The 105,083-nt window shown below is 42.9% G+C and overlaps 2 protein-coding genes and 1 long non-coding RNA gene across 3 annotated transcripts; 2 read left to right on the top strand and 1 right to left on the bottom strand.

The window, feature by feature from the left end:
• Nucleotides 1-1,718: 1,718 nt before the first annotated feature.
• CRYBA1 (crystallin beta A1) lies at nucleotides 1,719-12,325 on the top strand. The gene is made up of 6 exons (XM_036769009.1): nucleotides 1,719-1,749; nucleotides 4,448-4,512; nucleotides 6,362-6,480; nucleotides 10,191-10,332; nucleotides 11,314-11,456; nucleotides 12,178-12,325. Exons 1-6 carry the CDS (start codon nucleotides 1,719-1,721, stop codon nucleotides 12,323-12,325), a joined length of 648 nt encoding a protein of 215 aa, XP_036624904.1.
• An 8,999-nt stretch (nucleotides 12,326-21,324) lies between these two features.
• On the bottom strand, nucleotides 21,325-42,053 carry NUFIP2 (nuclear FMR1 interacting protein 2). The gene is made up of 4 exons (XM_036768703.1): nucleotides 41,575-42,053; nucleotides 35,698-37,416; nucleotides 25,131-25,163; nucleotides 21,325-22,703 (listed from the first exon to the last, which is right to left on the bottom strand). The coding sequence occupies exons 1-4, from the start codon at nucleotides 41,960-41,962 to the stop codon at nucleotides 22,651-22,653; spliced, it is 2,193 nt and encodes a 730-aa protein (XP_036624598.1). The 5' UTR covers nucleotides 41,963-42,053; the 3' UTR covers nucleotides 21,325-22,650.
• LOC118858216 lies at nucleotides 41,129-48,135 on the top strand. The gene is made up of 3 exons (XR_005010926.1): nucleotides 41,129-41,333; nucleotides 45,567-45,643; nucleotides 48,025-48,135. It is a non-coding gene; the product is annotated as an uncharacterized LOC118858216 (long non-coding RNA).
• Nucleotides 48,136-105,083: the final 56,948 nt, after the last annotated feature.

Below are 105,083 nucleotides of genomic sequence, written 5' to 3'. Positions count from 1 at the left end.
AGGAATTTTATTGTAATAACCAGAATTTCTTTTGGGCTTTAAGGTATCATTAGAGAGGTCAGGGACTGTTTGATTTTGTTTGTATTTCCAGAGAAGAGAGACACAGAGAGGAGAGAGAGGGATAGGGAGATGAGAGACAGAGACAGAGAGAGGAGAGAGAAAGGAGAGAGGAAAGGGAGATAGAGAGAAAGGAGAGGAAAGGGAGGGAAGAGAGAAAAAGGAAGGGGAGGGAGAGAGAAAAAGGAGAGGGAGGAGAAAGACAGAGAGGAAGAGAGGGGAAGAGGGAGAGAGAGAAAAAGGAGACGGAAGTGAAAGAGAGAGGAAGAGGGGAGAGAGAAAAGGAGAGGGAGGAGAGAAAGAGAAAAAGGAGAGAGAGAGAGGAAGAGAGAGGAAAAAAAGGAGAGACAGACAGAGAGACAGAGACAGAGAGAATTCGAAGCAGCAGAAGGTGAGGGTCTGAGTCCTGCCTGGGACACAAACCAGAACTTGCTGAGAAGTCGGTGACCTGCGTTGGCCGAGAGATCCACTCCCTATACGTACATATATACGTTCACATATATGTATGCACACATATATAATAGACGTCTTTGGCTAGTTGCTAGCATTCACGTGTTTGGAGCCCTTTGGTGACTAATCTGTTGATCCAGAGCATTTGTTAAGTATCTATCATGTGAGGTGTTGGACAATAAAGAGAACACAAAGACAAAAACCCGGCAGTTCTTGCCCACAGGGAGCTAGCATTCTGCCAGAAGCTAGGACTCAGTGGGACTGGAGGCGGGGAATAGGCTTCCAGATCTTCCCCAGTCCTTGGAGTCTCTCCTCCGAGCAGACAGAAGAGCCAGTGCCGACCCTCCTAACTGGGCTTCCTCTCACCAGATCCCATCCCGATCCTTGGCCAAACCCGAGGCTGCAAAGTGTGTCTGGGCTGGGTGTGAAGGCTCTAAAGAGGAAGCGAGGAGCAGGTGCAGCCATTGGAACATACCAATGAAGGGTCTCCCTTTTCATCCTTTTATTCCCAGCCCCAGTCCCTTAGCAGTGTGTCTGGCACATAGCAATAAGTACGTTTTCATTCATTAAAGGGATTTTTTTTCCTGAGACCAAAAAAGTTGCCTGGGGCCCAGTCATGTGTGAGTAGAGGGGACGAGGCTGGGGATGGGGTTTGTGGGGCGTAGATGATGGTTTAAGATTGAGGAATGGGGGGAGGTGGGAGGTGCCCTAGGGAATGAGGAATGCTTGTCTCCATCAAGGTAGTTGCTTGGAGAAACAGGGCGATTGAGCCCCTGGGAAGCTCAGAGATGAGGCGTTCACCAGTCCGAGGAGTCATTAAGCGTGGACGGGGCTTCAATTATCCAAGCACTAACCAGGTAAAATGAGGTACATGGGGCCTCCCCTCCTTGGCCCCTGAAGCTAAGGCCAGTTTCCTGTCCTACTAAGGGGTCTTTCTTCCAGCAGCATTCAAAGGCAGGCATGGAGAGATCAGAGCCCCTATTCCCAACCCCCACCAAAATGTCCCAAGTCCAGCGGGCCTGCGTCCACAGACAGCAGCGGTGGCCAATTTAGATCCCTTTAAACAAAAACCCAGACAGCCCTGGCCCAGGGAGCTGAGCTGCCCAAAGCCCCAGGGATCACCTAGAGATCTAGGCAGAGAAAGCATTGTGCTGACAAGCTAGAGGTGGCCGAGTTATATAAAGGAGCGCTCTGGGCTGAGCTGGTACCAGATGGAGACCCAGGCTGTCCAGAGGGAGCTCGGTGAGTGAAGCTAGCTGGGTTCCTCTTAGCCATTCCTAGTCCCCAGCTCTCAGGGCTTTGGGTTTGAAGAGAAGGGGCTGCAGATACCTGCTAATCGGGGGTGAGGGGGTGGAGATCGCCATCCTGAACCCTAGAAGGGTCTTCTGGGGCCCCTGGAAGAAGGGAGTCAGAGCCAGATTAGCTCTATTCCCCAAGCAGCCCCTGCGGGGTTGGAGGGATCCTCGAAAAGAGTGGAGTGGGTATTTTGGAAGAGTGGCTGTCTGGAAATGCGGTTTGGCTGTTGAGAAGCATTGAGTTCCGTGGGTTGATATGTTTATCAGTACTTTGCTCCCATGAGTCTCGCAGACCCTTAGAATAAGAAAGAACCTCAGGGGTCAGGTAGTCCAACCCCTTCATTTTACAGAAAGCAGAGGCCTAGACAAAGCAGGCCACTGAACTTGGAGTCAGAAAGACTGGTGTGTGACCCTGGGCAAGTCACTTAACCTGCCTGCCTCAGTTTGATCATTTGTAAAATGTCCATCCTAGGAAGGGATGACTGGAAACAGATCTTAGCTTTCAAACACACACACAGAGCCCCCCAAAGTCCACAAATGAGGGTCTGCAGGCTTAGTGGGAAGGGAGCAGCTCTGGAACAATCACCCCAACTGCCCCCTTCTGAGCCCCCCATCCCCAAACTACCTCAGCCAATCAGCTTTGAGCTCTAGAAGGAGGCAGCTCCCTCGGTCCACACCTGACCGCTCTAGTCATCGCTGTCCTAGGATGGAAAGATTCTTCCTCCACCCCTCACAGTTCAGTCAAACCAGTACTGGAAAATTTCAAAAGCAACTTTACCAGGAAATTCCCCAAAAGGGGAAAACACCCCCAAAAGATTATATGCATGTACTGAGGTCCTAGTTTTAACTCCAGTGTGACTTGGCTGAAACAGTCTACACAGGTCAGTCAGTTGGTCAGTAAACATTTATTAAGTGCCTACTGTATACCAGGCATTGTGCTAAGCTCTGGGGATACAAAGAAAGGCCCAAAGAGTCCCTGCCCTGAAGGAGATCACAGTCTAAGGTGGGAGACAGCTTGCAAATAACCATGTACCTAGAACTATGTATGTGTCTACAGAGCAGTCGGAAGGTGATTTCAGAGGGAGGGCCCTAGCTGTGGGAGGGACCAAGAAATACCCCTTGCAGAAGGAAGAAAGCCAGGAGGCCAAGGTGAGGAGGGGGAGCCTTCCAGAGATGGGGGAGCAGCCAGAGCAAAGGCAGAGATGAGTGTGCATACAAGGCAGAGAGTCACTGGATCAGCAAATCTGAGGAAGGTGGGTCAGCCAGCCTCCTTCTGGATTAATTTATTTACCCTCTGGGAGGGAGTAAAGTGGGAGTGCTGCACTTTAAGTCAGAAAGATCCGGGTTCAAATCTCACTTCTGATACCTACTAGCTGTGTGACTGTGGTCTAGTCACTTTACATTTGTGAGCCTCAGTTTCCACCCCTGTAAAAGGTAAGGGATAGGAGGCAGATTAGATGGCCTCAAAGGCTCCTTCCATCTCTAGTTCAATGATCCCATGGTACTAGACTGACTACAGTTTGGTAGAAAGCAGGGGATTTGAAGTCCAAGGACCCAGGATCAAATCTAAGCCTGCCACACACCATTGGCATGACTTTGGGCAAGTCCATGTGCCTTCTCTGGGGCTCATTTCTAAAAAGGTTGGGCTAGATCTCTGAGGTCCCTTCCACCTCTTCATCCATATGAGTCCCAGGGCCAGGCCTGGGTTGGAATCCTAGCTCTGCTACTTTCTACCTATGTGACCTTGGACAAGTTGTATGAAATGTCAGGACCTTAACCAACTCCCTAATTTGAGAAAGGAGGGATTTAAGGCTTGGGAGTCAGTGACAAGGCTGAGACTACAAACAGTCTTCCTCCCCACAACAGGGATAAAATGGCACCATGGAGAATGCCAGATTGGGAGTCAGGATTGAAATCCTACCTTTAACAATTATTAGCTTTGTGACTTCAACTAAGTCACTTAACCTTTCTGAGGCCTCAGTTTCCTCTTCTGTAAAATAAGGAATTTGTACCAGACAATTGCGAAGTTCCTTCCAGTTCTAAATACCCATGATTTTAAATTATTCTCCACATGATGGGCCTCAGTTTCTTCTTCTGTAAATCTAGGAGCCTGCATTAGATGGTCTCTGAGGTCCCTCCCAATTATAGAACCTGCCTTGAATGATGGCACACATCTTTTGTGTGCTGCCTTATTTGAACTTTACAACTCTGTGAGATACGTACTTAATGGTACTATTATCTTCACGCTACAGATGTGCGAAACTGAAGCTCAGAGATGTTGGAGGTAGGATTTGAACCCAGGTTCCTCCTGACAGCAAGTCCAATGCTCTTACTGCTCAGGATAGGCACTAGGCTCTAGCTGCCACTGATACCCAGCCCTCAGTCTTTCATCCAGAAAATTAACTGGGTTGGATCATGTCTCCAAGGCCTCAATCTCGACTTTCTGGATTCTGCAGTTTCAACTGAGACCGCAAATGTAATTGTAAGAAGTCTGTGTATGGACTCATAGCACTTTTGGGGGGACATGTGGGAGGTGGAGAAGTAGAAATGTGTTTGAATTGATGATGGAGTTCTGGGCTTAGGAGAGAGTGATCACATTTGTCTTGAGTCAGGACCCCAAAAGTGATCTTTTCTTTCTCTTGCAGAAACTGCGCCAGCTGCTAGAATGGCTCAGACAAACCCTCTGCCTGGGCCTCTAGGGCCATGGAAGGTAAGCCCATCAGCTGGAAGACCAGGGAAGGGATGCCTGTCCACTTTGGTGAAAGGGCATGCTGGGAGGCGGGCTCTCAGAGAGTCCCAAGGCAAGTGCCAGGGACCAGAATTAACTGGCACTTTCTGCTGGGCTGTTGCAGCTGGTAAAATTTGACCATCAACTGGAGAGGCAAGAAAAGCATTTGTCTACCCTAGGAAAGGTTTTGATGCTGAGGCTGTGCCCCCAGCGTTTGCCATCCACCAGAAGCTTTGAACCTTCAATGAAATCCAAAGCAGTTGATTTATAACAAAATAAATACCTCCACACCAAGTTGAGTGGGATTTCCTGGAGATCAAAAGAGGAGGCATTTTAGAAAGTCGTGTCTCTCTTTGGGCCATCCTGGCTGGCTCCTTACTTTGTCTACAGCTAATCCTGGCAGTCCTGCCCCAAGGTTGGGCCACAGCCACAGGTGGGGCAAGACCTCAGGACAAAGAAGGGAGATTTTTCTGCTGATTTGGAAAGAGAATTCTACAGGCTGGGGTGTGGGTGGGAGGAATCTCAGGCTGTGTCGGGGGTGGGGGTGGGGGGCTGTGATCTGTGGCTACACTGATAAAATGAGTTATCTTGGAAAAGAAAATATACCCAAGGCCACACCAGTCATAGCCCACATTAAGGTCTTATACAAAGCAGGAGAGCTGGATTCAGACTTCCAAACCACACCAACTCCCTTCAGTTCAGTAATGCCATTTGTGTTCATAGCATCAGAGATCTGGAGCTGGAAGGGACCTTCAAGGTCATAGAGGCTGACCCCTTTGTTCTACAGATAAGGAAACTAATTTGCACAGGTCCCGAAGTGACTAAGTGTCTGTGGCAGGATTTGACTCTTCCTGCCTCTAAATCCACAGTTCTATCCATTCTATTTGTTCTTGTTCAGATGATTTTCAATCGTATCTGACTCTCCCTGACCCCATTTGGGGTTTTCTTGACAGAGATACTGGAGTGGTTTGTCATTTCTTTCTCTAGCTCATTTGACAGATAAGAAACTGAGGCAAACAGGGTTAAGTGACTTGCCCAGGGTCACACAGCTAGTAAGTGTCTGAAGCCAGGTTTGAACTCAAGTCTTCCCAACTCCAGGCCTGGCGCTCTATCCCCCATCCCACATAGCTGCCCGTCGACTATAATATGCTATGCCTGTTTTACAGATGGTGAAACTGAGAACCTAAAAAAGAGAAATGACTTGACCTCAAGATCACCCAAGGAATTGCAGACAGAACCTATGTTTCCTTGTTGAGGAGTAGTATGGTAGAGTAGGGGAAAATCTCTAGAGTCAGGAGACCTGGGTTTGAATTCTGCCTCTGCTACTTACTAGCACTGTGATCTTGGGTAAGTCACATTAAAGTTGGACCCTTAGAGATCCTAGGATCTGGAGCCACAGAAATGGGAGGAGACTCTGCTCTCCTTCCCAAGGGGCTCTCCCTCCAATCATGGGTCCCTGCTCCTATGCCTCCATTCCAGGCTTGGCCCCTGTCCTTGCTGACATTGTGGATCAGGGTGTCAGTGAGAGTCCCCACCTTAAATCCCTCTCCCAAGGTCTATTTAGGAACCTGTGACATGACCCTCCTACATGCCTGGAGTGTTTAAACAACTTCCTTATTCATCAGGGAATCGCCACTAGATAAAAATAAGGGAATCTAAGACTTCCTGAGCTACTGTGGGTTATTTCTATACTTGCTTTAAAAAAAGCCTTACCACAAAAACCTTTCCTTCTGATAAATGGGAGCATAAGGTCAAGGAAAGAGTCCCTTGCCTGCCTTGCTTCTCGCTTAGCAAATGTCCTCATCCCCATCCTCCATTCCTTCTGTCACAGGTAACCATCTATGACCAGGAGAACTTCCAGGGCAAAAGGATGGAGTTCACAGGCCCCTGCCCCAATGTCTCCGAATGCAGCTTTGACAATGTCAGATCCCTGAAGGTGGAGTGTGGCGCGTGAGTATCCAGCAGCCCAGCAACCCTGCCAAACGACCTATTCTGGATGTACCCAGAGCCGTAGCCAACCAAAGAAAGGCCAGTGGGGAGGGGCTTCCCATCTCTCAGATGATCCTATAATCGGTGTTGTTGTCCCATGACGGTACCTCCCTCCCAGGGTTGTTATCAGGATGAAATGAGTGCCTGGCATATAGTAGGTGCTTAATTAACGCTTGTTTCCTTCCTTCCTTCCTCCTTTCCTTTCTCTCTCTCTTCCTCCCTCCCTTCCTTCCTTCCTCCCATGTAGTGAATAAAATTTTAGACGAAGTCAGGAAGACCTGTGTTCAATACCTTGCCTTGGCAGCCAGGTCACTTAACCTCTCTGAGACTCAGTTTCCTCACCTGTCAAATGAAGGGGCTGGACTTCTGGTTCTAAGTCTATGATCTATGCTTCCAAGGAATGGAGAAGTGTGAGGAATAGCAGCTAGCATTTTTGTAGTACTTTACATATATTATCTAATAGGTATAGTAACTATTCCTATTCTACAGGTAAGGAAACTGAGACCGAAAGAGTTAGCTGGCTTGCCCAGTGTCCCACAGCTATTAAATGTTTGAGACAGAATTTGAACCCGAGTCTATCCTGGCTCCAAGTCCATTGTGCCCTATCCACACTATGCCACCCAGATAACTATGGTGACCACCACAGGGAGAAGCACACACCCTCTGGGAAGAAGTCTGTCCCACTGGGATGTTGCTGCCCTGAGCCAAAGCCATACTTGTCCCTTCCTAGATATGCCTTTGGGTGGGGCTCTTTAAGAGAATAGCCAGCCAAGAGAGAGAAGGAAGTGTGGGTTCCAAAGAGAAAGGGGAGCCTTCGGGTTCTAGCAATAACTTCTATGTGTTTATAGGGGAGGAGCAGGGAGTCAGTCCCCACAGTACCTACTGATGCATTGATTTTAAAAACACTAGCCTTAAATGAAAATCCTGCTTTGATGCCTCGCCGGGATCTAGAGGTGATCCTGGGTTCTAGAAGGCTTTATCAGTGAGGGCACAAACTTTGGCATCAACATGATCTTCAGGTATAAGTGGTGATGGCTTGGAGACTCATCACCAGGTTGGCTGTTGGGTGGAAATTTTTGGGGGGGACCAAATCAACTCTTAGAGACAATCTCCAAAATGAGAGAGGGGCCATGCCCCTGACAGAGTTACAGGTTTTGTCACCAGAACTAGAGGAAGTTGGGAGAATGCTTACTGGATCAGCTTGATAATGCCAAGGATATTAAAGGACCAAGCCTGCCACATGGAGGTGGGAACGGAATGATCAGATCACGACCATAGGAGCTGACAGATTACAAAGTAGGTCTGCACCCTGAGCTCTCCTTCCACCCCTTCCCCCTCTCACCCCACTGCTTAGGTTCTCTCCCGTCCCCAAGGGTCCTAATACCAGACGTGGGCTATCTGTAAAGCCTCGTTCCTGTTAGGAGCCGATAAGTGTCCCGAGTCCTCTGCCACAAATCACTCCTAGTTGTATGCCGTATGCCGGAGAGTCCCTACTCTGTCCCAGACTGGACGATGATCACAATAATAATAATTAGTATTTTATGGTCTCCAAAGTGCTATGTATGTATGTGTGTATATACCTCCTTTGATGTTACAACAACCCTTAAGAGAAGTGCTATTATTATAATACCTGTTTTATAGAGGAGAAACTGAGTCTCAGACATTTAAGTCACATGCCCAGGGTGCCACAGCTTAAGTGTCTGCGGTAGGATTTGAATGCAGGTCTTCCCCATTCCACATCTTGCAATGGATTCAGGATACCACAATGCAAAGGCAGAACCTTACCCCTCTGAAAGCTCTCTTGCTAATCCAGCCTTGTTGGGGGATGAATGTGCCATTTGTACCCTGGCTCGTAGGGTCCCACGCCAGCAGGACAGAGAGTGTGGCTTGCCGCAGCTGTATTGGCTGCTGCAGCCTGAGGCCTCCGCATCTCCTTGGACCTGCTGGTCCAGAGAACCCCATTCTTGTTGCCCCGGTCAGAAGAAGTCAGCGGGCTTTCCCCAGGCCCAGCAGACGAGAGTTGCTGCAGCCTGGATCAGTAGAACCATCCATGTGAAAATCCCAGTCTTCCAGGGCCCCCTTGTGGATGGTCAATCTTTCTGTCCTGACAAGAAATCTCACTCTTTTCCCCTACCCTGTCTCCTCACAGGTAGATAAAAACCAGAGTCCACTTTGTCCTCAAGGGAAAGGTTGTCGACTGACTCACTGATTGATGCCAGAATAAGGAAAGCAGGATGGGGTGGAAAGAGGAAGGGAAATTACAACAAAGTGTGAAGTCAATTAACAACAGTGATAATAATTAATATTTATATAACACTATGGGCCAGGCACGGTGCTAGGCTAGGTGCCTTACAAATATTCACTCGATCCTCAAAACAACCCTGCAAGGTGGCAGCTACTATTATGCCCTTTTTACAGATGAGGAAACTGAGGCAGACAGAAGTTGTGATTTACCTGTTAGTTAGTGCCAGGGGTCAAATCTGAACTCAACTCTTCCTGACTCTAGACCCCATGCTCGGTTCCCTGTGTTACCTAATTGGTCACAGGACCCAGGAGACAGCTTATTCTTTTACCCTGGGGCTGTAGATTTGGGTGATCTAAGGAAAACAGGAGCCTGATAATACCTAAAATCTCACTGAGCTAGGCGGACAACTACTGCAATCCCTCTAGCGAAAGGGTGGGCAGGGCGATGGAGCCAGGTTAGGACGGCGGTGGAGCCACATCAAAGACAAAGCCACCAGATTGTGGAATCGGAGCTCCAAGTATGGAATTTGAGTAAGGGGGAAAAAATTAAGGTAGGTTCTCAAGTTAGAGCATTCTTGGGATCCTGAATGGGCTATTAGGTGACTGAAGTAGCAGAAAGAACACTCAGTTTGGTGTCAAAGGAGGTGAGTTTGAATTCAGGCTCTATAACCTACTAGTCTGGGCAAGTGGGTGGCACCATGGCACATAGAATGCTGGGTCTGGAATCAGGGAGATGCATCTTCCTGGGTTCAAATCCAGCCCCAGGCCCTTACTAGCTGTGTGACCCTGGGCAAGTCACTTTGCCCTATTTGCCTCCGTTTCCTCATCTGTCGATTGAGCTGGAGAAGGAAATGGCAAACCATTCTAGTATCTTTGCCAAGAATATCCCTCCAAAATGGGGTGCACAAAGAGTCAGACATGACTGAAACAACTGAAAACAAACCTACTAGCCACATGACCTCAGGTAAGTCTAGTAATCTTTCAAGGTCTGTTTTTTCATCTACAAAAAAAAAAAAAAAGAAAGAAAGAAAATGCGACTGGACTAGATCACCTCTAAGATCCCTTCCAGATCTAAATCTGTAATATGGGTTCTGATCAGGTGAGGACCAGTTTTCCAATAAACTCTCAACCTCTTCACTGAAGGAGTACAATAAATTATCCAAAACAACAAAGAAACCAAAAATTCCATCTATCGCCCTCCCCATTTGGGTCCCTGGTGCCATCCCGATGAGGTCGATACTTAAATGAAATAATGTAAACTATAAATGGTTACGTGTATGTGAATTACTGTTATTGCTTATTCCATGAGGCAAGGTCCCACGGGTGCTACGGCCTGGATGATCTCCTTGGAAGAGTCAATATATTTAAGTGAATGATGTCTGTTGTTTTAGTCTCTCTGGGCTCAGACTTGACCCGTCTCTCCACAGATGGATTGGTTATGAACACACAAGCTTCTGTGGGCAGCAGTTTGTCCTGGAGAGAGGAGAGTACCCACGTTGGGAAGCCTGGAGTGGGAGCAATGCCTACCACGTGGAGCGTCTCATGTCCTTTCGCCCAATCTGCTCTGCGGTGAGTAGCGCGAAGCTTGCGGTCCAAGAGTCCCTCAGATTTTTCACACAGACACGGTCCAAGGGAATGGCATTGGGGAGCATCCTTCTGCTTTAGGACAACCTAGTGCTATCATTTGTCCTTGCTTTACTGGCCAGGTAAGCTGAAAGCCTCATGGTGGGGGTAACCTCAGTGTAAACGACACCCAACCGGATTACTTTTACCTTAAACGTTTAAGAACAGATGGCTGGCAGCTGAGTCTACCATGTGGTAAGGGAAAGAGGATGCTCCTCAGACAAATTATTCCCCTTTGCTATATATGGGTGGTGCTTTATTTGTTGCAAAAACAGGACAAGTGATTGAAGTAAGTCAGGATGTGGCTCATCTGTCTGCCAGAGGCTGTTTTGACCCCTAACTTTGTGAGAATGAGAATCGCCCCACAACAAAACAGGCTGTTTTCTAAAGGTGTAGACTCTGTTACTCTCTGAATGTACAAGGAAGACTGGGTGACCGCTGGATATTGTAGAATGGCTTTCTAATTTTGAAAGGATACTCATTTCCTTTGAAAAGATGCGCATTTTTGAATATACTCTATGATACATTTGAAAGACAGTGCAGCATCATGAATAGAGGTGCAGCCTTTGCAACAGAAAAACCCAAATTCAAATCCTGCTTCTGATAGCACTAGCTGTGGCCAGTAGTCCACAATATCTCAGTACCTAATACCACTCTCTGCCTATCTGTATTAGTAGAAGATGGTTTTTTCCACATCAAGGAATTCCTTACACTGATGGAACCAGAGGTCTAGACCATCAAAAAAAAAATGTTCATTTGAGGATTCCTGAAGCCCTCTCCAGCCCCAAATCATTTTAATCAAGTAAAGTCTATTCCAGGCTTATATTTATTTTGACTAGCTTAAAAGACACTTTTTAAAACAAAGAACTGAGGAAAACAAGACTAGTTTTGGAGTAACTCCCAGGTTTTCTTGTTCTTGGGTTACAGAACCATAAGGAATCCAAGATCATGATCTTTGAGAAAGAAAACTTCATTGGCCGCCAGTGGGAAATCTGCGATGACTACCCCTCCTTGCAGGCCATGGGCTGGTGCAACAATGAAGTTGGCTCCATGAAGATACAGTGCGGAGCGTAAGTGAGAAATGGGATCCAGGCATCAGTAGATATGCCTATGAGTCACTTCATTTCTTTTTTATTGAGTTTTTATGAGCTCTGTATTGCTGGACCAGAAGTCAGAGGACCTGGGTTCAAATCCCTATCCTGACTCTTACAACCTATGTGACCCTTAGACATGTCACTTAAGCTCCCTGGGCCTTTTTTACTAAATTGGCAAAATGACGTTAAATGAGATGATCTCTGAGGATTTTTTGCAACTCACATCCTATGAGCTTTGGTCACAAAAAAGCAAGCCTTCATGGGGCAATATTACACTTATTCACCATTTTAGCACTAGAGATGCCTTAAAATGCCTTTTTTTAAAAAATAAAATCTCTGCCTGAGCAAAGAAACACTAACTGTTCATAATAGTACACAGACCTCCTCCCTCCCTGACCAATTTTTAACTTATTAATGGGGCTTTTTGGTTGGTCATTGAATTCCCTTCCCCATAAGCATTCATGTGGTTCCTAATCCATGTTCCAGTCCAAGTACAAAAAGGACTTTTCCGGCACCACAGGAGTGAGTACCAAAGCATTCTGGGGTGAGAATGGGCTTCGCCATATTCATGAATTAATGTCTCGCAGAATCAGCTTCATTTCACAAATTGGGTTCTAGTAGGATTTCTAGTCTCCCGAGTGTTAAGTCTGACTTTCATTCCCTGTCAGTAACAAGGTACGTATTTGGGCTTTTCTAGATGGGTCTGCTACCAATACCCTGGATACCGTGGGTACCAGTACATCTTGGAGTGTGATCACCATGGAGGAGACTATAAGCACTGGAGAGAATGGGGCTCTCACGCCCAGACTTTCCAGATTCAGTCGATCCGCCGCATCCAGCAGTAGGTTCCCTGAGACTGAGGGAAGCCACCAGCAATCTGAAACCATTCGATTACTTGCTTTGAAAAGAATAATGGGTTTCATTGTACTGCTCATAAACCATCACTTTTGATTTGTGAACTGCTAAAAATTCTCAATAAATGTCATTAAAAGAAGAAACAAAGGCCAAAGGTGAGGACTCAAGAGGTGTAAATAATCATCAAGGGTCCATTTCTATGAAGTCACTACCAGGTGCTGAGCTTGAGCCACTAAAATGCACTTTGTTGCCTCCACAGGCAAAAGTATTCGTGGAAATGGATTCTACAATTTTAAAGGAAATCTAATATCCTTTACATCAGTTGTGACACAGGGCAAAGTTTTGGTCAGTGATGCATTTGCACTGACTTCCAAATGGCTGGGCTTCATCCTGGTAACGCACAAGTAATATCCTCCACTACTTTCCAAGTATTTGTAAAACCATGGTTCAAACGCCACCAAAGGGACTCCATTTATGTAGCAGCAATATGTTTAAAGAGATACATGTGCTAGGAATATTGATATAAAAATAGAAAACTCTGGCTAAAGAAAATGCACTGAATAAGCAGGCAGATTTTGTCTTTGTGGGATTTACATGAAAATCTGACTAGGTAAGGCTCAGCTACACATTCCTCTTATCTCCATTTAAGGGATAACGGTATTGATTTCTTCCCTGTATTCTAAAACAGATCCATCCTGTGCACCTAGTTCCCTGCTGTGAACAAAGTCATGAATTAAGACCAGAATGTTTCTCAGATGCAGGCTGCTCAGGAAAGCTGAATGCTCCCTATACATAAACCCTTTTGGCTTCACTAGCACCATGTTCTCACTGGTGTGCATTAATCTAACGTTCCTCACCCAGCACCCTTTCCCCATCCTAGAAGAAATTCCACACTTTTTTTCTCTGCACAGGGGTGTGGTGAGTGGGGACAAGATCACATAATCATCCAAGAATCGGAAGTTTGTCTTTCTCACTACTCTGAATGTCCCAGTGAACGGTCTAAAGTCCTGTAGCTATTCTTTTACCTGGATTAACTTTGTAGGACTATAGCATGGAAGGGAGAAGATGGAGCCAGCCTATCCATGCTTGCTCAATCTCAGCCTTCCAATACTTTATCTTTTCACCTTGAAAATGCTTAACAGTTAAGTCAATACATGGCTTACTCATACTGCTCTCAGGAAGGGCAAACAGAAAACGGTCAAATGGAATACACAAACACCTCATAAACTTTAAAACTTTTATTCAACAATTTACATTACTTTGATCTACAAATTTTCTGGGGTTTTTTTTTCCGATAAAAGAAGTAAATCTAGTAACGGTTTGCAGAGCTGTTGGGTCAGCAGAGTAAATGAAATTCACGCAGCTTTGTTGTCTCTTAAAACACTGGATGTGAAGACATCAACAAAGAAAGATTATGTCATGTAACTGACACAGACCCTCCTTGGGTTCTATGATGTCAGTTACAGCTACAGCTACAGCAAATACCTAAGCCATTAGCTAAAAGGTTCATCTCTGGTCATTGCTCTCGGATTGGGAGAATGCCTGGCTTTTTGACAGGGTAACACATTTGAACCCTTTATGAAATTACTTGGGAGGCCAGAGAGAAGGGAGAAGGGAAAACCTTACTATTTATGCTGTGGTATTCCATCCTTCCCTCAAACTAAGAGGTAACTCAGCTCCTAAACAGACAAGTTGCCATGACAACCCCCTCCCCGCCATGTTATAGGGTACCGACACAAACGAGGACTGACAGATGCTTTACAATAAGCTCGTCCACCTAGGACAGAGCCTGGGCACTCTCGAGGGCACTTCTGCCTTTCGGGCCATGCAAAGGAGTGGATCTTTTGAGTCTGTAGACGGTAGCATAGTTTAACCGCCATGAATACTGATAATACAGAAAAGAGGTGAGAGGGGGGCGTCTGCCAGTGTTTTTAAAGTCAACACACATTAAGGACCTCCAGGTGGGTTCCAAAACCACTGAAGGTGCATGAGCACACATGTGATGACTGAAAAATTAGCCCTCTTCTGTACACTGGAAAAGTTGTAACATTAGCTATGGATTTCTGCTGGATCTAAGAGCATAGGAGGAAAAACTGTTAAGTGATCTCTTTACCATAATGGTTAGCCTTTCCTAAACAAAGGCCCTAAGCTACATTATCCACCCTCTCCCACCACCCCCCCCCCAAAAGAGAAATCTTTAAAGAATGGTTTAACTAAACCAGATTAGGACATTTATACATTTTTTTTTTTTAAAGCAAACACACAAAAAGTAAAGCTATTTAGTGCATGCAAATTGCACCAACTTAACTGGCCCCATATTCCTACACTGAGTAACAAGGGCAATTGTCCTGGGACAAACTTCCCCAGACAGTTTTGTGCTTCTTCTGCAAACACCCAAAGAACATTTTGGGTGAGTGTAGCAGCTAAACTAATCTCAAAGTCCACTTCCTCTATTTGAACACTTGACTAAAACTATGTTAAAACAGTATGAAAATAACTCAATCCTACCTTTAAACCTGCTTACACTTAAGACATTAAAGCAGCCAAAGCTTCTGTGGAAGTCTTTTCATTCCAACTTAGTCCATATCCCTTCTTTTGATCCAAGAAATACTGGTGTAATTCTTATTAAAGGAAGCAATAGCACAGGGGTAGGGGTGGGAAAGTTATTCAAATCTCCACAACAAAATGACATTTAATGTACCTAAACCAAGCCCTCCTTTCCAAACTGAGTCTACTGTTAGGAGTGCTCTTTCTTCCTGTTTCTGTAGTTTGGCGCTAGACCAGAACTGTGGTCTTAAGTTACAGCCTCCCTCAGAGATGGCAAAGCTAAGAGCAGCATGGAAGAAGAGGGACAGATGATGTCACTTCTGGTAATGAGACACAAAACTTTCAAAACATGTGCATAGCTTTATTCATCTGCTTAGAACTAACCTTTTCACCAAGCTTCAGCAAAACCCAAGTGTGCAAAATGCGTTTCTAAGAAGTAATGCGAGCAAAGCGTTCACATTCACACTGGCACAAGTACAAGTCACACTAGGGAGAGCGAGTCTGGAGACGTGATGGGGAAAGGAACAAACGAGAATTGCACAGTTCATCATTTCCAGACAATGGTTGCAGACAAGCATTTTTCTTTATTTTTGTTTTTATTTAATAATAAGCAAGGTGCTGTATTTTAACAAAAACTTTTAAATTGGAAAGAGCTGATAGCGCTCTAGCAGCTCCCACAGAATTCCAGAGCAAAGTTGGCTCCATCCCCCCCAGGGTTTTGCAAACAAAGCATTTTAGGACCCCTTTGGTTAAAGGGGCAGGGAGAACATCGAAAAGGAACACAAGAAATGCTGTCACATGACTTCAGGAAGGTGCTAAAAGCCAGCAGGTAGCAGGAAGAGAAGGACCAGAAGAGAGGACTCTTGTGACTCTCCTCACAACCTACAGAACAGCCACTAACACATTAAGAGTAAAATATAAATTGCCCCAGTTCTAAAGCAGTTCCAGTTTGTGACAGGACTGATAACCACAGAGATCAAAGGGTGAGCTCATCATTCAGCATGAAATGGCAAGAACGTGGACCTCAGAAACTACTAAAAGATCTATTTTTTTTTCTTAAAAAAATACACATGCAAGGCACATTGATATAAAAATATAAAACTCTGGCTAAAGAAAATGTACTGAATAAGCAGGCAGATTTTTGTCTCTGTAGTATTTACATACCATGGGCAAAATTTAAATTTTGTTCTCAAAAAAATCTGACTAGGTAAGGCTAGGCTACACATTCCTTATCCCCATTTAAGGGATAAAGGAAGTGATTTCTTACCCTATTTGGTGTTTTCTTCCCTGTATTCTTTTAACAATTTCCTTTAAGATTTCTTACTCGTTTAAACATTTTCCCTTCCCTCTTGCCAAGTCCCACTTAATCTGTTTATACCTGGGTTTACCTTTGGTCCAAGTCAACAGATATAGTGGAAGAGTCAGTCTAGACTCTAAACAGACTAAAGCATGCATTACCAGTACCCCTTCGTGGTCAATATTTTCCAGTATAGGAATGAATCTCCCTGCGGTCTCCATTTACTTTTTAAGAATTTATGCAAGTCCACTCATTACCTCTTTTGCAAACTCATTATTGAATGATGCAGTATTGGGGGAACTGTCTTTACAGAACACCTATACTACCCTCTCCCCCGACTAAAACAGACAATTATAGGTTCACCAGGTAATCTGAACATCCCCTGTCCCCCTCCCCCCCACAAAAAGGGACAATTTCTCTTAAATATAGACTATGGGGATATTAAGTCTAATTGGCTAACAGCAGCACTTAAATGACGATTTCCCATCTATATATTCATCACATTAAGGAAAGTCATCACCCAGGGCAACAGAATTCAAGGTTCTTTTCCAGGAAGTCACATATCTTTTTTGACTTTAAGAAGTCATTTTCCTCCCTTCTGCCTCCATCTCCTGACACAGGAGGAAGAATAAGGGCAAAGTGATAGGGATAAACATAAGGGATTACTTTTTGATTGTGGAAAGGGAACTTTTGTTAAGGCCAAAAAGCTTTATAGTAACAGGCTCATACTGCTTTTGTCGCCCAGTTATTGTCTTTCATGGGTATCATGGTCAGCCACCTCCGCTGATGTGCTCCCCCTTCTCCTCTTCTCTCCCTTCCCACAGTCTCCTAGTCACTCTTGGAGTTAGTGGCTGTGCTGCAGATAAGGGACCTAAGCAACCCAGGAAGAATCATGGCGTATTGTTCATGGAAAAAAAAGTGCATCACATGCTTGATTTTCAGTCACTCATAGCAGCAGCAGGAGCTTTAACCCAAGACAACATGAACACAGTCGTATGTCCATTCTTAAGTGCAGCAACACAATGAAATGTCTTCAAGGTCAAGAGAGGTTCCTCAATAAAGAATAAACAACAAACTTAGACTTTTAACAGAGGGTCAAATTAAAGAGGCATAATTCTTATTTACATATTAAAACAAACCATTTGTTAAAATACTTAATCTTTACAACACCTAGCAAAAAAAAAAAATTTAAAATAGAAGACGTAAGAATAAAGCGGAAATTCCTAAAAGCAGTATCCACTTTTGGAACCCTTTTTTAGCACCTGAGGAAAGACTGTAATGGAAAAGCCAACAGTTTCAGCGGCAAACTGCAAATTTTACATCAGCTTAAGGTTGGTATGTTTGTCCCATACAATTTTCAGACCAAAGAGATACAAATGGGACTTAAGTTTTAAAAGTTTCTATTGTTAATAAGGCTGTAGAAAAGGGATACGTACTATGATGTTACAAAATGGCTTTAGAATTCTGAACATAAACAAAGCTTGAGGATGAAGTGTGAAAGAGGAAATATAGATCCACCAATTCCAGAACGCTTAGGGACCTGAGTTTCCCCAAGGATTCCCAGTACCTATTAGCCACAAGCTCCTAGGAATGCAGAAGGAATTGCTTCACTACCAGACTCACCAGTGGTTTGCAAGAGCATACGCAAAACCCTAACTAGACTGCCCCTGGGATTCAGCAGCTATGCCAGGTCCAGGCGTTAAGACTGCAAACAAGCCACCTGCACTATGGTGATGCTATTGTTGTGCAAACTCTCATTACGAAGCTCAGTCCATGCAAGGCACGAGCGGAGTCACTCTGTTCATTGGATCTTCAGTCCAGGTTCACAGTTCTCACAACTTGCACAGACTCATCTACTTGTGGACAATGCACAGAAACGGCTTCCCTCAGTGTTTAGTAATCTTGGCATTAAGGATTAGGGCACCAGTGTGGTTTGCCTGTGCAAACTTGAATAGAAGCTGCTTACGCTTCTAGCCCTGCTTCCTACTTGTCCCTTTTGAAGAACTAAAACACCAAGATGTAAAAAACAACCTTCCCCAAATTACATGGACAAGATTAAAGACCTCTGTCCCTACTTGAGTCGAATTCTCAGCCTGACCTAGTAAGCTACCCTGCCCCCCTGCCCCTCCAAAAAACCTATTGGCCAAATATGTTCTCCTGCAACAGCACTGGGGTAACAGCTCTGTCACATACGGGAATAAAGGCTCTCTTCAGCCGCTGTTTAGTGAAGGTACACATGTCATCTGAGGAAATGGACAAGTGGTCAAGCCAGAGATTCTCTGCAAAGCCAGTTCTCCTCTTTGAGGGAGAACATGGGGTTGGGGAAGGGGCTAAAGAATAGGACCCCCTCTCCATGTTTAGCTGTGGCTCATCAGTCCAATCTTCTCTCCAAGGTCCCCCCCCTTCTGGGGCCATTCAGTGTGTGATATAGTTATCATTTCACACCAAATGCCTTTTCTGAATTTCTCACTTAAGTTCACAGCAATTAAAATGAGAGAAGCTACTGGATAATTTCACATGGGATAGCAGCAGCTACTGTAGCCCCCCTGGAACTTCATTGAGGTTAGTTGTGTCTGTCACTCCATGCAAATTTTTTTTAAAATGGCAATTCTTATAAAAAGATTAAGTTTTTGCAGATTCTCAGTGAGTAGAGACTAGCTAAGCCCCCAAAGCTCTAAAACAGAAAATAGACAATAGTTTTTAGGCCATCTATTTTACAGAAAGACAAGATTCACAAGTTTGCCTTGTCTGGCATTCCTTCTCAGAAGGTAAAGAGCAAGCTGATATTACTAAACATCCCAATATCCCTTCTAAGAAACCTGTTACTAGGAAAGGCAGAAAGCAGGCTATATCTATGCGGTTAACTTCAGCAGGGGTAGGTGGGAAAGGAAGCAAAGATAAACACACCCTGTCTTTAAGGGGGATGGGGGAAGGAATTTACTCAAGACACTTACAGGAAAGTGGTATGTGACATTGGAGCCTATGATCAAGACAGATTTTAAAAGAATTCTTCACCCTTAATTAGTATCTTCATAGCTATTAAAAAAATAGGTCATGAGCTCATTCTTAGTGCCATATTTCAAACACTACCTTATTTTTTTTAAAGATTAAAACCACCTGACTTTACTCTATATAATGAAAACAAATGGCACAAAATAAATACGAGTTTGTTCTCTGAATACTAATACTTTACACACATTCTTTTACTTCCAAGTCTTCACTGTCATTTCCCTCCTCCTCACATGCGAGACACACACGCACACAAACACACTATTTTCAGTCTTTAGAACGTGGGGATATTGTAACCCCTCAGACTGTATTTGGTTTTATGCTACAGTACTAATACTCTGAGTAGAAGGAAAATTCATTATACCCAACAGTAACACATTATCATTATTTAAATGTGCTAAATTAATCACAGCTGAGTTTTTAAAGTTTACACAAAATAATCAGAAAACAGATTAACTCTTAAGATTTTTTTTAATAAGTGCTCTGGAAGGAATTGTGTGAGGACCTAAGGAGAAATTTTTCAGACAAGTAGAGGGTTAAGTGTTACCAAACCTGCACAAAGGAGGTTCATCCCAATGTCCTGCTTGTCCCTCAGTAAAAATGTCCATTAACCCAATGCCCAGAAATACTGACTTAACATGGTAGGGGCATTAGGGTTCCCAGAAAAACAAAAGTTTCTAACTACAGAAATCTAACCATCCAAACCAGCTAAACTTCAATGGAGGAAAACAAAAGTGAAATGTTCAATCTATGAGTACAACTTTCTTCAGGAAAAGGGAGGGCAGGCTGCTCCTTGCCCCTTCCCTAAGGTGAGGGGGCCCGGGGAGGAAGCAAGGAAGACAGGGGCCAACATAGTTTGCTTATTATCTTTTGACAATTTATTTGAAAGTCCTTAGGCTAAGTAGTGTTTCCTCAATACTCACTGAGTTTTGCTTCTACATATGGAAGGTCAGGTTTAAGATCGCTTGGGTAATTTTGTTTCTTAAACAAAAATGTGTATAGAGAAAATATTCATTCAACTCCTGAACCGCACTAACACCAGAAAAGCTGCTGGGGAACGGGATGGGATGGGATGGGGATGGGGCATCATGGGCCAAAAGACTTGAAAACTGAAGGTGAGCAAAACAGACTTGGGAGAAGAGAAAAAAAATGGAATCTGGCCCTAAGGCGGCAAGTGGTTACACAAGGCAATTGAACACACAGCAGAACTTTAAAACCAGTAAAACAAACTGGAGCCTTTTTTTTTTAAAAGCAACCTTATGTTTTGACTTTTTTTAACTTTTAAAATTTTTTATTTAAAAAAAAAAAACCACAAACACAGACTTCTTCCACCTCAGTATTACGCTGCATTTTCCAGTTTGTTCAATGCTTTAAAGCTCAGGGATGCCTCTGCTCGTTATTGTACGAGTGCCTCGGGCATCCTAGCTTTTGGCAAGCAGGCAGGAGACTCAACAGAATTAAAATAGGAACACAGGCAGACTAGATGCAGGGCACATCTGTAAACATATTATACATTTCAAAATTACAACATTTGTAAAGGTGATACAGTTTACAGGTGAAATGAAACTATTCTGGAACTGGCCAACCACAAGTTTCTGAACCTGGACTGATACAATAAGTTATTTTTTTTAATATATATATTATGTATAAAAAGCTTGTTTACATAAAATGGAGTTGGCAATCCATGCTTATAATTTTAAAATCTAAGCAGGGCAGAAACCAGCAGACTTTTAAAGATATTTAGTTTCTCTATCCTATGTTGAATCCAACAGCTTCTTTCAGGAACTACCTTAATAAAAGCCTTAAATAATTAACAAAACCAGACAACCCATCAATGCTACAATCTCAAAACACTGGACACACCTAAACAAAAGGGGTTCAGCAAGGCAAGTTACTTTATCCCCTAATGCCCCATAGGATCCAATCTAATCTTAATAGAAAATACCTTTCCATCTAAATGCCCAGCTATTTAACCTGTATTTTAAGTGTGGGTGCTTTTTTTTTTCCTTTAAATTCCAGTACCTGTGATGGTTCAACAGGTCAGTGAATTTATTTTGCCACTAACATCTGGCTTATCTCATATTGGACCCTTGATTTTGAATCCCACCCCCCCTCCCCCAACCTAGGCAAAAAAAAAAAAAAAAAAGCAAAAACCGTTTCAGCGTGCTACACACAAGCTGCAGTGCACAGGATGGCTGTGATGGGGAGCCAGGGCTTATGCTCTCTCTGCCATAAAGGTCTTCCCAGATTTTCACATTCCATTCCTTTAAAAAATTTTGCTCTACTAATAAAATATATTTAATAGAGAGATAATTAGAAGCAAATAGCTCAGAAGTACACAGATTGCAGGAAAACAGAAAAGGGCACCTTCCAGGGGTGAGGTTTATTTCTTCCCCACTGGCTAGAAACAAATATAGAAACATCTTAGTTCTCATAGGCTTTTTTTCCCTTTTTCTTTTCTTTTTAAAAATGACTTAAGAAAAAAAAATTAAGGGGTAAGGAGTTTGCAAGATAGGAACATAAACATGTTTTTCTTAAGATTTTTGATGAAAAACAAGGAAAACCCCCAGCACATTTAGTGTTAGACAGAGCAAGTCTGGAGCACCTACAGTTGAAAAGCAGGGTATATTTTTGCTCCCACTTACAGTTTGATAAAAATGTGGGAACAGTGTTTTTGTATGTTAAATGACTGAACCGATCACTTGTTCTGCAACTTGTCTTAAAATGACACTCCTATGAATTCTTCAGTCGTAAAAGTCCAACGTGTCACCGAAGCCAAGTCAACTGTGCACCAGCTAACATTCCAGAATTGTAGGGTTTCCATCCCCCTCCCACCCCCCAAAGATGACAATTTCCCCAGCACCCCACAGGCTGTTTTACTCCGGGCAAGACATGCAAACCATTTTCTGGAAAAGGCAACCCTGCAAACTTCAAGGCTTTTCTATCCAGCATTCTCGTAAGGTTCAAAGTAAAACAAAAAGACTGAAGGATCGGGGAAAAATGTTGAATCATTCTGGGTTCCCTGTGATTAGCGTATCACTAGCCACAGAATTGCCTCTCCAGTGGGTCATTGGTTGCCCAAGTTGATGACAGCAGGAACTTTGGAACCACGCTTGTGTATTGAGTCTGTATTCATTAATCACTTGCATTCACTCTTTAAAACAAAACAAAAACTAACAAAAAGGAAAAAAAAATCTACTCAGTACCGGAGATTAAATAACCATGTGTAGTCTCTTGAAATAAATTTTCTGATTCCTTAAGAAGTCTAATTACTTTCAGTTGCCTCTTTTTTTTTTAAATAACTATATATATATTTGTATATATTATCCTGTGATTCTACTTATGGTTCCTCTGCTGCACTGAAGATCTAGAAGGAGCATCAAAGCCTTGTGTCCCCCATGAGCGGCTCTAATGCTGCAGAAAGGTGACAAACAGGCAGCCTGTCTGTCTGTCCTGCTGCCTTCATTGATCTGGACTATCCATGGCTTCATCATAAGTGATTATCCTTTGGGGATCTGTGGGAGGGAAAAAAAGGTGAAATGCCACTTCAAATACGGCCCCCCCCCCCCCTGCAAAAAAGAAACACCTGTTTCTTAAACTGTTGCTAAAAATTCTCTCATGTGTAACCATCACAATCCACTTACTGGCCTCTCTGCTATGATATGTCAATTCCTTTGCGTTCCGATGCAACCCCAACAGTATACTCAAGAGTCCATACAGATAGATGCAAATTAAGTTTAATTTGATCACTGTGGGTATACTACACCAAAATAAAGAGATACATATACATATGTATCTAAAGATAAGTTTGGCAGAACTTTTAGTTCTTTCAGATCATACATCGTTTCCGTTTCCTCTTAATCCATGGCAACACACAAAAAAACCCTAAGAGTATGTTGTCTCTTGGGTTGGAAACACGGAATAATAAAAATATCCACGTAGTATGTATATGCTTGTCCAACCCTCAGGCAATCTTTTTCTACAAAAGCCCCTGATCCCATCTTCAGAGAGCCTTAGTTTTTGAGGAATCAGGCAGGCCCCAATTGTACTTATCTTTTACAAATTGATATTTTAAAAACATATTTGAGCTTCAAAATATAAGCACAGGACACGATTATCACAGATGCCTAAGTAATGATGATAAAGATGAAAATGAACTCATGAGAATCCACATTCATTCCAGAGCCAATATTTGGGTCTACTCTAGGGGTAGGTGAGAAGAAAATCAGAGGTTCCTAAGTTGGTATGAGTTGTGAACATGCTTGACTTATAAAAAGCTTTTTCCAATTAAACCACTGTCCCCTAACCACCTGGCAAATAGATTTGGCTCAACTACAAGAAAAATTAGCACTCACTTAACGACACGATATGTGCTTCTCTCTAAGGAGAAGATCTATTGAGTGCAGTTTCACATACATCTTAATTTTTTGTGTCAACAGTAACAGTAGAAATGAGGATAAATGAACACAGAGAGGAACTCCTACACTCAGTTGGTTCAGGTATCATCTAATGGAGAAGGGGAGAGAATAAAATATTTTGGGAATATTAAAAAGAATTAACAAGATATTTGATATCAATCTGGTTTGTACTAGTTTGCATTATTTTACTTAATTTATACAAGGCCAAAATAGTAATTAGTCTCTGGAAGTATCTCCTAATGTACTTGTGGTACCTAGGAACTCGAGAGAACACAGAGGAGGGAGCTCTTTTGGCCTCTCATTAGCACTTCCTTTAAATACCAGGAACTTTTCAAATGAGCTAACTGTGACTTGGGAAGGCAGGGTAGAGTCTAGTCTCAATACAAATTATGGGATGAGAAGGAGAATAAGCCAGTAGGAAGAAGGGAAGTAAGAAAAGATTAAACGCAAGGAAGGGAATATTGGGCACCCATGGGAACTCTGGGTAATGGCAGCAAGGATATGAGAGCTTTCTGCCCAAGTTTTGCTTCTACAAACATTCATTTATTTTTGACTAAAAGAACCTGAACCTAACCTTTAATGTACTCCATCCAACACCGCTAAGCCCTGGTTTTCTAAGGAGAACACTGGACTGTCAGCATCCTCAGATTCTGTCGCCCCCAAGGTAGGTGCCCTTGAACAAATCATTTAACATGTATGGAGCTTAGCTGCCTCACCTGTAAAGGAGGAAGTTGGAAAGTCTTTTCTAGTATGTCTAATTTTAGGTATTTTAGAAATTGTTCTTAGAATGTCTTCAATACTTTAGCCTGAAATAGTTAATAGTAGCCAAAAGGTACTCAAAATTCAGTGCATTTGTCAATGTGTTTGGATGTGACATGGATTCTCATAAATTTAACTTTACTTTCAAGATAGTTCACTATCATACAGTTCACTAATATTTGGGAAGGAGACACACAAAAGTAAAATGTTACATTTGCATTATATTGAATTTAGCTTTTGAAAGAACCTCAATATACACCAAGTTTCAGGGCCCAAGAAGAAAAACTAGATTGATGTTTAAAAAAAAAAAAACACCACATTATTCTCAGGAAATATAGTCAAGAAATTATACTTTTATAAATACCAAGTTTGTATTCAAGTACTAACCATACGTGGATTAGAGCCTCTAGCCTCCTGCTTCCCTTTCTGGATATTTCAGGTCTTAGCATTTCTTTCCATAGACATGAAAGAGCAGAAAGGAAATGGTGGAAAAAGCACTATTTGATCATGCCCCTTGATTCTTTCATTAGTCTGAAGCTAAGAGATCCACTAAGGTTTTGCTAATCGTTTCTGGGACCATGAACTCCAATGCCCAAGGGTTCAGTTTTCTTGGATCCTCCAACACTGCCCTCCCTAGAGAGTGTCTGTCAGTCAGTCAATGCCAAGAGCTGGCAGCCCCATGGCAGCCATGGGCACTCCCCTCCCCTCCCCCCCCAATACTATTGGTATTGGTCATTTCCACTCAGTATAATCCTTGGGACTCACCTTGCTTCTGCAAATTCCAAATAGATTCCATTTCTGCAAAAACAAGAAAAATGGTATTACTGAATGCTCCCAAGATCCAGAACAGCAATGCTTTCTGATTTTAATGTTAAGACTTAGACCATTATTTTTTTTTCCTTAAGATGATGTGAATAACCTTTTTTAGACATGCTAGAAAGCTCTGGGATGCAGAGAAGGAAGGAACCCTGGAGCTCAGAATGGCCTGGGGGTGGGGGTAGGGGTGGCAGTGTCCTGGCTATCACTGCCTTAAGTACTTAGTGTTGATTTTGGGAAACAGCTATTTTTTAACTGAAATTAAACTACTGCAACAGATTTTTTTTTCTTTGTATTCAGGATCTAGTGAAGCATGCTGTCTATGAGCCGGTTGCCTGTCACAGTTTATCACTGAAAAACCCCAGCAGCACAATATACAGCACAAGAATAGAATAAGCTGTGGATCATCTGACATAAATTCATTTTTATGGAATAACACAGCCAACAGCCATTTGAGAAATACTGCAAGACCATCAAAGAAGCCAATCTTCTAAAATAAATATCTGATAGACAAAAGAATCAAGATGACCAAATGATTCTATGAAAAAGGTATAACTTGCTTGAGTGAAGTAAGTAGAACCAGGATACACACCCTCCCCCTACTGCTGACAACTAGCTTGCAGCTTAGAATGACCACACTTAGCCCCAAGAAGAGCTGAGAAAACACACCTCTCTGCTTTCTTTGCAAGCAAGAAGCCAATGGATGGGCACCACATGCCGTATAATTGCCAGGTGAGCTTGAGGTTTGGGTTAGTTTTATGAAACTATTCCCCTCACCCCAATATTTATTATAAGAGAAGACTGGGGTGGGGGAGTGGGTAGAGTTTTCAGAAATCAGTACGATGGAAAAACAAGTCATCCAAAAAAATTAACACGAGGAAAAGTAACTTTTGCTTTAATCAGATGCTTAATTATAACCTAACTTTTTAAGTCCGAGGACCAAGCTGTTTGGAATAATTCTGCTAAAGCCTGTTAAAAATAATGACCGATATTAATCTCCATAGCTCATCAGTATAAAAACAAGTATACCTGGTAGATAGTCATGACAGAAAAAGTACACTAATTACAATGCAGCTAGCTCTTTTACGGTAGGGCAGTAAGTCTGTTTTTCTTAACATGGGCTATGCAAATATAAAAGCATTTCACCATCAGTGAAACTCTCCACTTCCTAATAACCTGTTCTCTGAAATAATATGCTTAATCTGCAAGGCCTCAATGTCAGTGGACAAGTGTTTATTAAACACAGGGTAATCCAGTATCTTCATATACCATGGATTTACTTTCACAGAATTTTAGAGCTAGGGTAAGCATGAAAGGAAGCCCTATACAAGATTAATTGAAGGGAAAATGCTACAAAATAAATTGTAACACACTTTCCAGCTGCTAAGGACAGAATAAAAAGTATTTAAATATTAAGCCAGAGGTTGGTCCTGACAGATGAAAAGTTTCTTCTCCCTCTGCAGAATGTAATGCCCTTTTTCTTGGGTAGATTTTGTGAAGATCTCTACCCAGTAAATCAATGTCAAGTGGCTTCAAAACCATAGACTAATCCTAACTAGATACACCAAGCATTTCTAAGTAAGACAGGGGGTTTATCTGCACTAAAATTTTGTAGCATTTCATAAGTTTTATAAGAAATTACAACCTAAGAGGAAAAAGAGGAACTACATGTTTCACAATACAGAGTGCCTAAACAAAACAGATGTAAGATTATCCAGATAATTCAGTAGGAAAAATAAACATCACATGGAATATCGCTGTGCTATAAGAAATGAGGAGGGGAGTGGTTTTGGTAAAATCTGGGAAGACCCATATGAATTAATGCAGAGTGAAGTGAGCAGAACTAAGAGATCATTGTACATAGTGACTGCAATATTATAATGATGACCCAGTGTGAAAGACTCAGCTACTCTGATTAATAATACAAACAATTGCAAAGTCTTCTAGCCCATTTCCAAAGGGTTCATAATAAAAAATACTATCCACCTCCAGAGAGACAGCTGATGAACTGATGGCAATTGAAGTAGAATTTTTCACTTTATTTTTCTTACCTTTTCAGAGAATATGGAACTCAAAAATTCTTAAAGAATGCTATAAGTAAGGAACACATTTTTAAAAAGGAAAAAAAAAACACATCCCAGTGAAGATTTTTATCTACAATTATTCAAACAGTCCGCCCTGCCAAGGCCAACAACCTCTCTGCTTGATCTGCTTGCCCCATCCTCAAAAAAAAAAATCTTTACTTGATTCTGACATCTCAAGTTATCATCCTACATCTCTTCCCTTTCATAACCAAACTCCTAGAAAGGGTCAGTCACTGACAAATCAACGCAGCCTTTTCTTTACCTCTCACACTCCTTAATCCTTTGCATTCTAGTGTCTCATCCCCATCTCTACCCTGAAATTGCTCTCTCCAATATTATCTAACTTCTCTTACTAGCTAAATCCAAAGGTCTTTCTTTGTTTTCGATGGTTACCCTCCTAACTGATGATCATAAAATTCCATGGGTTCAATAACCTCGGCAGAGGACTGCCACATTTTTGTATCCAGTCCTAATCTCTCTCCCAACTTTTAATTTCATATCACTGGCATTGCCAACAGATATTAGACATTTCCATCTGCATAATCCCACTGACATCTCAAACTCAACAAAACCCACCCAACTCCCCAAGCTCACAAGCCTAGAGAGTCATTTTTTTGGATTCCCTTCCCTTTCTTTCACTCCCATATCCAACCAGTTGCAAAGTCTTGTCAATTCTACCTCAACCTTTCTCACTCACAGCCAGCCCCTTCTTCACTTTACACAGGCACCTACTTCAGGCCCTTGGAGCCTGCTCTGAGCATCTTGATTCCAAACTCTTTCTTCTCTAATCCATTCTCCACATCGTTCCCAAACCAACAGTTCTAAGATACAGGTCTGATCAGGTTACTTCACGGGCTCCCTACCACCTATAAGTTAAAATACAAAATCTTCAGTCAGACACTTAAAGCTCTCCAGTATCTGGCTCCCACCTATCTACAGACATTCTCTACCACCATCTCAATCTCTTAGAATCTCTAGATCCCTTTCCTGATTCTCTCAACTTCATGTGCTCTCTCTCCTTGCAGATGCTACTTCATTTGCCTAGCTACATACATGCTGCAAATTGTACCTCTCCTTCCCCCTGTGAATGGAAGAGATGTTTCATTTTTGTCTTTTATCTCCAGGACCCACCAAGCACTTGCCCTGCCACAAGGATAGGGTAGGTCCTGGATGTGACTTTGCCAAAGACCCTATTCCTAAGAATTACAGGGTTTAGTCAAAACTAGGAGTAGAGATGATGAGACTTCATGTGGTCTTTGGTCTCTGGGCAGAGAACCATTCCCAGAGAGGCAAAAGCAACCAACTACTAGTTGGATACTCCACTTGGAAGGGGGAAGAGAGCCCTATAATATAAGCAACACACTACCCATAAATGTTGGGCCTTTGGATAAAACTTCTGACCAAGTGTTGCTGGACATCCTCTTCATTAACATAATAGATACTTGTATTTTTCTTTATGCCAGAGGAGAACCAATAGTTATAGGCCAAGAGATAGCTCTGACTGACCACAATCCAACCACAAGATATTATCCTGTACAATCAACAATTTCTTTGATTCCAGACCATTTCATCCTCCCTTTTTGCAGTACAAATATGTCCCTGAGGGGCAGCTAGGTGGTACAGTGAGTACAGCACTGGCCCTGGAGTCAGGAGGACCTGTGTTCAAATCCGGCCTCAGACACTTGACACACTAGCTGTGTGACCTTGGGCAAGTCACTTAACCCCAACTGCTCTGCCTTCTCCCCTAAAAAACAAAAAAAAATGCATCCCTGAAAGGGTGCACGGTGGAGTGGAGCTATGTGTAGTTAGCCATCTTCCACATTTCAATAATCACACAAATCAAACCATTCCAATGAATCACTTTCCATAAGTCGAGCAGGCAGATTTCTCCTAGTATATAACAAAATTTGACTACAACCAAACTTGGTTCCTGAGAGTTAGTTAATGAGGATTTTCCTTGTATTCCCTCTGAGGAAAAAGTACTCCTTTAAAGTATGAGGCCAGCTAAACCCACCTACGAGCAATTAAATCACCAGTAAGAAAGCAAGCACGGCCTATAATTTGCATTCTGGAATACTAATGAAGGTCCCAGATTTGACAGCCTCCAGCTAAGAAATTAACTCAGTGCCAGTCCAACTTTTAGCCAAGCAATAAATCAGTATTAACTGAAAGAAGACACTAATTAATGAGATCCCCCTCTTTGTCACTGTAGTTTCTGTGACTAGTAGCTTGTTTCCTCTATCAGCAGCCCCCAAATTTTTCCCAGTCCTACTCTCAGACCAGCTGCAATTTACAGCTCCATGTATTAATCTACAGATGTGTGCTCATTAAGTCATTCAACACTGACTTCCAGAAGCCTTATACTACTTAATCATGTGAAAAATAGTTATCATAGGCCAATTTTGTTTGAATGCTTGCAACAGAAAGGTAAATATTTCCCTTGATTAGCCTTTATTACTACAGAAAGCAATTACTCTCCAAAAAGAAAAAGGGGAGTTTTTTTGTTTGGCTTGGGAGGTGGCAGTCCTCCCCCCTTCTCTTTATGTACCATTAAGAGAAATAAATTCAAGCAGCCAAATGGGTTTTCTCTGTAGCACTAGCTTCCTTGGGCTACTCAATCAAGTACTGTCATAACTAAATAGCCTTCCTAAGGTTTAAAAGGACCCCCACTAGTGGTATGGTGGCAATGGAAAAGAATGGCATTCTCTCACACACTGGCCCCTTTAATTTCTGGGCTGCTTTCACTCCCTCAAGGATTTACACTTTAAATTAGTTCTCATTAATACAGACTCCACTAATTTGAAATTTGTTATTCAGAATCACAGAATGTGATCCTGTGACTGCCCTGCTTCCCCCTTAAAAAAAAAACTGATGTCTACTGTAACTAAATTCTTGCAGGGAAACTTTTGAAAGAAAATTTAAAAGTACAGATGTGGGACATGAGCTCTTTGAGGGCCAAGTCTCCAGATCTCTAAGAAGGCCTTAAATAGAGGTAGTATGTATATGATAAATAGCTGTTGAATTAGAGGAAACCAGCAGATCACTCTTTCACATTTTATCTCCCTGTAGGAAGCAGTCAGAGTCAGCTTTCAAGAATTCAAAATTCTTGTGACCACAGGATTAGGACCATAGTGTGGCCATGATGCAGGCAGGCAGAAAAACAGCTGCCAAATTTTCCAGTTTGTATTAATCAAACTAACGTACAATAATAAAGCACTCCCAACAAAGCTTCAGAGAAGCTGCCTTAGCTACATTTTAAGAGCTCATTCATCCGATAACCTCAACAATGTAGTTAAGAAACCTATTATGCTTATTTTAAGCAATTCTAACAGGTCTTTAATAGTTGTCAGGTTTCCTAGTCCTCAAAAGATAGCAAGTAACAAACTTGCCTGACAAATTACAGGAGTTCAACAGCAGCAGGAAGTTAAAAGCTTGTCCGTGGCAGTAGACAGAAAAACTACAAAAACCAGACAGAAAACTCAAGTCTGGCAGGCAGTAAATGTTTGAAGGCAGTCTTATAGACTTCAGCAGCCCCTATTCCTAAAGCTGACTTTCAGTTATCAATAAAAGGTTTAATATTCAGATCATTATTTAATGGTTGAAAGAAAAATACTGGTGCTCACAGGGGCAAGTAAACCTAGAATTCACTTACAAAATACACTGTGCAATGACACTTGACAAATGTGTTGTCACTTGTAAAAAAAAGCTCAAAATACATTGATGCCAACTTGCATAATAACTTAATTAAACCAATTTGTATACAGTGAAGACAAATGCTTTGGGATCTATTGAGAACTAACATTTAACTCTCACCAGCAGACCTTCCCATTTACTATCCGAAAGAATGAGCAATAGCGCAAGGCCAAGTAAAAGCAGTGATTCAGGATAGAGTCTCAATTCTCCCCAAGACAAAGCTACGAACTTGGAACAAGGGCCACGTCAAAGAAAAGAAGTTGATTTTTAACTTTAATACCAAAAGATGACATTGTCCCAGCTTGGTAGAATAAAAAAAAAAGAGAAATAAATCTGAATAATGGCTTCTTCTGAGGACAAAAAAAGATGCACAAAAACAATCTAATGATTTGTTTTACAATGTTGTTAATTCTTAGGCTTCAGGGCCTGGCCTAAAAGCACAGAAATGGATGAAAAAAGAAAATGTTCCTTCCATTTTCCACACCAAGCCTGCCAGGGTCAAGATGACCAGTGCAACGACCTGCCTCCTCCAACGTAGATCTCCCTGCCTCATCTATGAGGCCTGCTCAGTGGTCCCACCTGTCTCAAGGAGCTGAGAGTGCCTCCTGCACTTCCTATGAACAAACAGGCGAAAAGGAGATGGCTGGAAAAGGACAAATCAACATTCCATGGAGAAACCAAAAAGAAAGTGACAAGATACAAAACTCTGGGCACTGACATACACCAGGACTCTTCCGTCCCTTATCCATATCATCAATTCCCAGAATTCTTCTATTCTACAACTTGCTAGACCAAACAGCACACTGCTTAATGCAGTCTTTAGGTTATACTGTATACTCTTTTTTTCAGTTTGTTAATGTTTCATAACTATAGAGCCTGTTCTACATCCCACATGCTCCCCAAAATGGGAATAAAAGGTCTGGTCCACCTCAAAGTCAACTGGGATCAGTTCTCTGAAACGCAGTGGAAACCCTGTATTTTAGGAGACATGAGATGTTCCTGACTTCATTTGCACTTCTACCCACAGCATACCTTACACCGGTATTCTAAGAATTACTCTACTCACTTGATAACCTGAGTTTCCAAAAACTAAACACTTTTCTACTTAATGAATGACAATTCCTCTTCTTCCCCCCTCTCCTTACTGGTCAGAGGGCAACCTGCAAAAGAACACTCAAGGAAAACTCCAAGGAGATTCTACTTCAAAGAAAATAGCAGAAGATACGTAATCAAAGTTTTCCTTCATCATCACTGTGATTGAAAATGACTGAAAGAATTTTAGTATGAAACAATCTGACAAACTGAAGGAACTGCAAGAGATGCTGAAACATCTTGATAGTTTAACTCATTCAGCCAGTCAATGACACTCAAAAGAGCAAGTCTAAAACTCACAGGGCAAACTGTGAATGAAACTCACAACCAATGTTGTATGCCCACGTCTTGAGGAAAGATCTGAAACAATCAAACTTCAGTGAGCTGCGAGGCTGCCAGAATCAGTCAGTCAGCACGAAAAGGAATTCAGAAGTGCACCTGGAACTGTCCGCACAGCACCAAACACCTGCTCCCTGGCTCTGTACCTCAGACGAGCTGACAAAGTGTGGCCTAGCTCTGACAGCACTGCCTTCACGGATCCCTTCTCAATCCTCAAAGGACTTTACCTGAGCTCCAAACTGTGGCCTTTGGGCTCCAGCACCTAGCCCAGCATCTGGCACACGGCAGATATTTAATAAATAAATGCCTGTTCATTTCTATTCCTCAAGTCATCTATACAACTTCTACAACTACTTGGAACCATGACTACTTCTATTTCAAGCATAAGAATGGACATCAAGAATGGCAGGTGAGGATCTGGGGGAAGATGGAGGTTCTCATGAAGCTAAGGGCCAGGAGCAAAGCTTCAGGACTCGTTTCTACATCCTCCACCAAGACCTACGACCAGAGTCCAATATTTTTTGACTGAATAAAAGCAGTTAAGATTATATTCCCCTTGTCTACTAGTGTTGGGCACCAGAGACAGAAAGGTTATAACCGAGAGTTAGAGGACCAGGACAAGGTATATATCCACGAGCTGCACACTACAGAAATGCAGAGGAGGTTGAAGGGCCTGGACAGTGAGGAGGACTGGGGTGGGGCTGGGGTTAGGGGCAGGAGACAGCAGAAAGAGAAGCTACAAGGAGGTCAGAGGATGTGGACGAGGTCGGGAAGAAAGGAGCCAAATATTGTGCTGATTTACATCCTGCTGATGGCAGGCAGGAAGGAGAAGTGATTAATCATAAAATAACAATGCTATTCTTAAGCTGTTGGAGCTTGTACATATGCATGGTGGTCATTCAGTCCTGGGGTGAGGATGCTAAACTAATTTACAAGCGGAGGCACACAAACAAAAAAGTCAAATTACTTTTCAGTACTGACCAAGAACTTATCACCATGACCATTCTTATTTATGTCAGACTCAACTCTGGATAACTTAAAGTGAGTCTAACACTGCCTCAGAGGGTGCAGTTATTAAAATGTCGAGCATTCTTAGGACACTTTCCTAAAAGTCAATGCACCAAAATCCTCTTCATTCCACGTGAGCTTGTTCCTTTTAGTTTCCTCTAGACAGGCTGTCCTAGGCCCACTCAAAAGGTCAGGGAGACAGGGAGGAAGATTCCGCACCTCAGACAGCTCTACACAAATCCACAACAGTGTACAACTCACAATCCTGCCCCAGGGAAGATTTATCCCCAGAATAAAAAAAAAAACAAAAACAAATCTAATGGTCAATAAAACCTAAGCCTTTAGAGAGAATGAAAAACCTATTCAACCGGATACTTGCAACCAATATTATATCACCTTTAATTCATCTGTTGCTGCTTTCTGAAGAACACTACAAGCATCCCTTAATTAAAGGTCTCTAAGGATATCTTATAAATGTTCACAAAAAGGGGCAGGATAACATGCCCAGGATCCTTTGCAGCAGTGAACTACATCTTGGCATTAGTAATAAGCATGGATGGCCACAGCAATACCATATTATGAACAGGTTAAAAAAAGATTTCTTGTTTCTAAACACCCTGAGATATAGCCTCAGCAAGAACTGATGTGGGCCCTTTTCTTCTGAAAGTTAGGCCAATCACACACACCCATCCTATTTCTTATTATCTTCCAGGACAGGTCAGTGGAGGAACAGAAGGGCAGTTAATTCTGATGGTTCTGATTCTAAACTTTCACCAGAGTTCTACCCTCTCTTCCATCCCAAGCGCTTCCTCTAACAGGCTACTGACAGAAAAAGGGCAGCTGGTATGATTTTCACCTTCTTCTGGATTATGGATAAGAAACCCAGGACTTCCCACAGTTTAGGACATGCACACGATAAACAATGCCAGACATGTACCAGAATCTCACAATAACAATCGCTATGAAGTATATTTCAATTAAGCTGTTATGTCCCCTGACCTCTATTCACACTGTTTTCATGTCCAAAATACCCAAAGTTCTATGGCAGCGAGTGAGCCCATCAACTTGATAGGCTCTCCATTTTACCCGTGTGACATAGGATAAGACCTGATTTCCTCAGGGAAGAGACCACGATTCTAAGTGAAGCAGCAAAGTGGCAAAGAAAGGATGAACCTGCCTCTCTCCGGATTCGAAATCCCTACAATTTTCTAGACAGTTTCCAACACCGCCAAGCCTTCTGCTACTGACAAAAAACAGTATGTGGAATTGGTTAAAACAGATAATTCATCTTTGGGGTTAATACCTCAAAATATTAACTAATCTTTAATTGTATTAAAGAGGTAATAAGTGTCAAAACAGATTCGAAGAAACGGACATTACACAGAACAAAATCATGCAGAAAATTATGCAAAAATGAGCCAGGAAACAACTTCTCAAAATGTAGAGCTGAGTACCAACTGAATTCGTTATTTTCCCTTTTAATTCTTTAGTCTATCTAATATTGTCTAAAAAGATGTCATTACCTAAATGTTTTAAATTAAGTAGGCCAGATGAAAATTTCAGGGGTCTATGATACAGGCTATGAATACATGTGTACATTTTAGGAAAGGGGAGAAAAGTAGATTTAAGTCTTAACCATTTTCCAAAGACTCAAAAATTGTCAACAAATTTAGGGAAAGGCATTTGCCCCCCAGTGCAGTGAAGTGGTGCAGTGGATAGAGCACAGGGCCTGGAGTTAGGAAAACCTAAATTCAAAGCCAACCCCAGACACTTAACTAGCTCTAGCTGTGTGACCTTGGGCAAATCACTTCACACTGTTTGATTTAGTTTCTTAACCTGTAAAATGAGCTAGAGAAGGAATTAGTAAACCACCCCAGTATCTGTGCTGAAAAAACCCCAAATGGGGTCATGAAGAGTTGGACATGACTGAAAAACAAGTGAGTAACAACATGTAGGCAAGGCTGGAAAAATGTTCTCTGTTCGTCTTTCAACTCTCCACATATGCCTTGACTTAACACAAAACAGAACTGAGAGTGTATGTAACAAGCACCACCAAGAGTCTCACACACACTGACCTATACCACTGTCTGTACTTTTGCTCCCATATTCTAGCAAGCACCATGCTTTTTAAGACATTCATCAGTTGCTTAATGCAAAAAAATATTCCTTAGTTTTAGAAAAAATATTTCTGGCAAGAAGGACCTAAGAATGCGACATCCCAGTTACTATATATATAGTACAATCAGAAAATCTTCGATTCCCAAATAAGAGCAAGGTATTTCACAAAACAAATGAGTTACCTTTAGTGTGATATACAATAGCAGCCCTCAGGTCAAAAGAACCCCAGCTCTCTTTCCTTTCTAGGCCTCTCTGGTACCTCTGCTCTTTGGTGGAGGCTAACAAAGTGTTCGTGGGAGAGGCCAGAGGATTTTCTAGCTCGTAGTCCTTTGAGAGAAACACTAGAGCACCTTGACTACTGATGTCTGCTTTCTGCAGGTCACCTGTGAGACTGGGCTCGACGGTTAAGGCTCCACCCTCACTAGCAGTCCCAGGCCTTAGAATGCCACCCAGAACTTGAGGACTAGTCCGTTTATCCAATTCATAAGCCTTGGGAAACACAGGATGTTCAGTTCCTGAGGGAATTATCTCAGCACCCTGTGAAACCAAAGTGGCAGGATATTCCCCTTGAAATGTCACTTCCATCACCTGGTGATCTGTTGACTTCCCAATAACAGTCTCAGGACCAGCACTAGGCTCATTTATAAATGATAAACCCCACTGATTCTGGAAAATATCCCCCAGGTTTTGCTGCTCTGTCTGAGAGGGCAGATCGACCTGTGCTGCACCTAAAAGCACAGTTTGCATATTTGAAGGGTAGATAAAAAGGCTAGGCTTCATTTGTTCAACGGCTGCTGAAGTGATGCTCATGTCCTGGAGGATCGCTTCTGTCCCAGAAGGGGTGGGGGTTACAGTACTAGCAGCAGTGGTAAGCAGTGGCTGATTCCCGGGAGAATACAGACTTCCCTCGGTCCCTGCCAAAACAGGACCATTAGAAAAGCTGGCAGAAGTAACCGACTTCATGGCAGACATGGGAACTTGGGACAGTCGACTTGAGGTCTGGGCCTGAGCTTCCCCAGTAGACGGCGAGGATGACAATGACAAGGGTGACACTGAAGGGCTCTGAGCTGCTTTGTTGAGGTTTTCTTTAACTTTGCTTGCATAACTTATTTTAGGAACGATTTTAGCACTGCTATTGTCCACTGGAAACACTGGGGGAGGTTTAAATAGGGTCCACGAATCCTCTTTGGAAGCAACGGCTGTTGCATGTTTAATTTTGGGTCGATCATCAAACTTCTTGCTGCTTCCGCCAGGCTTCGCATCAGAGTTTTTCCGCTGCACGTCCCCAACTCCAGGCTTCCCACGACCCGCTCCACCTGACCCAGCTTCATACTTCCAAATGGGCTTAGAGCCATCCCCTCGGTTTCCCTTTTGTTCGCTATAATCAGGTTTGAAATTGTCAAGTCCCTGCTTGAAGTTGGGGGTGTTGGATTCAGGCTGCATTATTTTATCTTGCACCAAATTCAGGCTCTCGCAGCCCTTGGCACTGTTGCGCCGGGCCTTCCGTTTCTTAGGGGTGGTGTAGCCACTCTCAGAGCCACTGCCATCATTATCGGCCCCTCTGCCTACGTAGCCATTAGTGATATAACCAGAATTATTTGTTACAACACCATTTGGAATAGATACTGCATCGGCTTTGTCTATAGATTGGTTGTCTCTGGGCTTACTTTCATAAGATTTCTCATTCTTTTTGTCCATACTGTTTTTTTGAATGAAATTCTTGGTTTTAATTCCTGCTTTCCCAAAGGTACTGGCTTTCACAGTCTGCTTCAGATTTAAATTAGTGTCTATAGCTTGCTGGTTGCCATTAAGTACCCTCGAAATAGGGTTGGAGGCTTCATCAGAGCCCAAGCTCTTTAATATTTCTCTTTCTCCAGCATTACCATTTAGTTCACCATAGCCTAGGAAGACAGAAAAAAAGTTATTTTGATTGCAATAATATCTATATGGTAACACTACATTTTTACTCTTCGATTCTCTTTAATTAAAAAGAAATGTGCCCTGGTGAATTATACCAGGTCTTAGTCACCAAATAAGGCAGAAAGTAAAGAATATAGCACTCTATCTAGTGATTACAAATATTACAGTGAGAAACCTATCAAAGACTATTTTTCAATATACCACAATTGGCCGGTTCCTCCTTTCAGCAATTTTCATCCTATAGAGAAATGATACCTCTAATTTAGAATTCTATATAATTTATCACTTGTAAACTATTTTATTCTTTCAAATACCTCAATACTTTTATGGAATTCTTCCAACTCAAGAAACTGGGCTACAGATGAAAACAAAACCAAGTAATTCTGCAAAATCTCAAACTTATATCAAGGACAAGATATCTACAACTAGAATATCCAATGTAATGAAACCAGGAACTGTCCATTGTCAAGACTAAAATGAAAGCCCTATTACACACAATTGCTCACAGTTGGTCCTCAGATCTAATTAAGGGGTGCCAATAGCTAGCTAGATGAGGAAGGAATAGCTAACTTTTCTAAGTTATCAACAGTGGGATTTTGGGTGTTTCCTGAGATCACCCAATGGTGAACATGGAACTTGGAACAATCACCCATTCTTCAAACTTTGTGGTAAGAGGTATTCAGTGGAAAGATGCTCTGTAAAAGCATTCTGAGATCACACAGCTGAACTTTTGCTACCTCTGTATGTAGGCCACAGAGACCAAGAAAGTGTTTAAAAAACAGTTTAAAGGCATCTCAAATGGGAAGAAAAAATCTCCTCCACAACAAGGCTTTACTGCCTCAACCTCTGAAGTGTAAGATGGTGGTGGAACGCAGAAAAAAAAAGGCCCTTCAGAAGACATGAACAAGACGTGAACATTTGATCCTCCAATCTCTGATACGCAACTATCAATAACAATCCTTAAGTATCAATTTTGAAATTGTTGTGAGGTATTTTAATAATAGCTTCCAGAAAGAATCATTAAAAAGGCACAACTTTCATAATGGCCTAGGGTGAATCACTTAAACCACATTGGTTATCTGTAAAATGGGAAATGGGTGGAGGCTTGAACTCAAGAAGGCCTACCCTTCCAGTCTACAGAAGACCCTAAGAACTTATGGCCAAATTGTACATACGTACAAGAGGACCAGAAACTTCTTAAATTATTTCTACTGCTACATTCCTACTTTTGTAAAACTTCAAAAAGGCCAAACAAGGTCCCTCCTGGGTCCAGCTTTCTAAGAAAAAAAATCTTAATCTCATCTCATAAAAAAGGATTTGTTGCTTAAGAGGAACTTTGTTTCTATGTTTCAAAGATTTGTTGTTTTTTTAAATTGGCATGCAAACTTTGAAAGTCTTCAAATCAGAAGCACTCAGATGTTCAACAGCTGTAACTTCTCTAGTCTTGTGCAATTCTGAACCAAGGGCAAAAACTTTACAAAGCTCACTGTGCAAAGAGAGTCTTAGAGACAAAGGTTTGTACTTTTTCCAAATCAATTAAAAGTAATCAATAGATCACGTGTACCTCAAGATGAAGGGACACAGTTAAACACACAACCAAGATAAGCTAGGCAAAGGCCAAAACATGAGATTCCCCCTAGGATGGATCCTACTGGGCTGACAAGCTGCTCTAGGGGCCTTGGAGTTACAACTAGTCCAACTTGAGAGATCTCGGAAGTCACCTAAAGAGATGAAGTGATTTTCGAAGGCTCAAACCTGGAGCAGAAGCAGGATTTTAGCCCTGACTCTGGATCCACCACCTTTGGCTTCGTATCAAATTGACCAAAGGTAACTAAAACTGTCTGTAAGTTCAGACACTATTGCTTTAGAGAGCAGAAAGAACCCGTGAAGGGCCACCAGGCACCTAAAGTGAAATATCGCTCTGAAATTCAGAAGGCACATTCAGAGAGGCCCGGCCATTTTCCCTAATTGTATGACTCCTTACAACTCTTTTACAATTTTTCTCAAGCCAAGACCCAGCAGCTCAAGACTGAGCTTTTTAAGACTTTAAAACAACTTAAAAGTTGTAAACCGAATGAGAACAAACAGCTGAACGTCCAGTCTAAACAGTAAACACTGCCAGGTTCTGGCGGAGGGCTCTCACGTGTTGAAACCTAGAGCTCCCCTTTCAAACCGCCTCCGGTTCGATGGGGTTCTGGGGGACCGCTTTGGCCCGCAGGCTCTCAGCAGAGCCGGCACTCCCGGAGGCTCGCTCTGGCGCCCCCTAGCGGCGGCCGCCCCAGCGCTCTTTATCCTCCTGGTCCGGGGGCCGAGCTTCCTCCGAGCCCTTGCCAACGTGCGAGCAGCACCTTGCAAAGTCTGGCCACGAGCACGCCTGCCAGGCTTCGCGCGGTGGGCTCCCCAGTGGTGGGCAGGGCCCCGCTGTGGGGCTCCCGATGGCCGGCCTCCCAGAAATGCCACCAGGGGACATACACCTCGTGGGACGTCAGGACCGGGCGCAGGCACAGAGGCTGCCAGGGAGCCGATCCGGGGCCGGTGTGAGCGTGAGCTCCCCTCCCGGGCCAAGTCCGGCCACTCTTTCGGCTACCTGCCCAGTTCTAAAAGAATGAGTTTCCCTAAGCGGTTTTAATTAGGTATTTTTCATTTGTTGTTCCCAAAGAGACCACAAGTGCGATTAACTTAGTTATTACTAGTTGCTCAACTGCCTCCGACCTTCAGGATGAAAACCCCTCCAAAAAGTATTTTCCATGAAGCTCCGGGCGTCCCTCGGGCGCCCCCTCCCCAGCCCGGGACTTTGGGCACCATCTCAATCCCCTGACCCCCCCCCCCGGGGGCTCTTCCTGCTCGGGCTGGGAGCTGTGGCAAATTTGATTTCTGGTTCAAACATGAGGGAAAAGTTGCCCCCCACCCCGATACCGTATTTGGAGGTTCGGAGATTTTGACCTAAAGATCTCCCCTCCGCCCCTTAGCGCGACGCCGCCCCCCCCCCCCCCCCGAGCCATCCTCGGGCAGCGCCTCCGGTCGGGATTCTGGGGGACTTTCAGAAAATAACGCCCCCAAACTGCCCTCTCCGGACAGAGGGCCTGGGCCTCGTCTCCCACGCGGCCCACAGGCTGGGGCGCCCCCAAGTTCGAGGCGCAGGCCGCCCGGGGGGAGGGGGAGAGGGAGGAAGAGGAGGGTCCAGCCGCCCCCGCCCAGGCCGCGGGGATGGTGGCGGGGACGCGGCCGCGGCCGCTAGCTCAGCGCTCCGCTCGCCGGACCGGGTGTTGTAACAGCCGGCGGCGCAGGCCCGCTCCCCGGCGCGAACACTTGCAGCGTGGAGTGGCGTGGCGTGGCTGCCCCCCCCCCCGGCCACCGCCCCTCCCGGGCCGCCGGCCCGGCTTACCTCCCCCTCCCGCCGGCCCGGCCAACCACCGCCCCTGGCGAGCGGGCGCCGGGGGAGGAGGGAGGCCGCGGGACACGCCGCGGGCGGAGCCGGGCAGGGCAGGAGGCCGCGCGGCCGCCGCTCCCCGCGTGGCCCGACCCCCCAACCGCCCCCGTCCCTGGGCCGCAGGAGCCGCCGCCGCCGCCGGGTGACCTAGGCCGGGCCAGGCCGCGGCCGGACCGGGGGCTGGGGGAAGGGGGGGGCGGGGCACGCGCCGGGCTCGCGGGGCCCCCCCGCGGGGCCCCGGGGCCTGTGACAGGAATCGGCTCCCAACATGGCGGACAGGAAGCGGCCCCGCGACGAGCGGAGAACATTCCAGCCGCGCCGGCCCCGGCCCCAGCCCCGGCCCGGACAGCGAGGGGAGCGGGCGGGCGGGGCGATGAGGACGAGGATGGGGACGAGAGGGGGGCAGCTCGGCCCCGGCCCCGCCGCCTTCCACCCCCCCAACCCGGCTCAGCCCCGCCGGGTCCACAGGTGGGCCGGGGCCGGGCGGCGCCGGGGGCTGCGGGGGAGGGGAGGTCCCGGCCCGTTCCCGGCTCCGGCCCGGCGGCGCCCGCCCCGCGTGGAAGGGCGGCGGGCCCGGGCGGGCGGGGGCCCGGGAAGGTCACGCCGGCCGCCAGGCGGAAGCAGGGGCGGGAGCAGCGGCGCGGGAGGGTGTCCCCGAGCCCCGTGACCCCGGGCCCCCTCCCGGCCCCGCACCCCCGCGCTCCCGGACCTGTTTTCTTCTTGGGCGCTTCCTGGTGCGGCTGCAGGGCGTGCTTGGGCTCATGTCTCAGCGGCTTGGGCTGGGCCTTGGGGCTGCTGCCGTCGGGCCCATGCTGCAAGTACTGGTGCGGCTGCTGGTGATGCTGGTGGTGGTGGTGGTGGTTGTGGTTGTAGTAGTAATAATGGTGGTGGTGGTGGTGGTGCGGCGGCGGCGGCGGCGCCGGGGCTGCCTGGGGCGGCTGCTGCTGCTGCTGGGGCTGCTGCTGGGGGTGGTGGTGGTGCGGGTGGTGGTGGTGGCTGTGGCTGCTGCTGTTGCTGCTGCTGCTGTGCTGGGGCGGCTGCTGGGACTGCGGCGGCGGCGGGGGCTGAGGCTGGGGCTGGCCGGGCTTCTCCTCCATTGAAAGCGGCGGGGACTCCCTGGCTGGGGCTGCGGGCTGCTGCACCGTCTCCAGACCGTCTCGGGCTGCTCTCCGGGCACACACCGTACATCTGAGTGGCTCTCACCAGGGCACCGGCTGACTGGGGGATTCTCGGAGATTGGCAGCCGCCCTCCAGCAATCAGCGGCCCGGGCCGGCCCGCAGGCCCCGCCCCCGGGCCGGCTCCTCCCCTTCCCCCGCCCTCCCGGCGGGCCCTCCCCGGCCGAGCGCCACTTACCCGGCGCAACCTCACAGGGCTGGGCCTCCAACGTCAGCACTATGGCTCTCTGCGCCTTCGATGCTTCGGCCCGGGGCTCGGCGCCGTCCGCCAACAGCACTTTCCACACGCCTACCCCCGCAGCTAGCTCGCGTCCGGAGTGGCAGATTCCACGGGCCGCTGCCGCGGGGCTGCCCACCCGCCTCGGGGCCGCCGGCCCGGCCTGGCAGCCCCGACACCCCGCTGGGCACGGGGCCGGCGGAGAGGCGAGCACCCAGGGCCGCAAGCGCTCCGAGCCGCGCCACCAGTTGTTTTTGAAACGCCGGCGTTTCCGCGGCCTTCGGGCTGCCGGGGGTCCCCGGCTCCTTCCGCCCTCGGGGCACGTGCCGCGCCCCGGCTCCGCGCCCGGGGGTCCGGAGACCCTCCCCTCGAGAGCGGGGGGGCGGGCAGTAGGCCGGCGGACAGACCCCGCCAACTTTGCCGGAAAGTCTGCCTCCGGGAGGCCGAGGGGCTCGGGGCGGGGAGGCGCCTGTCCGGGGGGGGTCGTGGGGGGGCTCACCAGCGAGGGACTGGGGGGCGAGGAGGGGGAATAAAGAGGCTCGCGCTGCCCCCTTGGTCAACTTCTGTGAGCTTGGCTTCTCACTCTTTTAAAAAAAATTAGGGTTAAATAAGAGGATTGTGCTTGGTCCTATAGTGTCAATTAAAATAATCCCGTGTTTATTACATAACAACATGTGATTATAAAAGCAAATGTGATGTCAGTACTGTAATTCCTTTTTATGAGTTCTCTGCAGGATTAAGTTAGACTCTCTCCCAGGTCAGAAAGCAACAAGTTTCTGTTGACAGGCTGGTCATTTTGAAATTAACAGGGGAACGAAAAGTCTCCTCAAAAGACAGGGTTTGGGGATGTTGTATAAATAATTAAAAAAAAAAACCTACTCTGTGTAGAACTGCGGTCCCCGAAAAGATGACACATGAATCAGTCACTTCCCCGGAAAGTATTAGATTACCTCACATTCCCCATCCACTGATGGAGAAAGAGAAGCAGATTGAGTATTTGGGGTTATGATACTGCTGCCTTTCATTCCTTTGACTCATACCTGAGACACAAGAATTCCTGGAGTTCAACCTTCTGCTTTCAGGTCACTTCCCCGGGGGCTTTGGGAAAGCCCTGGCACTCACTTCCCCGAGTGCCTCCCTTTCCATAACCTTCAAAGCCAGTCATCCTACTTACAATGTTACCTGGACTTGAGGAAAGAGGTTCTGCCCTCGTCTGCTCACAGACCTGGCCTTTCCCAACATGCAGTGCCCAAGATAAAAAAGCCACTTGTTAGTCCTACATATTGAGTAGCTTGTTTGTTGGTACTTTTCCCCGGTTCTTCTGAAGTAGTTTCAAATCAAGTTTACTTGACATTTGTGATACATAGGACGTTTTCAGGTCAAGTTCCATTACAAGAAAAACATCACATGACTTATTTCTAAGGCCTATCCACTTAGAAAGAGGATCCATCCTCCCCACTTTGTCCAATATATGTTCCAATAAGGAATGATAGCTAGTATTTATGAAGCCCTTTAACGTCAGCAAAGTGTTTGACAGATACCTTGGGAGGTAGGTGCTATTGTTATCCCGATTTTACAAATGAGGAAATTGAGGCACAGAGAGGTTAAATGATTTACCCAAGGTCACGTAGCTTATGAGTGTCTGAGCATAGATTTGAACTCAGGTCCCCCTGATTCTCCATCGCGTGCTCATCAGAGTCCTTGTGAATTCGTTAAATCTGTGATTTAACCAGTGATGCACTTCTATACTGAATCAGCATACTTGAAGAGGTCAGGAAATAGATGGCACTTTATTTACTTTTCCGCTCATAATAACTAATTAGTTGGCATATCTGAATGCTGTCCTGTCTGAAAACTGCCTTGAAGGGAAGAGCAGTGTCTCTTATAATGACAACTCTATATTCTTGGCTCCCCAAAATAATTAAAATTAATATATTCCCCCCACTTAATATACTTAGCCCTGAAGCTGCCTGTAAATGAGGAGTGTTCAACAGATAATGATGTCATGTCTGGTTGCTGCTCTTTGAGAAGGAAAAAGAAAAAGTGGGGAAAGGGGGTGGAATTCAATATTCCAACAAGTTAGTAAAACAGCATTGACCTAACTTGAGAAACTCCAAGCTTCTTCCTTCAATACCCTGGCCTCTCATAACATACATGCTCTCTCTTCTGTCCCAGCTGTCAATCATTTTGACTTTTGTGGTTTCTTTATTAAAATTGGAGCCACATGTTATTAAAGGGCATCTCAAATACTCCATCTACCCCAGTGAGCTCAAAGCCACCAACTTTTTCCTAGATCTGTATTCTCCTATCTTGACTTAAGAGGTTAAAAAAAAAATCAAAATTTCATTCAGAGATCCTCTCTGATATTTAAAAAAGTTTTATTAACAGATGAGTATAGCTTTCAGATGTTAATTTACCTTGTGGTTTCTAAAATCTGGCAAGCAATATAGCACACTAAAAAAGAGAAATGGAGATTTCCTGCTTAACATTAAAAAAAAAAATCTTTTTCCCCTTCCTAGAGACCGAGGATGAGGTGTAACACTTTTTTTTCTTTCTCTTGCTGTGGGTGTCTGTTGCCTTAGACAAGTCATCTTGTGTTACTCCTAAACTTGAAAAGAATCACAGTTCATAAGTGGTCTCAGCAAAATTAGGACAGAAAAGAACAAGTGCTTTGCTAAGAGAAAGTTATTATTTTAGTGTTGGTCATGATGGGTCTAATATTTCGTGAAATCTTTAAAATGCACACAAGTTCTGTGATTCCCAAAATGTGCCTTAAAATTTCTTAGTTATAAAATTAAAAGAATTTTCCACACATCCTTCACCTCACATTTATATTCTATGATTCAGTCTTAAAAGACATAGGAGAAGCTGCTACATTTAATGAGAAATGCCTCTTGTGGCTGGCAAATAATTTCCCCTCTCAGGGCCAGTGTTTCTTCAGCTGTAAAATGATGATCTGTGGGGTCCCTCTTGGTTCTAACACTGCGGGAGTAATCATCTTTCATCCCAGAGCTTGTTCTCTTCGTTGTGAAATCACATAACATCAGAGGAGTTGGCAATGCAGAGTCCAGTTTTATAGCTGTAATAATTAACTTTCACTTTACACAAACTATAATCTGGAGAGAGGAAAAAAAGGCCTTGTCCAAATGTATTTATGTGGAAATCAGACCTACCTCTGATGGTGGTTCCAACTTCAAAATCAGGCAAGTCACGGAGCACCCAGAATCATAGGGTCTCCAATATGAAACATCTTAGTGTTTCATTTCGTTACAGAAAAAATATTTCATTCACTTTTTTTTTTCTTTCAGATCTCAGAATTTTTGCCTGGAGACACGAACTTCAAAAAGACTTTTGGAGTGACCAGACAGAGATAAGGAGAGCTCAGGTTAGTCTTTCAGCAAGCAGAATAAGATGGCTTTCTGGATATGAAAGGTTTTGATTCAGGCATCTGGCCTTCAGAGTATCATCTTGTCAGGAATAAAAAGCTAAATCGGCCTCCCTTGAGCTTGATCTAGTGACGGTGTTTCATTGGGTTTAACTAACAAATGGTATATGCCAAGGGCACTAATAGTGACCCACACTTAACAAACTTCTGAATTCAAGGGTTCTGTCCAACTGAGCTGCCCTTTATCCTTCTCTGAACAACAGAGCTGGGACCTGCACCCACATTAATGGCATCTGACATACCACTTTTGGCACATGACAGTAAGATGTCTACAAATCCTACAATACAAAGGCCAAGTTGAAAAAAGATTAATGACTGAATGAAAATAATAATCATTAAGCCATGAAACCCTAAGTCTGTCCAAAAAGATACAGGATAAGAAGTTTAGAGCAAGAAGGAACTTTGGAGGTCATCTAATCCAATGCCTTCATTTTACAGAGAAGCCAACTGAGGCACAGAGAAATTAAGTAATTACCCAAAGTCACACAGCATTTAAGGGGCTGAGTGAGGATTTGGACCCAGCTCCACTGACTCTAAGTCCATCGTTTGTTCTACTATTCTGTGGACCCTCCTTTTCCCCCAGAGACTTTAGACAGACGTGGTTAACATATAGGATGCGGTGTCCAGTACAAAAGTTATGTCCGAGTGCTAATTTTCAAGGTCAAAACTCCTTTGACTCTTTTCTCTCTGTGGCACACAAAGTTAACATGGTTAACTCTACCCTTGGCTAGGTCACTTTACATCAGTCTGTATTTCAGTTTCCTCATCTGCAGAAAGGTCTGCCCCCAAATGCTATGAAAATGGATGAGGTAATGGCCCTGGGGGAAGAATACAACAAGAATACGACTCTCAATCCAAAGCAGTGTGTCTTGCATGCTGAGCTTCAGATTCATGCCACTAGGCTTTGCCTCTCTCCAGTTCCAAGTCTAAAAGAATACAGATCAAGAAAGTCCCCACTGGACCTAATCGTTCTGCTTGGTGGGGCCATTCCACCACACATAGATTTAAGTGACTTGCAGATAGCTGCTGGACCCACTTGTCTTCAGGGTCAACAATCTCTGCAAGGAATGATTTGCATCAGAACAGCCTCTTGGACAGGAATCTGGTTAACTAGAACAAATAGCAACTTTTAGCTCCAGTTCATTCTCAGCATCCCGTTAGTGTCCATCTAAGTGCTACCAGGCAGATGAGCTTTTCCCGACATTGAACAAAAGGAAGAAGTTCTTATTTTCTGGTGATTTCCTATCTGTGGCTAAAGAGAACTAGCCCCTAGTCTCTGACTGGAGGATAGTACTGGTGCAGCCATGCTGGCCATGTGTTTATCTCCTTATCACCATCTTTCAGAAATAGCTACTGCCCCTAGGCTTAAGAAAGAAAGTATTTTCACCCTTAGTAAATAAATCTGCACTCTGAAAACCTGGGGAGATGACACAGTATGGAGAGGGAATCATTTGGTAGAACAACAGGCCGCCGCCGCCGCTACCGCCACCGCCACCACCACCACCGTGGCTCTTGATGTGTTGTCAGCCTGTTGGGTTTTATTTCTGATACAGCATGAGACTTAGAACCATAAGGGACCTAAGAAAGGTCACCTAGTCCAATGCCCTCCTTTTACAGAGAAGAAAATGGAGGCTCCTGGGGTGAATTCCTTGCTAAAGCTCACACCTATAGAGCAAGTGACAGAGCTCACTACCCAGGGTCTCTGACCCCAGCCCTTGTGCCCTCTCCAATGTACCCCACTGCCTCCTCTCTCTATTTTTCTGTAGTTTGTTCTGGGAGATCCGTAAGGATGTTCCTTTTTGCACACAAATTCAGATGATCCCACAGAGATAGACAACATCTGCTGCCTACTCCTGCCAGAAATATGAAACTTGTTTACTAAGGCACCACTAAGTAATCCAGAGGCCTTCACTTCCATGCAAAAAAGCAGTCAAGTTAACCTCAGATCAACCAGAGATAAAGTAGTTTGGCCTGGATTTCAGGGAACTGGGGCTACATTTCTCATTATCTCGGTGCTTTACACAGAATTAACAATATTGACAAGAGCCTCCCTTCTAACCTGTACTTCATTTCCTTGCCCTATCAGGACTAGGGGCAGACCCTAGCTCAGCTACAGCCAGGTCACATTTCCTGGCCCTTAGATTAACTTGTAAGTGCTTCCCAACCTCATTATCATCATAATTACCATTCTAATAAAGCCCTGAATTTCTTTGTGTGTGTGTGTGTGTGTGTGTGTGTGTGTGTGTGTGTGTGTGTGTGTTCGTGTATGTATGTTCCTGTCTTAGAGATTGCTTAAGGAGCTTCCATTTCTCTTCCCATAGACCCTCTCCATAGCTCTGTGGGGTAGAAAGGACAGATCATCATCCTCATTTTGTACAAGAAGCTGAAACACAAATTGTTGTTCATCCTTCGTTTCCAGAGAGAACCAATGACGTTGCGGATGACAGCTTGACTTGAGTGAATTGGATTTGTGAGGCAGAATTGTACAAAGTCATCAGGTTATTCTTTCTTTCAGAGTCATCAAAAACTAGTGGCAAGACAGAAGTCAGCATGACTGGCAGTGGCCCAGGATGTAGCGGATGACCTTGGCATCTTCAATGTTTGACCAAGCTCTAAACTCTTGATAGCTCCTGCTTCAGCTACCTTCATGGCCATTAGAACAAATTATTCTCATCTGCCCATTCCTGGGGCGGGCAGGGGTGGGGGAGGTCTTCACATGCTTGGGGAAAATATCCCCTTAACTCATGGGTTTGAAGCCTCTCAGTTACCCCCAACCTGCTTTAGCCCATCTGCCAAGACTTTTACCAGGGTGTGGCCACTGCTCATGCTAAAGCTTCTTGGAGCCACGGCTGAGAGTTGGGTAAAAGTCAATGCCAAAGGTGGATGAGCAGCCCTGAAGAGTGCCCTGGGCAAGCCCTCACCAGAGGTGCTAGTCCTCCCAGAACACCCATATGCCCCTGAAACACAAATAGGTTGAAGGGTTTACTGGAGACCACACAACAAATAAGTTCTTTAGCCTCATAATATTAGTGCTTTTGGGGCTGGTTGATTCAGACTCTCAACTTCAAAGGTCTCCTGACTCCTGCTTAGGATCCAAGGATGCCCTAGCTACCAGGATGCTAGGATTCTATGTCCAAGAGGGGAAGGGTCCTCTGAGGTCACACAGGGAATAAACATCAAAGGTAAGATTTGAATTCAGATCCTCTAATTTCAGAGCTAGTGTTCTGCAAATTCCCAAGAGAATGGAGACCCGCTTAAATATGTGTGCATATGTCTACATCCATGTACACATATATGGCCCTGTAGATGTATGTTTTATGGATGCCCTTGGGCTTTCTATGGCAGTCATTTCTCATTCTGTTCCTCTCAGGTCTTTTTTTAGAATCACATGTTGTAGATCTTTAGTCTTCCTAGGCGGGGGAGAGGGGCACCATATTGTAGGCCATCAGCACTTGGAGAAGGAAATTGTAGCTCTTGTTTTTACCATTTGAAAGAAATACACATTACTGAACACCTGGAATGTACAAGGCAATCTGGAAACACAACAGTAAATTCCACCAAGCTCTGTTTTAGCCAGGAAGGTAGCCCATAGAGACAAAGTTTCCTAGAATACATTGAGTCAGCCTGCTGAAATCAGAGATTTCCCACTGATCATTGCTTGCAGGGATCTATAGGCTCTTCAAGCCACCACGTTGGACCAAAATATCAATAATAGCCAATATTTATAAAGCCTTGACTATTTACAAAGTGGTTACATGTGTCACTTAGTTTGATGCAGCATCATTTTTTGGTTTCATTTAATGTCTGTTACACTAAATTGATTCATTCAAGTCGTCGAGCTTCTTCCTTATGAAAGACAACACAATTCCCTAAAAGAGGAATTTCCACAGCATAACCAACCTGAGGAAGAAAGACTACTGAGAACAGATGAAATCTAGTCAGTATTTTTTTTTAATTTCTGTTGTCATTGGATGGTTTTTCAACTGAATGAGATTGGCTTATCCTACCAAATCATCCCCTTGAATGTCTTAGAACTGCTCTCTCTTTAACAGGGTTAAGTGTGAGCTTTTTGGAATAATCAGAGTTATGCAAATATAACTCAAGCTGGTCAGTGTATTATAGACCAGTGGATCAAGAACCATTAACCAAATAGCAATTTTTTAATCAATTGGATAGCAAAGTAAATAACAAGGGAATATTCTCCCCATGCATAAGGGGGTATAATCTCCCAGCAGTTCCCACAAGAGTAGTTGAAGAGGGATACTTCCTGAACAACTTTTCATGATGGAAGAAGGACATTCTCTGAATGACTCAAGTTTCTAGAGTTTGGCCCAGTTGGAAGTTCTCTCCTATTTAGCCTCCCAGCAACGACCTTAATCTCATTCTGCCAATGTTGTCCAAGGGTATGTTAGTGCTCTTTTGTGAGACCATCCTAGGCCTCAGGCTCGTCAGCCTATTTTCACTTTTTTTGTAGTAAGATTCCCACTCCCACCAACAGGAATCCTCCCAATAGCATTTGATATTTAATTTGAACTAAATTCTTTTTAGTTCTCACCATGCCCCTGGCAGGTAGCATTAGGACCTTTAGGATTACCTGGAGTTTTGAGGAGGCTGAAGGAGAACTAAGCAGCTTTGGGACAGGGTAAAGTGGGCGCCCTTTGCTTCAAATTCCCGAGGCCCAGGTTACGTTCTACCCCAGTTAAAAACAGATGCAGTTTCATTAATTCAAGGTAGATGTCTTTCTCAGGCTTGGGAAGCCTTGCTTAACCTCCTGAGGATACCAAAATGCGGTTTCCTGACCATCTGTATTTTAATCTAGATTATACCCTTCGGGGCCTTATATAAAATAACATCCAACTGTTCTGCCACAGCTGGTAGATATGGGCATTCCTGGAGCCCACTTCCTCAGCTTTCCAATACTTTTTTCTCCTTGGGTACCAAGGAGTCTAACTCCATGTATTCTGGTGACTGTGGCTATTTTGTGGACTACAAGATTGTCCAGGTAGGTAGAGGATCTTAGGATCATAGAGATAGATGTGGGAGGGAACTTAGACACCATCTTATTGAAAATCCCCCCCCCCCATTTTACAGGTGGAGAAACTGAGGCCCAGGGAAGTTAAGCTACCTGCCCAAGATGATGTAGGTGGTTTCAGAGGCAGGATTTAAAGTCTGGGGCCACTAACCCCAGACCCAGTGCTTTTTCCACTGTACCACAAGTACTTCATATAAGATACCTCTCTACTAGTCCATTATCTTGTATTTTCTCTAGACACCAAGATTTCTTAGCCCGTCTTTATCACCTTTCTGGAATTCTTGATAGTCAACTTGACTATCATACTATTCCCATCTGAGGTCTTCTGAGCTAAGGCCATTTGATTTCTTAGCCAAAGGGTATACTTACTGATTGTGTGTCCCTATGTTCTTCATCCTCTGAGACTCTCAAGACCGTATCATTACCTAAACATGGCTGTGTCCCAAATACCAAGGTAGAGAGGAAAGCCTGTGGCATTGTTCTTGGTGGTATTATTGCGTACATGGGAAATGCTGCATGTTGTTTCCAATGAGCCACCTTCTGCCCAGGCCTCAGCAGCCCCAACTCATTCAGCAGAGCACAAGTAAGATGCTCAACCTTGAAGGTGGCGAGAGCCAAAATACGAGTTCACAGGTACATGGCACTTAAGGGAGAAACTACCTATGTCCATCCTTTATAGTAATGTTATAGACATATATAATAATGTATGTACAATGTATTATACATATACAGGGTGAATCAAAAGTCTTTTTTTTTCTGAAGGGGGGTAGTCAGGGCAATTGGGGCTAAGTGACGTGCCCAAGGTCACATAGCTAGTATGTGTGTCAAGTGTCTGAGGCCAGATTTGAACTCAGGTCCTCCTGACTCCAGGGCCGGTGTTCTACTCACTGCACCACCTAGCTGGCCCTGAATCAAAAGTCTTAGTGCAGCTTTAAGGTGGTAAAGCTTATGTGTGTGTATAATGTACAGACATTTTATACAGATATAAAATCCCTGTAGATACATATATACATACACATGTGTATAATGTACATACATTTTAGATATAAAATCTCTGTAGATACATATGCGCACATACATATGTGTGCTATATTTATGAGGGGCAGTGGCACACTGCGCTCAAAGCCAGGAAGATGTGGGTCCCAGTCCTGTCTCTGACACCACCCATGTGACCCTGGGCAATCTCGTAACCTCTCAGGGGTCCAAGTAACTGTCCAAGGCTACAAGTTGCAGAGAAGGTGCCAACCTGCTTTACAAATATGGATGCCGAGGTTCAGAGAATAAATGATTTGCCAAGAGTCAAATGGCCAGTAAGTGTCCAAAGCTGCATTTGAATCTGGGTCTTCCCCACTTTAAGTCGTAAGTAACACTCAATGTCTACCATACCCTGTGTGGATCATTCTAGACTTGTTTCCAGCCAAGGCTGGTGCCATTTTGAGGAGCCTGCACTCTGAGTCTCGATCTTAATCAGAATTGATCCTGATCCAGAACTGATCCATGCCCTGAGAAGTCCTCCTCCTCCTCCCACCCACCGTTGCCTTGGTTCTTCAGGAAGTGCCTAGCTCCTGACTGGCTAAGCTGATGTACAAGGAGAGAAGTGGCCTTCCACCACTAGGATTTTGCTTGCATTCATTCTCTTTCCAGTTCGGAGATAAGCTGTCTTTGCATATCAGCTTCCAAGGGTTGCTAATGCTCATGATTACTGGGTAAGCAAGACAGGTCAGTAGTGCTTGGCTTTGAACACAATAAGCACATCTGCCAACTCCAGACTTATACAAACAGAATCCAAGTATGGACAGGTTCATAGAATCCTAGAGTTAGAAGGGACTCAGAAGCCACCAAGTCCAACCCCATTTTATAGACAAGGAAATTGAGGCCCAGAGAGGTCATGGGATCAGAGATTTAGAGGTGGAAGGGACATTAAAATCATCAAGTCCAACCCCTCATTTTACAGGGGAGAAAACTGAGGCCCAGAGACATTGTGACTCTCCCAGGGTCCCACAGCTGGCCTGTGTAACTGAGATGGGATCCAAACCCAAATCTTCCTGCTGCCAAATCTGACACCATCCACAAACCATGCTGCCTCTTCTGATGAGGGCAGGTGTCAATTGACGCATGGAGGCCCAGCTGCTGCAGAGGCTTTGGACGAATGGCCTACCAATATTGGTCACTTGGAATCTGTTGTTCCACACAATACAACAGTCTGCATATTCAGCACTCACTGTATGCACTGTTATGACTACACAGGGTCCTGTGAGTCCACATGGAATAGGACATGAACTCTCAGGCACCTGAAGTGGATCCCGTTCTGGACGCATTGATGTCTCCCTATACCAGGCCTTTGGCCTTGAGCTCCTGTCATGCCCTCACTGGCTCCTCCTCTTGACTGTGCCCAGAATGTAGATGCCCATGCTACCAACAGTTGAATCCAACAATCCAATAAGCATTTATTAAGCCAGTGCTGTGTACAGCATGCCTTGCCTTGTGCTGGGGATAAAAAAGTACAGATGAAATAATCCCTGTCCTCAAACGCCTCCCATCCTATCATGTAGCAGTTGTAGAAAAACACAGCTCAGTCTCTTTTGTGTCCTCAAAGGATCAGTAAGCCAAGCATTCCCTAAGCTCTTAATGCATTTCAGGCCCAGTGCTATGTGCTAGAGACTCAAAGACAAGTGAAATGACCCTCACCATCCAAGAATTGACTGTCACCATCACTGTTCTCTAAGGAGCTAACTCGGCTTTTCAATGAAAGACTTCTTATCCCTCTGAAAGGACTGACACTAAACAGTGGTCTGGTGAGCCCCAAACCTGCCAGACCAGGCTCTACTTTGGTCTTGGTCACCCATGCCTGAGAAAACCACCTAGCATCCAATAGGTCATTTTTTTGTTGCCTCTGTCCATACGCTCTTCCTCTACCTGCTCAGTCGATTCTTAGTTCAGAATAGTTGGGGAGGTGGGGTGCAGGGATGGGAACAATCCTGCTATTAATGCAGTCATGTTCCTACTAATAGCACGATATAATAAACAGGCCCCCTGAACATTTGTCCTGTTTGGCCACAGAGGTAAAAATTTGGACCAAAGAATTGGAATCATAAGGCATTTTTCAGCTCAAAAGAAAGAATAACTTCCTGTCATTTAAGCTTTCAAAAACTAGAATGGCCTGTTTCATGTGAATTCAGTCACATGGCGGGGGGGGGGGGTTACAGTCTAGTAGATAGAGATAGGACATACACAGACAGCTGCAATATAAAATAATGCATGATAAGAATGTCAGGTGAGATGCAGATCAAGTGCTTTGTGAGGTCCAAGCAGGGCAAGGTTATTATCCACTTTGAGGCTCAAGGAAGATTTCATCGAAAGGGTAGTTATTGATTTCAGGTTTAAGACTAGATGGGATGCAGCAGAGAGTTGGGTAGGAGAGGAAAGGGTATTCTAGGCAGAAGGAACAAAGGTAGAGTTACAGAAGTATGGGAGAATCTACAGGAACCCTGAATATGCTACTGTGATTAGGGCATAGACTGATACCTAAAAGTGGAAAGATAAGTTGGAGTCAGATAGTGGAGGGCCTTGAAAGTCAGACTGAACTCAGCACCAGATAGTAAGGAATCACCAAAGCATTCTGGGCAAAGGAGTGGCACAGCCAGAATCCAAGAAACCTGTGGTGGATAGCATAATTCTTTGTGAGTTCTTTGGAATCATGGGCGGTCATTGTGTTGATCAGAGTTCTTAAGTTTTTCAAAGTTGCCTTTACAATGTTGCTGCAATTGTGTAAATTGTTCTCCTGGTTCTGCTCACTTCACTCTGTATCAGTTCTTACAAGTTTTCCCAGGTTTCTCTGAAACGATCCCCTTCATCAATAGTATTCTATCACATTCATATACCATAACTTGTTTAGCTATTTCCCATTTGATGGGTACTCTTTTAATTTCCAATTATTTGCCATCACAAAAAGAATTGCTATAAATATTTTTATACATATGGGTCCTTTTCCTCTTCTTTTGATCTCTTTGAGATATAAACCTGGTAGCGGTATCATTGGGTCGAAGTATGCCCAGTTAAATATCATTTTGGGTATAGTTCCAAATTGCTTGTAAGAATGGTTGGACTAGATCATAGTTCCACATGCATGTTTCTATCAAGCAAAATTTCAGACATATTCACTTTGAGGTGCCAGGGCAATGCCTGTGTGGAGATGTGCCACACTAGGTGCAAGGGCTGTAATTTTGTTATTTTTTTTTAGTTGTTTCAGTTCTGTCTACCCCTTTATGACTCCCTTGGGGGTCTTCTTGGCAAAGATAATGGTGTGGTTGCCATTTCCTTCTCCAACTCATTTTACAGATGAGGAAACTGAGGCAAACAGGGTTCCGTGATTTGCCCAGGGTCATACAGCTAGTGTCTGAGACTGGATTTGAACTCAAGTCTTCCTGACTCCAGGCTGCGCACTCTACCATTGTACCACCTAGCTGTCCAACACTGTAAATACAATGCATGAAACAATTCCTGCCATTCTAATGGAGAAGGTAACAAGGACATATATAATAGTACATACAGAAAAAATAAGATAAATACAAAGTAGTTTGAGAGGGAGGGCAGCTAGGTAAGTGGTAAGCAGCCACGTAGGAGAGATATCATGGAGGCAGAAATGGCAGAAATGGGATGAGGGAGAAAGAAGACCTGAGGACAAGGTGCCTTCAACAGAAAGGGAAGTTTGGTAGATTGGTGTGTTGGAGTTCTGTTGTGGACATGTTGAGTCTGAGATATTTCCAGGAAATACAATTTGAAATGTCCAATAGACACTTGGTAACTGGATCCTGAAGCTCAGGAGAGAGTCTGGGACTGGATCTATAGATTGAGGAGTCATCAGCACAGAAATGCTCATTAAACCCATGGGAGCTGATGAGGTTACTGAGATAGAGTGTGTATAGAGAGGAGAGGACAGAGACCCAAAACAGAGCCTTCAGAGACCACCAAAGCTAAGGATTTCATCCAGGTGATGGACCATCAAAGGAGATGGAAGAGCAGCTAGACAGGTTGAAGGATAACCATGAAAGAGTAGTGTAAGGAAAGCCTAGAGAAGAAAGAGTATTCAGAAGGAAAGGGTGGTAAACAGTGTCAGCAGAGAAGTAGAGGAGAAGGAGAACTGAAGAAAAGACCATCAATTTGGTAGACAGTAGGAGATGTAAATCCAGAACTCAGGTGAGGTCAGGAAGAGCATTATTGATGTAGGAATCATCAGTACAAAGGTGGTAGTTGAAGCCATGGGTATAGATGAGATCACCAAGGTAGAGAGAGGAGGCTAAGCATAAATGATAAGTCACTTCTTTGCCCCAAACCCTTAACTGGCTCCCCACTGTCTGCAGAGCAAAGTTCATCCAGGAATTCAAGGCCTGCCACTATCTAACTCATACTTCTCCTTTCTAGGTGTAGTTCTCTGTAGCAAGGACCCAGGGGATACCACTTTCCAGCTTCATTAATGCTATTCCTCATGCTTAGAATTCCCCTTCCTGCCCAGCCCTCTTATCTACTAAATTCCTACCTAATTTTACGAGATAGAGATAGTGACCAGGCCTACAAGTGAATTGGTATCAGGAACTTCCTTTAAACCAATGCGGACAAGTAACTTTTTTGCAACTTGAGGGTATCATACAGCTAGTCAGTCAGTCAATAAGCAATTATTAAGTGTTAACTGTGTTCCAGGTGCTGGGCTAAACTTTGGGGATACAAAAAAAGGCAACAACACAGTTGCTGCCCTCAAGGAGCTCACTTTCTAATGAAGGAGATGATGTATAAATTTCTTTCAAGCTATATAAGTATAAATGGATGTTAACTGCTGGCAGGGAGGGGGAGGAAGAGACCAGAAAAGGCCTCCTGCAGAGGGTAAGATTTGGACTAAGTCATGAAGGAAGCCAGGAGGCTGAGGCAAGGAGGGAGGGCATCCCAGGCAGGAGGGACAGGCAGTGTAAAGGTGCTGAAATGTAAGGAATGTCAAGTAGACCAGAAGAGCTGGATCACAGAGCATGTCAAGGGAGGCATCAGACGAGGTGGAAAGGGGGGCGGGTGGTGAGGGGCTTTGGCCCCACCACTAACATGCTCATCATCTACTATTTTATACCGAGAACACTCAGCATTCATGTCAGGACGGGCATGAGGAGCCAACAAGGGAGACCCAAGTGATGGTTGGCAGAGTCGGAAGAAAACCAGGAGAAGGTGAGGTCCCTGAAGCCAAGGAAGGAAAGAGTATCTGGAGAGCAGGGGTAGCCAACCCCATCTCCCATCAGGGAGAATGGGACCTAAAAGAAGCAATACAATTTGGCTGTTGGTAACATCAGAGGGGCCAGTAGGGGAGTGAGGACGGAGGCTCAATGGCGAGGAATGAAGAAGAAGGGTGGGGAGGAAATGGAGGAAGTGAAAAACAACATTTTCAAGAAGTGTAAGCACGAAAAGGACCAGAATCAGTCAAAGAGGAAAATGAGATAGGCTGGTAGTTGTATGGGGTAGAAGGGTGTGGTGGGTACTTATAGAATGTTTGTGGAATTAGAGGTTCAAGGGGAGGCTCTTTCTGGGTCAGGGTCACTGGCGCATGTTTGTGGGAGCCAACAGAAATGAAAAAACTAAGATGCACAATGCATCTTCACGGGATGAGAGCTGGAGATGGGATCCAGGGCATCGGCAGAGAGATTAGCTTTCATAATGAAAAGAAAACCCCTTCCCTCCCCTCCCCCCAAGCCTCCCCCTGTCCCACACTTCCCCATGTGTGTCCAGGGCTCCACCAGAACCTAGATTTGAAACCTTGGGGCATCCTCACCTTCTCACTCTTTCTCCCACTCTTAGCCAATCAGTTGTGTTAGCTAAATTGTGTTGATTCCACCTCTACGGTGCTTCCCCCATCCATCCCCTTCTCAGTAGCCCCAGGACCACCCCCCTGGTCCAGGCACACATCTCTTCTTGCCTGGGCTGTTACAATGATTTCCTAATTGGTCTCCCTGAATCCAGTCTCTCCAATTTGTTCTCCACCCAGCTGTGAAAGTAATATTCCCAAAGCTCTGTGGCTCCCCTTCTCAGTCAGGTCCTATAGCTTCTAGTTGTCCCTAGGATAAAATACAAACTCCTCTTTTTGGCATGAAAGCCCTTCATAGCCTAATTCCGGCCTCCTTTCCTCCACATCGCTCCTCTCACAGACTCTGTGATCTGACCAAAGGGGTTTTCTTGCTAGCAGTGTATGCTAGCCGTGACCCAGAGGGAGCATCCTTATAAAGAAGTTCCCGATATCAGTCTTTTCATGCCTTTGCCCATATTGTCCCCTATGTCTGGAATGTGCTCCCTTCTCAGCTTCCCCTGTCCGAATGCCCAGCTGCCTCCAAAGATCAGCTCAAGTACCATCTTCTTCACAAGACCTTCTCTGGTACCCCCAGGGAGACTGCGCTTCTCCCCATCAAAATTCCCTCCTTTTTATTTTGTACCTACTTGTACATACCTGCTTGCACAGGTCCAGGTGTTTCTGCCCAGTAAAGCATAATTTCCTTAAGGGCAGGGACTTTCATTTTTGTCTCTGTAACTCTAGCACCTAACATAGTACTTGTCATAGAGTAGGTGCTTAATAAATGCTTTCCGATTGATTGTTTGATCTGAGACAAGAGCGATGGAGAGGACTGATGATGACTGAGAGATGTAGAGGCCTTAGCACAGCGCCTGGCTCCTGGTAGGCATTTAATAAATAACCACCCTGGAGAAGGGGAATTGACAGATGTTCACACGGCTCAGTGAGGTCAGAGGTAAAGCCATCTGCTTTAATCCTGAGGGAATGGAGGAGAAGAGCATGGGAGTTGAAGGAGCACATAGAAGGCCGAGAATAATTGCCGTGGGCAGCAAGATAGGGAGTCCATGAGAGAATAGAAGCAATGCTGAGCATCAATTAAGGCCTCAGCGAGATGCGCCATAAATGTATAAAGGGTGAAATTCAGACGTGTTCAATAAACATTTATTAAGCACCTACTGTTTAACAAGGCATGGGGAACACAAAGACAAGAATAAAAGTCCCTAGATTTTAGCAGCTCCCATGCTGTTGTGGGGCTGCCAAATATACAGAGAATGTACTTTGCTAAATGTACAAATGAATTGATTTAAACAGGGAGAAAGCACCAGGAACAGAGAGGAACCCCCAAAAGGTGGGAAGTGACTGATAAATTGTGCTTTAAAGGAAGCTGGAGACTCCAAGGGGCAGAAGTGACAAGGGAGGGAGATCTAGGGCAAGGGTGGTGAACCTGCAGCCTCGAGACCACATGTGGCCTTCTAGGTCCTCAAGTGTAGCCTTTTGACTGAGTCCAAGTTTTACGGAACACATCCCTTGGTGTAGTGGACCTTGAGGCTGCAGGTTCCCCACCTCTGATCTAGGTGTGCCCCGTGGCCCCAGGGTCCCCAAACCTTTAGTCCTCCTGGGCCAGGTTTTATTTCAGGGAATACCCAAAGAATCACTCGCTCTCTTTGGCTCACATCGCCCAGGCCCAGAGTTTAGCTTCTGTCTAAGTCTCCATAGATGTAAGTCACAGGTCCCCCCAGATCCCCATATAAACTCTCAAAGGAACAAAGTGTCTCTCACATACACAACATCCTTCGTTGCACTCTGCAGCAAATGCAGAAGACTAGGGCCCAGTAACAAAACAGAAGACAGGTTAAGGACTCACAGTAAACCAACAACAGAGAACATTCAAACATTCCACGAAGGCCTTCTTTAACCCCATGGGGATTCACAGAGACTGTACTGCAGTACTTTGGTCCTGTTCTTAGGGCTTGTGAAAGCAGATGCTTGTACCCACCCCCAGCCTCAGGTTTTTGTCACTTTATTGTCCAAACCACATATCCTTCATCCTCTTGATATCCTTTGAATAGGAGTAAAATAATGTCTCTTCCTACTAAATGCCAACCTGTTGTAGCCTATTGTTTCTACCTGTCAAGATTTTTTCACATCCCAAATTTGTCATCCAACCTGGTAAGCATCTATCTCTGAATCATATAATCCTCAAATTTGATGAACCCACTGCCCATCTACGCCTTCATTCTGTGTATTAATTAAAATGTCAAACAGAACAGTTCTGAGGACAGAGCCCTGTGGCCTACCACTAGGGATGACCATCCAAGGTGACAATCCATCCAACAGTACTCTTTGGATCTAGTCATGCATCCAGTCACATCTATTCATCGGATAGCCAGGAGGCCATTTTAGGAGAACTTGGCAAAGACCTGAGAATTCGTTTTGTTTCCCAGTAGGGCCAGCATAAGGTGATGAGCTAGCTTGTACAAACATTTAGAATATTGCCTTTATTGAAAGTCCAGCCCAGGACTTACAAAGAGAAATCCATTCTCATCAGAATGTTGCCAGTAGCATCTAATGCTCCCTCCAACCCTCTCCACTTAGTAGAGGACAATATGGTAGCCAGCATCTGCCAGGAAATCCTTGTCTGTTTTCTGCTCTTGTGGTCCCTTTGAGGAACTGAATCTTCTGTTGCAGCGTGTCTCAGAATCCTGAAGGTAAACTGTGTTAAGTCTCTTTCCTTCTTATCCCCAGTTTCTTACTCTGATGGATCCATGATTTTGTCTATGTGGATACTCCCTCTACTGGTGCCAATCTCAACTCCTGCACTCTTCATCCTGTATAATAGTTGTCCATGTTTTCCCATAATCCCTCCCAGTCAACCCACCCAGCATTCACTGGAGGTCTTCCCCTGGTCCTTTAGCACTTAAGCCGACCTATCCTTTGTTTATCATTCTCAGTGTGTGGCTGATGCTCACTGCCTTTTTCGCAGCATAAATACAGTGTAATCCAATTGAATCATCTGTAAACTAGGACTAGTATTTTTTCTTGACATTCTTCATTTGTGAAGATTTATTAGATTTTATTTATAAAGACTCTGAACTCCCTGTGATTATTTTATGTAAATATATACTCTGCATATTAATGAACACAGTATTTGGTTTTATTATTAAAATGCAGCTGAGAAGGAGGAGGAGGAACTCATTTACAGTTTCAGAAAGGAAATGAAGGAGCGATATATTCACTTCCATTGTCAGCCAATTTCAGGAGGCTTATTATTATCCTAGACACCTGTTTCTGTGAAAGGTAACCTGTCATTTAACAATATGGATGTTGCATTAGAAACCTCCTGGTGAATGTGGTATCTTAGTCCTTGATAGCTTTGATTCAAATAGATTCCTATTTTGCGCTATGTGGACCCAAGGCATTATGCCCTGCAGGATAGAGAACCAGCAAAAAAAAAAAAAAAAAAGGTTTGGTTTTTTTTAATGAGAAGAGAAGGAAAACCAGAAGGAATCACAGAGAAACAGGACAGCTTTGAAAGCAATGTGCTGGATTTATAATATACTTACCAGAAATGCACAAAACAGACATTCACAGCTTCATGTGTAATCCTGTCCTGTCCCACAACGTAGAGAGAAACGCTCCTTTTATTTATTGTTTAAGTTCAGAATTTAACAATAAGTAAAAGAAAATGACTGGAGTGTGCTGAACCTGGGCCTGTGAGAGCTGGAATTAAGCACATACCAATGTTGATGCCTGCTCTGTGTGTGTGAACTGAGGAAGCCTGATGGGGAGCACACGCCACCGACCTGAAGCACCAGATCAACACCACCAATTATTAGTAGTAGTGATGATAGTAAACAAGGGGCTTGGACTAGTAGGCCTTCAGGGTCCTTTTCAGGCCTAAATCTATAAACTTATGACCATTAACTGAATATTATGATGATTGAATTGACAAATATGTATATGTATGTGTATACTATATGTATATACTATGTATGTGTGTCTATACTATATGTATGTGTGTGCGTTTAGTGTATACACTATGTATGTGTGTATATACCATATGTGTGTGTATAATGTCTACACACACATATATACACAGAGTTTCCAAAAAGTCTTAGTGCAGTTTTAAGCTTGAATAGTTTAAATAATCTTAAAACTGCATTAAGATTTTTGGGATGCTCCAAATGTGTGTGTGTGTGTGTGTGTGTAACATATATACACACAATATTTTATAATATATTATAATTTCATAATAACACATGTCCATACATATACAGCTCTATGTGTATGTACATATAGACATACAATATTTTATAATATATTATAATTACATAATAATTCACTACCATACATATATAGCTCTTTCTATGTGTGTATGGTGCCGTCGTTGTTTAATCATTTTCAGTTGTGTCAGATTCTTCATGACCTCATTTGGGATTTTCTTGGCAAAAATAGTGGAGTCGTTTGCCCCTTCCAGATCATTTTGCAGATGAGGAAACTGAGGCAAAAAAGGTTAAGTGAGTTGTGCAGGGTCACACAACTAGTAAGTGTCTGAGGCCAGATTTGAACTCAGGAAAATGAGTTTTCCTGACTGCAAACTTGATGCTCTGACCGCTGAGCCACCTAGTTGATAGATAGAGATATATGCTACCTAGCTGATATATATATATACACATACATATATACATATATGTATACAGAGAGACACACATATGTATATATACACACATGCATACACACACACACACACACACACACACACACACACACATATATATATATACACATAGGGCAACTACTATGTATATATTTGTGTGTATATGTATGGCAGCTAGATGGCACAGTGGATAGAGTGCCAGGTCTGGAGTCAGAAAGACTCCTCTTCCTGAGTTCAATCTGACCTCGGACACTTACTGGAGCCATACCCTGTTTGCCTTAGTTTCCTCGTCTGTAAAATGAGCTGGAGAAGGAAATGGAAAACCACTCCGGTATCTTTGCCAAGAAAACCCCAAATGGGGTCACAAAGAGTCGGGCACAACTGAAACATGATTCAACAGCATATGCACGTATGGACGTGTGTATGTGTGTGCCCATATGTATGGGAGTTGACCGATTAGATCATTTCCTATCTAAGGTTAATGGTGAGGGGTGATTTATTACCACTATTAAACTTAGATTGTAGAAAATGATCTAGTTAGTCAACTAGTGATGAATGGAAATCCTGAGACAGAGTTTCTGGGTAATTAATAGTCAATTTATTAATTAGGCTAGCTAATAATAAATTGGTGATCCTTGGTATCTCACCAACCGAAGACAAAACCATAGAGATCATTGAATGCTTAAAAACCTTTGGAAAAGGAGGTGCCCCTGACAGGTGAAATCAACACTGATTGGTGAACAATTAATGAGGGGGTGGACATATTAATGAGGAGCTAAAAGTCTTCAGCTCCTCCTGCTGAGAACGTGGCTTGATCGTGAGACTTAGCCACCCCCAGCAAAGGAATACATCTCTACCCAGACCACTTTGCTTGGTTTTCTCCTTCATAAGCTGGATTCCCCTAGACTCTTATAGAGGGGTGCAAGGGCACGGGCTTCAATGCTTGAGGGCTGGAATTCACCTAGATTAGATTCTGTCTGTACTATAAACAAAAGTAAGGTCTCCTACTTGGGTGGGGTCCTGCCAAGATCATGGGCCACATACCAGAGGATTAGCCCATCATCTATCAGCCTTGTCCTTCAGAATCTGGCTGAATGACGTACAGAGACTGGTCCCTGAATAAGGAAATAGGAAAAGCCTCAATCCTAATTTAATAATTGATTATTAACATAATATAAAAATAACCACTTTTCTCAGCATTTATTAAGCTCCTACTGTGTACCAGGTACTGTGCTAGGTGCTAGGGATACAAAAAAAAAAAAAAGGCAAAAGACAGTCCCTCTTCTCAAGGAGCTTCTGGTTTAATTTATAGGCTTTTATAGATAGGCTATCAATGCCATATGGATGATAGCAGGAACAGTAATGATCATAATTGGAACAATTAACAGCAATATCCAAAGAATGTCCAAGAAAAAGCTTTCCAAATGTTGAGACTCAGCAGACATGACGAACTCAGTCTGAGAACAGGAAGAAGTCCAGCTCGTGACCATCATCCCATCTGCTCCTTGGGTCATTCCAAAGACGCTTTCGGTGTATCTACAGAAGATGAGCCCATATCTCAATATTTTCATTCAATTACACAAACCAGCCATTTTCTCCAAACCTGTTCTATAGCTCACAGAACACTAAACATAAATGAATAAAAGCAGGAGAACAAGCTGTCCTGGGACTCTTTCTAGCTGATCTCTGCTGAAGATAGCATGGCAAATAACTGGCTTTGTATGGTACTCAAGGGTTCTTTATGTATATTATTTTATTTGAGACTGAACAACATGAGGAGGTGAGCATTCTAATTCCCGTCTTACAGATGGGGACACTGAGGCAAGGTTTAGTGACTTGCCCACGATCTCATGGCTGGCAAGCATTAGAAATATATTTGGAACTTGGGTCTTCCCAAGTCCAAGTTCAGCCTCCTAACCACCATATCACATTGCCTCCCCTAAAAGCAGCATGGAAGGAAGATCTTTAAAAAGAAGCAAGCAAAAGCTGGATAACCCTTTGTTGGGTGTCTTGTAAGAGGAATTTTTATTTATCTATGGGGTTAACTAAATGACCTCTGAAGCCCCTTCCCACTCTGAGATTCTGGGAGTCCCGTAGTTAATGGAGCAGGAATGGAATTGTAAACAAATACTGAATGTCCCAAAAGTCTGACAGAGGTTTAAACTTGAACTCCTTCGGCCATTTAGAGTGCCTTGTATTTTCATACCTGTAGACCTTACTGCCCTTGCCTTCCCCCACAAGAAGATGGGCAGACATGACACCGTGTTAACCAATTTCCCTGCTTCTATTGGTTGTTAACCAGTACCAGTGGTGGGATTCAAACGAATTAACAACCCTAACAAAGCGGAGGCACAGCCCTCACCATGGCATGGCAGGTGCCGTCCTGCCCCTGCTAATAACCAGTTTGCAGAACTCAACCTAAAATTAGGTAGCGGTTCTAGCGAACCGGTGGGAACCGGCTGAGTCCCACCAATGATCAGTACTTAAAAATAATAACTGGCATGTATGTAGTGCTTTAAATTTGCAGAGCACTCTACAGGCTTGATCCCATGTTATTTCCACAACAACTCTAGAAGGTCTATGCTATGATTAGCCTCACTTTACCCTGGAGGAAACTGAAGCTTAAAAAGATTTTATGACTTGCCCAGGCCCTGAGCTAGAGAGCCTCTCAGGTGAGATTCAAAGCCAGGTCTTCCTAACTCTAAGCCTGACACTCTAACCACTAGGGCACGCTGCCTCCACTTTACTAATAAACCTTCTGGTCCTCAACGCATAACCATCCCTTTAACATTTCGGTACGTATTGGCAAGCTTTTCAGTTGTTTGTTCGTGTAATTATAATGACTTTGGGGGCTGGTATGACCTATTTCCTTCCTTAAGATGCTGAACAATATACAATACTCCCACAACTCTGCAAAGGCAGGCATAGTTGTGGGGGAAAGGACAATAGTGGGGGCACTCAAGGGGGAAAACCAGATAAGAAGCTTGTGGACATTGTGGAAGGAGAAATGTTAATACTTCGAATAAGCCTTTGCGACTCAAGATGAACCTCTCTCCATTCAGTTAGAACTGTTTATTTTGCAGTTAACAAACCACAGAGGCTGTTTTTGGAATTTTTTTCCTGGAGCCATACCCTTTAAACTTTGCTCCTAGATGAAGAAATGAGGTGGTGCAAAAAATTGCTTGTATGCAAATACATGCAGTGTGTCAGTGATTGGAATATTTCATATGAATTTATTTTTCAAAACTGCATCACTCTGATGAACAGGGTGGTCTGGAGGATAGGAACTATAGACTCCGAAGGGCCAGTCCAACAAAGCATTTATTAAGGGTCTGCTACCATAGGGAAGGCAGTATGTGTCGGGGTAGACCCTGAACCCTGCCCTTCCTGGCTCTCAGGCTAGCTCTGTTCATCATATCACACTGACTCTCTATGGGCTACTGTATGGGCTAGAGATAGAAAGACTAATTTTTTTTTAAAGTCTGCAGGAAATAACTTACCTTCCAACGAGAAACAGGCAGAGAAAATGTGGGAAATGGAAAGCAAACACTAAGAACTAGAGAGATATGAAAAGACACATGAGCGTAAATGCCTCCCGTCATGATAACACTCACAAAGCACCAGAAACATTACTTATAACCACATGAGAGGAACCAAGTAGCTCCTAAACTCCCTGTGTTAGACTAGGACTCTCCTAGAAGTTAGGCCTGCTACTATGAGGACTAGACTTATGTATGTATATATGTGTGTATGTATGCATGTATTTGTATGTATATGTATACATGTGTATATATTAAAAATACATTTTTTAGTAGTCTCGGGAATCTATGAGACAGGAAGAGTACCTCTCCACCTGCTCAATGCTTTTTAGAATGAGAAAACTGTTTCATTCCAGGGCTAGATTCTTCTCCAAGACCACCCTATGGATGCCAGATTGTCCAGTGCCAGCATACTCTGGGGCCATCTCTCTACAGATATAATCCATCAACAAGTACTGAGTACCTATAAGGGTAAGTCAATAATGAAGGGAAATCTGTGCATATAGTTACGATATTTTTTCATGAATATGACCAAAATTTATATTGCAGAAAACATGAATCCTTCAAAGTCAGACATAGTAATGATGGTTAAATTTTGATGGCTGAAACCTGGCAAGATAGATTGGGGTTTAAAGCTAGATTTCTTTCTTAAAGATGGTGCCTTAAGGGGCAGCTAGGTGGTGCAGTGAGTAAAGCACTCGCCCTAGAGTCAGGAGGACCTGAATTCAAATTCAGCCTCAGACACTTGACACACTTTACTAGCTGTGTGACCCTGGGCAAGTCACTTAACCCCAATTGCCCTGCCTTTCCCCCCTCAAAAAAAAGAAAAAAAAAGATGACAATAAATAGAAAATTCATAAAAATAAATACTAATAACCATTAAAAAAAGAGATGGTGCCTTAAACTCCAATTCACTCTGGCCCTCATTGATTGGCCAACAATAGGTCCCAGCCCAAGCCTCACTTTGTGGTCATCGTTTGGGCCCTGAAGGCTCAGAGTGCATAGTAATTGTTTCTATTTTGGCCAGAAACCCCAAGGGTCTTCTCCTCCCAGATTGATTTTTTTTTTTTTGGAGTAGGTAAAAGGGGCCATTCCTTGGGTCATTTATTACCTGGCCTCAATCACTGAATGGGCATTGCCTCAGTCAAAGTGAGAACTCAGAAAGACTTTAGCTTAAAAAGGCCAAGGTCTCCCATTGCATCCAGGGCCATCTCCAGTCATCCTGATCTATATCTCACCAATGGACCCAAATGGCCCCAGAGGAGAGAGTGAGGCTGGTGACTTTGCACAGCCCTCCCTCACTTAAACGCAATTCAGTTGTGAGTCATGGCATCACTTTCCTGATGTCATGGTCCTCTTGGAGAACAAAGGACAAAAAATAGTAATGATGGTAGGCCCATAGTCTATCACGAAAGGTTATGTAGGGCTAGACCAAATCTAGGCAAGGAAATGAAGGAGAGACTGGGAATAGACTCCTAATTCCAAGGTCTTAAGGTCATAGAATCTCTGGGTTGAAATGGACTTCAGAGGTCATCTTTGTCTGCAGGAAAGTACCCTCTACAACATACCAACAAATGGTCATTCAGTCTCTCTCTTCAAAGACCTCCAATGATGGGAGAGCCACTGTCATCATCAGTGGCAGATGATGACGGCAGCCCCTGGAAGATGTGCAGCAGGCATATCCTCATCACCACAAAGGGACTAGAAGTAATTGTGATTATATAGAAAAGATGCTGAACCTACATTCTACTTAGCCTATTGACTGGCTCTATAACTTTGGGCAAATCCATTCATTTCTCTGGGCCTCAGTTTCCTCATCTATAAAAGGAAAGGGTCAGACTAGATGATCTCTATGGGGCCTCCCAGTCTACACACCCTATGAATGCCAGGATATGATTTGTATCCAGGGGAGCTGGTGCCAATCAGCTTTTCTGTAGGACCTTGGGTGAGTAGCTTAACCTCACTGGGCCACAGATGGCTCATATAAAAAAATGCTCATCTATAAATAGTTAACCTTATCCTATGATAAATGAGAGAGAGAGAAAGAGACAGAGCAAAGACAGAGAAAGAGAGAGAGACAGAGACAGAGAGAGAGAGACAGAGAAAGAGAGAGAGACAGAGACAGAGCGCATTTAGTAAGGGCTTACTATGTGTCATAATATGGGCTAGGCACTAGGATTACCAATATAAGCAAATAAGACGGTCTTTGCCTTCATGGAATTTATGTTTTAATGAGAGAAAATAATATATGGGAGGAGACAGTTATGAGTAGGCAGGCATGGTTGGAGCTGATGCCTAGGAAGTAAGATGGAAGCCTGGTCCCCAGTGAGATGAGGCAAAAGCTCACCTATTAGACCTCAGCAGTGAAATCCAAGGTTTCTGAGGGGAGGTAGTGAGGAGGAGGACCAAGACAGACCAGGGTTGAAGCCGGTAGCCCAGAGGTGAGTGGGAATTTTTCTATATGTACATTATAGGTCTTTTAATCATAGAATCACAGATTTAGAGCAGCAAAGGACGACAAGGGTCTCTAAGCCCAACCCCCTAACCCTTAGAGGTAACAGAGCTTTCTCAAAGTACTACAAGGGAAGTAACAGAGCTTGGATTTGAACCCAGATCCTCTGACTTCAAAGGCTATACCCTTTCCACATCAACATACTACCCCTCAATAGGGAATGTTTTTGAAAAAATAAAGCTTCACGCCAGCTATTGATGGTCCCTCATGCCATGTGCTAAGTAGGCATAATGGAAGGTACCAAGACATGTAAGATATAAGACATTCCTTCCTCTGAAACTCTCTCTCTGCAAAGCACCGTGTGTGAATCTGGCGGAAAAACCAAGGTGATCCAGGCTGAGCCCAATGTGTACCTGACCTCAAAGAACAAACAATCTGCTTGATAAAACAAGACACATGTTAACAAAATAACAATTCAATATGATGAGTATCAATGAGGAGCAAACCTAATGGAGAGTTCAAAGGAAGAAGTTACTCCTTTGAAGAGGAGCGTGATAATTGTTTGGATGAAACCGACAGGACCCCTTGGACTGTGGCCTTTCTGTTACTGATCTATTTCCTCAATTATGGTGCATTTCAGGTGATGATTTGGAAAGGTCACATCTTGGTCCAGACCTGAGAGTCATAGCAAGTCAATCCAACAAGCATTAGGCACCTACTATGTGTCAGGCACTATGTTAGTCAGGCAATGCAGTTTAGTGTAGTAGGTAGAGCCCTAGACTTGATGTGGGGAAAACCTGGGTTCAAGTTTCTCCTCAGATGCCAATTAGCTGTGTGACCCAAGCAAGACACTTTGTCTTTCTGGGCCTTTTTTCCCTCGTGTATAAAATAAGTAAGGAGTTTATATTTAGTGACCTCTAAGAGCCTTTCCAACTGTTAATTCCATGAACCTATGACAAAAAAAAGAAGGGGGGAAAAGGTGATCTTTGGTTCATCTTCATCCTCCCTTTCACATCCCATAGCGTAGTACTCAATGCTCTGATTTCACTTCTTCGCTGCCCTCCTTCTTCCCAGAGTGCACCACTGTACCTGGTCTTGCTCACCCTGGGTGGCATTTTATACTCATATTCCTTTCTTTTCCATCAAAACTTGCTGGTCCTTTGTCTTTTTATCTCAGGGCTGGCCTTCTTCTAGAGAATACATATTGGATTTGATAAGCTTTGATAATATATGCTGATGTGTTCTGGAGTGGCTGGCTTGTAGGAATCTGGGTCACACAGAACCTTACTGGCCTTCAGACCACCCAGACTACAAGTTATGTCCGGTCACGTGGTTCCAAAAGACAGGCATCCTGCCTCCATTTTCTCTGGCCTGAGAGCTGTGGTTGGAGGGAAGAACATTGGCTTCCTTGTCTTATACGTTAGGAAACAGACTCAGGGAAGTTAAATAATTTGGCTACAGTCACACAGAGTGTTTGCAGGAAGCAAATTGAAACAGATGAAGGACTGGAAGGAGTTACAATGTGAACTATTGGTAAGTTGGCACTGATGCTTACTTACTGCAATTCATTCTACTTTTAGAGGCAATTAAGTACAAAATTAAATAAATTTAAAAAAAAACAATCAGACATTAACTAGCCCAGCAACACCTAGAAAGTCCAGTGAAGCTAAACATATTTCAGATCTTGCCAGTCTTCAGAAACAGCTTATGATCAGGGTCCTGGTCTATCCTTTTCTTTCTGAATGTGAAGCCAGGAAATATGATCAATTACTGCTTCTCTCTTTATGTCTTGCAAAACTTGACTGAACCGTCTCTATCCTAGAAGCCAGTTTCCCAGGGCATCCCATATGCTACCTCTTCCCTGCCCTTAGGTCATATGTTTGAAAGGCAATGCCTAAGCTACAGTACTATGATCCATCTTTCACAGGTCCTACCCCCAGAGCTACAGATGACAGATATCACCCATCTGCTTCCAGAAGGTGGCAGAACTGGAGATGAGGAGGAGGGGAGGAAAATTCTATTAGAGGGGTCATTCTCCCAGCTAAACCACCAGGGCTCCTTAGCCTGGGAAAGAGTTTTATTGGTGGCCCTCATGTGGAGGATGAGAGCAGGAAGGATGGTAGAAAGAACAGCATCCAATTGCTACGGCAACTGGAATTTTGCCAAGAAATCCCCCTGGCATAGGCTGATTTCTCAGACAGATTATTTCCGTTATTCCTGCCCTTCTCCTTCTGCTTCTTCCTCCACCTCCCATTTCTCCTGTGTCTATTCCCTCCCACCAGACTATGGAGAGGAGTTCTCCTTTGAGGCAATTTCCCTTTGCCCCACAGTCAAAATCCGCCTTTGTGTTATGGAGGTCCTTTCTCTGTGACAGGAAATGTCCCTGGTATACATTAGGAGGCTTTGATCCTGCTAAGAACCATAAAGAGCCCATGGCAGGTGAGGTTACCCAGTAACTGCCAAAGAATCCTGGCACGTACCAGGCCGTTTGTTTTCTTCCTACCAGCGACTTGCTGAATCACCAGACCTCTCAGTGCTTCCCCCTCTACCCAGGATTAATGTTTCACTGGATTACAGGAAATGTGTAAGAGGTGGATGATTCACGTTTGTGTTCAACTGCCTCAATCTGGCACCCATCTACCTTTTCAGTTTAATCTCTGACTCCTCAATACCTACTCTTGCTTCTGTTCAGATTGTATTAATGATCATTTCTAAATATACCCTTCAATGTCCCACTCTGTGCCCTTTGTTTTTATTATTTACTCTGCCTACAAGGTCCTTCCCACCATAACCCCATATCAAAATCCTCACCATGCCTTGAGACCCAACTTAAATACAATTTCCTTCACGAAGCCTTCCTTGATTTCTTCCCCTCCCCCCCATCTGAAAGTGAATTGCCCTTCTCTGAAATGGAAGAATGGGGGGGGGGACGTTGTACCTACAGTATGGAGCACGTGATATTATTGTCATCTGTATACTTGTCTTATTTCTCCTACTAATCTTTAAAAAGCCATCTGTGTTTGCTACTTTCTTAACTTTCTGCAGGCTGGGTTCAGACCTCATCATTCATCTGAAACTACCCTCTCCAAAGTTAGCATCCCTTCAAATCTAATGGCCTCTAGTCAAGCCTCCCTTCGTCCTCCCTGACCTCTCTGCATCAGCTGCCCTCTCTTGGCAGAAACTCCCCAGTTTCTTTATTCATGGTCTGTGTCATATCTACTAATTTGTGGGCAAAGCTCTGTTCTGGGCCTCTCTTCTCTTTTCTCTCCATACTCTCTTGGTGACCTCTTCTGCTCCAACGGGTTCAATGACTGTCTCTGTGTAGATTACTTCCAGACCTGTGTATCTAACCCTCATCTCTCCTGAGCTCCAGTCCCACATTATAAACTGCCTATCGGGCACATCAAACATGCCATAGGCATCTATCACAAACTCAATGTGTCCAAAAAAACCTCTTTGTCAAGCTCACACTCCTTCCCAACTTCCCATTTACTGTCGAGGTACCATCATCTTTCCAACAATTAATGGTTTGAATCCTTGGAGTCACCTCAACTCTTCACTCTCTCATCCCACATCTCTATTAAATGTCCAAGCCAAAGTTGACTCTTTACAGCATCTCTCATGTCTACTTCCTCCTCTCCAGGCATGCAACCATCACCACAGTTCAGGCCCTCGTCACCTCCTGCTTGAGCTATTACAATGACCTCCTAATTGACCTCCCTACATCCAGCCTCTCACCTCTCCAATCCAACTCCATATAGTCACCAAAGTGATTTCCCAAAAGTATAGGCCTAATCATGCTACCGTCTTGCTCAGTAACTCCAATGGCTCCCATCATCCCTCACCTGAAACAGAGCCCTTGACAGCCTGGTTTCATCTTGCCTTTCCAGCCTTATAACATTATTATCTTTCCCACACACTACGTTTTCACTAAACGAGCCTTTTTGACGTTCCTCAGATATGACGCTTCCTCCCTCATCCCACTGCCTTTGCCCTAGTGCCTCTTGGAAGATCACCTTCCCTGTGGATGTTTTTCTGATCTCTGCAGCCATTAGTGCCTTGTCTACCCAAACTATCTTGTGTTCCTTTTGGATAAATTCTCTATATGCGTATGTATATGTGTGTGTATACAGGTGTGTGCTTGTATATGTGTACACACACATTTGTTGTCTCCCTGTTAGAACATAAGGCCTTTGAAGACAGAGTCTGTTTTGTACCCCTGCTCCTAGCTCGGTACCTGCCATGGAACAGGCTGTCGATAAATTCTAAGTGATTGATGCTAGATTGTAAGTTCTTTGAGGGCAGAGATTTTATTTGTCTTTTATACTCCCTACAATCCTTAACAGTCCCTGGCACATAGCAGGCCCTAGATCAGTATTTTTGAAATGAATGAATGTGAATGAATTTGTAAGAGGGACTTTAATTTAGGGACCACAAGACTACTTCAAGGAAGCAACAAGGTGACTCAGTGGGTAGAATGTAACAGAGAGTCAGGAAGACCTGAGTTAAAATCTTGCCTCAGATACAGACTAGCTGTGTAACCTTGGACAAGTCACTTACTTTCTTTCAGCCTTGGTTTCCTTATCTGTAAAACAGGATAATAGTAGCACCTACTTCATGTTGTTCTTATGAGGGTCAGATGAGATAACACATGTAAAGTACTCTGTAAATATAAATGCTAGCTATCATTAATATTATGATGGTTATTTTTATAGAGACCCAGAACCTACCAGATCATTATGCATAACGGCCATTATTATATTCATGGTTTTCTCCCTCTGGGTGACCAAAGGATGATAGATATAGAGTGGGAGAGATCATAAGGGTCATCTAGTCCAACTTCTTTTATTTTACAGATGAGGAGACTGAGTCCCAGAGAGGTGGAATGATCTGCCCAAATTCATATGACTAGGAAGTAACATAGCTAGAGTTTGAACCCATGTGCTCTACCTTTCTATCTAATACACTTTCTCCCATTTCATGAGAAGGTGCCATCTCTGTGTCCCAAGCTGCCTTCCCTCCTTCAGAGCACAGGGTATTTTTTTTTTTCCAAGAATGATAGGTTCCTAATGGACTTTCTATAGAGAGTATTTCAGATAGGGACCCATAGTTCACCACTGAAATTGCGGGAAAGCTTCAAAAAAAGTTAGTGGTTCAGTATTGCTTACCATTCCCCACCATTCCAAAGACCAATAGATGCATACGGTAAGCAAACCAGGACATTAAACTGTTTGTATTGTTATCCCAAATCCTTGCAGCAGTACTGGGTCTCTGGCTCCTGCTGATGATGGAGTCTGCCAAGAACAACTCAATACATTCTGTCCTCAGGAGTTTACCCTTTCAGCCGGCCTTTGAAATCTCACCGTATGTGCCTAGAAGATATATCAGAAACCCAGCAAATGCCAGTCTTGCTGGACTGAGAGCACCAGCAAAGGGGAATTCAGGCCACCCAGAAGACATCAAGGTGGTCACAGGAACAAGACTGAAGCCAGGGAGACAGAGAACAAAAGATCTGTCCTGGGCACCCGACATCCTGGCATGACTCAGTCATGCACCCTTCACACCGTGTAGGACTTTCCAGGATTTATACAGCACCATCATTGGATAACATGGTGACATAAGAGCTGAGATCACCATGGATGAGGGAAATTCACTCAATTTTTATACATTTGATTATTTTAAGCCAGTGTGATTCTCTGCATTTTCTAGTAGAAAACAAGGAGGGTGTCATAGAAGGGAGATACTGTCAGCATGCTGAACATGGCTCACATGGCACAGTGGGCAGAGTGTGTGGCTTGGAGTTAGTTAGACCTGAGTTCAAATCTTGCCTCAGACATTTGCCAGCTGTGTGGCCCTGGTTAAGTCACTTAACCTCTTGACAAGTCTGTTTCCTCATCGGTAAAATGAGGGAGATACTGTCAGCATACTGAACATGGCTCACATGGCACAGTGGGCAGAGTGTATGGCTTGGAGTTAGTTAGACCTGAGTTCAAATCTTGCCTCAGACATTTACCAGCTGTGTGGCCCTGTGTGAGTCACTTAACAAGTCTGTTTCCTCATCGGTAAAATGAGGGTCACAACAGCACCTGTTTCTCAAGCTGTGGGGAGGATTAACTGAGACCATGTCTGTAAAATGCTTAGCACTGTCCGTAATACCTGGCACACAGTAGGCATTTAATAAATGCTTATTTTCCTCCCTCGCTTTCTTACTGGTAGCAAGAATGACCTGCGCCTGTGTGGGTGGGGCCAAAAGATGTGTCTGAGACGTCGGTATGGGATCAATGAAAGACACTTGTGTATTATTTGATTGACTGGAAGACACACAAACCAGAAGACTATACCTGGGAGCTGGTCAAGGTTGTCCTTATCACTTTCCCCAGAAGGAGGAAGGATAGGGTCTAGAAGACTATTGTCAGCACTCTAGACAGGGGCTAAGAGCCGGGATCCCACCAGCATGAGCCAAAGTTGAGTTAGCCAAGCCAAACTATAGTTCCACCCTTGTGGGGGTGTAGCAGCAGCATGTGGTGGGACATTTTTAAAAGTGGAAAAAGGAAACATCATTCTGACAAGGTAGGAACTGTCTGCTATGTTTGTTGCTACTTCAGGAGCCTCTTGAAAACTACTCAGGCCTAGGCAGGCTTCTGGGGTTTGGGAAGAGCCTGGCTGCCTTTCCAGCATTCCTGGGGAACTTTCCTGGTGTCTGAGCATCGCTATGTGTCACCTCCCAGAACATTACGCCATTGGGAGGACACCAAGAGAGCTGTGCATGTGTTTCCCCTCCCCCCTGGCATCTGACTGGTATCTCCCTGTCAGTCATAAGGAGGATTGAGTGACTGGGACTTTGCCTCAGGATACCAAATTTAAGGGTCACAGAGAGCAATTTCAGTCCTTCAGTAGTATAGAAATAACAACTAGTCGGCCCAGTGGGTGCAATGCTGGACTTCTATAGAGACAGGAAGATCTGAGTGCAAATACTGCCTCAGATACTGCAGGGCCCTGGGAACATCACTTAACACCTCCACGTCAGTTTCCTCACCTGTAAAATTAGGGAATCGATTGGATTCATTGATCTGCGATGCCCCTTCCAGTTCTAAACCACAGAAAGCATTGGCTAAATCAGGAAGCTATATGAGGGCCCGCTTCCTTTCCTCAATGGCTACATCTCAAAAGAGCTCCTCTCTCGGTCTTCTATCTCAGCCCCCAAGATGTCATTCCCAGTGTGCCATCACTCTCCGTGGCCTTCCCGTCAGTGTCCCACTGGGAGTCCTCCGCTCCCAAATGAATTGAGGGTGCCAATTTTTCTGGCTTTTTCCCCCTAGGTCCCAATTGCAAAAGTTGAGAGTTAATGGGTCTGCTCTAAGTTGGATGGGGGAATGATAGGGCCTTTCTCAGAGAGCCTAGGGCTGCAGCTCTGACATGGAACCTGTCTAAGACTACTCCATTCGGTTCAGGGGGAATTTGGAGCCTAAGTCATAACACATATAAAGCACAGGACTACCTTAGGTCCAACTAAGATCTATGGAAAGGTAATTATTGATTTATAGGCCAATATGAGGAAAGTACTCTGGAGGCAGCTGCTCTCACGCCATTGTCATTCCACCATTTTTAATCCCTGGCCTACTTCTAGCTGAGCTCCAGAAGCCTGGATTTAAATCAGGGTGAGATGGAACATTTGGCCTGGCACACAGTGATCCCTGGTCTTGAGGTCCCCTTGAGAACTTGGAATGATTTCAGGACTGCCCCAGTTTATTTGTACTCTGGAATAATCAGAGTGTTCTTTTGTCTTTTACCCCCAGGGCCACCTCAACCTACCTGAGATTAGATTTGATCCCCTAAGAAGTCCTAGAATGCTAGTCTGTGGGATTCTCAGAGCTGAGGATAAACCCTGCCTAGGCCATAAACAGACCCCATGATTGGGGGACTAGGGCACCATTTGCTCCATGGTATTTAACTGTCGTACCCAGGGTTGTTTATGATAGGGACAAGAGAGAAGACTAAGATTGGGAGAGCCAAGGCAAAGCTGGAGCTAAAAGCAGGAGAGGCTGGGCACCAGGAGGGCCTGAACCTCAACATTCCAGACAGATCCAAAGGTGGGAAGACAGGTGAACAAGCACATTTCATGAAGCACAGCTTCAAGAAGCTTGGGTAAGGCAGTCAGGACACAAACAAGTCAAAGGGGTTATTTAACACCTGAGTTTTATTTAACTCAGATGTCAGAGGTCAAGGCTAGGCACTTAATGAGAAACCCAATAAGTGATTAGGACAGCAAGCACAAGGGACTAGGGACAGGAAGACCCTGAAACTCAAGCAACTTTTGTCTCAGTCATTTCTGTGTCTCCTGCTAGAGCAAGGAACCAAGTCCAGGTCACCTCTGGAACTGCAGATGGGAACAATGAGTCACAGTGATTATGTAAATGGTTAATAGGGGACTATGACAGGAGGAAGTAAAGGGGGTAAATGGGTCAAGATCTAAACGAATGGAAGGAGTACCCACATTGAGGAAATCATGAGTACAGCAAAGAAGTAAGGACATATCCTGACAGGCACACACCAGTATCACCAACCCAGCTCCCTTTTGGGTTCTTTCCACATCCGAGACAATCAGTTCTATGTCTCCCCACTGCAGAAGGTTAAACATATCTCATCCCTATCTAACCTTCCTTTCCCTGATAACTTTACATTCCCAAAATCAAGGAGGCTAAGGTTACCCCCAACAGCCCTACCCTCAGAAGTCTGCGCACTAGTTGGGGTGGAGAAGGTAATTGTGGTTGGAGGTGAAGGACTATGAAGAGTATTTCCAAACATGAGTGAAGGGAAAATACAAGAAAAATCTGAAAGACTAAAAGACAAAGAGAGAAAGCCCAATTAAAACCCCTACCTACAAGCAGATAAACCAACAGAAAAGATCAAAAGACAAAAGGAAAGGAAAAGTGGGCAAAACCTCAAGAAGAAATCAAAGCATGTTGAACAAATATTGTAAAGTGAAAGAAAACAAATCCATATTGCCCAGTGAAAGAAAGAATCTGGTAGACTTTCCGGAGAGGTGGGACAATAGCAAAGAATTCCATAATGGTTCAAACAAGGGGAAAGAAGAAACCTCTGAAAAGAAGAAATTACAAATAAATTGAGGACAGAAATAAAAGCGCTCAGTGAAGAATTTAAAACACAAGCAGCAGAGAGGGAGAAATTGACTACAAAGAATCTCTCCAAAAAGTAGAAGTTCTGAGAGGGAGAGTAGCAGACTTAGCACATGCAATCCTTAAAGTAGAGGAAAATTTGGCAGAAGAGAAAGAAGCAAAAGGCAACAATTTTAAAGGAACATGAATTCTATGTAAGCAAAATAGACTGATCTTGAAGAATAGATGTTCAGAAATGGCTTTAGGATCATAGATCTCCAAGAAGAATACGAGAAATCCAAAAACTGGAATACCATAATGGAGAAATAGTGTAAGAAAATTGTCCCAAACATCTGAATATAGACAACAAAGCCCTGATTAAGAGAACCTATAGACCACAACACCGTCGCCACCACCATCATCACCACCATCATCACCACCATCATCACCACCACCATCACCACCACCATCACCACCACCATCACCACCACCATCACCACCACCATCACCACCATCATCACCACCACCATCACCACCACCATCACCACCACCATCACCACCACCATCACCACCATCATCATCAAAAAGCCTTCTTCAAACTCCAAGGCACGTAGTGATTAAATAATTTCAATAATGAACAACAAATTTTTCAATCAACTAAGAGATATAAGTTTATAAAGATATAAAGAAAAGGCAATTTGAGTAACACTGGAGTATTCTACAGTCATGTGACCAAGTGCAATTAAAGAGTCTATTCAGAGTGCCATAGGATGATTATTTAAAGCTGGAGTGGACCTCAGAGACAGATTAAACTCTTTCAGCCAAACCAGAAACCCCTAAGCCTATAGAGCTTTTCCAGGTCTGCTTTCCTAGCTGTGTTCTATGGCAGTCTCACATTCCCCTCTCTCAGAAACACTAAGCCTGGGATCGGTGGAGTTCTTCCAGGACTACTCCTTGGCTGGGCTCAGAGGGAGGGGTTTTCACCTCTCTGGCAGTAGATGGCAGAGCAGGGAAAGGTAAAGGGAGAACATTACCCCTCCAATCAGCTTTTCCAGGAGCAATGCCTCTCTTTCAGTTAACTGGGTGGTTCAGTGGATAGAGCCAAGTCTGGAGTAAGGAAAATCTGAGTTCAAATCCAGTCTCAGACACTTCCCAATAGTGTGACCCTGGGACAAGTCACTTCACTCTTCCTCAGTTTCCTGGGGATAACAATAGCACCCACCTCCCAGGGCTGTTGTGAGGATCAGCTGAGATCTTCTAAGCTTCACAGCTTTTCCTGCAATCAGTCCTCTGAGCAGCAGCTTGTTCCTCCAATCAGCTGTTACAACAGCAAGGTTTTTCTCTCTGATGAGCACCTCCAAGCAGCAGGTGGAAGCCGAGACACAAGTTGCTGTGATCCAGCTCTGAGGTCACTTCTTGAGCCCCTCCCTAGGGATTCGAAGTTCCACTTGGAGGAAGTAATGAAATAACACCAGACTTGAATCCGTCTCCTTCAGCCTTCCTACCCTCAGCTGTCTCCATGTGCCTGCCACACTGAGCACAAGCAAACTCAGAGGTTTATGACATGAGGTCTGGCTATAAGGATTCTCTATGGCAGGGACCTTGAACCCACACCCCACTCCAAAAGAAGTGACAGATCGTGCTTCTGCCCAAGCCCACAAAGGAAAGGAACTGATCTTGTTCAATACACTGCGCCAAAATAGGATATCTTGTGTGAAATCATTCATCTCTGTCCTATGCTGAAGAATTAAAATTCACCTTTCTATCAACCAAACCACATTATCCCACAGCCACCAAATAATGCTAGGTGTCAGGGTTTCCTAGTTTTCAAACTTAAAGTCTTCGTGAAAGTAATGTATTGTATGTAAATTCATGCTGTGAAATGGGACACTTTGACTGGCCATCCTTACTCTGAGTTAGTGTCTTTTCCATGAGGCTGCTTTTCCAGTGATTCTCATACAACTGTCTGTTTTCACCACTTTCGATCAATAAAATAGCCCCAGGCAGAAAGGGGCACCACCTTACAAGTAACTTGCTCAAGGGTAGCGAAAGACCTTCTTCTCCAGAACCATACATTTCCCACCCTACTGTCTCCTCCCCTTACAACTTAGAAATACCAGTGGGAGCATTGCCATTGTCCATTGTCTCTCTCAGATCTGTCCTGCACACTCCTGCTGGGCAAATCTTCCTAAAAGAGTACTTTTACTGTCCCTCTCCTGCTCCAAAATCCTCTATGGCTCCCTGTGGCCGGCTAGATAAAGCCAAACAAACATTTTTATTGAAGCAAAAGACACACACAAAGTTAAAATAAGGGATTTGAGCAGAATCCATTATTCTGTAACAGAAGTAAAAAAGATAGGTGTAGCAATCATGATCTAAGGCAAAGGAAAAGCAAAAAATAGACTTAATTAAAAGAGACAATCAGGGAAACTACATTTTGCTAAATGGTACCATAGACCAGAGGTTCCCAAACTTATCTGGGCTACCACTCCCTTTTTGAAAAAAAAAAAAAAACTGGGGATAAACTAAAAACCTTCCCAGTAAGATCATGCTGAAGAAAGGTTGTCCATCATCACCACTATTATGCAATATTGTACTAGAAATGCTAGCTATAGGGCAGCTAGGTGGTGCAGTGAATAGAGCACTGGCCCTGGAGTCAGGAGGACCTGAATTCAAATCCGGCCGCAGACACTTGACACATGTACTACCTGTGTGACACTGGGCAAGTCACTTACCCCCAATTGCCCTGCCAAAAAAAAAAAAAAAAAAAAAGAAATGCTAACTATAACCATAAGACAAGAAAAAGAAATTGAAGGCATGAGAATAGGCAACAAGAAAACAAGCAATATGCAAGCAATTTGATGATATACTTAGAGAAACCTAGAAAAACAACTTAGAAACTAGTAGGAACAATTAACTTTAGCAAAGTTGCCAGATATGAAATAAACCCACATAAATCATCAGTTTTTCTATATACAATTAACAAAACACAGCAGGAAGAGATAGAAAGAGAAATTCCATTTTAAATAACTGCAGACAATATAAAATGCTTGGAAGTTTATCTGCCAAGACAAACCCAGAAACTATATGAAAACAATTACAAAACACTTCACACAAATAAAGATAGATCTAAACAACTGGAGGAATATTAATCACTCATGGGTAGGTGTAACAGCAACCACTCTGGCATACCCAGCATGGCTTCTAATGCAGGTTCTTTTATCTGCTTTACTAAGGAAAGCAACTTTAAAGGGGTAAACGATCTTCTTTAATTACATGAAATACAAACAGAAGAAATACAGAGAAGAGAAATAAAGACCAATAGACAGGGCTCTAATGCCTGAATCAAAACAATATTGCTATATGTACTTTAAATTCACCACTGGATCAAGAGAGCCTTTACCTCTGAGCAGTCAGGGAGCTCTGAACATTCAGCTACTCAGAATCTCAACTAGGGAATCACAAGGTCCTTCTCATGAGCCAGCCCCCAAAGCAAAAGCTCACCTCTCAGAATATATACTCTTTCAGCAAATAGGCTCAGAGCCAGAAGGCATCATATCCCTCCTGAATCAGGATCTAATTAGAAATTAGCAAAAGGTGTGTAAGCCTTCCAACAAGCAAGCAAGTTTCCATTAATGGACTCCACATGAGGCCTATTGATTGGCGGGAAGATCTTATTCCCCATTAACCTTACAGTAGTTGAGCCAGTATTATAAAAATGACAATTCTAATTAAATTAATTTACTTATTCAGTGCCATATCAAACTACCAAGGAAGGAATTATTTTATAGATCTAGAGAAAAATAATGAAAATTTGTCTGGAAGAACAAAAGGTCAGGAATACCAAAGGAATCAGTGAAAAAAAGATGAAGGAAGGCAGCCTAACAGTACCTGATTTCAAACTATGTTACAAATTGGTAATTGACAAAACAATCTGATAATGGCTAAGAAATAGTGTGGTGGGGAGATTAGTGAAGTAGATTAGCTACCTGATGCACAGTAGTAAATGACCATAACAATTGAATGTTTGACAAACCCTAAGATCCAAGGTTTGGGGGGAAAAACTCATCATTTGACAAAAATTGCTGGGAAAACTGGAAAGCAGTTTGGCAGAAACTAGGTATAGACCAACATCTTACACTATATACCACAATAAGGTCAAAATTGGCACATGATTTAAACATAAAGGATAATATATAAGCAAATTAGGGGAGCATGGAAAATTTTACTGTCAGATCCATGGATGAAGAAAAAGTTTATGACCAAACAAGAGATAGGATCACAGGAAATAAAATGGATAATTTCAATTACATGAAATTTAAAAATTTTCACAAACAAAACCAATGCAGCCAAAATTAGAAGAAAAGCAGGAAACTAGAGGGTAGAGATTTTATTGTAAGTTTCTCTATAAAGATCTCATTTCTCAAATATGGGATAAATAAAAATGTATAACAATAAGAGCCATTCACTAAGTGATAAAAGGTCAAAGGATATAAACGGTTTTCAGAAGAACAAATGAAAGCTGTCTATAGTCATATGGAAAAAAAATTCTCTAAACACTATTGATTAGAGGAATGCACATTAAAACAACTCTGAGTTACCACCTTACACCTACCAGATTGGCTAACATGACAGAAAAGGAAAATGACAAATACTAGAGGGAATGTAGAAAAAATAGGAACACTAATGCACTTGGTAGAGTTGTGAACTGGCCCAACCTTTTAGGAGAATAATTTGGAACCATGCCCAAAAGGCTATAAAATTGTGCATACCCAGTAATACCACTGTATCCCAAAGAGATCAAAGAAAAATGATTGGGACATATATATATATACAAAAGCATTTAATAGCATCTCTTTTTGTGGTGACAAAGAATTAGAAATTGAAGGATGTCCATTAGTCAGGGAATGTATGAAAAAGTTATGGTACATGGTTGTGATGGAGTTTTATTGTGCTTTAAGAAATGGGGGGGGGGGATTAGTTTCAGAAAAACCTGGGAAGACATATAAATTGATGTAGTGAAGTGAGCAGAACCAGCAAATACAGCACACACAGTTACAGCAATATTGTAACAATGATCCACTATGAAAGACCTAGGTACTCTGCTCAATAAGGTAATCCAAGATAATTCTTTTTTTTGAGGCTATCAGGGTTAAGTGACTTGCCCAGGATCACACAGCTAGTAAGTGTTAGAGGGCAGATTTGAACTCACATTCTCCTGACTCCAGAGCCAGTGCTTTATTCACTGTACCACCCAGCTGTCCCACCCAAGACAATTCCAAAAGACTCATGATGAAAAATACTATCCACCTCCTGAAAGAAGCAATTAACTCTGAATGCAAATCGAAGTGTGATTTTTTTTTCAGTTTATTTTTTTGGTCAACGTGGGTAATATGGAAATATGTTTTGCATGATTTCACATATATAATTGATATCAATTTCTTTCCTTCTCAATGGATGAGGAAGGGCCAGAGTGAGGGATAGATTTAGGAGCTCAAAAACAATTTTTTCATGTTAACAATAAATAAATAAATTATTTTGGGGAGGAAAATAAATAAGAAAATCTGCATAAACTAGATTGACAAAATTCTCCTGATCTACCAGTTTAGTTACCTTGTCAAAGAGGAGATAAGGTTAGTCAGGCATGACTGTTCTTGATGAAGTCATTCAGGCTCTTTGTAATGGTAGCTTCCTTTTTTAGGTGTTCACAAATCATCACTTTAACGATCAATTGCTGAATTTTCCCAGTAATTGAAGTCGAGCTTGCTGGCTTATATTTTGTTGACTCTATTCTCTTCCCTTTAAAGAAACATCAGGACATTTGCCCTTCTCCAATTTAGTGGTACCTCTCCTATGTTCCTTTCACAATCCACCAAACATTACTGAGAATGCCTCAGTAATTGCTTCTGCCAGTTCTTTAATGCCTAAGGATGTAGGTGGGGGCCAGATGACTTGAATGCATCAAGGCCAATAAAATAGTTTCTAATGACCTCATTATTTATCTTGGGAGTCAGTTTCCTTTAAACATTCTTGGATCTGTCATTTCTAATACAAAGATCATTTTCTGGGGAAGAGAAAAGAAAAGCAAAATGAAAATCAGGCAACTCTATCTCCTCCTGCTGTCAATTATCATTGTCTCATTTACTAAAAGCAGAGCCCTTCTTTTATTCTCCTTTATGTCACACAGCCTTTAAAAAAAAAGGTCCTTCCTATTGTCTTTAGCTTCTTTTCAAGACTCAGCTCATTCTGATCTTTGACATCCCTGGCATTATTACTTTTTTTCACCTGTCTTTGCTTCCAATTTCTGTATATTCCTTTTAAAAATTTAAGTTGGTTGGTGAGCTCACTATGTGTCCACATCAATCTCTTCCATTTTTCTTTCTCAATGGAATTGTTTTCCTCTGTGACTTCATCATACCTTGTCTTATATTGTTACCTTTGGTGGGCACAAACGCTGAAGTATCTCTCCAATTGCAACCTAAACTTAAAAGTAGTATAAGGTATTGTTGTTTTTCTTCGTTCTCAAAGAGGACCATGACATCAGGAAGGTGATGCCATGACATGCAAGTGACTTGGATTTAAGTAAGGAAGGGCTGTACAAAGTCACGAGTCTCACTTTCTCCTCTGGAGCCATCTGGGTCCAGTGGCATGATATTGATCAGGATTACTGGAGATGACCCTGGATGCAGTAGAAGACTTTGGCATTTTTTAAGCCTAAGGTCTTTGACAGGTCTCAGTTAGACTGAGGTGATGCCCAATCAATGATTAAGGAAGTCTAGGTAAGAAATGAGGCAGAGAATGTCCTCTTTTAGCTAGACAAAAAAAAAAAAATCTGGGAGGGGAAGACCCTCAGGGTTTCTGTCCAAAACAGAAGCCAATCTAAGCCAATCAGGGCCCAATGACTAAATGGAGATTGGGCTCCAACCTATTACAAGCCAATCTATGAGAGCCAGAGTGATTTGGGTTTAAAGCATGGATCTTAGAAAAGAAATCTAGCCCATAAACTTCAAGATATCTTGCAAGGTTTCAGTGATCCAAATTTACATCCAGTTGGGCAGAGCACCATGACATAAGGATATGATATCCTATGTTCACAGTATAAGCTATACCACCTACATTAAGGCAGTAAGAATCAAATTGGCAGAGAAGAAGAGAGGGTATTCCGAGGGGGAGAAAGCAGTATGTTACAAATATGGGGAAATATTGAAATATCAGAAAATATTGAAAGTTGGAAAGAGGCAAGCTTCTGCTCAGTGTAAGAGAAAATCCACTAGGGCTATCCAAAGTTAGAATGGTGTACCTCAGGAGGTAGTGAATTCTCCCTCATTGAAGGTATTCAAGTAAAGTCTTGGTGACCACTTGTCAAGGATGCTAAGGAGAATATTTTTGTTCAGGTTGGTATAAACCTAATGGGACTATTTGGCCTCTAACGTCCCTCCCAGGATGGAGTTTCTGTTATTTGAGGCGACAGCAAAGGAACAAGAAAAGGAACTGAGTTGATCGAGTGGCCACAGCAAGAGGTATCAAATGAAGAATCCAAGTGTTCCAGAGCTACTCAGGAAATGCAAAAGGACCTGGAGGAAAGCGTCCAGCACATGGGGTGCTGGAATCCTGTGTGGAAGATCTATGGGGCCACATGGACAAGAGTTATAGAAGATTTTTTTAAAAAAAGGCATGGATGGGTTGAGTTCAGCCCCTAAGGAAAAAGTGCCAAATTGATGAGATCACAGATCCTGATTCACCAGAGTACTGAAGAATTTAAATGCATATTGTCTATCCAACTAAACTGCACTCTCTCCCAGTAGAACGTAACTTCCTTGAGGGCAGGAATACTTTTGTCTTTGTATCTCTGCCTAAGGCCTTCATAAGCTCTGGAAAAATGCTTGTTGATTGGGTTTTGATTGACCTTAAAAGCCTATCTTATGTTTATGTGAATCCTTTCCGAGTCTGGCCTCCAGCACCTTAAACAATGATTAAAAAAAAAAGAAAAATCTGCCTAGCCCTTCAAGTTTGCAAGTCATTTACATACATTTTTTCATTTGAATTTCACAATAATCCAATGACTTAGGAAGTACAAGTGAGACCGTTTCCAGAGGAGGACCCTGAGGAGCTGAGGGCTAAAGTGATTGTCAAGGGTCCCATAGCTAGTAAGTGCCTGTAACAGGGACTGACCCCCGATCTGCCTCACTCTGGGTCCCATGGCCTGTTGGCTGTCTCAATGCTGCTTCAGGATCTATTCATAGTAGTCAGCCAGCAAGTGTTTGTGGAGTGATTAATTATAAAGGCAGCCCTCACTTTTCCAAATGGGTCCCTAAACTCAGACAATCAAGAAGCTCACATTTTCTTTTAGGAACAATGTTCTAATATTGTAGTGTGCTAAGTGTCAGAAAACGGGATGGAATGCATTTATCCCTAAGGTTTCTTCCAGCTCAAAGTTCAATTAGGATGTTATGTTCTTCATCAATGAACCCCACCTCTGACAGATCATATGCATAGCTAGTCACATGTCATAAAAGCAAAATCACAGTAACCTTAAACCTCTGTAATAATTTAAAATAGTAAAATTGTGGTCTAAGTTCCATAAAGCAGTTGTAAGTATAATGTATACCGCAATTCTACAGAGGGCCCCAGTGTGCCTCATGGTAAGTGTACAACCCATTAAAAAGCTAGCACAAAGTTGATGTAAAATGAATTGGCAAGTTCCAGCCAAGCTATTGATTAACTATGTTGTCTTGAACAAGTCACTTCACTGATTCTGGACCTCTCTTTCCTCAGCTGTAAAATGAAGGAGTTAGACTAGATCAGGTGGACCTTTTTTTGTGTCATGGATCTCTTTGGCAGTCTAGCAAAGACTATATCCCTTCCACATCACGACTTTCCCCATTACAGTTTCGATATATCATGGCAGCATAAGAAATTAAATGGGAATTTGGGGGGAGTTTTGCAGAAGCTGCAGATGACATATGAAGGCCAGCAGAGGACACAGAGCCTGTAACCAAATGCTTAACCCAAATTTTACAATAAGGTATTGTAAATGCCCCATAAAAGAAAAAGAAAAAAATTCAGAGTTCTTTTTTGGTACAAAGAGAGGACCAAAAACTTTTACACAGATTTTCCAGATGGTGGGGGCACTGTTCCCCTAACTCCCACGATATGGAAGGGATAATTATATTGCCTCTTCTCAGAATAAGGTTTTTGCTTTTCTTTGTATCCCCAGTGTTTAGTGCATAATCAATGCTTTTTAGGGACCTAGGTGGTGCAGTTGATAGAGTGCTAGCCCTGGAGTCAGAGAGACTGATCTTCCAGAGTTCAAATCTGGCCTCAGACACTGACTAGTTGTGTGACCCTGGATAATTCACTTGTGAGAAACGTGGTTTGGGGGATCACTGGACTTCCTAGGCAGGGCCAAAGTCCTGAGGAAGAACCCTGTGATAATCCCTAGGGAAGGCTGTACAGACCACAGGACTCCCAGGGGAAGGCCAAGTGGTGGTGCCCCTCCTTAATCTGTGGGGATCACAGGGCTTCCTAGGGTCAGACCCTAGGAAGACCCAAGTGATGTCCCCCAGGGTTCCCCAAGGAAATCTGGAATGGTAGCCCTCTTAACACCACCGTTGGGATCAGAGGACACCCCAAGGCAAGATCTATGAGTAAGCCCAAGATGAACTTCTGCTGCTCATTGCTTCCCTTCACTTGACCGTAAGAAGATCCATATGATTTGCCCACTCTCATCCAAAGAACCCAGAACCAGAGTGGGCAGAGAAAAGCATCTTATTACACTCCTCAAGAGAACGGGGGCAGTGCTTACTGGAACACCAACCAAGATAGCTGCAAGAGCAGGGGTAACCATTCCCTCCACTCCCGCTAAGGTTATGGTTAGTTTACAATCTTTATTTTTTACATAGTTTTCCTAGGTTATACAGTTTATATAGGTAGGATAATAAGGATACAGAAGCAAAAGTGAAGTTAATTAGATTTTCCTTGTCTTAGTTTGGGATTAAACTACATTCTTTTACTTCCCCTACTTTCCCTGTTTAACATATGCAAATTATGCAAATCAGTAGGCCTGGATTCTTGACCACAACCCTAGACAAGCTTGAACTGGCTCAACCTGGTTTGGCCTCTCTAATTCCCCTGACTGCCTTCTCAAAAAGGCATGCGCATGTGTACAAGCCTCTGACCTCTCACCTGACTGACCTTGAGGCCTGGTTTCTGCTAAAGGGGAAGTACACCTTTAGTTCTGTGGAAACAAAACTCCTCCTCCCATTTCTTACGTCATTTAACCCTGTTTGCCTCAATTTCCTCATAGGGAAAATGAGTTGGAGAAAGAAATGGCAAACCACTCCAGTAATTCTGCCAAGAAAACCTGACAGAAAGGGTCACAAAGCCTTGGACACGACTGGAAAGTGACTAAGCAACAAAGAAAACTTGACTTGGCCTGTTTACTTGACTGTACCTCATCTGAAGAGCTGAAGGAGCATATACTGGCCCCAGTGGAGTTGGTGCTGTGGGCCGTCTCTCTCTGTGACCCCGTGTTAGTCAGGTAACCTCTTTCAACTTCAGTTTCCTCCTCTGTTAAATGGGGATAATAGTGGCACCTACCTCCCAGGGTGGCTGTAAACACCAAAGGAATTGCAAAACTTAAAATGCGAATAAATACTGGCTGTTGTTCTTCCATGACAACAGGATCTGCTTTCCCTAGGGAAGAAAGGAAAAAAACCCTAGCAAAACCTAGAGAGTGTCTTCTAGTCCAACCCCTTCTCATTTTACAAATGAGGAGAAGAAGGCACAAAGAGACTTACCTGAGGTCACACGAGGAGTAAATGGCAAAGCTGGGGATTTGGGTTCAAGTGCCATGACTCCAATGGTACTCAAAGGAAGAATTAAGAACTATTAACAACCATATGAATAATTGGTCCAAAACACTAATAATAAGTGAAATGAAAATCAAAACATCTTTGAGATTCTGCCCCTCAGCTGGCAAATTGTTAAAGCTTTGGAGTCAGAGGGCTTGGGTTCAAATCCTGTCTCTGACACTTATTACCAGTTTGACCTTGGGCCTCAGTTTCCTCATCTGTCAAAAAAATTGGACTAGATGGGCTCTGAGATCCTGTCTACTTTAGAACTACGATCCTATGATTGCTAGATAGTTTGAGTACTTTTTAAAAGTGGTTATGAAAAGTCTGTGTTTCTTTAAGAAAAGTTTGTGTTCCTTTGATTTTTATTCATTGGGAAGTGGGCTTGAATGGGTGTACCAATAGGTTGGCCACCATGATGAATTTGTCAACCACAAGTTTTCTGAAAGATGATCTGAAAAACCATACTGGACATGTGATCTTTGTCAGTGGGATCCATGTCCATATAATAGTATTATTTATACTTTATAATAGTATTATTATAAAGTATACTTTATAATAGTATTATTATAAAGTATACTTTATAATAGTATTATATAATAGTATATAATAGTATTATTATAAAGTATACTTTATAAGAGTATTATTATAAAGTATACTTTATAAGAGTATTATCATAAAGCCTTAATGCTTCAAAGGTATATTTACTACATAGATCCTTTTTCAATCTCTTTCTTTTAGTTTTAGACACATTGTTTTTGTTGTATAGAACTCATAATTATAATATAGTCATCATATCTCAGATAAGAGTCTAACGTCCAGGGCAGCTAGATGGTGCAGTGAGTAGAGCACCAGCCCTGGAGTCGGGAGATCCTGAGTTCAAATTCAGTTCAAACTGGCTTCAGACACTTAACACACTTACTAGCTGTGTGACCTTGGGCAAGTCACTTCACTCCAATTGCCTTGCCTTCCCCCCTCAAAAAAGGAAAAAGAAAAAAAAAAGAGTCTGACATCCAAGATACATAGGGAATTAATACAGATATATGACAACTCCCCCAGTGGCATTCAAAGGAAGAATTATGAACTATTAACAACCATATGAACAGCTGGGCCAAATCACTAATAATAAGAGAAAGTAAAATCAAAACAGCTCTGAGATTCTACCTCCCAGCCAACAAATTGTCAAAGATGACACTGAGGATAGTCAGTGTTGTGGAAAGACAGTCACTCTAAATTTTTACAACCATCCTGGAAAACAATTTGGAATTATGCTAAGAAAGTGACTAAAATGTCTATACTCAGAGAATTTTCTGCTTTTACACCAAGGAAGTTGAAGACAGAAATGTCTCATATGTACAAAAATATTCATAGTAGCACTTTTTGTAGTATCAAAGAAGTGGAATTTTAATAGGTGTGTGGCAGTTGAAGAACAGCTAAGCCATAATGGCGGTTGGATGTAACGGAATGCTACCATGCTACAAAAAACAAAAACAAGAAATGTGAAGAATTCTGAGAAGCATGGGAAGACTTACTTACATGAGCTGAAAGAGGAAGCAAAATGATGACATACACCATGATCACAATAATGTAAATGCAAAAAAAAAGTGAAACTAGATAATTATAATAACCAATCTTGTCCCTAGAAAAGAGTTGAAGAATGATTATCTCATTCCATTACAGAAGTGGGGAACTATGGATATGGAACATTGTATATGCTGTCAGACATAGTTGAGGTTTTCATTTTGCTGAGCTGCTTTTTTTTTTATCTTTGTTACAATGAATGGCTCTCTGTGTAAAGGGAAATTCAGAAATGAATATCATGTAAAAACAAAAGGTTTCAATCAAAATAAGATAAAATTGAAAACATAAAGCAGTACAATATAGTGCAAGCCAGCAATTTTGCTTCCAATTATTTCTTCCATTTTTCTATACATAATTTTTCTCTCCTCTGCAATTGAGATAAACATATTATTCCATTTTTGTGGGGTTTTTTTATATTTTGGTCATTGATCTCCTTGGATTTTGTATGTATAAGACCTCAGTCTAATCTCATTTTCTATTATACTACTCTCCAATTTTCCCCCAACACTTTTTATTGAATAATGTTTCCTTTCCTCTGTCAAACACAAATCTTTTGTATGCCTTAGGTTCTAATTATGGATTTTCTGTTTTGTTCCATTAATATATTTTCCCATTTTGTATCTAGTATCAGACTGTTTTGATGATTACTACTTGCTCTACAGTATAATTTATGATATAATAAATGATCTCTTAATTGCCAAATCCAACGATCTTATCTCAGTTCTCATCCATTTTAGCTCCCTACAACATTTAATTCTGTTGAGGCAACCTCTTTTCCTAGATACTCTCTCCTCCCGGGATTTTCCTGACACCACTCTGTCCTGGTACTTCTCCTACCTGCTTGACTGTTCTTTCTGTCCCTTTTGCTGGATCATCATCCATGTCCCATCCCAACCCCTCCCTTTGCATGGGTGGATTCCCTGGCTCTCTTCTGGGCCCATTTCTCTCCTATCTCTAAGTTCTCTCTCAGTGATCTCATTATTTTCCATAAGTTCAACTATCCTCCCTATTGGAAAGCCTGCCAGATCTAAATAGGCAGCCCAAATCCTTCTCCTGAATCTTAGTCCTGCATCATTAACTGCCATCATCATTCACTTAACTGGATGACCCATAAGCATCTCAAACTTAATGTGTCCAAAATAAACTCATCTTCTTCCCTCAACTTCTTCCAAACTTCCCCATTTTGTTAATGGTTCTACGATCCTTCCAGTCAACCAGGTTTGCGACCTTAACGTCATCCTCCACTGGTCACTCTCATTGACCTCTAAGTATCAGTGAGTGGCCAAATCTTATACATTCTCCCTCTACAATGTCATTTATATCCCATCTCCTCCTTTCTGCTCACAGTCATAATCCTATTTCAAGTCTTTATCACCTCTCATATGGAATATTACATTAGCTTCCTGATTATTCTTCCTGTCTCCTTTCTTATTTAAGTGAGAGATCGGACACACGTGCTGCCATACTCTTTACCAGATCAACTCCAGAAACTCAGGGAGAAAGAGAAAGACTTCGGAAGTCAAGCCCTCCACATGTGCTTTATTTCCAGTTTACTTCTTAGAGACTTTGGGGGAATTTCCTCCTCTTGGGTGACCTTGGGGTCTCATGCCGTGCCAACTCCTGATTTTCCCAGATTTTGCCTCACCACCCTGTACCTTTTCTCAGGTGGTAGAATGCCCCCACACCTTCTCCCCTCCCTGATTGTCAGCTTCCTTTTTATGTGTTGTCTTCGCCTTTTAGAATGTAAACTTCTTGAGGACAAGAATCATCTTTCTTTTTGCTTGTATTTGTTTCTCCAGCACTCAGCACTGTGCCTGACACATAGTAGGCATATAATAAGTGCCTGTTGCCTGTTTCCTACTTCCAGTCTCTCCCCTCTCCAGTCCATCCTCCACACAGCTGTCAAATTAATTCTCCTAAAGCACAGGTCAGGCCACATCATTCTCTGCTCAAGAAACTCCAGTCGCTCTCATAGACCTTTAGTGAAGCTAGACTCTGGACTTACTCTCCCAACCCACATCAGTGGTCCAGTTCCTCAAGCACAACTGGCTTATCTCATTCTCATTCACTCTCTCTCTCTCTCTCTCTCTCTCTCTCTCATTCTCTGTCTCTATGTCTCTGTCTCTCTCTCTGAGTTCTAGGGATACCCCTGAGGGGTCAGTAAGCTTATTCTAATGCTATTGGCTCAAGCCCCAGTTCCAGTGTGTTCCCCTCATATCAATGTCTTTTGTCAATTAATATCACCTTGATATCATGGACACTAGTGATTTTCACCCTACCATCAACTTAATTAACAGCAATAAGCATTTACAAAATGTTATTTATTGAAAAGGTATAGCAGGTACAAAAATGCTCCCTCCCCACCCCAAACCTGGGCACAATCTCCCTTCTTCCATGTGGGTGCCTAAGAATGGGTTCACATTTTAAAAACCACAGACCTTCTTCCCACTACCAAGTTTACTTCCTGGTGTAGCATAGATGATGGATGGATCACTCCTTTGTTTTCTGATCATGGTGTCTCAGATACAAAGTAGGTTTCACTAGTGGGCTAGATCAAACAGGTTACTCCTCAAAGATGATTCCTTCTTGGGCTAGGCTGCTGGACCTCTGGCGGTTCTTCCAACATCTTGAGCTTTCACAAAGCCCTGTTCCTAAAGAAAGAAGACACAAACAAGTGGTGACCCCTTTCCAGATACACACTTGCTTAGGAGGCCATGCTTATGGGGCAACATGGCTTTAGTTATCAATTCTTTTATTTTTCAGATCATTTTGACTCCAATTTTGCTCATCTTCCTTGTGTGCTTTCTTTTAGAGTATTCCTTTTTTCATTTTCTAATTTCTTTAAAGGCAAATTCAACTCATAAAATTTTTCTGTTTTCTCTTGTTAACATGAGCATTCAGGGCCATAAATTTACCTCCAAGTACTTTGGCTATATCCCATAATTTCTGATGTTGTAGTTATGCTGTCATTATCTTTGAAGCAATTCATTACGGCTTCAATAACTCATTCTCTAACCCGGCTCTTATTCAGGAAATCATTGTAAACTTCCAGTCTAGACCTGCATCTTTTGATTGCATTGGCGTTGCTTAGTTCTAGTTTTCTTACGTTATGTACTGTAAATGTGGGCTTTACATTTTCTTTTTAACTTTACTTATTGCTTCTCTATGCTATGAAACAGGATCAGTTTTTGTGAATGTCTGCAAGAGCAATCACGACAAATATTTATTGTGCATCTACCGTGTGTAGGACATTGTGTTGGCTTTGAAGTTAGATACAAGGTCTGCATAGGACAGGATCCTAAAGAAACTTGTAGTCTAGCAGGGGGGTGACAAGCAAAAAGAGAATAAGAATAGTTAACATTTATATAGAAATAACAGCAATATTAATAATAGTTAACATTTATATAGCAATAACAGCAATATTAATAATAATTAATATTTATATAGCAATAATAGCACTATTAATAATAATTAATATTTATATAGTAATAATAGTAGTTAACCTATAGTAATAATAGCAATATTGATAATAGTTAATAGTTATATGATATAATAGAGATATTAATAAGAGTTAATATTTATATGGTAATAATAGCAATATTAGTAATAGCTGACATTTATATAGTAATAATAACAATATTAAAAATAGTTAACATTTATATAGTAATAACAGCAATATTAATAACAGTTAACATTTATATAGCAATAACAGCAATATTAATAATAATTAATATTTATATAGTAATAATAGTAGTTAACCTATAGTAATAATAGCAATATTGATAATAGTTAATAGTTATATGATATAATAGAGATATTAATAAGAGTTAATATTTATATGGTAATAATAGCAATATTAATGATAGTTAATATTTGTATAGTAATAATAATAATAGTTAACATATGGTAATAATAGCAATATTATTAATAGTTAACATTTGTATAGTAATCATAGCAATATTAATAATAGTTAACATTTACATAGTAATAATAGTAATATTAATAATAGCTAACATTTGTACAGTGTTTTAAAGTTTGCAAAGTGCTTTACATATCATCTCATTTGATCCTCATGACAACCTTATAAGGTGAATATTATTATCCCCATTTTGCAGAAGGGAGAAACTGAGGCTGACACATGAGCTGTAATATAAAACTATAAAACAATGATTCATGTATACTTCAGGGGAGTGAAGAATACATCCTCTGCTTTCCCCATTGAGTTCCATTAAGTTTCCATTAAGATCATTTCCTTAAGCGTACAATGCCAATATGGCCCTTGACATAATAGACCCAGGTGCAACTCTACCCAAGCCTAAGGAAATCCTAGAAATGCCAGGGTCTGCTTGCCTCATTTTGCCTCCCACAAGGACCCTCAGCTCCTCTACAAGCACTCAAGTTAACAAGACATTAAATATAGGAAAGATTTTAGGTCCACAATAAATATTCAGAAAGGTTTGGACCTAAAGCCATAGATAGTTAAGGAAACTTTCCCACCTTTCCGATGGGGAATAGAACATATATATTTAAAAAATAGCTTCTTGGGGCAGGGACTTTTTCCTTTTTGCTTCTATGCCTATCATTGCACAGTACGCAGCACGATATTGGAGAACTTAATAAATTCTGATTGATTGATTGACTGATGCCTCACACATAGTAGCAGTGAACTGATAGGGCCAGGTGGTTTCTCTGTGCATGTGATGCCTTGCGGCACCTAATTCTCTGGCAAGGACAAAGTCCCTGGGTTGGCTCTTCTCATCATGGCTCTTTGCCTCATTGCCTCTCTGGGCACCTTGGTTCTCTATTGCTCCAGTGTTTTTCCCCCTGCTCTGGCTCCTGCCACATCACTCACGTCCAGGCTCTTCACAAATGCCTCCCATCAAAGCTTCATCTGGCACTGGCTCCTAGGTACAAGATGGCTCTCTCTACGGTCCATAGGGTAAATGTACAGACCTTTCTTCAGGTCCCTAAGGTCTCTGTGTTCCTTCCTATCTGAAATCAGCCCCCTTGAAGTTCCCTGTGAACAAGAAAGGAGGAACTTCCCTGAATGAAGGAGGGAGGGGCTTACCTGTACATCCACTATCTATCTATCACCTTTAGTTTTTCTAATAGACTGTCTATAACTTCTTTTTTTCTTATTTTTTGTTTGCTTTATCACAATCTGTCAACTGTGTGCTGAAAACTCAAAGGATCACAGATTTAGAGCTGAAAGAGGCCTCAGAAACCTTTGAGTCCAGTCCCTCTCATTCAACAGAGGAGTAAACTGAAGCCTGGAGAGGAAGTGACTTGTCTAAGTTCACACAGATAGTGAGTGTCTGAGTCAGGATTCAAACTCAGGTTTTTGTGACTCTAACTCCAATGATCTATCTACTCTGCCACCTAGCTGCCTTAACTCCTATTACTAATAATTTCCATCAATTGCTCTGTATAAAACTGATAGCTTTTCTGTTACAAGTTTAACATACTAGGAGATAACACACAAAAATTAGAAAATGGAACACATTACCTATCAGACATATGGATAGGATTTATGAATAAACAAGAGAAAGAGAGCATTATGAGGTATAAAAATGGATAATTTCAATTACATTAAATAAAATGCTTTTGCACAAATAAAACCAATGTAGCCAAGATTAGAGGGAAAGCAGAAAAAGGAGGGGGGAGAGAATTTTATAGATAATTTCTCAGAGAAAAGTCTTAGTTTTCAATTATGTAAAGAACTTTGGCAAATCTATTAGAATATGAATCATTGCCCAATTGATAAATGATCGAAGAAGATCAGGCCGCTTTGTGATGAAGAAATCAAAACCGTATAGTCATATGAAAAAATGCTCTAAACTGCTATTGATTAGAGAAATGCAAATAAAAATAACTTTGACATATCATCTTACACTTATCAGATTGGCTAAAATTATAAAAGGGGAAAGTGACAAATGTTGGAGCAGATGTGGGAAAATTGGGACATTAATTCACTAATAGTGGAACTGTGAACTGATTCAACCATTTTGGAGAGCAATTGGGAATTATGCCCAAAGAGTTATAAAACTGTGTATACCCTTTGATCCAGAAATACCACAATTAGGTTTGCTTCCTAAGGTGATTAGGTGAAAAGGAAAAGAGCTTATATGTTCTAAAATATTTCTAGCAGCTCTCTTTGTGGTAGCAAAGAACTGAAAACTGAGGGGATGACCTTCAATTGGGAAATGGCTAAAAAAGTTGTGGTATATGATTGTGCTAAAATACTGCTGTTCTATAAGAAATGGTGAGTCGATTGACTTTTGAAAAAGATGGAAAGACATGAAATAATGGAAAGTGAAATAAGTAGAACCAAGAGAATATTGTACCAGTAATAGAAATATGGTCATGAGAACAACTTTGAATGACTAATTCATTTTGAACATCATAAATACTCAAATTAACTACAAAGCACCTATAAAGGAAGATGCCATCCACCTCCAGAGGAAGAACTGATAAAAAGAAATGTATAGCATGGTTTTACATGTATATGCATATATATGTGTAGGTATGTACATATATACATATTTGTTTCTAATGGTAGCCTTCTCTAGAGCAGGATAGAGAAGAAGAGAGAAAAAATAAGAAGTGCACAGAAGAGAACAAAAGAAAATTTAGAAGGAAGCACAGAAAAGTAGGGTAGCTTTGAAAGTGATGAAGAGTATTTATTATATTTTTTTAAAAAGTAAAAACTATGAAATAGAAATTCATGGTTTTATATTGAATCCTCTTTTTATGTTATGCTGTGTACATGAAAATGTTCTTATATGTTTTTCTGTATTTAAGTTCAAAATGAATAAAAAAGTTTCAAGATGATAAAAAATAAATTTAGCATACTGTAACATCATTTCATATCTAATATCACATCATATTCTATCATATTATGTTAAATTGGGGCAGCTAGGTGGCACAATGGATAGAGTGCCCAGCCTGGAGTCAGGAAGATTCATCTTTCTGAGTTAAAATCTGGACTTAGACACTTACTGCTTACTAGCTAGGTAAGTCACTTAACCCTATTTGCCTCATTTAAATAAGGTGAAGGAAAGGGCAAGCCATTCCAGTATCTTTGCCAAGAAACCCCCAAATGGGGGTCTCAAAGAGTCAGATGTGACTGAAACAACCAACAACAGCAAATGTTACATTATATGTTGCTACATTACATTGTATTATATTACATTATTTGGTTCACAGATATTCCAGATTTGTATGCTCTTATTTTCCGTGGTACCTTTAAGCATAATATAATTATAAGGCTTTCTAGTTAGAATTCAACTTTATCAAATATCATGGCCGAAACTCCAGATTTTTTTTGAGCTATCTATAGCGTAATAAATGCTTGTTCTTGCTTTCAATCTAATCTGTGTGTGTCTTAGATCATTAAATGTATTTACTGAGGACCACATTTTTATTGAATTCTCTTTTTTAAAATTCATTCTGTGACCCATTTTCTCTTTATCAGTGAAAATTCATTTCAGGAATATGCAGCTAGTCAGGAAACCTCAGGGTTGGCACATGGAGAAGATATGAGCACTCGTGGTCAGCCTGGTGTGTCCCGGGACCTCTATCACCAACGGAGTGACATCAGACCCCGAGGACCAGGGCCAGTGTGTGGTGAAGTCCAGCATCATTGCTGCTCAGGGTCAGAGGGGAATCCACATAGATTGCAACACACCTGCTGGCTGCTCCAAAGTTCCTTGACCTGAGCACATACCTCACAGGACAGGACATATTAGCAAACATCTTTTCACCTCCGGGGTCACTTAAGGTCCTAACTAACAGTATGTAAAATTGTGAATGGGCCTGTATGACCTCGTTGCTGGTCTGTCATGATTGAGGCAGAACACAGTCTACCGAGCCTCATAGAAAGAAATGTATAATGACAATAGCTAGCATTTATGTTACACTTTAAGGTTTGCAAAGAGCTTTCCAAATATTATCTCTTATCCTCACATCCTGAGAGGGCAGTACTATTCTTATCCTCCTTTTACACATGAGGAAGCTGAGGCAAGAAGAGGTTTAGTGACTTGCTCAGTGTCACGTAGCTGGTGTCTGAGTTCAGATTTGATCACAGGAGCTGGAAGGGACGTTAGAAGTCATGTGATCCAACCTCCTCATTTTCTAGATGAGGGACTAAGGCCCAGAGAAGCTAAGATGTTTGCCAAAGATCAGACAAGTAGAAGTGGCTGACTTGGGATTTGAACCCCAAACCTCTGACTCCAAATCTAGGGCTCTATCTACTGCACCCCAGCACAAGCAGAGGGAGAGGCATCGACTGGAGACTGACCCTCTACTGGCGACCACCAGGTATCATGCCAGTTTTGAGTGTGCTCAGGTATGGACGTCTTAGAGATTGGCTTAAACAACAGTAAAAGGCCCCTCAAATGGGCTGTCTGGATCACTGACCTTCTTGATTTCCAAATTCTGGCTTTTTTGTGAGCCCATCATGGCAGCCCAGCCAGAATGCTTTGCCATTCTAGAATGTAGGTGAGGGCAAAGGCAAACCTACCAACAATAATATGTGGTGGATGTGATGTTAGTTGATCTGGTTGGTGAGCTGAAGGTCCTCTATCTTTATCTTATGATCAGTGTAGACAGTGCTGGGCTGCCCTGCTTTCCTAAGACCATACCTCCATGCCTCAGAGGCATGCTCCATGTTTTAGCTGTTAGTTGGCAGCTCCTTGTCATTCCAACACTCCCTGCACTCTCACACCTCCCTGCCTTTGCTCAGGGTGTTGCCCGTGCCAAGAATACCCTGCCTCTCCCCTTCATCTGGTGAATTATTTTCCATCCCCTTAAGTTCATCTCTGATACTGTCTCTTCCAGGGAGTCTTTTCTCTATTCCCTTTACAACTTGTCTTTCCAGTCTCATTATGAATGAATCAGTGAGTGAGTAAAAAAGTATTAACTAAGCACTTACTATGGTACAAAGCACCATACTAAGTGTTGGCGAGACAAATAGAAAAGTGAGTATACTACCTGATTTCAAGGAGCTCACATTCTTTTTTATTTTCGAGTTATTTTCTTTTTATTTAATATTTTTAGTTTTCAGCATTGATTTCCACAAGATTTGGAGTTACAAATTTTCTTCCCATTTCTACCCTCCCCCCTACTCCAAGATGGCATATATTCTGATTGCCCCATTCTCCAGTCAGCCCTCCCTTCTGTCACCCCACTTGCCCCAACCCCTTTCCCCATACTTTCTTGCAGGACAAGATAGACTTCTATGCCCCATTGCCTGCATATCTTATTTCCTAGTTGCATGCAAAAACAACTTTTTTTTTTTGGAACATCTGCTTTTAAAATTTTGAGTTCCAAATTCTCTCCCCTCCTCCCTCCCCACCCACCCTCCCTAAGAAGGCAAGCAATTCAACATAGGCCACATGTATATCATTATGCAAAACCCTTCCACAATACTCATGTTGTGAAAGACTAACTATATTTTGCTCCTTCCTATCCTATCCCCCTTTATTCAGTTTTCTCCCTTGACCCTGTCCCTTTTTGAAAGTGTTTGCTTTTGATTACCTCCTCCCCCATCTGTCCTCCCTTCTATCGTTCCCCCTTTTTCATCCTCTTCCCCCTTCTTTCCTGTGGGGTAAGATCACCAGTTGAATGTGTATGTTGTTCCCTCCTCAGGTCAAATCTGATGAGAGCAAGATTCACTCATTCCCCCTCATCTGCCTCCTCTTCCCTTACAAAGAATGCTTTTTCTTGCCGCTTTTATGAGAGATAATTTACCCCACTCTATCTCTCCCTTTCTCCCTCTCTCAATATAGTCCTCTCTCATCCCTTAATTTGATTTTATTTTTTTAGATATCATCCCTTCATATTCAACTCACCCTGTGCCCTCTGTCTATATATACATGTATGTTCCCTTCAGCTACCCTAATACTGAAAGGTCTCATGAATTACATACATCATCTTTCCATGTAGGAATGTAAACAAAACAGTTCAACTTTAGTAAGTCCCTTATGATTTTTCTTTCTTGTTTACCTTTTCATGCTTCTCTTGATTCCCATGTTTGAAAGTCAAATTTTCTCTTCAGCTCTGGTCTTTTCACTGAGAAAGCTTGAAACTCCTCTATTTTATTGAAAATCCATATTTTGCCTTGGAATGTTATACTCATTTTTGATGGGTAGGTGACTCTTGGTTTTAATCCTAGCTCCATTGACCTCTGGAATATCATATTCCAAGCCCTTTGATCCCTTAATGTAGAAGCTGCTAGAACTTGTATTATCCTGATTGTGTTTCCACAATACTCAAATTGTTTCTTTCTGGCTGCTTGCAGTATTTTCTCCTTGATCTGGGAGCTCTGGAATTTGGCAACAATATTCCTAGGAGTTTCCTTTTTGGGATCTTTTTCAGGAGGTGATTGGTGGATTCTTTCAATTTCTATTTTACCCTCTGGCTCTAGAATATCAGGGCAGTTCTCCTTGATAATTTCTTGAAAGATGATATCTAGGCTCTTTTTTTGATCATGGCTTTCAGGTAGTCCAATAATTTTAAATCATCTCTCCTGGATCTATTTTCCAGGTCAGTGGTTTTTCCAATAAGATATTTCACATTGTCTTCCATTTTTTCATTCCTTTGGTTCTGTTTTATAATATCTTGATTTCTCATAAAGTCACTAGCTTCTACTTGCTCCAATCTCCTTTTTAAGGTAGTATTTTCTTCAATGGTCTTTTGGCCCTCCTTTTCCATTTAGCCAATTCTGCCTTTCAAGCCATTCTTCTCCTCATTGGCTTTTTGGAGCTCTTTTGCCATTTGAGTTAGTCTATTTTTTAAGGTGTTATTTTCTTCAGTATTTTTTGGGTCTCCTTTAGCAAGTCATTGACTTGTTTTTCATGGTTTTCTTGCATCACTCTCATTTCTCTTCCCAATTTTTCCTCTACTTCTCTAACTTGCTTTTCCAAATCCTTTTTGAGCTCTTCCATGGCTTGAGACCATGTTCATGTTTTTCTTGGAGGCTTTTGATGTAGGCTCTTTGACTTTGTTGACTTCTTTTGGCTGTATGTTTTGGTCTTCTTTGTCACCAAAGAAAAATTCCAAAGTCTGAGTCTGAATCTGAGTCCATTTTTGCTGCCTGTTCAAGTTCCCAGCCAACTACTCAACCATTGAGCTTTTTGTTGGGGTATGACTACTTGTAGAGTAGAGAGTACTTTGTCCCAAGCTTGAGGGGCTATGCTGTTGTTTTCAGAGCTACTTCTACACAGCAATCTCTGCCACACAGGTACTCCTTCTCCCCCAAGAACCGCCAACCCAGACCACGACTCAGGTCTAATCAGGTTCTGCACTCCTGCTCTGATTCACCACTTAATTCCTCCCACCAGGTGGGCCTGGGGCTGGAAGCAACTGCAGCTGTAGCTCTGGAAGCAGCCTCAGAGCTGCACCACCTTCGCCACCCGCGGGGTGGTGGCTGAACCTCGAACTCCTTGCACTCTGTCCTAGCAGTTTTTCCCACTGACTTTCTCTGTTGTTGGGGGCAAGCAGGGTGACAGAAGGGAGGGCTGACTGGGGAATGGGGCAATCAGAATATATACCATCTTGGAGTGGGGGGGAGGGTAGACATGGGGAGAAAATTTGTAATTCAAACTCTTGTGGAAATCAATGATGAAAACTAAAAAATATGAAATAAATGAATAAATAAATAATTGTTTATCCCCATTCCCCTAACTTCCCTGACTTGCTTTTAACTACCTTGTATTTATATTGTGTTTATTCTGTATATTTTTGTTCTGTATATGCTTATATATGTATACATTGTCTCCCCCATGTAATCTCCTTAAGAATAAGAACTGGTTTTTTTTCTTTGTTTTCTCAGTATATAAGCAGATGTTTAACAAATGCTTATTGTTTCCTTTTCCTGAAGTTATCAAGTATTATTCTTGAGGAGGGCATATCTAGGCTTGGAAGCAATCTCCTAAGTTCAAGAAGTCCAAAAATCCTGAGTCCAATAATTAGAGATATTGGGAGGCAAGAGAAATTTCAGTATCATAGAAATCAACCACTGATAAGACAAGGAGCTCAGACTCCTAGAGTGGCATGACAAAAGACAAAGACTGAGGGAGACAGTATAAAGCAAAGGTGAAATGTAAAATGCTTGATCATCAGTATTGTGGATTGCTTCATGATTAAATGAGGCTTCAGGTACCTAGAAAATTATTACAGGAGTTATAAGTTAAGTTTTGGAATCTTTTTTTTTTTTAGCTCATTTCAACAATGCACACTTTAGTATCTTTCAGCATTCTTTTATGTGTACAAAAAAATTTGTCCCATACCTGATCCATATGGTATATGGAAGATCTTAATTAATCCTCTTGGGAGAGAGCTGGGCATGGGCCAAAACCCAAACTATAGGCAAATCAATATTGGGGTGCCAGAATGGGGATTAATTGAGCTGAAGAGTGTGAACCTAGTTACCCTCTTATTAGATGTGAGACTCCCCTAGCATAGAGCTCACATGTTTGGTTGGTTGTTTGGTTGTTGTCCTTTGTTCTCAGAGAGGACCAAAATGACATCACTATGTTGGAATCAAGGTACAGTGTGTCCAACTGTGACTGATGAGACCAATACAAGCTCAGAAGGCTCTACTACGGGTCGGGCCCAAATAGTCTATATGAACATTTGGAGTGGAGATGTCTCTAAATTTGTTCATCTCACATTTTTTCAAGCTAATGAACTTCTCCTTCTCTCATAGAGCACAACACCTTCTTTGATACAGGCATGCCATCCTGGGAAGTCCTTTACCCATGTCTCCAGTGTCACACAATCAATTCCAAAGTTCTTCAGAGAGACTGTGAGAGTGTTCTTGTATCATTTCTTCTGACTACTAGGTGAGCATGAGGTCTCCATAAATCTATGCCAGCTTCACAATGCTCCCCTACACTGTGGGCCAATCCAGAAAAAAAGCGGATCTAGCTTCAACTTTGGTAAGCTGGCCTTCATTTGCCAGCCTTGTTTTACTCAAAGCTGCTATTTCAATGCGATACCTGCCAAGTTTTCTCACAAGAGCGTTGTCTTTCAGGGCAACTGGATTTTGTGTTTTCCATAAGCATGTGCACATTCTGATGGTGAGTGGAATCATCTTTGCAAAAGTTTTTGTACATTTTTTTGTGTTTCAACCATAGCGTGGGATCCCCACCTGCCACCATAAACAGGCCAAGTTTGGGTGAAGCAGACAATTTTAGGGTACCTTTTCTAGCCCCTTCCTCACGCCAGGAGGTGAGCAGTTTGTTCCTTAAAAAGGCTGCTCAGACACCCAGGTCAATCCCACTGCTGAGACAACAACCCTATATAGCCCAGGCCATGTGTGTGTGGGGTTGTGACTACAGCTCCCAGTGTATCCATACCTGATGCCTCGTTACTTGCCAGTCACCACAGGTAAAATGGCATGAGTGATGTCTTCTGAGTCAGGCAGAAAATGGATTTATGTGAGTCTGAGTTGCTTGAATTTGTTGGCCTCACTTCCAGTTCCAGAATCATCAAAGTCCAGTGGCAAAACAAAAGTCAACAGGACTGGTGACAGCTCGGGATACAGCCGATGACCTTGGCATCTTTGCTGTCTAACCAAGCTCTAAGCGCTACACAGCACCTGCTTCAGCTGCCTTCATGGCTGTTGGAACAAATTGTCCTCCTCTGCTGGGGGACGTCTTCAAATGCGTGGGGTAGGCACCCCCCTAACTCACTGAATTGTTTCAGGCCTGTTAGTTACCTTCAGCCTGGTTTAGCCTGTCTGCCAAAACTGTTTGCCTGGGTGCAGCCTCTGCACGTACTCCAGCTTCTCGAAGCCACAGGTGAGAGTTGGGTGGATCAGGTGGACACCAAAGGTGGGTAAGCAGCCCTCACAGCAGAGGTACACACACACCCTATACCCCGGCTCTCTACATAGTAGGCCCTTGGTAGATAAATGGCTTTTTGTATTTGTGTTTGCATCAACTCCAGCTTAATGCTCAGTGACTTTGTTTACTCTCTTTTCCCTGAAGAAAAATTTCCCTTGGACTTTAATTGCTTCCTAATCATATTATTGGTCTAATATAGAGAACATAAGCTTTTGAGGCTAAGACCAGTATTATTTTTTCTCTTTGTATTCACAGAGCCTTGTACAGTGCCTTGCACACAATAGGTAACAACCACAAACCCTTGTTGAATTTGTTGAGTTAAATTCTCCTATGTCCCCTCCTCACTTATTTGTGTGAACATCTACATTGCTGACTCTGACTGGGACATAGAGCATGAAAAGGAGCCGCTTGGCAAATGAGATTGAAATAGTGGGTTGGACTCAGATAAGAGAAGGCCTTAGCTAAAGAATTCCATGGCATTTTAGGACCTTTGCGATTTGGCTCCTGCCTACCTGTCCAAATTGATTTCACATTCCTCCCTTTTATGTGTTCTGTATTGGGTCAAACTACACCAATCTGACCAAGCTGACATTCTATTTCCCACCTCCATGTCTTTGTACAGGATGTCCTGCATGCTGTGATTACACTTCCTTCTCACTTCCTGCTTCTTAAAAAGCTTAGATTCTTTTTTCCTCGAATGTTTTTCTTACTTACTGGTCTGTGTAAATGTTGTACCCCGACTGCCATCCTAGTAAAACATCACTTCCTTGTCTGCAAATTGAGTAAAGCCCCTTCTAGCTCAAAATCTGTGGTCTTATGATCCTAGAGGGCAGGAACTGGTTGGTTTTTGCTTTGGCTTTTGTAACTCTGGTGCCTTTGCAACATCTCTCGAATTTGCCCCCTTCTCTCCTCTGACACTGACACCCTTCAGTACAGGATCTCATCACCTCATCCCTGGACTCTTCCAATAACCTGCCTGCTACAAGTCTCTTCCCCATGACAACCCATTCTCCATTCAACCACCAAAGTGATTTTCCTAAAGGGCAAGTCCGACCAAGTCACCTTCCTACTCAATAAAGTCCAGTGGCTCCTTATCCAAGATCAAATGCAAAATTCTCTTGGCTGGTGTTCAGAGCCCCTCCTCGCTAGCCCCCTCTCCAGTCTTCTTATACCTCACTCCCCACCACATATCCTTCTATCCAGTGGCACTGGCCTCCTGGCTGTTGCTTTAGCTAAGACCCTCCATCTCTCAACTCCTGGCATTTTCTTCATCTGTCCTCCATGCCTAGAACACTCTCTCTCTCTTCTTTAAGTGCCAACTAAAATCCCATCTTTTACTAGAAATCTTCCTTAACCCCTCCTAATCCTAAATCCTTCCCTCTGTTAATCACTCCCTATTTATCCTGTATAGAGCTTGTCAATCCATAGTTGTTTGCTTCTTGTCTTCCCTCTTGGATTATGAGCTGCTTGAGGGCAAGGATGG

This window comes from Trichosurus vulpecula, chromosome 7 (assembly GCF_011100635.1).
Source record: "Trichosurus vulpecula isolate mTriVul1 chromosome 7, mTriVul1.pri, whole genome shotgun sequence".
In the NCBI taxonomy this organism is placed as follows: Eukaryota; Metazoa; Chordata; class Mammalia; order Diprotodontia; family Phalangeridae; genus Trichosurus; species Trichosurus vulpecula.
Note: the sequence above shows the minus strand (reverse complement) of the source record. Positions and strands in the feature narration are given on the sequence as shown.

What these genes read in the sequence shown, in the direction of transcription:
- CRYBA1 (XM_036769009.1), top strand. Translation starts at nt 1,719, where the DNA reads ATGGAGACCCAGGCTGTCCAGAGGGAGCTCG. An exon ending in CTGAAGGTGGAGTGTGGCGC is followed by an intron (nt 6,481 to 10,190) that starts GTGAGTATCCAG and finishes GTCTCTCCACAG; the next exon opens with ATGGATTGGTTATGAACACA. An exon ending in ATGAAGATACAGTGCGGAGC is followed by an intron (nt 11,457 to 12,177) that starts GTAAGTGAGAAA and finishes GGGCTTTTCTAG; the next exon opens with ATGGGTCTGCTACCAATACC.
- NUFIP2 (XM_036768703.1), bottom strand. Translation starts at nt 41,962, where the DNA reads ATGGAGGAGAAGCCCGGCCAGCCCCAGCCTCAGCCCCCGCCGCCGCCG. An exon ending in AGCGCCCAAGAAGAAAACAG is followed by an intron (nt 37,417 to 41,574) that starts GTCCGGGAGCGC and finishes CTGTCTTCCTAG; the next exon opens with GCTATGGTGAACTAAATGGT. An exon ending in TTGGAATTTGCAGAAGCAAG is followed by an intron (nt 22,704 to 25,130) that starts GTGAGTCCCAAG and finishes TCCCTCCCACAG; the next exon opens with ATCCCCAAAGGATAATCACT.